The sequence below is a fragment of the Desmodus rotundus genome, chromosome 5 (genome assembly GCF_022682495.2).
Source record: "Desmodus rotundus isolate HL8 chromosome 5, HLdesRot8A.1, whole genome shotgun sequence".
NCBI lineage: Eukaryota > Metazoa > Chordata > Mammalia > Chiroptera > Phyllostomidae > Desmodus > Desmodus rotundus.
The window spans coordinates 104452109-104577243 of NC_071391.1; the positions used below are offsets into that span (position 1 = coordinate 104452109).

The 125135-nt window shown below is 47.8% G+C and overlaps 2 protein-coding genes across 3 annotated transcripts; one reads left to right on the forward strand and one right to left on the reverse strand.

The window, feature by feature from the left end:
• Positions 1-17145: 17145 nt before the first annotated feature.
• MERTK (MER proto-oncogene, tyrosine kinase) lies at positions 17146-108130 on the forward strand. 2 transcript variants are annotated; one of them, XM_045193815.2, is made up of 19 exons: positions 17146-17360; positions 40034-40436; positions 49437-49537; positions 51461-51634; positions 64629-64715; positions 67143-67258; positions 70556-70739; positions 79496-79647; positions 86166-86319; positions 88683-88836; positions 91422-91507; positions 92986-93081; positions 93962-94042; positions 95862-95954; positions 97007-97125; positions 99748-99857; positions 101057-101216; positions 101828-101964; positions 104148-107074. In XM_045193815.2, the coding sequence occupies exons 1-19, from the start codon at positions 17273-17275 to the stop codon at positions 104209-104211; spliced, it is 2559 nt and encodes an 852-aa protein (XP_045049750.2). In that variant the 5' UTR covers positions 17146-17272; the 3' UTR covers positions 104212-107074. The 2 variants fall into 2 exon arrangements, with proteins under 2 accessions (XP_045049750.2, XP_024414256.2); XM_024558488.3 differs by lacking the exon at positions 104148-107074 and adding an exon at positions 107083-108130 and having other exon boundaries at positions 17147-17360.
• Positions 108131-117989: 9859 nt separating this feature from the next.
• Positions 117990-119066, reverse strand: LOC128780912 (keratin, type I cytoskeletal 18-like). The gene is made up of 4 exons (XM_071221604.1): positions 119011-119066; positions 118806-118935; positions 118202-118693; positions 117990-118115 (listed from the first exon to the last, which is right to left on the reverse strand). Exons 1-4 carry the CDS (start codon positions 119064-119066, stop codon positions 117990-117992), a joined length of 804 nt encoding a protein of 267 aa, XP_071077705.1.
• Positions 119067-125135: the final 6069 nt, after the last annotated feature.

The following is a 125135-nucleotide window of genomic DNA, read 5'->3' on the forward strand; positions in this document are numbered from 1 at the left end:
CCGCCGCATCTCCACCTTCATGTCCATCCACCCGGCCTTCTCCAGCGCCCACCGCTTCCTGGACCAGCTGCTGACTAGGTGAACCCACACCCCCCTATGGCACAGTGGTGACTCTGCCCACCACTAGCTTTGTGTCTTGAAAAGGTCACCACGTCTGTCTGATCCTCAGTGTGTTCTCTGAAAACTGGTGTGGTGGACGATAAACCTCACAGGTTTTTGTAGCGACTACTTTGGAGACCAGCCTTGGCAGGTCTTAGTGGCTGCCTGGCTCTGCAGAAAGGGCTGCTGGCGTGCCGTGGTTCTTCATGGCACTTGTTTCTCTCGCCTCCATGACATGTCACCAGCCTCACCCATCAGTGGCCTGTGGCATTTCTGAGTGTGGAAAGGCACATGGAAACAACCTGTCTAGGAATTTGGGAATCCACTTAGCTGATCTTTGTCCTTGACTCTGGTGCAGCCAGATTAGGGTTGTCTGTGCAGTGGAGGGGGCCCCACGCCCACTCACATATCTGGGATGGTTCTGGTCAAAGTTCAGTTGCTTGGCATTGTGTATTAAGTGCTCAGTCCCAGCAGGCACCTTTGGAGACACTTAGCAAAACTGAATGAATGGAGCAGACACGATCCCTAGGCCTCAGTTCTCGTGAGTGAAGGAGACAGTCACACTAGACATCATTCCCAGGTCGTGCCCACCACCCAGACCTGATTGCGGACGTGTCTTCTCGACGTTGCGAGGCCTACCTCCTTATAACGACCAGGGAGACACACCACACGACCAGATGAAACAGTGAGTGGCCTTGGGGTCCAGAACGAGGGCCTCCTGATTCTGCAAAGTGGGGATCGTAGTTGGACAGGGCTGCTGATTCCCAAGAGCGGGCTGAGTCTGGTGGATTCCACTCCCGGGTGTCAGGGCTCAAGGAAAATTGTGGATGGGGTCCCAGTCCCCAAAGGACCAGAGGGGTGCTGGGATGAATTGTGCCCTAGAGCCCCACCCACCCCAGAGACCCCTCCCGCTCTGCCTGCTCTTCTCCACATCCATCTCACCTGACCCCACTGGCAGGCTCAGAACAGGATTGCGGTGAGCAGGCTGCTCACCTGTCTGTCTCAGTCCTCACCAGATGGCCAGGTGCAAGGACAGCTGGGGTGGTCACCAGATGCCCAGGTGCAAGGACGGCTGGGGTGGGCCACGTACAGGACCTTTGGGAGACCTGGCAGTGGGTAGAAGAGACCACACACACTCTGTGTTCAACCTGCTGGATCACCAGGACCGCTGCTCCCAGGACAAACACATGGGTCCGGGGTGGCATGGGGCTGTCCCCTGGATGGGCAGGGGCAGGCATGACATCCCAAGTTTAAACAAGGGTGCCATGGGAGGGCGTGTGGAAGGAAAAGGCAGGAATCTGACTCTGCTGTCCACCTACCTCCCCCCAGGACCCTTGCTTGTGTGTCAGGAAGCTGGCCCGACCAGATGAGATATTTCGGCCAGCCCCTACTGTATCCCTGGCTCATTCTGAAGCAGGCCTTTGTGGAGGTCAGCTTCCCTGCTGCAAACCCGGTGAGCCTCATGCAGGCGATTCCACTAGAGCTGGAGCATCCAGGGTCCAATGAGGCAGAGCTGGAAGGTGAGGGGACTGCAGTGTTGGAAGGTGATCCGGAGTTGGGGGTGTGGGTACGAGGCCAGAGTTCCCTTAAAGGTAGTGGCTCCTTTCCTGTCTCTGGAAAGGGATGGGAAAGTCAGCCATGTGTGTGACCCTGTCTCTTCACCCTGCCTCAGATCCACCTCCAGAGCTCCAGAGCACTCCAGAGCCACTGGAAGGGCCTGCCTCAAACCCGGATCCTGACCCGGCCACTCTAGTGTTGGAGCCAGTGTCACCTCCATCAGCCCCTCCAGACCTGGGGCAGGCACCGACCCCACTTTCAGCGCCAGGGCCAGCTCCTGAGCTGGAGCCAGCTGGACTCCCAGCTCCCTCCCCAGGAGCACATAACCCAGGGGCTGTGACCACTAAGCCCCTTGTAAGGGAGGAGAAGTGCAACATCCTCACCTTCCCTCCAAGGCTGGTGGCAAAACAACTGACAGGGATGGATGTGGTGAGCAGTGGGCCTCTCGGGATGGGGGGGGACAAACCTTCCCTCTACTGTCAGTGCCCCCACCTGCCAGTTCCTGACCCACAGTCCTGTGACCTGGATCCAAACCACAGCATCAACACATACCACCTATGGGTCCTGGGAGACTCTGTCAATGCCCAGGCTTTTGCTGTCCACCTGTGGACAGTGGCAGTGGACACTCACAGGGCCTGCTGCACAGAGTGTAGCATCACACAGAAAGCTGGGTGGGTCCTGGCCCTTCATGTGAGGAGGGAAGCACACTGTGGGCTCCCATGTACACGGGTGGGCCATCCACTTGCCCATGAGGCTCAGGAACCTCAGCCCTGATTGGGCACCGGATGTGTACTTCAGTCCAAGGGAGACAGAGAGACAAAGCCCGAGGTTGTAGCTCCCACAGGGGAGTGTGCCCTGGACAGGAATTGGGACCACAGCGCTGAGGAGGATGCAGGAAGATGCCCCCTTAGGATGAGCATCCTGGAGCCCGGAGTCAGTGAGGATGGGCTGGGGCAGATGCCCCTGTTCCTTCCCCACTAGAGTTGGGTCCTGGGTCATCCAGTGCTGGGTGCCCTTGGTGGACAGAGAATGAATCCCAGGGATGCCCTCGAGGCTCAGGCCACATCCTCAGCTTCCAGAGCTTTTGTTTGAACTAGTTTGATCCCAGCAGGGTGTTGGGGACACTGAGCTGGGGAGAGGCAGGGCTGAGTGACACTCCCCTCTCTCCTCAGGAGCTGTTCAAGCAGGTGCTGCCCCACCAGTGCCTGGGCTCTGTCTGGCCCCCAAAGCACAAGCATGGAAGACAGCACCGGGCATCCACTGTCAGTGCCACCATCAGCCAGTACAACTCACTGGTCAACTGTGTGATCACCACCTGCCTCGGAGACCCAAGCATGGTGGCCCGGGACAGGGCCAGAGTGGTGGAACACTGGATCAAGGTGGCCCAGGTATGTGATGGGAGGCCCAGGGGAGTGCCCCTCTGGAGCCTTAAAAAGTGCCTCTCCTGCTTTACCGGCTCTCAGGATTGAGGTCTGAGGTCTGAGGTCTGAGTCCCAGCACAGGTACTAGGTCCTTTGTGCCAGAGGCAGGCTGACCTGACTCTCAGGTCCCAGGGGTGGGAGGCTCACTTCCTAGCTGGCTGATTCCTTGGGCTGAGCTAAGAGCCTCCTCTCAGGGAGTGTTGGTCTTTGGGTCCTAAAGGTGCCCACCCTGAGCATCTGTCCCACACAGGAGGGCTGTCCCAGGAGGGCACTGAAGAGAGGAATCCAGCTCCCTACCTCACAGCTCATCTCTTCCCTCCCCAGGAGTGCAAGACCCTGAGGAACATGGCTTCACTGCACGCAATAATATCGGCCTTCAGGAGCGTGCCACTCCATAGGTTAAAAGATACCTGGGAGAAAGTTTCCCGGTATGTAGGCCTCTCCCCATTAGAGCTGAGGTGTCTCCCACATGTCTACCAATGTCCCCTCAGCAGCTGGCACCTCCTGGGCGGCAGCCTTCCCTGCTGACCAGGACAGAGCTGTTGGGGGAGGTCTCTAAGCTTCCCTGCCACCTCAGGCCACCAGCTCTGCTTCAGGAATGTGTTTCCTTAAATGTCAGAAACAGCGTGAAGCAACTGGAGATTTTCAAGTGTTTCTAGCAACATGATCCTGTGCCCAGTTGAACCTAAACCTTGTCAAAGCAGAGCTGCTCAATAGAAATGGGACTGGAGGCCCAGATGGCCAACAGGGCAGCCCCGCCCCAGTCCCCCAAAGAACTGCTTGCTCACAGGACACTGGCAAAACCCTCACCAGGGCAATTTGAAACCTTAGATTGTCAGAAGGATTTGGCCCTTGACTGCCCTCCCCCATTCCTCCTAAACATGTCTCTCCCTCTCCCACACCCTCAGGAGGAGCTCAGTTATGCTGAGAAAACTGTTTCAAGACGTGGATGGAATGACGACCAAGCAGCTCAGGGACATAGAGCCCACGCTGGAGGTGTGAGAAGAGAGCAGGGTGTGAGGGGGGTGGACTGTGGGGGATGAGGCTTTGCTACTTTGTCACTTCAAGATTCTCTGAAAATGGTCACCCTATGCGTCTGATTAACAGGAAGAGGGAGCTGTTTGGTCCATGGGCAGATGGGGGCAGTGGAAGGGGCAGGAGACCCCAGTCATGGCATAAATCGGCGGTGGCTGGGCTGCTCCAGCACAGGGGTGCTGACCTGGCAGATTGAGCGGGTGTCTGGCTTCCATGCTGGCCCATCTGCTGGCACTGAGCTTCTTCCAGGCTGTTGGGTGAATGGGTGGATGGGGTACCTTCTCCCCTAACCCAGCCCAATGTGTCCTCAGGAAGCCAACCCCCTGCTGCTCCTTCAGTCTTCCCCACATCTCCGAGAGGAGGGCACCCCGCCTGTCCCGGTAGGGGCACTGCAGGGGAGTCCAACAGCCCAGGTGAACCAAAGGGCTGCTGGGCCTCAGTCCCCACTGCAGGACCAGAGGCCGAGGAGTGCACTCTGTGACTCCCCCAGTGTCCCTAGAGCCCTTGTGCTAGTCAGTCAGAGTCAGGATTCTCCCCCAGTGCCCAGGGGGCCACCACACGGGCCGGATGGCTTCTGAGAAGTGTCTGGGGCACTGATGGATTCTCAGTGAATCCTTCCTAAACACACCTCAGATCCTGTCAAGGACGAGTCAAGGTGTCCTGTCACCGCCTACCCTGCCAGACACTTGGGGGACCTTCAGGGCGCGGGCCCTGAGCAGATGCAGAAAGACTGCTGTGCAGGGGAAGGTCCTGGGCTCCCTGGGGGGGTGGAGGCTGGAATGGCCTTGGTTGCAGCCTGGTGGGCACAGAACCGGTGGGTGGGGCAGGCAGGATGTGCTCAGCCAGGCTCCCGAGACACCTGTGCACCCTGGGCTTGGCCCAGATGGGGGCCTGGGCACAACCTGAGAGCCCTGAGGACAGGGCTCTGGTCAGTGGTGGGGCTGGGGGTGAGGAGAGGACAGGTGGGAAAAAGCCTCTGTCTGGGAAGGACAGGAGGGCTCTCCTCTGTGGGCCCCTGAGCCAGTCACCATCCCCTGTTAGTCCCTGTCTCTTCAGGAGTGAAATGGGGGTGACCATCCTGGGCTGCAGGCCTCACAGGGTGGTCATGAGGCTCAGGGCAGGAAAGGACTGTGCAGAGCTCTGTACCCCGTTGCACCCGGAGGGCGGAGGGCAAGAACCACACTGACAGGAATGTGACCCTGAGTCCTCAAGAGAGCCGTGAGCTCGGTGCAGCTCTCACACTTTCCAGGGGTTGAAATGGGCTCAGGGAGCCCAGGCTCCAGGCCCCGGGTCCCACACAGAGTAAGCGTTGTAGCTGGGAGTGTTCTGGAGTCAGAGCATGCTGGGGTCAGAGTAGCATCGGTACCAGCTGACTCGGGTCAGTTGTCCAGGGCCTGAGGTCAGGAGTTTTGGGGTGACATGGGGTGAGGGCAGTATAGCCTAGTGACCCTGTCCTGAACCCTGGCAGAAGCGGCCCTCCAGGTTTGCCACTCTGCTGAGGAACCTCCGGGGAGCTCTGAAGAGGCCCCAGAAGAAGGTGAGTGAGCCCATCTGGGGGGCACCAAGGGGTCAGAGGAGAGGGGGCTCTGCCCTCCCAGCTGGAGGCCTCCAGGTCAAAGAAGGAGGCCTTTCTCCTGCAGCCCCGCCTCCTGTTCCCACAGACCCTGAAACCCTCCATCGGTAGTGACCAGGAAGAGGGCTTGGAAGAGCTCTCTTCTATGGGGTGTCCATGGGGGTGGGCCTGGGCCTGGGCACACAGACCCTGTGATTTGCTCACAGTGGGTCCTGAGGTTGGACTAGGAGGGGTCTGGTGGTGGTGGAGAGTGAGGGAAGGTGGAATTGAGGGGAGGCTTCACAGGTCCTGGGCTGTTGCCTGTGGGAACCTGGGGATGAGCCAGGAGGCTGACCGAAGTAGCCTGTTGGGGAATGGTCTGTGGGGCACCTGAGAGCAGGGGCTCATGTCCCCCTCACCCCACTGCTCAGTGTGTCCCCTTCCTCGGGATCTACGTCAGTGACCTGGGGATGCTGCACTCTGCCATACAAGACTACCCTGAGGTTTGTGTCCCGGGGCCAGGCTGGGGGACCAGGATTAATATTTGGGGAGGAGAGTGCCCCCCCTCCATCCTGAGCCCTGAGTTCACAGCACAGACACCCCTGGGAGTGGGGGCAATGGACCCGTCACAGGGACCCGTGTCCCCCCTCCTCTGGAGCCCAGAGCCTGTGCTGAGTCCTAGTCTTGTGTTTGTGTGTGTCCCGGGCCCTCCTGGGACCTGACCTAGTTTCACCTGAGAAAGAGTGGGCATGGCGGTGGGCATGGCTGGGGGACACTTTCTGATGGACTTTGGCTGTCTGCCTTCCAGGGACATGTGAAGTATTTAGAGAAGAAGAGGAAGGTGAGTAGCTATGACACTCCCTGGGGGGCAGGGGGTGGGAGAGGCGCTCAGAGACACCCTGACCAGCACACTGCTGGGCTCCATCCCCCACATCTGTCATTTATTGGGAGAGTTTGACATCAGAGGTAGGAGACCCCTCCAGTTGGTGGCTGGGGGTGGGAGGATGGCATCAAGGATAACTTCCAGCAGGAAGAGCTGGTGATGCTCATCTCTGAGCACAGGGAGGGCCTGGGTGGCATCAGGGGGAGAAGGGAGCTATATGTGCAAAGGCCTAGGGTCGGTCCCTTGCCCCACCTTCACCCCTGTCTCTGCCCGTGTCTGCATCCTCCTCCTCTCTCGGACCCCAGGAACTCACAATTATGGAGGAGATAGTGCTTCTGCAGCAGGCTGCTCAACTCTACAGCATAGAGCCCGAGGAGCAATTCCGGGCCTGGTTCTGGGCCCTGGAGCGGCTCAGTGAGAAGGAGAGGTGAGGCCGGGCAGGACGTGGGCGAGGGCAGGGGTGGACTGTCCCTGCTGCCAGTTCAGAGAACCTGTGTCTGTGGCTCCCTGCTCAGACCCAGACCTTGTGGTGTGGCATCTCCTGGGGCACCTGACACTGGGAAGGACACCTGAGCTGTGGCTCCTGGGAGCTCACAGGTGCCCCTCTGTCCTGTAGTTACACCCTGTCCTGCCAGCTGGAGCCCCGGTCCCAGTTGGCCTGCACAACACTCAAGGCCAAGAACAGCAGGCAGGAGTGAGTGTCCAGGTTGGTGGTGCGACCTCGTATCACCAGTGAGGACGCAGCTGGGACTTCACGGTCCCTGTGCCAGCTCTGTCTGCTCTAGGTGAAGAATGACATTGGAGTGGTCTTTTTCAATGTCCTCTGAAAGGCAGGAGGGAGGGGATGACACCCCCGCCTGCCTCATAATTTCTCTATGAGGCCTATTTGTCAATGGGAGGGGCGATGTCTATTTGTTTAAGCAGGATTTGGAGTCTTCCACTGGCAAAAGTCCCAGGGGCAGGGGCTTCTGTTTTTATAAGTCAGACCCCTCTGGCTGGGAGAGCACACTGTCCCTTTGCACTGAATATGGTGCTTCTAGGCCGCAATGTGTAGACAGAACAGCCAGTAAAATGACATGGGCTGATGAGGACGGCGTGAATGACAGAAAACAAAATGGAATCACTCACGTCAACAAAGACGGCTGCCAGTCGCCCCGACACTTCAGTCCTCGTCATGCTGGGCACATCTGGCAAGGAGACACACTCTGGATGATGAGAAAGGCCACACATCTGGATGATGTGTGCAGAGTGGGACCCCCGTAGAGACGCTCCTGGGGAAAGGCCACACCTGCCAGCAGGGGTGCCAAGCAGAACACCATGGCAGACACCCATAGCCTGCTGGGCGAATTCCACACTTGGCGTCAGGGGGGCCAAGACACTTATCCAAGAGACCCAGAAGCACTGAGTACACCACGTCCCAGGTGTAACTGAGGCAGGCTCCAGAGCACTGCTGAGACAGCCAAGCGAGCTCCACACACCAGCGTGCTGCTCCAGGCCACGCTGATCTCCCCGGGCATTGGCCGCCGACGGCTCTGCCCTGCTGGACTGGGAACTGGGTCTGCCCTGTTGCCCACCTGGCTCCGGAGACCCTTCCTTGCAAGACGCTGACAACTCCTTTGCCCACTGTGCTGTCTTCCGGACCTGCAGGCTGAGACTTAATTTGGTTCACATGTGAATTTTAAAAGTACGCAGATATACAAAAAATAAAAAGTACACTAATGTAGAATTAGAATTTGGGGTTCTGTCTATGTTAAATGGACAAAACTTTATACTATTAATATGCCCTTAACAACATGCAAATGGCAATGGGAAAGCAGAGATTTCATGTGCTCTGCAGCTCAGGTCTTTGCTTGATATTTAAAGAGCTAAATCTTGCATGGAACCATTTAACTTTCTTCAGTTGCTGGCAAAGTTTTTAAGTGGATGATTCAATAGATAACGAAAATAAAGAAATCTCATTACAAAAGGAGGAAATGAAACTAATGAGGCCTAATAAAACTGAGTAGGCCTCTTTGAGTTTTGAAAAGTAGATTTCAATCCAATTGGCCCCTCAAGGATAAAAATATATTAATCTAAATGTATTTGCAGTGGGTAGAAGCATCGAGCGTTGAAGGGCTACGGCTGTAACAGTGACTAGAATACTTCCAGAAAGGGCTTTTCCTGCTTGGAAAAGGGTCCCATAGGAATCAAGGAACCCATTTTAGCAGACAAATTCTCCACGAAGTGTGCAAAACTTGCCTGATACTGTAGCATTTCCATTGCATTTTAGTATTTCTAGTCCTCTGGTTTTATAGAACCAAGTGACAAGGTAGTTAAATTTCAATTGGTAACACTTCTTGAATTTTTTCATCTGGTTTTGCCTGAAGCCCTTTTCTGGGTATTGCTCGAGATCTATTCTCCTTGGTGAACATTGATTTTTCTCTTTCTGAAGTTATTACTGAAAGACTTACAAGACTAGATCAGGGAATGTGAGAACTCTTTTTACTAAGGAGACCTTCTAAATTATTGTAAAGGGCTTACAAGGGCTCTTGAATCAATGCAAGCTTGTGGACCACTCTTTCCACAGCATACGCCCCAGACACAAATACATTGAACAACATTGCCTATGTTCATTGCCTAGGTTCACAGTTTTTTGGCCATTCACAGAAGTCTATGCTTATGCCTCCTCCCCACACCTCCCTGTTGCCAACTTTCCCATTACATTTTCCCAAGCCCTTGGACATTCAGCCAAATTATGCTTCCATGAAATAAAATAGACATATTTCCGGCCATTGATCTCTCAAGCACAATCAACAACCAGGTGCCCTGCTCAAAGTTCTGCCCATTGGGAACATTTCTCTCTGTTACTCTGTCAGCGATGTCCCATCACCACCTGGGATCTTGTCTTCTCTAAGTATCTGAGTGAGAATATCAGTGATGATCCCTTGTATATCTTTATTGCCACATTGTACCATGAACTATCACTGCCTTCTTTCAAGGGGCTAAGAGGGGCATGAATAGACAGTACAGACCTTGAGGGGGCAGGAGGCGGTGGCCCAGAGAGCTTGTGGTAAGCAACAGTGCAGATTAAGCAAAACCAAGCTCCACCTTGGATGGCATCAGGCCTTCGGCCTGGGATATGAATGAAGCCTCAAGCAAATGGGGATAGAGCCATGGGCTAGCAGCACTACAGGTGATTTCCAGGAGAAAGAGAGGCACCCACTGAGAAGGACAAGGACACGAGGCCTCATAGGTTCCATAGCCAGGGGGACAGGGTGGGGGTGGGGGCATGTGCCTCCTGATCTCTCAGGTGGAAGGGCTCCCAGGACACGGAGTGCACAGGAATGGGGGCAGGGAAGGGGGAACCTGGGACGTCTCACGGATCCTCGTGTGCTGGCGTTCAACCCGAGTAGGTTCAAACAGGAAACTTGACCTGCCAGCCTGCTACAGCTTCCTCTCTGTGTGGCCTGTGATCCGGACATGAGGGAAGCTGACAAACACGGGGCTGTGGTGACAGTGATCCACAGGGCACGCCCATCCACACATGACACTTGAATCCAGAAGGCACATTAGGCCAGGCAGTAGGGGACAGGATGGCCCCGTATGTGCATTTTATGACAAAACTGCGTTATCAACTTGTTCCTAAATGGTGCCTGTGTCTTCACTGAGCATCTAGAAAATGACTTGTAAGGAGCTGAAAGGTCCGTAGAGGTCACATCTCATAAGTCCACATTAAGGGGAATGTAATGCTCCAAGGGGCTAGGAGCTGTCCCGGCCAACGGGGAGAAGGCACCAGGCATATGGATGAGTAAATGGATGGACACAGGCCAGAAATAGAACAAAAACTGCCTTTCCTCCACAGAAATGGCTTTACTTTTGGACTATTTCAACTGAACATTTTCTTAAAAATAAGTTGCCGACTAACACCATTTCTGAGATGTGTTCTTTCTCAGGATGTACGTGCAGGTAGAGGCAGAAATGGAGACAGCGGCACATTTACACTCTCCTGTAAAAAACGCAATCACAGCTGTGAGAGGAGAAGCGTGTGGTGTCTGACAAGAGGAGGAGTTAAAGCTTCTTTATTTTCATCTGTAGAAGTTGGACTCGATTGTGGTTATACTGAAAGAGGCAGTAGAGATGGGGACATGTCGAGATCAGAGCGGCTCCGCTGGAGTTCTGAGCACTCATGTTGATGAACAAAGCAAAATAAAAACTGAAAGGAAACAAAAAGACCAAGCAGAAGCTGTAAGCTGTAATGAAGAGAAGCAAGACAGTAGGAAAGTTTGACCCCTCTGCCAGCTGCCCCTCCCGGCCATCATACCCCCATAGAGAAAAGCCTGGCTCAACAAAGCACCAGATACTCTTTCCTGTTACATACCCACTTCTCCTCCCCTGCTACGAAGGGACAGTAAACATCAGTACCGATACCCACAGTAAAATCTGACAGTCTGCACAGGGTAGACAGAAATTTCAGCTCCCAGTGAAGCATGATTTTCCCTTTCTCTTTTTGGAAAAACATCTTTCTTAAGAACATCTAAACTTCCTCCACTACCTACGGTAAGAGTCAAATTCTAATGCACTGCCTTGAAAGAGCACAGCCGCTTTCACATCCCGAGGTCCCTCTACAGTATCTGTTTGTTCGTTGGTCAGTAAGGTTCTTAATGTAAGCGCCGCGGTGGGGGTGGGGGTGGGAGGTGACAATTTAGTGCAAGGTTTTCCTATTGGACACCCAGCAGCTTCACTTTTTTTGAAGCTGGAGACAGCATACTCATTGAATGCCTTTCGAAATCATTTAGCCAGGCTGTTCACGGTGCTGCTGCAAAGTAGGTTTAGGAAACCTGTCACTTCCTCACGCTGGTACCTTCGGGTCACAGAGAGAAGGGTAGCTACCCCTCCACCTGGGGCATGTGCTAGTAACTCCAAGGGTTACTGCCTTTCCAGGCTGAGACAGGCCACCAGCCCACCTGATTCTCCACAAAGAGTTCTGAGCTGTAAGGATGCAGACCTTCCAACCGCCCTCCTGACTGCTGTTCCACAAAGGTTAGAGGAGTGCCCAGACTCCAACCCTGGGGACCGGCTGGGTGCACCATATACCAGGAGCGATTCAGGAGCAGCCAGTTGCGGAGGTCAAGGAAAGTGTGATGGCAGCTGCCTCCAGGCCTCAGCAGGGTCTCCGTTCACCAAAGGCGTCTACACCATCCCGCTTACCTGGGCACCCCTAGTGCTCCCGCAGAGGCAATGCCAAGGCCCCATGGCACCCTACTTCACTGGCCAGAAGCTGGCAGGTTTGGGACTGGCTTCTGGGCTGTTCCATTCTACAGGACCCTCCTCTTATCCATGAGGCTGCCCTTCCCCAGCCAGGTGCTGTCTTGGCAACACAAAACTACCATATCTGCCCTCCTCGAGACCACCACATCTGGTTCCCGGAGTTCAAGTGTCGTCCTGTTCTCTTCCGCCATTATCTAACTCTGAGGAGGGACAGCCCGGTCCTCTCCATCTTGCCCTCTCCCCACTGGGCAATGTGCACACTCAGTGTCTTAGCAGCCCACATCAGAGTGCTCCAGGAAAGGCCACCAGGAGCGGCCATGAGAGCCAGAAGTGGAAGGTGGGGTCGCGGGGGGGTCAGCAGCCATAACCCTCTGTTGGAGGGCATGCTGTGGGGGCCAGCGTACTGGAAGAGCAGGCCGATTTCACAGACTTTTCCTCCTTCCACCACGAGTGTCCCTCTCCTCCCTGCCCCCTCAAGGGACTAGACATAATCCGGGCTCATGCATCAGAAGAAAGGCAGTGAGTTGGATGTGGAAAGGTCCTGGTGAAAATATGCTTCTAGCAAGTCAGTTAAGGCCCACTGAGCTCAAGGTATGGCATGTCAAATTTTCCAAGGGGAACTGTCCTTGGCTGAAAATAGGCCCACCTGGGCCTACAGGCATAAACAGCTCAGCTGAGGAAGATCCACAGCCCAAGATGAAAGCAAGGACAGCAAATGAAAAAAAATAAATCAAAGGCCACTCCCTCCACAGGTCACTGACCTCTCAAAAGCCCCTCCCTATAAGCCTAGAGACTTCTTTGTGTCCCCCAGATGTGTCATCTGCCAGTCTGGTCAGATCAGCTGAGGGTGGAGGTTGGAAGACTGAGAAAGAAAGGGGTGAGGTGAATTTGGGGACAGGAGCCACTCCAGAAAAAGAAATGGGACTTCCAACCAATCAAAAGGAAAGGAGAGGACTTCTGGCCAAGATGGACGCATAGGTAAACACACTGTGCCTCCTCGCACAGCCAAAAGAAGGACAACAACAAATTTCAAAACAGAAAATAACCAGAACTGCCAGAAAATAGAACTGTATGGAAATCTGACAGGCAAGGAGTTAAAGAAGAAATATTCATCCAGACCAGTAGGAGGGGCAGAGATGGGCAGCCACGGCAGAGACAACTCACAGGAAGAGATGCTGACGGATTGGGGCAAGTGAGGCAGCAGCTGGTGGAACAGGCAATCCCATATTTGCATGAGGAATAACCAGGAGGAACAAATGGGGAGCGAGGCGGATCACGCAACCCAGGGCTCCAACATGGGGGAATAAAGTCTTACCACCTCTGACTGAAGACACCTGTGGGGATGGTGGCAGCAGGAGAAACTCCCAGTCTCACAGGTGAGTTCGCTGGAGAGACAAACAGGGTGCTAGAAGGAACACAAACCCACCCACCCGGAATCAGCATGAGAAGTGCCAAATTGGCTGGTGGGTAGTGGAGGAAGTGACTCAGAGGTGACCAAGAGATGAGCAAGGGGCATTGTTCCCTCTCCGATCCCTCCCCTACATACAGCACCATACACGAAAGTGGGTTGCCCCGCCCTGGCCAATACCTAAGGCTCTGCCCCTTACTACGTACGTAACAGGCGCGCCACGCCAAAAACTATGACCCAAATGAAAGAACTAATCAAAGTTCCAGAAAAAATACAACTAAGCAATCCCAACCTATCAGATACAGAGTTCAAAACACTGAGAATCTGGATGCTCAGAGAAATGTTTGAGTATGGTTGCAAAATAGAGGGAAACGTGAAGGCTATGAAAAGTGAAAAAAAGGGAAATGTACAGGGAGCCAACAGTGAAGTCAAGAACACCAGGACTCAAATCAACAGTTTGGAGTAGAAGGAAGAAATAAACATTCAGCTGGAAAAGAATGAAGAAACAAGAATTCCAAAAAAACGAGGAGAGGCTTAGGAACCTCCAGGACATCTTTAAAAGTTCCAACATCCGAATCATAGGGGTGCCAGAAGGAGAAGAGGAAGAGCAGGGAATGGAAAACTTACTTGACAAAATAGTGAAGGAGAACTTCCCTAATCTGACAAAGGAAACAGACTTCTGGGAAGTCCAGGAAGCTCAGAGTCCCAAAGAAGTTAGACCCAAGGAAGCACACAGCAAGGCACATCAGAATTACATTACCCAAGATTAAAGATAAGGAAAGAATATTAAAAGCAGCAAGAGGTAAGGAGACAGTTACCTACAAAGAAGTCCCTAGAAGACTATCAGCTGGTTTCTCCATAGAAACCTTGCAGGCAAGAAGGGGCTGGAAAGAACTATTCAGAGTTATGAAAGGGAAGGACCTACATGCAAGATTTCTCTACCCAGCAAAGCTATCATTTAGAATGGAAGGGCAGATAAAGTGCTTCCCAGACAAGGTCAAGTTAAAGGAGTTCACCATCACCAAGCCCTTATGATATGAACTGTTAAAGGGACTTATCTAAGAAAGAGAACAGGATCAAAACTATGAACAGTAAAATGACAACAAACTCAAAAGTATCAATAACCGAACCTAGAAAGAACAAAAACAAAATCCAACTAAGCAAACAAGTGGAACAGGAATGAATCACAGAAATGGAGATCACAAGGAGGGTTATTGGCGGGGATGGTGAGGGGGCAGAATGGGGGAAAGGGTACAGGGAATAAGGAGCATAAATGGTAGGTGCAAAATACACAAGGGCACGGTAAGAATAATATGGGAAATGGAAAAGCCAGAGAACGTATATGTATGACCCATGGACATGGACTAAGGGGGTGAGTATGCTTTGGGGAGGGGGATACAGGGCAGAGGGAAATAAAGGGGAGAAAATATGGGACAACTGGAATAGCATAATCAATAAAATATCTTTTTAAAAAATGAAAATAAAAACAACGTATCAAAAAAAGAAAGAAAAAGAAAGGCCCAAGAGGTCCAGGGCAGACTTCCTGCCCCGCACCCACCCTTTTGCCTCCCTGAGCCAGGAAGGAGAGGACAGAAAAGGGGAGGAAAACAACCAAACAAGGACCAAGCTATCCCACGGGATCCCACATCCAGCCACCAAACAGCAAGTCCTGCAGGGAGGGGAGGTGGCTAGCGCAGGGGGACAAGCATCCAGGTCACAGCCCTGCAGGAAACCTGCCCCTGCTTCCCACTCCAGGCCCCAAAGAGCTGTGAAGGCTCTTCCCTGTTTATCTTTTGAAAATGTTCAAGGTCACATCCTTTTTCTATCCAACTCCTGCCGTTATTGGGGTCTGCGGCAGGCTCGTCATCACTCTTTGTGCTTCCTGGACTTGTATGTCTATTTCCTTTGCCAAGTTAGGGACAGTTTCTTCCATTATTTTTTGAAATGAGTTTTCAGTTTCTTGCTCTTCCTCTTCTCCTTCTGGCACCCCTACGATGTGCATGTTGGCAGGTTTGCAGTTGTCCCACAGTCTTCTCATACTCTCCCCATTTTTGAAAATTCTCGTTTCTTCTTTATGTTCAGGTGGAAGGTTTATTTCTGCCTTATGTTCCAAATCGTCGATTTGAATCCTGGCTTCCTTCCCTTCACTGTTGGTTCCCTGTGCATTTTTCCATAGTTCATCTAGTGTAGCCTACACTCTTCCCTTATGCTTTTGCCGTACTCAGTGAGTTCTCTGGGCACCCTGATCACCAGTGTTTTGAGCCCTGCATCAGATAGGCTGGCTATCTCCATTTTGCTGTGCTCTTTTTCTGAGGTTTTGTTCTATTCTTCTACTTGGGCCATATTTCTTTTTCTCCTCAGTTTGGCAGCCTCCCTGTGCTAGCTTCTGTGTATTAGGTAGAGCTGCTTTGACTCCCTGTCTGAGCGTACCTGCTAAGTTGCATGGCGGAGAGCCTTAGGTATTCGCAGCTGCTTCCTTGGCTCTTCGTCCCCGGGCTTTGGTTAGGCGGTGAGTGTGCGGGACATAGGGTCTGGGAGAGGTGGCATGTGACCCACAGGCAGGGGGTTGAGGGCTGTGGGCTGTGGCTAGGAGAGAGGGCAGGCAGAGTTGGGGTACCCCGCTTCACAGCTTCGTGTCTGTGTGCGGGAAGGAGTCAGAGAGGGGACAGTGCCTCTGCCTGACTTCTGGAGGTTTCCAGGACACTTGCCCCAACTTCAAGTTACTACCCACTCCCTGATGCCCCTGGCATCCTTCTGGCCATTGCTCTGGTAGTGAGTCCCAGACTGGGTGGCTTTGCCAACATTCTAAGAAAGGAGACTGGTAGTTTCTTTTGCTGCTCCAACCCATACCTCTGGTTTTTACAGCCAGAAGTATGAGGCTGTATCTTCCCGGCACTGGGACTCTGCTGTGCTGTCTGGCCTGGGCCTGGGACGGCTTGCTCCCAAGGCATCCCTCCTGATTGTTACCCACCACGTGTGAATGTGGGGCCACCTGCTCCGCCCTCTGGCACCTTCCAGTGCCACTCTGTGGCCTTTCTGCCTTGTCCCCAACTCTGTCCCTCCTACCCACCTGGATGAATACGGCTTTTCAAATCCTTGGCTGTCGGACTTCCATACAGCCAGATTTTCTGCCGGTTCTGGCTGTTTTCTGTTTGAGGATAGTTGTGATTCTTCCTGTGATCAAGCAAGGAGGCAAAGCATGTGTACATGTGCCTCCATCTTGACCGGAAGTATAATATTAAAAATATTTCTGAAAAATATCAGCTGGTATCTTTTATCCTATTTATCTATAAATTATGTAATTTAGCTCTAATGAATGGACTTAACATTATTTTGTTTTCTGCTTTATGTATAATTCTGTGATAATCATCTTTGTATATAGAAAGTATCTCTGAACATTTACTCAATTATTTGAAAATAATTTCCTGCAAGTAAAATGTCTATAATTGAAAAAGGACACTTTCTAATCTCAGAATTTATCAGAGGTTAGGTGGAATTCATTCCCACTTTCCTTTAACAAGTATGTGTTGAGCACCTCCTATGGTCCAGGCCTGGAAGCGCAGTGGGCAATGCAAAGAGTATGCAGTGACTAACTGGGATCCGAGTCAAAGCAGCTCTCCTGAGGCCTGCTCTGCGCTTTTCGTTGATGTTCATCGCTCGGGCAGCATTCCGCTCTGCCTACATGGGGGGACAGGGGGCGCTAGCTGCCCTGCGCCTGGCGGGACCCACAACTTTGGCCTGTGCCGCGGGCTCAGCTGGATGCCGGGCGCCGGGAGACCAGTCCCTTTCTCTTCACCCTTGCCAAAGCCACGCCTCCCCGCGATGGGCCTCCACTCCCGTTCTTCTCCCTCCCACTTCTTCCTCTCAGCTCCAGCACGAGGGTCCCCTTTTTGCCCTGGGCCCGCCCCTTATTCTCCCGCCGGTCCGCCCCTTTCCAGCGTTCCACCCCTGTCAGAGTTATGCACCTCCCAGCTGCACTCCCAGCTCAAGCTGCCGGCCGCTGGTCTACGTAGCTCCTCTGGCCCAGCGGCCCACAGGTTGAGAAGAATTTCCAGAACTGCGGCCCCGCAATGGGGCAGGCGCTGCTGCGGTCAATGCCGCCGCTGCTGCTGTTGCTGCTGCTTCCTTGGCTCTTCGTCCCTGGGCTTTGGTTAGGCGGTGAGTGTGCGGGACACGGGGTCTGGGAGAGGTGGCATTTGCGCAGGCTGGGGGTTGGGGGCGTGGGCTGTGGCTAGGGGAGAGGGCAGGCAGAGTCGAGAAACTAGGCGAAGGTGGATTATGGGGATGCGGGGGCTTCAGTAGGTGACGAGGGGGAGTGCTCCCAGCTCCTGGGCAAGTTTGCAAATACCCACTCGTCCCACCCCGGGGTGGGACCGCAGGGTGCGCAGCAGACCAGAGCCCGAGCGCCTGGACCGGCAGTTGAGGCGCGTCCAGTGGTGGTGGTGGGGGTCACTGGGGGCCCTTTCTGCGCGGAGGAAGTGGAGCTTGCAGGCACGCTCTAAGTCCCCAGCTTGTCCGCGGAGAGGACCGTGATCGCAGGTCTAGGCAGGAATGGGGGTGGAGGGGAACTTCCCTGGATCCCTCTGCACGGCTGGACCCGCTTCGGCGGGAGGTCTGAGGGCCCCACAGCAACCTTCCCAGGGATCTGCGCCCACAGACGCGCAGGCTGCAGAGTTGGGGTGGCTGTTTGGCCCCGACAGACCAAGACCAGAGTCGGAGAGGGGTGGCCTTCCGGAGGCTCTCACTGGGTCCCCGTGGCCAATACTAGCGCCCCTCTGCAGGACGGCCCGTGGGGGTGCGGGGCCAGGAGAAAGGGGACTCCTTCTGTATTCCAGGTATTGTCCGACAGGATGTGGTTTAGGTTTATCCCGGTTCAACCCCGTGTGCCCACAGGTATTCCAGTGTGGTCCCTGGCTGGGCGCAGGCCCGTCAGTGCTCAGCGTCGGGTGGGGCGGGGTTTCTGCACCCACAGGTGGTTCGCGGGTGAGGGATAAACAGTGTAGAAATCTGGTCGGGATCCACTTCTGGAAGCAGGGAGAAACATAACCAGGCCTTAGCAAAAAAGACAAAGAAAAGGGGCGGGGGGGGTGTGTAAAAGGTATGCTAAATAGACACATTGCAAGCATTTTTCCCTAGCTAAACTATTTCCATCCAGTGTGCGGATTTTTTTTTTTTTTTTTTTTGACGATGAGTATGGCTGAGTCGCTTTCACCTATTAGAGTCAAAGGTGTTCTTTAAGAATACCTGGAAAGTGCAAGTTACAGTCAGGCAGTTTACTTAAAACTTTTCCTTTGATGATTTCCTTTGAAAGGTCAGTTGGTCAAATGAAAAATTACTTTTTAAATAGACTTTAAAAAAGATTTTATTCATTTATTTTGAGATAAAGGGGAAGGGAGTGAGAGAGGGAAACACCCACCGATATTGGAGAGAATCATCCATAGGTTGCCTCTGGCTGGACCCCAGCTCGGAAGGTGGCGGGCAACCCAGGCATGCGCCCTGACCTGAAATCCAACGGACCACCTTTGGATTTGCGATTTGCCACATGATCCCAATCCACTGAGCCACACTAGTCAGCGGCAAATGAAAAATTCTTAAGCAGTGCCTCTTTTTGCACATTAAATTACATCTAAGCAATTTATAACTTGAAGCAACACAGCAATTTGAAACTACATCAAAAGCCACAACCAGTCAAAGAACTAAAACAAGCCCATTCTCCACCCCACCCCCAAACCCTCAAAAATTCCTCAGCATTTTTTCTAGACCCATTTCTCATAATCTGCCCATCTGTTATTATTATTATTATTATTACTTTCACTGGTGAGGGCTCGCCATAAATAGTCACAGAAGTAGTGAAGGTAGAGAATGTATTAGAAAAGTAATGGAAATAATAGTTTTGGTGTAAGATATTTAAAGAGAGTGTTTTTCTAAATTTTTAAAAAGTTGTAACAAAAAAGCTTTCATAGCCGACAGCTTTAGTCAGATAATCATCAAACGTCTGTTACAATCCACACAGCAGGAAGAATGAAACATTTCTTCATTTGTCTTGTTCTAATTTTGCTTTTTACCTTGAATTTACTTGGGAGATGTCTGACACTGTGAGCACTTGCCTTGTGAAGAGCTTGAAGACTGGGATTCTCACTGGCAGACTTAGTGCAGAAGTAAGAGTGCTGTAGTGAAGGAATTTAAAACAGAAATTAGACTCTCCATCGAGTTTTAAGATTTTCATATTCTGGGTCCAAGTGGTACCCTTGTGAGACAGGATCTAGGGGGCTGTGTGTGTGGGCTCTGCGCTGTGGAAGAACGGTAACTAATTAACATGTACCCATCACTCTAACCCAGGAGTCCTCCCATCCGCACACACACAGATACCATCCTTCACAGCTGTAGCAGGCAGTAGTGACACTGCACCCCAGCGGCACTTCAGTCCTCCCTGTCTGATCAGTCTCTGGTGGGGGTGCTAGTGCACAGCAAAACCTGGCAAAGGGGGGTTCCTTTTGGGTCCTGGGAGAGGATAGAGGAGAAATGTAAAAGTAGGTGACAGTGAAGGCATTTCCAGAGCCTGGCATATGACAAAGCTGTGTGTGCAGCTACACTCAACCTTTAGAACATACTGGGCTTTAAAGCTCTTAAATGTTAGTGTATTCCTCCCAAACTGATACTGTAACATACCACCCACTTCCCAGGGAACACTTTAATTTGTCCTGTTTCTTAAGCTTTATAACAATGGCCTGAAGTGCTTTCTGGAAGTAAGCAGGGCATATGTCATGAATAAATGATTTTTATTTTTATTTATTTATTTGTAAGGATTTTATTTGTTATTTAAAAGAGGGTAAGACGGGGAGAAAGAGAGGGAGAGAAACACTGATAAGTTGCCTCTGGCACACCCCGCAGCCGGGGACCTGGCCCACAACCCAGGCACGTGCCCTGACCATGAGTCGAACAAGCAACCTTTTGGTTCGCAGGCCAGCGTTCAACCCAGTGAACCACACTAGCAGGGCCAAGTAATTTTTGAGAAGTTACTGTGATCCACTTTCTTTTCTATTATTTTAATTTTTATTTTTTAAGTATATTTTTTGATTATGCTATTATAGTTGCCCCTTTTTTCCTCCCCTTTCTCCCCCTCTACCCTGCACCACCCTCCCTTCAGCATTGCCCGCCCCCTATAGTTCATGTCCATGGGTCATACATATCACTTCTTTGGCTTCTCCATTTCCTATACTGTTCTTAACCTCCCCCTGTCCCCTTTGTACCTACCAGTTATGCTTCTTATTTCCAGTACCTTTTCCCCCATTCTCCCTCCTCCAGCTCCCCACTGATAACCCTCCATGTGATCTCCATTTCTGTGATTCTGTTCCTGTTCTAGTTGCTTGCATAGTTTGTTTGTTTTTAAAGATTTTATTTATTTATTTATAGATAGAGGGGAAGGGTGGGAGAAAGAAAGGGAGAGAAACATCATTGTGTGGTTGCCTCTCAGGCACCTCCTACTGGGAACCTGGCCTGCAATCCAGGCATGTGCCTTGACTGGGAACCAGACCAGCAACCCTTTGATTCTCAGGCCAGCACTCCATCCACTGAGTTACACCAGCCAGTGCTGTTCTTGTTTTTGTTTTTTATGTTCAGTTGTTGATAGTTGTGAGTTGGTTGTCATTTTACTCTTCATAGTTTTGATCTTTTTCTTAGATAAGTCTCTTGAACATTTCATACAATCAGGGCTTGGTGATGATGAACTCCTTGAACTTGACCTTACCTGAGAAGCACTTTATCTGCCCTTCCATTCTAAATGATAGCTTTGCTGGATAGAGTAATCTTGGATGGAGGTCCTTCCCTTTCATGACTTTGAATAGTTCTTTCCAGCCCCTTCTTGCCTGCAAGGTTTCTTTTGAGAAATCAGCTGACAGGGTTATGGGAACTACTTTGTAGGTAACTGTCTCCTTTTCTCTTGCTGCTTTTAAGATTCTCTCCTTATCTTTAATGTTGGGTAACTTAATGATGATGTGCCTTGGTGTGTTCCTCTTTGGGTCCAGTTTTTTGGGGGGACTGTCTGAGCTTCCTGGACTTCCTAGAAGTCTATTTCCTTTGCCACACTGGGGAAGTTCTCCTTCATTATTTTTTCAAATTAGTTTTCAATTTATTGCTCTTCCTCTTCTCCTTCTGGCACCCCTACGATTCAGATGTTGGAATGCTGAAAGTTTCCCAGAGGTTCCTAAGTCTCCTCATTTTTTTGAAGCTTTGTTTCTTCATTCTTTTCCAGCTGAATGTTTATTTCTTCCTTCTGCTCCAAATCATTGATTTGAGTCCCAGTTCCCTTCCCTTCACTGTTGGTTCCCTATAGATTTTTCTTTATTTCACTATGTATAGCCTTCACTTCTTCCTTTATTTTGCATCTGTACTCGAGCATTTCTGTGAGCATCTGATTATCAGTATTTTGAACTCTGCATCTGAGAGGATTTCTGTCTCTTCATTGCTTAGTTCTTTTTCTGGAGTTTTGATCTATTCTTTAGTTTGGGCCATGTTTCTTTGTCTTGGCACACCTGTTACATTGTAAGGGGTGGAGCCTTAGGTATTCACCAGGGCAGGGCAAACCACATCACTGCACTGTGGTGCTGGATGCGAGGGAGGGGTCAGAGAGGGAACGGTGCCGCTTGCCTGGCTCTTGCCCCACTTTCAGTCATTTCCCCCTGCCCCCTAAGCAAATTGGGCCCTTCTGGTGCTGATTCCTGGGTGGGTGGGCTTGTATATGTTCTATGACCCCATGGGTCTCTACAGTGGACTCTCCTATGAGACTGAGAGTTTATCTCTCTGCTGCAACCCACACAGGTTTTTACAGCCAGGGGTTTTGAGGCTTTATTTCCCTGCACTGGAACCCTGGATTTCCTGGTGTGTCTTACTCCCCGGTCGTTCCTCCTGGTTTCCCTGCACGTGAATGTGGGACCTCCAGGTCCGCTAGCAACCACCTTGCCACGTGTCTGCTCTGCCCCAGATGCCCGTCTCTGCCCCTCCTACCAGTCTGGATGAATGTTTCTTTTTTAGCTCCTTGGTTGTCTGACTTCCATACAGTTTGATTTTCTGGAAGTTCTGGTTGTTTTTTATTTTTAAATTGACTGTTGTCCTTCTTTTAGTTGTGCAGGGAAGCAATGCATATCTACCTATGCCTCCATCTTGGCCAGAAGTCTGATCCATTTTCTTAAAGGGCTGAATAGAGCACAATTATTTTTTATATTAACAATAATGTAGGTTTTCAATCTTAGCTTTAGAAATAATTTCCAGACAATCCTAGGGGCAGGACCAGGGAGTTAGTGCCGCACTTGCGTCTGAACAAGTTGACTCTTCACATGCCTGTGAATTGGGAACATGCTGCCAGGTAGACAGGCTGAGCCGGCACCATTGGAAGTGAACACAAGAGTGATGGCCATTTCCCGCCCGCAAATGAACACCAGAGTTAGCAGCCGCTGCCCTCGCAGTAGCCAGAATGAGATGCAAAGATGGGTCTGACTGTGTTGTCCCTAGTTTAGAATCCTCAGGTGGCTTTTCATTCCTTCCCAGGTGTGGAAGGCCTCACAGGGCCTCTCACCCCTGCTGACTCATTCCCAGTTGCCGCTCTTGTTCAGGATGCCTCAGCCACAGGGTCTCCTTCCTAGCACTTCTGCAGTGGACACGTCCTCTGGCTGACTCTTTCGCCAAGGTCTTTGCTTACAGGCTCCTTCTGATCTGGGTTTCAGCTCAGATTTTCTGAAGGGGCTTTCTCTCACTCCCTCCCCATCTAGTCATCTATCTCTCTGTCTCTCTCTCCAGTTTTAATTCCTAATGACGCTTCTGACCACCTGGTGGTGGGTGGCACGGTGCTGAGCACATCTCAGGTGCTCAGTTGGTGATTGTGCAGATAATGTCCAGGGCCAGGCCTCCATGGCCTCACATATGCTCCCCTGTCTCTTTCTCTGCTGACTTTTCCAGGAACAGAATTGCTGCAGCTCCTGTGACCTTTTCTGGCAGGTGCAGGTGGAAGGGTCTCAGTTCGTAGAAAAGTCACCTTTCATTTCACTGTGATGCCAAAGTGATTTCATTACTAGAAAAGTTAGGACATTGAGAGAAAATAGATGTTTGGACCCCATTAACCCCTTTAGAGCCTGTTAGCATGTTTTATATTCTCTCAACTATTCCAACTAGCAAAAAGTCAAAAGCTGAGGTTTTTATGCTGAAAACACAGATTGAGCAGCTCCTCAGCAGGTGACCCTGAGCGCCTTAGCTTTGGCCCAGGGTTGCTGACTTCATCTCAGCCCAGAGCATGAGGCTGTGGTTGGTATGCGTCTCAGCAGGAGGTTAACGATCATAGAAACTGGAGAAAGCACTCACCTGGAATGAAGTGCTTAACAGGGGCTTGGCTGAGGAGGTAGGAGTAGCCATCACGCCCACCCCTGTCCTGCCCGGCTCGCCTCCTTTTCCTCTCTGGTCGATGGGACTCTGTTATTCATGGAATTGTGGGGAGGATGAAAGGAGCTACTGGCACGTAGTAAGGGCTGCAGAAATATTAGCCATTACTACCAGTGGCTTCCTCCATTCTTCTGAGCTCAATTTTTTTTAAAGATTTTTTTCTAGAGTAAGGGGAAGAGAGGGAAAAGGAGAGGGAGAGACATCAATGTGAGAGCGAAACGTCGATCGGTTGCCTCTCGCACGCACCCTGACCGGGGACTGACCCTGCAACCCAGGCCCGTGCCCTGACCGGAAATCGGACCAGCAACCCCTGGGTTCATAGGCTAACACTCAACCAACTAAACCATGCCAGCCAGGGCCAATATTTTAAAAGATTTTTTACTTACTGATTTATAGACAGAGAGAAGGAAGGTGTGGGATCAGAGACAGAGACAGAGACAGATAGAAACATCCATATGTTGTCCCACTTATTTATGTATTCATTAGTCGATCTTATATGTGCCCTGACTGGGGATTGAACCTGTAACCCGGTTTATTGGGGCAACACTCTAAACAACTGACCTTCCTGGCCAGGGTGAACTCACATTTTGGGGGAATTGTTTTACCTGGACAGATAGTGTTAGGGGGAAAGTTCTTTTCTCACCAAAATGTACCCTAAATCGCACCTCGACTATGAGGGCAGAACTGTAGGCCACCCTCCCCTGTTCCCTCTGGGACAAGGCTGTGGGATGTCGGTCTTGAGTTCTGAGTCCTGGCTGTGTCCTGTAGGATTTTGTTTCCCGGTATTTCCCTTGCAGAGCCCACACTCGCCATGGATGGGCAGGGCCTGCCCTGCCGCCCCCTTCCCTTCCCTTGCTGGATTCAGACTTAACTCAGTCCAGGAATAGCTTCCTGTCATGTGCTTCTCTGGGAGGTTAAAAATGAAGGCCAATTCCTGCTCTACTCTCCCACATAACTGCGTCAATGTGGATGTGCTTTTTTGTTTTGTTTTTGGCTTTTGAGTGTAAACATCCAGAAATTTCCTTTTTGCCAGCCAAAACCAGGTTTATCAAGTGAAGTCTGTTGGCTGCAGTGGATGGAAAATATGGCTTTGTTTCTTAGATCAGCCTCTGTGTACCTGCCTGGTATGCACGTGCTTCTGCCTGGTCTGTGCGTGCCTAGTGTGCGTGTGCCCGGTGTGTGTGTGCCCAGGTGCCCTCCTGACCTGATCCTGCCTGTTGGCGGGAGGTGTGAGCCAGCCTTTAGGTGTACCTGGGGAAGCCTTGACCTGCCTCTTGCACTCGGGCACTTGCTGACCCCTGACAGGAGGGAACCTGGACCCTCTCCTTACCCCTTCCTTGTTCGGGCCCCCTGTCTCAGCCTGGCAAGGGTTGGGGATCCCATCAGGATTTGGGGCAGGAGCTAACTCCCACTTCCTCCCTCCAAGGAGGCCTGAGTTTGCTTCGTCTGAACCGTGGCTTTGAAGTGCACGTGAGGAAGATTCTTGACTGCAGCCAAGGCCCAGGTCCTCCCCACGTTTGTGAGACCATGCAGCTGGGCAGCGCTCCTTGGCAGCTGTGTCGTCCCCACTCCCTGGGCCGCTCTTACGCAGCAGCACCCAGTGGGCCCTGCCGCGTGCAGGCCCTGGGTTTTAAAGTGATAAAGGGTGATTCTGCCTTCCACATTTCACTGAGAAACCTATACTCAGTTCTAAATAAAGCATTTTATTTCATCCTTCCGTCCATTTTATCCACTGTCAGTGCTTCTTTCTTTACCTAAAGGTAAAATGGATTTTGCATTGAGTCTTGAGGTGGCAAGGGTGGGAAAGGAGCGGGAGGGGGGCGGACAGAGGGAGGGAGAGAAACCAGTGTTGACTTTATGTTTGGACAAGGTCATATAAAAAAATTTTGACAACAACAGCTAAGAATATTTGAGAGACTTACCTTGGAGAAAACCCATTTCATATCTCAGTGTGTAGGGTTTCTTTCTATGCTCTTGTGTTTCTGCTTGTACTTGGTCACTAGCGATGTCTTAGATATTTCTTGCTCCCTTCGAAGGTGCTACCTAGCATCTGCCGAGCTGCCCAAGGTCCCAGCAAGCTCTGGTCATGGGGGGTAGTTCCTGCCCTGGCTGCTTCAGGGAGGCGCCCATCCTCAGGACTGAGGTAGCAGGCTGGCACCTATAATCAGGCAAATGGGACTGATCTTTCTTTTCGGGGGAGGGGTGTCCAGTTACCTCCACATCCAGGAACCGTAAACACTTACTTAGACTTCGCCTTAGCTGCAGTCTTGTCTCTGGTGAGACACAAGGGAAAGTCTTGCTTATTGGGGAGAAGCAATTGCTTTGCTGTTTTAAGCTTAGGGATTGTTAAAGCTGTGCGTAGACTGGTCTCATAATGGTTTTGAAAAACGTTGGTTTTTAGAAGTCAGAGAAGCCTGCCTTGGTGCAGAATAGTAGAACAGGGACCCGGCCTCGCTGAATGTGGTTCCCGTCCAGGACTGACTGCCCCGCGCACGGCCAGCTGATCTGTATTAGTGGGTGGCTCCCCCTGCAGCCACACCTGTAGGCGGGTTTCCACTCACCCACACAGGAAGGGGAAACAGCCTGTAAGGCTATTTACAGCTCCGGCATGTGATTTGCAGATTTGTGGATGAGAACAATGTTCTTTGAAAGTTCTGGAGCAAAGAAAAAAGAAAGCTCATTAGGGTTAGCGTTAGATCTGAAGCATTAGTTAGAAAAAAAAAAAAAAACCACTTTGGGAGTCCAGAGATGTACTTTCTCATCCCAGGTTTGATGTGAGCTTCCAGGACAAGGAGAGAGTCAATGAGGAAGCTTTTCACAATACACATGCCCAGGCCCCACCCAGGACACGTGGACTCAGTCTTTGGGGTGCAGACATTACCCTCCACAGACCCAGTGCATCTGATTCCTGAGTAGGGCTGGGGAGCCTCACGCCCTATTCCCGTTAGACCCTGGCCCTGAGGGTAGAAATAAGATAGTTATGTTCACCCAAGGAAGGTGGCAAGTCTTTGACCAGGGTGACAGTTCCTCAAGCCAAGTGCCCTCATGCTGTTTGAACAACAGGTGGAAGGAAGGTTGAGGCCTCTCGCGTGAGCCACTCGGAGGGATCCCGCCATCGTTACCTGGTGGTCCAGCCAGGAAACATAAAGGCCGAACTTACTTTTTCTTTTTTAAAGATTTTGTTTTATTTAATTTTAGACAGAGGGGAAGGGAGGGAAAAAGAAAGGGAAACATCAGTGTATGGTTGCCTCCCACGTGCCCCCAACTGGGGACCTGGCCTGCAACCCAGGCATGTGCTCTGACTGGGAATCAGACCAGCGACCTTTCAGTTCACAGGCTGGCGTTCAGTCCACTGAGCCACACCAGCCAGGGCCAAGTCTGTTCTTTTTAGGACACAAGAGGATGATAACTTTTTATTTTCAGTTTATTTATTTGAGAGAGAGAGAAGCATCATTCTGTTGCCCCACCCATTTATGCATTCCCTGGTTAACTCTTGCATGTGCCCTGATAGGGATCAAACCTGCAACCTTGGCGTGTTGGGACGATGCTCTAACCAACTGAGCTACCCAGCCAGGGCAAGAGGGTGATAACTATGTGAAGCTCTGTGCTGTGGACTTGTGCTCACATTCCCCTGACCACTTCAAACTACAAGTAAGAGGGCAAATCAAGTATGTCAGCTAGACAAGTTGCTACCCTGAGTGAGATCGGGTCCCATTTGTAGGAAAAGGGGGTATGAGCGTTGAGTGGGAGCCTAGCAGCTGTTGCCATGCGCCTGTTACACAAAATTTCACATTAGTGGTGTACTGTCTTCCTCAGCTTGCTTTTCCACCTGTGTTCAGTTTGTTAGATTTATCTGAGTTGAAAAGTATTGCCCTAGTTCATATATCTTCATAGGCAAGTATGTGAATATATCATAGTTTATTTATCCACTCTGTTCTTCTTATTTGTTTAGTTTCTTTTTTAGATTCAGTTGTTGATAGATACATATTTATTAGCATTTTGTTCATAGTTTTTGATCTTCTTCTTTTTAAAATAAATCCCTTTGACATTTCATATAATGATGGTTTAGTGATGATGAACTCCTTTAGTTTTTTTCTTGTCTGGGAAGCTCTGTACCTGCCCTTTGATTCTAAATGATGTCTTTGCTGGGTAGAGCAATCTTGGCTGTAGGTCCCGGCTTTTCATGACTTTGAGTATTTCTTGCCAGTCTGTTCTAGCCTGCAAAGTTTCTTTTGAGAAATCAGCTGACAGTGTTATGGAAATTTGCTGTAGGTAACTACCTGCTTTCTTCTTGCTGCTTGTAAGATTCTTTATCTTTAACCTTTGGCATTTTAATTATGATGTGTCTTGGCATGGGCTTCTTTGCATCCATCTTGTTTGGGACTCTCTGTACTTCCTGGACTTGCATGTCTATTTTATTCACCAAATTAAGGAAGTTTTCTTTCATTATTTTTTCAAATAGATTTCCAGTTTCTTGCTCTTTCTCTTTCCCTTCTGCCTCCCCCCCCGATGATGTGAATGTTGGAATGCTTGAAGTTGTCCCAGAGGCTGCTTACACTATCTTCATTTATTTTTGGATTGCCTTTTCTTCTTGTTGTTGTGATTGGTTATTTTTTGCTACCTTATGTTCCAAGTCATTGATTTGATTCTTGGTTTCATTCAATCTCCTGTTGTTTCCCTGTAAATTATTCTTTATTTCAATTAGTGTTTCCTTCATTTCTGACTGTACTTTTTAATGCTGTTGAGGTCCTTACTAAGTTCCTTGAGCATCCTTATAACCAGTGTTTTGAACTCTGTATTTGATAGATTGCTTATCTCCATTTTGTTTAGTTCTTTTTCTGGAGTTTTGTTCTGTTCTTTCATTTGGACCATGTTTCTTTGTCTCCTCATGTTGGCAGCCTCCCTGTGTTTGTTTCTACGTATTAGGTGGAGCTGCTATGACTCCCTGTCTTGGTAATATGGCCTAATGTAGCAGGTGTCCTGTAGGGTCCAGTGGCACAGCCTCCCCTGTCACCCTAGCTTGGTACTCAAGGTGGGCCCTTTGTGCGGGCTGAGTACACCTTCCTCTTGTTGTTGAGCCTTGATTGCTGTTGGCAGGTCAATGGGAGTGATTTACCCAGTCCAGTCAGCTACAACGACTGGCTGTGACCACCGACCACCAACCTCCACCCTCTGTGGAGGATCAGCTGTGCAGGGACAGGGTGGTGGCACTCCAACATGGTCTGTAGCTGCCCATGGGTGCTCAGGCCCTGTGGTTTCCCAGATGGTGCAGGCCAAAGTCAGCCCCCGCCTACGTTCTTCTTGGGGCCATCCTGCCTAAGCTATACAGGAGTCTGAGATGGCTGCAATTTGTGATGGGCTTGGAGGTTCCCAGGTGAAGCCAAGCTGTGAACTTAGGCTTATCAATGGCCGGGCTTGGGGCTACTTAGCAAGTGCATCTTAGGCTGGGGGCTCACTCTGGCTGGCTGTGCCTTGTTTGAGAGGTTGTAGGAAGTTGTGAAGCAGGAGCCAAGACCAGCCATTGATATGGAAAAGCCCGTTAACAGTTTGGTGGCTGTAAGTTGGGTGGGGCAGAGCCTCAGGGGATCTCCAGGGCAGGGCAGACAGTGTTAGGCAGGTTGATGGAGTCTCAGCTGTGGCACCTACCTACCCGGCTCTGTGGCTTTGTGACTCTGTTGGGGGAGGGTTTAGAGAAGGGACAATAGCCTCTGCCTGCATTTCTGTCTGTGAGAAAGCTGTCTCCCAGCCCTTGCCTTGATGCCAGACACTTCAGTTCCTCCCTGGATGCTACTGGTGCCTTTCAAGCTGCCATTTTGGTGCTGGAGCTCAGAGGGAGGGAGTCTGAATAAGTCTGTGTGTGGGTGCTTTAAGAGGAACTGCTTGGGACTCAAGAAGTTTCTTCCACTGACTCAGTTCTTGCTGGTTTTTGCAGCTAGAAGTTATGGGGATTTATCTTCCTGGCACTGGAACCCTGGGCTGGGGGCTGGGTGTGGGGCTGGGACTCCTCTCTCTTGAGATGTCCCTCCAGGACTTTTACCCACCACACATGGGTGTGGGCTGGTGGGTGTGGGACCAGACTGTTCCATGTCTCCATTCCTCCTACCAGCCTGGGTGGATGTGGTGTCTTCAATTCCATAGTTGTCGGATTTCTGACGGTTCTGAGTGATGGTTATTCTATAGTTTCATTGTAATTTTAATGTGGTTGTGCAAGGAGGCGAGCCATTTTTACCTACACCTCCATCTTGAATGGAAGTCCTACATCTGTGTTTGGAGGTAATTCTTTGGTGGGCTAGGGTCTGTGTTGGGGGTGGTCTGTGGAGGAAAGAAACTGTGAGCTGAGAGTCGCTCTTGCGTCTTGGGAAAGCCACGCCTGGCCCTCGGGGAGAACCAGCCTCAGACTCCCAAGGGGAAGGTGCTGCAAGACCCTGGCCAGAAAGTGTTCCTTCAGTGTCTTTCTCTGACACTTGGTGTACTGCCAAAGGGGAAAGAGAAGGAAAACCCTTGGCTAAGTAAACATATATTCCTCTTTCACTGCAAGAGGCTGCATAGTCTAAAGCATAATCAGTTCCATACGTTTAGCGTCGATAGTCTGCGCATGCCTAGTGGCACCTTTGAAATAAGACAGATTGTGTGTCTTGTGTTATGAAGTAGTAACTGCCACGTACTGCATGTCTGTGCACAGCAAGCGAGCGTTGTGCAGTGTTCTGTGTGCGTCTTCTGCTCTCACCCGAGACAGCTGATGTTACCTTCTGACTGGTAATGAGGAGACTGAGTCTTAGATGGACAGGTGACTCGCTCAAGGTCCCCTGGCCTCCGTAAGGCTGAGCTGGGGCACTGCTGCCTGTCTGACCCTGAGTTCTTATACTTACCACACTCCCAAGTCGTGTGTGTTCAAACCTGGATCTTGCGCGTGGAGATTCTCAGGCCAGGCCCTCAGGAACATCACCCAAGCAAGGTGATGTGATTCATCCCTTATGGCAGGGTGTCTGCTCCTGGCGGCATGTTAGACTCACTAGAAGAGATCTCCTAAAACTCTGATGCCCAGCCGCACCCCTGGCTAATGAACTCCAGCTGTGGGTGAGCCCAGGCATCAGAGCTTTACAACTCTCCCTGGGGAGGCTGGTGTTCTGCTGGTTTGAGAGCTTGGGGGACCGTAGAGAGGTTGGTGGAGTGTCAGGTCAGGTTCTGGAACTCTCTTTTCTGGTTGCATTGGTGCCCCCACGGGGAGAACTGGGGGCTGCAGCTTGCTTGGGGAGCTTTTTTGCAAAGTACCTCTACCAAGAAAACACCAAATGCCCAAGTCAAAAAGTGGGGTTCAGGCTGAAGGGGATGGTGAGGGGCTGCCTAAAGCCCTTGGAGGCCCTTAGGGCTCTCACTGCTGAAGTGTGTGTGCATGAGGCCTGGGGAGAGGCCCAGATGTCTCTCTTTCTGTCTGTCTGTCTCTCTCTGTCTCTCTCTCTCTGTCTTGTAAGCTAGTGTATGGGCACCCGGTGAATGGGTAAGTGGTGGAACACTGGATAATCATCTTTCCTGCTCAGAGGTAGGAGTACTTCACACCTCCAGGTAAGGACTCAGAGAGGTGGGTGTGCTGTGGTTTCTCTCTGCCCCCCAGACCCACTCTTCCCCTAGCCTGTCCTCTACCAGTGAACTCCCCGGAGCTCCTTCTGCAAAGTGATACCAAGTTAGGTTTATTTGACTGAATATGTCATCCCTCATAGTCACTGTCCATCCGAAATGCAGGTGTAACTGGGCATCTTGTTTTTTCACCTGGCAGCTCTGTGCCTGCTGGGGCTCTTGTGGAGAACCTGCACCAGGACCGTGTTTAGTCCCCGACTTCACTGTCTTCACTGTGCAGACATCTCAGTGGGTTCCCACTGGCAGCCACGCCACCACAGGGCGTCTGGGACCCCCTCAGGCACGCGCAGCCCACCGCTTCGTCCCAGGAGGCCCCTGTCAGGCCAGCTAACTCCAAGGGGCTGAGTACAGTCACTCCTGAGGTTAATGTTTACCATTTACTGCTTGAGAACCTCAGGTCAAAGTTTTTAGAAGTTTTCTCTCCTTCATTATTGTTGCTGCTCTTTATCACGGGAGAATTCCTGGCTTTAGCATAAAGTGAAGTAACACTAAGTAGGAAGTTTCTGTTTGTTTTGGGTTTGGCTTCATCCAACAGGGGTGGGGGATAGGGAGGAGTCCTTAAACTGTGGCAGGCAGGTGGCCTAAGGACACAACGTGAATAGCAAATATCAGCCAGAATTGGGGGGTGGGGGGCACAGTCTAGGCACCTCTCTATTGGGTGGCAGGGGCGTGGACATAAATGGGATTCTGGAGGCCAAAAGCCTTTCAGATCCACCCCAGCAGGAGCCTCTGTCCTCCACTGTTGGGCTGCTGGACAGCAAAGCCCAGAAGGCAGCAGGCTTGTGGGACCGGGCAGTGCCATCCCCAAGCTGCCGTCCTGATCCCCACCCACACATGCTCCACAGGTGGAGGCAGAGAACCCCTGGGAGTTCAAGGACACTCCTCACTTCTACAGCGCCCCCATCTCCCTCCCAACCCAGCCCGCTGACATTAGGGCTGAACTTCAGAGACCTGGGCTCATGCCTCTGCCCACTGTGCTGTCTGACGAGGAGCAGGACAGAGGTCCCACAGGCCGGCGCTTCAGCCCTGCCCTATCCTGCCACTCAGTTCCCAGGGCTGTGAAGCAGGCTGAGGGCACCTGGTACCTGAGGGCAGAGGAGTCAGACAGGGCCTGCGTTCTCCACCTGCCCAACCCTCCAGGGCCAGGAGGCCACTCAGCGCAGCTAGTGTACCTGCGACTCTGGGACCTGCAACTTCAGCAGCTGCTGCTCCCTGTGTCCTCCTGCAGTTGGAGTCTTCAGGAGAACCTAAGGGCTCTCCTGCTAGGAGAGGGTGTGCAGGCCAGCACTAGAGCGGCTCCACAGAGCCCAGAGCCTTGTGGCCACAAGTTGCAAGTATATTTTTTCCTCTGGTTCGTGGCTGGCAGTTACCCTGCTCCAGTGTTACCATTGCCTGTGCCTTGTCTAAAACACACCTTCCTGGTAATCCCAGCCCTGGCTCCCACATCGGCCTGGACCTGCACAGTGAGCTAATGCGCCCGTACATCTCATCATCCCCATCCACCGAGGGACTCTGATCCTGGCAGGGATCCAACAGGGTAAAGTGCTTCCCCTGAGGATCTATCTCCGTGTGAGAGAGAGCTCTTCTCACTGAAGAGCTGCTGGCCAACCACCAACCAACACTGCCCCAACCCTCCAGCCGTCATGCGTGCTCAGCATGCACTCTGCAGACATTCGTGGATTTGGGGTGCACAGGTTCTTTTATTGTTTTGAAATATATTTTACTGATTATGCTATTACAGTTGTCCCATGTTTTTCCTCCTCTTTATTCCCTTCAGCCCTGCACCCCCTCTGCCACAAGCATTTCCCCCCTTAGTTCATGTCCATGGGTTGTACATGTAAGTTATTTGATTCTCCATTTCCTATACTATTCTTAACCTCCCCCCTGTCTATTTTGCACCTACCATTTATGCTTCTTACTCCCTGTACCTTTTCCCCCATCCTCTCCCCACTCCCTTCCCACTGATAACCCTCCTTGTGATCTCCATTTCTGTGAATCTATTCCTGTTCTAGTTGTTTGCTTAGTTGGGGTTTTCTTGTTTTTGTTTTTTTTTAAGTTCAGTTGTTGATAGTTGTGAGCTGGTTGTCATTTTACTCTTCATAGTTTTGGTCTTCTTTTTCTTCAATAAGTCCCTTTAATATTTCATACAATAAGGGCTGGGTGCTGATGAACTCCTTTAACTTGACCTTATCTGGAAAGCACTTTATCTCCCCTTCCATTCTAAATTATAGCTTTGTTGGAGAGAGTCATTTTGGATATAGGTCCTTGCCTTCAAATACTTCTTTCCAGCCCCTTCTTGCCTGTGAGGTTTCTTTTGGGAAATTAGCTGACAGTCTTATGGGAAGTCCTTTGTAGGTAACCATCTCCATCTCCTTTTCTCTTTCTACTTTTAAGATTCTCTCCTTATCTTTCATCTTGGGTAATGAAATTATGATGTGCCTTGGTGTGTGCTTGCTTGGGTCCAAATTCTTTGGGACTCTCTGAGCTTCCTAGACTTCCTGGACGTCTCTTTTCTTTGCAAGATTTGGGAAGTTTCTTCATTATGTTTTCAAATAAGTTTTCCATTTCTTGCTCTTCCTCTTCTCCTTCTGGTACCCCTATAATTAATTTGGATGTTGGAACATTTAAAGATGTCCTGGAGGTTCCTAAGCCTCCCCTCATTTTTTGAATTCTTGTTTCTTCATTCTGTTCTGGTTGAATGTTTTTTTCTTCCTTCTGCTCCAAATCATTGATTTGAGCCCCAGTTTCCTTCCCTTCACTCTTGGTTCCCTGTACATTTTCCTTTATTTCACTTTGGATAGCCTTCACTTTTTCATCTATTGTGTGACCATACTCAACCATTTCTGTCAGCATCCTGATTACCAGTGTTTTGAACTCTGCATCTGATAGGTTGGCTATCTCTTCATTGCTTAGCTCTACTTTTGGAGCTTTGATCTGTTCTTTCATTTGGGCCATATTTCTTTGTCTAGGTGTGCCTGTTACATTGTAAGGGGCAGAGCCTTAGGTATCCACCAGTGTGGGGTAAACCACGTCTGAGAGGGAACAGTGCCACTTGCTTGGCTCTCGAGGGCTTCCAGCCACTTTCCCCACTATCAACAAGCAAATTGGGCCCTTGTGGTGCTGATTCCCAGGTAGGTAGGTTTGTGTACATTCTAGGACCCTGTGGGTCTCTCCAGTGAACTCTCTTGTGAGGCTGGCAGTTTTTCCTGCTGCTGTAACCCCGACAACTTTTTACAGCCAAAGGTTTCTAGGCTTTATTTCTCCACACTGGAACCCTGGGTAGCGCAGTCTGTCTTGCTCCCCATTTGTTCCTCTCAGTTTATCCACACGCAAATGTAGAACTGCCCAGTCCTCTTCATCTATCGCCTTGCCATGCGTCCTCTTCACCCCGCTGCCCGTCTCTACCCCTCCTACCATTCTAATGAATGTTTCTTCTTTAACTCCTTGGTGGTTGGACTTCCATATAGTTAGTTAGGTTTTCTGGCAGTTCTGGTTATTTTTGGTTTTTAATATTGTTGTTGTCCTTCTTTTGGTTGTGCAAGGAGGCAAAGTGTGTCTACCTATGCCTCTATCTTGGCCGGAAGTCTCTGGGATGTGTAAGTTCATCACTCAGAAAACAGGTTCTCTACTAGCAGCCCCTAACTGACCGATGTTGAATCTAAGTGACTAAGGTCCCTAAACATCTGACCCACTGTGGCTGCTTGTGGTTGGTGGAAGCAGTGCTGCTTCAGAGGCAGCCCCACTGCAGTGCCCCTCCCAGTGCAGCAGTGTTCTTGCCTGCACCACCTCTTTTCCCTGCCGGTACACAGTTCAGCACAGTGCCCGCATCACACCCATTTATTGCATAGATGTTCACTGTTCAACTCCATTCCCTTCACCATATTGAATTCAGAGGATGCCACCTCCAGACTTCAAGAAAGCTACAGACAAATTTGTTCAGGAGAACAAGGCAAAGCCCTGTGAATCAATGGGTAGTATGCCTAACCAATTTCTTTGTTAGATAAATACACATTTGCTACTCACACCCCACGGGCCTGCCCTGTGCTGGGCAGGGAAGGTGTTTGCCATCATGTCTCACCAGGGCGGGATGGGTGTGGCTCCCTATAGTTGGCCTCCAGCTGCTGGAACAGCTGGGCAGCTTCCCTTGGACTTGAGCAGGAAGCCACTTATCCAAGGTGGCTTGTAAGGTTAAACTTCTCTCTTTAGCCACTAGCCCAGTCACACAAGGAAATGGCCTTGAGGGAAGGTGCTTTGCAGAAAGGGGCACATATTCTCATGAAGTCTCTGGGTTTTCACACATCTCACACACTGGCTAATCATTGTCTCCACAATGGCGATTGTCAAGCAAGCTGGCCCCCCCACATTTGCTGTTGTGACCTTGAGAATGAGTTAATGAGAATAGGTTAATAATGAAAATGGAAAGTTTAAAATTTTTTGATGTGGCCTTCCCCTACATCACTTTCCCCAAAATAATGTTAAAGTAATCCACTTGGGAGGAAAAAAAAGGGGGAGGACATCATACAATGGAAGTTGTAAGAACAGTGAAAAATTGGCAGCTTAAGATGAAATTCCTAATCAATCATTGCCCGTGGGTCCAAGGCTTTGGAATGACTTCCATTTTGCCTTTTTGCACACAATCCACACTCATTCAGCTCTCAAGCACCATTCATGCAGGCCACCATGTGAATGGCAATACCCTGCCCCCCAACACAAAAACCTCACCAACCCTATGGACTTCAGCCGCAGCCCTACAAATCAGTGGTTCTCGAGGACTGCACCATGGCAGGTTTTCACTGATTCATAATAAAATGAGAAAACAGGATAAACAATAGCCAAGATTGACCAAGCACTTACTACGACCCAAACAAAACAATACTTTTTTTCTTCTGATGGCTGTCCTGGGCAGCACCATTATTCCTTCCCCATTTTCCCCACGAGGAGACTGGACTTCAAACAGCCTCCCAGCCTGTGTTCTTCAAGCAGCGGGAAGGATAAAGATGCTGAGTGACCACTCCTGAGAACTTGAGACTGTGCTTTGAGACTGTGTGCCTCCTCAGTATTCGGGTCAGACTGACTTTCCTGTGTGTGGTGGTGGTGATGGGGAGAATGCTGATGTGGTCCGCCTCTTGTGCTGCCTGTGTCCTTCGCCCTTTTTGGCTGCTCCTGAAGTTAGGTCTTCAGTATCTTCCTGGTGGGTTTCCCCACTTCCAGGCTTCCTCCTTCCTGGTGCTCTGGTCCAGCACAGCCCCCTCCCCTCCTCTGTGCAGATACCTTCAGAAATCCTGCTACTTCGCCCGGGATTCAGGGCTCACAGCGGCACCACTTGACAGCTAAACTGGTGTTCCCAGACCATCAAGACCGCTTCTTTCTCTCCATTTTCCTGCCACCTCTGCCCCTGGAAACCCTGTGTATCCCTCCCTCCTTCCCATTTATGCCTTTACTTACTCATTCAACACACCCATTCTGAGCGGCTGTTTGAACTGGCTGTGGTGTGTGTGAGAGCTCATGGGGCTCTCAGCGGGTCCAGCAGGGAGAAGGAACTGAATGAGTGATCAAAGGTGGGGGCCCAGCACCCACCTGGGAGGGCTGACCAGGCGGGGTGGGGAGGGATCAGGGAAGGCCTCCTCCCACCCCCAGTGAGCCATGTCATTTCCTGTTTAATACTGGGACCCTTTGCGCCTCTCTCCTGGGCAGATGACTTTGTGATCTCAATAGACTGTCACAGCAACTCTGAGCCCCAGGAGGTGCTGTATAAATATTTGTTGGCAATTAAGTCATTTTACTGACTTGGCAGATCACAACGTGGAGACCAGTTATCTTTTCAGTCACGCTCAGTGATTACAGGGTGGGTGTGGCCGCTTCCCACCTCCAGTGACATCATCTGCACGGGCCCTCCCTGTCACTTTGTTCAGTGAGCTCCGCTCTTAGAAAACGAGGGTTATACCCCAAACTGTAACCAGAGGTTAAATTGCAGGGTTGAGATTACAAAACAGGTTTCTATTTTATACTATCTATGCTTCTATAAATATTTGAATTTTTCACCACAGACAGTGTGACATTTGTAATTAGAAAGGTCACATGTGTTTGAGTATATTGAACAAACCAAAGAAAGTATTGTTTGCTTTCTTCAATCTACTTAATGCCTTCTATGAAACTTTCATATATTTAAAGACAAAAATAGTAATTTGGGCAAAACCTGGCTCCCTGGAGCTCAGTGAGTTGGAGGGACTGGAGGTAAGTTTGCCAGTGCAAGAGGCAGAGGTGGACCCGGAGGGCTTCGAAGCCTGAAGAGAGAGAGAGTGCAAGGCATAGGTCAACAGCTAGAGCCTTCATTACTGCAGAAAGCACCTCAAATCAGAGAAAGATGGGGACTGGATGGGACCCAGGTGCCGGGCTTCTCCTCCCCCTACTGAAAGCACAGGCCCACACTCACATGTCAGGCTTGACCGGCGAGTTGAGTCGCCCTGACCCCCAGCCCCGGCACACTCACCTGTCTGCATGCCTGGTCAAGGCTGTCCCACACAACCCTCCACCAAAGTGTGCAGAAGGCCCTGCTCCCCACAGCCCCTAAGACCTCAGTGTAAGGACAAGCAGTGAGTGTTCCCTGGTTCCTTCCAGTAAAATGCCTTCCCCTCCACCCTGATCTTTACCCTGAGACGTTCCCAAATGCAGCAGCCATGGGAGTGGACCTGACGTGGGAGAAAGTCATGTGGACATGGCTCAGTGACTGGAACTGTGGCCTTCAACTGAGGCGTGTTTGCAGTCCAGAGAGACCTGGCAGGGAGGAGGCCGGAGGAGTACATTCTCGGGTTCCTCTTCCTGCCACCAGGTCTCCTGCTCGTAGCTCAATTAACCATATAAGTGCTTAGCTGGATACTTAAAAATAATTTGCCATTGATCTGAAATTCAGGTTTAAGTGGGTGTCGTGCATTCTTTTTTTTTAATTATTTTTTCTTGTTTTTTTATTTTTATAGAATTTATTAGTGACATTGGTTAATAAAATTATATAGGTTTCAAGTATACACTTCTATAATACATCATCTGTATGTTGTATTGTGTGTTCATCTCCCAAAGTCAAGTCTGGCATTGCACATTCTTACTAAATCTGGCACAGCCCTAAGCAGGGACCACCCTACTCTGCACACACACTCAGGAGCCCAGGAGGATGTGACATCTTGAACAGGACAGGAGGCACCGCCCTTGAGCAGGGGTCAGGGCCTTGGTGTGCTCCAGTTACTACCTGCGGAATGCCAGGCCTGCGTTTCTCCTACCTGCCTGTTTCACCAGAATTGTGGTCAGTGTGTTTGAATACATAGCAACCAGCATAGAACGTATGTTCCAAAAATGCCATTAAAAGAACTAAAAGTACAACTATTACAAGCCTATAGTTTTAGAAATAGTTTTGAGCCAAATGAAATGAAAACTTCTCTAGGTCCATTCCAACCGGCAAGCATTTTGCTAGAAGCTCGGAGTCACTCTGTAGCTAGTGACATGAGCATACTTCTAACCCCCTCCCCCCAACATACCTAGGGATGGGTCTCTTTATGACCGGTAGAAGCCTTCCAAGGCTGCTGGCCAGGTTTGTGGCACAGTCTTGTGGCCGGGCAGATAGAAAGTGACCTCAGGTGCTGTCACCTTCCTGCCATGCTCTCGGGGCTGTGACGTGTTAGCGTGGGCAGGTAGGAGTCAATAAAAGAGAAAGCTAGGCTGTCGGGGCCTGATTCAGTCTGGGAGTTACAGCTTCAGACACCCCAGGGAAGGGCTGCATCCCCAAGGGGATTGGTATTCCTCTAGCCCCCAATACCCTCATCGTAGGGAGGAAGGACCGGCTTTTCAGTGTCAACCTAGGAGCATGCACAGGAGGTGCCAAGATGGTGACCATAAAGGGGAGGTATCTGATCTGGGAAGAGAATCAGATCAGATGAGGGCATGAAACCCTCACACCCGGAAGATCTAGGAAAGAGATTGGATAGGGGGAGGACCCATCCCTTCCCAAGCCCAAGGAAATATAATCAAAGCTTAACAAAGGACCGTCTCAGGAGCACACGTTGGCCCGTTTGTTCACCCATTTGCTGTATTCCCTCTCCATAGCAGCCGCATGCTCCAAGTGCAGTCATGTGGGGCCAGCGCTGGCTGGAAAGCAGCTGTGAGCAGAGACTAAGCTGGCCAGCTCCAATAAATCTTACCCCTACACCTCATTCCCCCATGTATAGGTCCTGAAATGCTCTTCTTGCAGCTCCATGGAAGAACCCCAATTTCCACCGGCAACAGAAGGACTTGGGAATGACTCACTCACAAAAAAAATATTTTTGATGGGGGTGTATGGTTCAGAACAAGTTATTCCAAAATGTGCCTGTGGCATGTGGATTATTTTGAGCTAAAGCCAACTTTAGCCTCTTCTAGGCTCAAGGGACACTGTGCCCCTCTCAACTACCCAGAAGAACTTATATTAGAAACCTAAACCATAATAAGATTATCAACCATGACCTCTTTTAACGTATCTGTGGGGAAGGACAAACTTCCGTTTACCAAGCAGGTGCTCTTCTTATTGTCTGAGCCTGTGAAGCCCCCAAGGCCCCTTTCCTTGTCTCTTGCTCAGGAGGTCTTTTACATCCACGCTCATCTTCTGTCTCTGAACCCCCTGCGCGTGCCTTCCTAGGGCAGGGAGGATGCCTCACTTCTCCGTCGTCAGGGCCTCCTAAGTAGAGAACCTACTTGGAAAACTCCAGTATATTTAAAAGGCTAAAAGTCGTTGTTCTGTTTTGCAGCTCTGGCTGAGGAGAGGAAAGAATCCACACCCAGCCAGCCATTCCCAGGAGACCTGGCTGACCTTGTGCCACCGGCCTTTCCTCCGACCGATGGAGCCCAGCCTTTTATGGTGCCGACACCAGTCCTGCCTGGAAGGTCCCACACAGGAAACGCAGCCCTTCCCAGCGCGACCTCAGCCAGCTCCAAGCTCATACCACCTCTTGCATTTGATCACACAGTTAGCCACATAATACTGTCTGAACACAAAGACATCAAGTTTAATTGTTCAATCAGCATACCTAACATGTACCAGGACACCCATATTTCTTGGTGGAAAGATGGGAAGGAACTGCTTGGGGCGCACCATGCAGTTACTCACTTTTATCCGGATGAGGAAGCCACAGCAGTGATTGCGTCCTTCAGGTACGTGTTTCCCCTTTCTTTCAATGTTCCGCGGTTGACAGTTCTGAAGCAAAGGCCTCCTCAGTACAAAACAGCCTGTGCTTTCTGTGTTTGCAGCTCCACAGGTCCTTTCAGAGTGTAGACTAGTACCGGAGCCTGTATGGAGGATCTTTGCAGTTGGTCATAGCCCCCCTGGATGTAATGAGCTCTCGGGCCTGGTGTGAGAGTGACAGCTCTCCAGCTGAGCTGGGGATGCGCCCTCCTAGGGGAAACATTCCAGGAGGCACTGGCCATCAGGCCAGGGACTGGGAGGCAGCTCTCAGCAAAATGGGAGCTGGTGCTCCTATGACTGGTAGGCCCCACAGACCTGGTGATCAGTAATTTCTTGGCAAAGGGGACGTTTTTGTGGTTTGTTTTCTGTCCAGTTGAGGGCCTTTTGATGGTTCCCATCGCTAAAGCTGGGAGGACCCTGCTTTCTTAGTCGATTTTCTCTGTGAAGATGTGAAGTGGTCAGCTGGGTTTCTTGCACCCTGTGGGTATCTTGCACCTAAGCCGCTGTTGTTTGACACGCCCATGCCCACAGCTGCCCTGTAGGGTCTGATGCCTGCTGCTTCTGGTGGCCCCCAGATGGAATCATACATGACAAAGCAGCAAAACATCTGTAGAAAACAAGGACATAATTTCTTAAGTCAAACTACCAGCTGGAAGAGGTGCCAGTAGCTGCAGATCACTGACGCTGTAACTCGCTTCGTACTCAGAAGACTTTCTTTCAGCTCAGTTTAGACAAGACTTTGTACGTGGGTACCGGGGGCATGCCACCAGCACCATTTGATCTGTGACAGGTAGACAGGACGCCTATCAGTGCATCTTTGTGTTTCTTTTAAAATTGTCGTATATTTTTCATTTGTTAATCATGGCGACAAGCACAGAAGTAAACTTCACCATTTTAGCCCGCTTTGAGTGTGCAATTCGGTGGCGCTAAGCACACTCACATGTGGTGCGGCCATCACCACCGTCATCTCCAGAACGTTTCCATTCTTCCGAACAGAAACTCCTTGCTCGGGAAGCACCAGCTCCCCACCCCGCTCCCCCACCTCCTGGTAACCTTGGTTCTATATTCCTTTTCTGTGAATTTCTCTACTCTAGGGACCTCATATAAGTGGAAATGTACAATACTTGGCCTTTTTGTATTTCTTTTAAGAAGGCTTTAGAGCTTACCCGCTACATAAGAGCCATTTCTGAGCCGTCCAGCCCAGGTGGGACAGGTCCTAGGAACAGAGAGGCACTGTTTGGCCCTTTAGGACATTCTGGGGCCAGCCCAGGCGAGGCTGCCGTGGCGTGACAGGCCCTGCAGTGGCTGGCCCTGTGGTCTGTCCGGGTGGCTTCTGCGTAGACGCCATGGCCAATCTGTATGGGTCCTGTGGTTCTACCTGGTACAGATGTTTGTACTTGACCAAAATTTTAGGGGATTTTTATGCCTTTTTGAAAGCAGTGCATTCATGTAGTAGAATATTTTAACTTTTCAAAACTTCTCTCTCCCACTCAACCCCCAACCCTTTGCCCACGGGGAGCTGAAGTCACCCATTTCTCAGGCATCTTCCCAGAGATTCCGTGCTTGGGTTGAGGGTGCACCAAGCTCCAGTGTGTGGACTAAGCTAATAGAGTGTTCCTCGCAGCTGTGGTGACTCAGTACCCGTGGCTCACATCATTGGGGCTATATAAATGCTGCTTTTGGCTCAATCATGTCATAGATGGTAATCACATTTACTTCTTAGCATTTTTATTTTCCTGAAGTAAATATTGTTTCCTGCTCACTAGTTTGTTTAATTTTCTAAGCGTCAATCACTTAGAAAATCACTTCTCAGTCGCTTCTCTGAACTCTACATGAAAATAGGCATTTCTTCTCAAAGTGACAAAATGATCAGCCTGAGTTTTTCCCTGGCAATGCCCGCCCTAGAGCCTTCCCCTCTCCTGCTCTGGTCTGGGCTCCGGCGGAGCCACCCTTGTGCTCTGTGCAGGGACCCTCAGTCCTCCTGACTCCCAGCCGCTGCTCCCAGGAGCCCAGGCCCCTTCTTGGCGTTCACTCCCTCGCTTGGCATTGAGCCCATCCTCACTGGCACCCTGGGACTTGCATCTCTGAAAATGCCATTTTGTTTCTTAGCCTCACCTTGACGCAATTCGGCGTGACAGAGAATTCAAAAGGAAAATAATTTCCTGTTGTCACTGGAAAGTCATCAATATAATTCCTTTTCACTCGCAAATTTGTTCTTGCTACTTTGATTCACGGGTAAATGACCTGCTTCTCTTTCCCCCAGACGCTTTGGGATCTGCACTTTGCCTCGGGCTTGTGACATTCCCTGGTGAAGCCCCTGAGGAGGTCTTTTCTCTCCCACTGTGCTGCCCACTGAGGGGCCTGGTGAGGGCAGGCCCGAATTTCCAGGACTGGGCATTCTCTCGCATCATGCTCCCGCCTTCTGTGTTCTCTCTGGACCAGTTCCTGGGTGTAGGAACATGCGTGTTGCTATTGTGAGCCCAGAGCCTTTCCCGCTGAGCCTGCATGGAGACTGCCTGCTGTTTCTGCTGTGAGCAGGGAGGGCCCCGGGGACACCACTCCTGGCCTCCAGGCCACCCCACCCTGCCTTCAGCATAGGAGCCTTTCCTCGATGTGTGGAAATCACACTCAGAGTTCTTTGTGAAAAAACTGTCCTTTGTATAGGGCAAGGATGCGACGGATGTGGACTTGCTAACTGATGTCAGCTCAGTCCCCTCACCGCTAAGCTCTTGCTGACGTGAATGTGTCAGCATAAGAACTATCCAAATCTGTAGAGAATTTGCTTTTACTTTAAATAATGTTTTACTTTTTAATTACAGTTGATATTCAATATTACATTAGTTTCAGGCCTACAGCCCAGTGACCAGACATTATATAAGTAAGTGACCACCCTGATAAATCTAGACCTGTGTGACACCATACGTGTTTATTATAACAGTACGGACTATATTCCTTATTCTGTCCTTTACATCCCGTGACCATTCTGTAACAACCAATTTGAACTTCTTCATCCCCTCACCCTTTTCACTCGTCCCCCTGAGGCCCCCTCCCATCTGACAACCATCAAAATTATCTCTGTGTCTATGAGTCTGTTCTTGTTCTGCTTGCTCATTTATTTTTGTTAAGATTCGACATATAAGTTAAATTATATGGTGTTTGTCTTTCTGCCTGACTTATTTCCCTCAGCACAATACCCTCTAGGGGCATGTATATTGTTGCAGATTTCATTCTTTTTCATGGCTGAGGCATAATCCGTTGTATACATGCTCCATTTCTTTATCCATTCATCTATTGATGACACTTAGGTTGCTTCCGTAGCTCGGCTATTTGTAAATAACGCTGCAATGAACATAGAGACGTATGTCTTTTGACTTAGTGTCTTTTCGATTTAGCGTTTTGGGTTTCTTCAGATAAATACCCAGAAGTGGAATTGCTAGGTCCTTCTTTTTTCTTGTTATATAGCCTTTGTTTTAAATTATATATCCTTTGTTTGGTGTAAGTATTGCTACCGCTCCTTTTTGTTTGTTTCCGTTTTCACAAAATATCTTTTTCCACCCCTTTACTTTCAATCTGAAGTAAGACTCTTGTTATCCTTCCAGTCACTGTATGTTTTTTGATTGGAACATTAATCCATTTGCATTTAAAGTATTATGATTATTGATAGATGTGTATTTATTGACATTTTATTATTCATATTTTAATATTTTGTTTACTTCTTCTTCTTAAAGACAATCGTTTAACATTTCTTATAATGCTGGTTTGGCTGTGATGAACTCCTTTAGCTTATTCTTGTCTAGAAGGCTCTTTGTCTTTCAATTCTAAATGATAGCTTTGCTGGGCAGAGCAATTTTGGTTGTAGGTCCTTGCTTTTCATCACTTTGAATATTTTACGTCAATCCCTTTTGGCCTGCAAAGTTTCTGTTAAAAAAATAGCTGACTGTCTTTTGGGAACTCCCTTGTAGGTAACTAACTGCTTTTGTCTTGCTACTTTTAAGATTCTCTCTTTGTCTTTAACCTTTGCCAGTTTGTTTATGATGTGTCTTGGTGTGGGCCTCTTTGAGTTCTCTTGTTTGGGACTCCCTATGCTTCCTGGACTTGTATGTCTATTTCCTTCACCAGGTTAAGGAAGTTTTCTGTCATTATTTTTTCAAATAGGTTTTCATTTCCTTGCTCCCTCTCTGTCCCTTCTGGCAACCCCACGATGTGAATGTCGGTTTGCTTGAGGTTGTCCCAGAGGCTTCTTATACTGTCTTCATTTTTTTGGATTCTTTTCTATTTTTGCTGTTCTGATTGGGTGTTTTCTGCTTTCTTATCTTCCAAAGTGCTGATTTGGTCCTCTGCTTCATCTACTCTATTGTTGGTTCCCTGTACCGTATTCATTTCAGTTAGTGTATTCTTCATATCTGACTGGGTCTTTTTTATGGTTTTGCATGTATTTTTTTTCATGATGTTGAAGTTCTCGTTAAGTACCCTGAACATCCTTATAGCCATTCTTTTGAACTCTGTATCTGTTGGTTCGCTTGCCTCCATTTCATTTAGTTCTATTTATGGAGATTTCTCTTTTATTTGGGGCATGTTTCTTTGTCTCCTCGCTTTGGCTGCTTCCCTGTGTTTGTTTCTGTGTATCAGGTAGAGCTAGTGGATCTCCTGGTTTTAGTAGAGTGGCCTTATGCAATAGGTGTCCTGTAGGGCCCAATGGCCAGCCTCCACAGTAACTTGAGCCAGGGGCTCCAGGTGGACCCTTCCTTCCCCCACCCCCAGGGGCTGTGTGCACCCTTCTTTATACTGGAGCCTTGATTACTGTTGGCATATCACTACTAGGGACTCACCACCAGGCCAACTGGCTGTGAGGACCGGCTGAAACTACAGCGGAGGAGGTGCTGAGTAGGGGCTAAACTCACAGAGCAGGACTTGCTTCAGTGGGGCTGTGGTGCCCGCCAAGTCCCCCCTCTTGAGTGGGTCATTTGGGGAGGTGGTCGAATGGCAATCCTGCATGGTCTGAGGCTGTCCACTGGGTACAGTGGCTCTGAGACCTCCTAGAGGTGCAGACCAAGGTCAGCCACTGCCTGTGCCCTACCCATGGCCACCTGGCAAAAGCTACAAAGCTATCTGCAAGTGCTACTTGTGCTGGGCTTGAAGGTGCCCAGGAGAGGCCAAGCTGCAAACTGCCACTGGCTGCCACTGGTGCTGGGCCTGGGGCCTCTTAGCAAGAGATATGGGATATGCGGAGGCCAGATGCTGCTTGTTTGAGAGAGTTTAGGAAAATCCAAAGCATGAGTCACAAGAGGTGATCGGTATGGAAAAGCCACTGGAAGCGGCTTATGTGGGCCCCAAGTTGGATGGGGTCGGGTATCAGGAAATCACCAGGGTGGGGAGAACAGTGTTAGCTAGGTTGAAGGAGACTTATACTTGGCACCTGCCTGATGAATCTGTGGGGGAGGGCCCAGAAAAGGAGCAGTGGCCTCTGCCAGCACTTCTGTCTGGGAGAAAGCTGTAGCTTGACCTCTTGCCTTCATGCCAGACACTTCGCTTCTTCCCCAGCACTGAGATCAGAGCACACGAGTACTAACACGTCCATGCACAGGCCCATGAAGAGGAAAGCCTGGGACTGCAGAATCCCTGCATCTCACTCAGCCACAGTTCCCGCCGGTCTTTACATCTAGAGGTTATGGAGACTTCTTCTCCTGGCATGAGAACCCTGGGCTGGCAAGCCTGGTGTGGCGCTGGGGTGCCTCACTCCTCAGGGGGTGGACCTCCGCATCCGAGATATCCTTCCTGATTTTTATCTGCCACGTGTGTGTGGGACCTGCCCGTTTCATGTCTCTTCCCCTCCTACCTGTCTCCCTGGATGCTTCTTTATATCCTTAGTTGTAGGACTTATGTTCAGCTAGATTTCAGGTGGTCTGAATGATGACTATTCTGTAGTTTAGTTGTAATTTGGGTTGTGGGAGGATTCAAGTACTTCATTTACCTACACCAGCCATCTTGACCAGAACTCTGAGAATTTTTATAAGAATTTATTTGAGGCAAATGGGCAACATAAACTTGGGAGCAAGATCTCAAATGCTCCCAAGAAGAACAGTTTTACAGCTTCTTTTAGGCATTTGAAATTAAGGAGGGAACGGAGGGAAGATGAAGGACAGAGAAATCAAAGTGGGGGATGGGATTATGGGATAACTAGCAAGACTATGTGCTCTCTTGAGGGTGGTTACAGTTTATTTCTGAGGTGTGTTAACCTAGGTGCACAGAAACAATGGACATTGCTTTTTGAAGGCAAAGATAAACCTTCTACTAAAAGTTACATGAGTTACATGCCTGGAGCATGCCTACCAACCATGACCCTCTGGTTAGGAATTTAGAATCAGATCATCCTATAAAGTTACTTTCCACAGAACCCCATTTTTCATCTACCAATGACTGAAGACAGAGTTTGGCCACATTCCTTCTGTCCCCTTTTCTAGTCCTAGCCTGAATTTTCCTTGCTGGTTGGCTGAAGGTCCTCCCGGGTGTTCTGTGCATCTGACTTCTGTGGCCCAGGGTATGCTGCCAGGTGGGTACTTAGGTGTGTTCTGTGTCCCCCTCAGGTGCCTTCCTGGGGCCCTGCACTGCATCCCCCTCTGGCTGTCACTTTTTCCCTGGTTGCCAGCTCTTTGTGTCATCTGGCAAGCCTGCTGCCACACCGGGGTCCCAAGGCACAGGTGTCCTCAGCCTGTCAGATCTTGTCCTCCACTCCATGGAATCCCGGGTCTTGCCTGAAAAAAGTGACACCTCTTCTAAAGTGAACTTGTGAACCCTGTGGAAAGGACTCCCTCTGCAGTAGCTATGCACCTTGGCTTCCCTTGGAAATGCAAAGGAGACTAGACTGACCAGTAAGCTGGGGAGAGTTTTCAGGAGCTGCTGAAAGCAGGATGCACCATCCAGCCCTTTGACTTACTCACGATGGGCAGGACCCATGGCAGACACGTTTCTCTCACTCTTTCTCCAGCTCCTTTCTGTCCCCATGACATCCAGGGAGATACCAGGGGAGGGTCAGCCCCTTATGTGGAGATACTTGTCCTGTGAGGTCTCTTTCCGTCTTGTCCTGTTTTCCTGGTGACCTCTGGACATTGTGACATTCAGCTCCTGCCCTGAAGCATGGAGAGATCTGGTCTTTCCTTCAATCTGGGTCTCCCCACATCCAACATTCATTCATCAGGTGTGTTCAAGAATTAATTTTCTTCTACACAGCAATGAATGGAAAGGGGAAGTCAGAGTATCCTGTCAGTGGGGTGCCACTCACATTGGCCCATTAGGAAATGCAGGTGACAGGTGACAGTCACATGCCTGGGTCCTGGGAGCAATATGGAGGTGATGTTAACCCAAGCAGCCCGGTCCCCTACCTCTGACTGACACCATGCTTGATGTGGAATTTAGTTGCTGTGTTTAGCATAGGCTAATAGGGATTTGCAAAATGATGTTGTTGGAGGGAAGTTGTATTTAAAATGTGCAGTATGTGTTCTGAAAACCATGTGTTTGACCCAAGGCAACTGTGGCTCCTCAAGGTCTAGGGGCCTTGCTGCCTGATGGCTCTGTGTTACCCTCTGTCAGCTGCTAAACGTTGCCAAGGTTGGTGCCTCCCCCCGACCTTGCCAGCTTCCTCTTCTCTTTTGAGCTGTAAGCCTCAGCCCTTGACCAGTTGAAGAATGGGTTTTATTTTTGTTTGGATAAATAAGTTGCATCGGGTGCAAACTGCTAGGTATGTGGACCCCTCCGTGTTTTCCTTTTCTCTTTTTCTCCACCAGCCACAGTCTTTGCTGTGTCTGATGAGCAGAGGGTGAGTAGAGGCACCCTGTGTGAGAGAGCGTCTGAGAGCATTTCAGTGTCCCTCCTCCCCTCACCCTTCCCACTGCCGGCAAACCGTCGGGTTCACCTGTGTTGTATAGTTCTTGTTTGTAAACATGCTGGAAAGGTGGAAAGCAGGATTCTCAGCCTTTTAGAGCCAAGGCCATCTTTTACTATCAGATACATTATAACATAGTGTCCATGCTATAATACAAGAAAAACAAAAGAATGTTGTTTTATAATAAAAGAATATGAATGCGAACTTGTTAAAGTGGGGCGTGGGCACACCAGGGATGCAGAGACTTGCACCCTGTCCCCCGCACCCACCCCCTCTCAGTAGCTGTTGCAGATGCAGCCTTCTGATGTCAGTGATCTCTTTTCCAAATGGTGACCTAGTCCCTGCAAACTCCAATCAGGCCAAAGGGCCAGTGCTGGCCAAACCCCTCCCCCCTCCCCCCATTTTCATGGTAATTGCTGTTCTGGGAAATGAGGCGAATGTTAAAGCAGGCCAGATACTGTATGTGTATATATAACTGAGTGCGTTCTGGTTGCAGAGGGTCATTTGGGATACAGAACAGTTGCCCCTGGCCCCCCAAAGCCATGGTGACCATCCAAACAACCCTTCAAATTTGCAGAATGCCTTGAAGGGCCAGCACTGCAATTTGGAGTCTACCATAGAAGTCAAGACAAGTTACACAGGGATTAGAGTCATTTGTTATCAAGAATTGGCCACCATGATCTGGATGCTGGCAAATCTAAAATCTGCAGGACGTCAGCTGGATGCCCAGGGAAGCATCGCTACTGTGGTCTTGGGTCCCAAGGCCATTTGGAGGCAGAATTCCTCTTCCTCAGAGGACCTCCATCTCTGCTCGTAGGCCTTCAACTGACTGGATGAGGCCCACCCCCATTATGGGGGGTCATCTGCTTTAGTTGGAGTCTGCTGATTTCAATTTAATCTCATCAGAAAGCTACCTTCCCAGAATCATCTAAAGTGGTGTTAAACCAAATGTCTAGGCACCATGACCTAGCCATGTCTGCATGTAAGGTTAACATCATAGCATATGACATAGAAGTTGCAGAATGTTCTGTTTCTGTATTGGAGCTCGAAGGGTAGTGACCGTAAATGTCTTTGTGTGTTTTCTCTAAAGCATAACCAGTGTGCAGCATTCAGACAGTGGATCGTATGTCTGTAAGATGAACATAAACAACGAATACATCGTGTCTGACCCCATCTACGTCGAGGTACAACGTAAGTACAGGGGCGGCAGAGTGGCTGGTATTAACTGCTTTGCCTATAATACTCTACAGTGTGGCGGCCGGTTTATAACTCCGTTTGCAAATGTTGCAGATCCATGAGCAATGAGTTTATATAAGCCAATCCTCTTGTTAGTCTTTAGGTAATAATGAAATGAATTCAATTGTTAAAGTCTTAGCTCCATCTTAGGTGGTAGGCCTGAGATTAAAGAGATTATCAGCTTCCTTGTCCTGAGGTTATGTGGGGATCAACTAAAGAGAGTCGATGACTTATTTTAAGAGAGCAAATGCTTGTCATTATCCAGCTCTCAGTGCTGGCACCAGGTGCCACTCACCTGGTCAGGTAGCAGTTTGCTTGTTATCCAGCATCTCTTCCCGTCCTGTGTATGTGGGTGGTGAGACCAGGGAGGGTGAGTGGCTTTCCTGGACATGACCGACAGCTCGGCCAGGCCTTCTTTCAGGGCCCTGGGATTTGTCGGGCTTTGGTTTGGTGCAGTTCCGGGCCATGACACGAGCTGGGGGCTCTGTGGGGGTGAGAAGTGAGACATGGGATGAGGAGAAGGCCGTCTCTGCCCTGGAGGAACTTGAACTCCTGTGGGGACTGTGAGCTGAGGCACAGGTGAGCCAGGCCAGGTGAGCCCAGGTTCCTTGGTCTCCAGGTTTGCATGCCTGGTTCTGCAATGGCAGAGCCTGTCAAGGGAGGCTTCAAGGAGGAAGTGTCTTTATTTTAACCACCCCAGTGGTCACTCCTCACCACCCAGGTGCTGCCCCCTGGGGTTCCCTGCCAGCAAACAATGGGAACACCTTTCTTTCCTACTTTCTCCTGACCCTCATTTACGCGGGCTGTAGAGCAAATGATTAGCTTTTCAGGGAAATTCAACTGGAAACATCTTCAACTAAAAGGCTCCTGCTATCCATTCTTTTGTAAACACAAACCCAATAGGCACTAATTCTGCAGGAGGCCTGAGGGAGGCCCCCCTTAGCAGTCTCTTTTATAGCTTTGTTCTGGGCCCATCCCAGACTGAAATCTAGGGTTATGTCAGCATTGTGGGTGGGGGTGGATCCTGCATTTGCTGTTTACCTGGGAAAAATATTTAGAGGACATTTTACTTGTCAAAATCTCAGAAAAACACCCAGGGCAGGTTCACATTAGGTCCAAATGGAGTTTTGCAAAACTTTGTAGCAGGAAAAATGTTTTCCATTTACCACTTCATATCATTCCTATCGGGACCAGGTAGGTCTGTGAGTCGCAGTCCCAAAAGAACGCGATTTCTGTGTGTGAGGACAGTTAGCTTGCCTGATGCCCTTTTGGCACATGCCCCAAGTAAGTGAGTCACTTGTGTTCCTCTGAGACATTCCTGAAGTGCCTTTGTGGCCTTGATCCTGGAGCTACAGTCGGAGACCTTAGGGCTGTGACTGCGTAACTGCGTCTACAGTGTTTCCATGAGACTGTGCTTTGACAGGCGTTCAGCCCTCTACACGTGCACAGAACTTCAAATTCATGTCACCCATCTCGAAGCCTCACACACAGTAGGTTGTCCTCAAAAACAGCAGACCTATTGTGTGGCTTGGTTTTCACTCTGTTCGTTCTGGTGAGAAGTGCTGAAAACCTGCCAGCCTGCCCCGCGAGTGTGAGCAAGGCCTGATTTCAAACCGGCCAGGCCTCCCTGCTGGTCAAACCAGTTCCCAGTCACCATAACAAGCCCCTTGGGAAAGTGTCCTAGAAAGTCAGCTGGAGCTAGACTGGTGGAGATTAGCCTCTGTTTTCTTTCTTACCCAGCTTTCAGGTGAGAACTGGGGTTTGGACCTGAGATGGTATAGTCTCCTATCGCCCAGTTCTGGTAATTTCCATTCCCCTTAGGGCTCTGCCTTTGCTTGTGGATTGGAAACATTCCTTCCATTAACTCTTTCTCTGCAGGACTTCCTCACTTTACCAAGCAGCCTGAGAGCATGAACGTCACCAGGAACACTGCCTTCAACCTCACCTGTCAGGCTGTGGGCCCACCAGAGCCCGTCAGCATTTTCTGGATTCAAAACAGCAGCCGTGTGAATGAACGGCCTGAAAAATCCCCATCTGTGCTAACTGTTCCCGGTGAGTCCGTGTCTTTATTTGCTCTCAGTAGAAAAGCTTTGATGAGCGTGCTGTGAACCGAGAGGATGAGAACAGGTATGGCGGCCGAGGTGAGGAGTGGATGGGGAGGCAGGCAGGACTGCCAGGCGAGAGAGCTGGGAAGCGGCTGAATGCTCTCCCTTCCCAAGGGTGTTGGTGGTTCAGGTGGCGATGTGGCCGGAATCCCCCAGTCAGGCAGTGGAGCCTGCTCACATCTCTCATCGGGGCCGTGGCCTCACTGGCCTATCAAGTGTGGCACGTCAGGAGCCAGTGATGGGAAGACCTCAGTGAGGTTTGACCGCAAGGCAAATGCATGTGTCACGGAGGCCACTGTGGGCCAAGTGAGTCATCGTGGGATTGGGGCTATGTTGCTGGTCAGTGGTCATCTTGATGTCCATCCAAAGGGAAGTTCCCCAACTTGGTTCCTGTCTCTCTGACTGTTCTAGAGTCGACGCCGTTGATGTTCCTGCTTGCTCTTCCCATTGCGTCTTTCAGCAACGTCTGACCAGGGTACCACCCCTGTGGGGGAGGGGAAACCTTTCTTCTGTATCTTCAGGGTTCTTCTGCTGGTCTAATAATCAGATAGACATGAGGCAGATTAGCAAGAGAAAATGACCAAATTTAATGCCTACACGTGTGGGGGAACCCCACATACATGATAGAGTCGGAGACCCTCCCCTCCCCCATACAGGAGCGGTTCAGAGACAGAAAGGAAACACAGTGTAAGTAAGACATCCTGAACTAGGGAGGAGGTAGGGTGCCTTGGGGGTCCAAAGGGTCGTTGCAGGGAGGAGAGCCAGGTGTTCCGTAGATAGAGTTTGTCCTGGTGCATAGGTCAAAAGAGGTTATCTCTGGTAATCTCTTCTTAGGAGCAGGCCTTCTAATTCAAGTTATCCAGGCAGGGAAGGGAGGGCCAGAAGTTTCTCACAGAGGCACATCTTGGCACGACTCATTCTGAACCCCACACCCCTTACCCCTCCTTTGCTCACGCATGTGGGACTTCTGTAAGCAGAGGGTGTTCTGGGCACTGAACATGTGGCGGCGGCTCCTAGAAACTGTCTTTTTGCTTCCTTGAACCTCACGGCTCCTTCTGTGTCTGTGGCAGGAGTTCTGAACAGCTGGTGCCCTGGGGTGGCTGGTGCCCTAGGGCTCAGTCCTGGACCCACTTCTCTTCCCCTGAGACCTGTTCTGGGAAAGCTCCTCTGGGACGCTGGCTTCAGCCCCATCTGTGTGACAGTAACTTCAAACTTTGCTTCTCCAGCCCGGACCTCTCTCCTGAGCTTCAGGCTCCTGTAGCCAACTGTTTCGCTGGCATTTCCACTTGCTGGGATAGTAGGCGTCTTAAAAGGAAGCTCTTGATCTTCCTCTGGACTTGCTCTTCCCTGAATTTCTCATTTTAGTGATACCACCATTTGCCTGTCCTTTCTTTCTCTCATTTTTCACGAGTGTCTCAGCGAGTTCCATCAGTGTTGCTTCTGCAGTACATCCAAAGTCTGTCTTTTCTTCATCTCTGATGCAGCGTCCTGGTCCTCGTCACCGTCAGCCCTTGTCAGCACCACTCCAGTAGTTTCCTAGCTGGTCTTGCTCTCAGCCTTGTGCTCCCTCTAAACCTTCCTCCTCGTGGCAGATCATGCCACTCACCTGCCGGAAGCCCTTCCGTGACTTGCTGTTGTCTTAAACTGTCACTCGGAGTCCTTCCTGCCTCTGCCCAACTCGCCAAGCCAACCCCATCCCACTCTCCCTTCGCTCTGAGCACCAGTCACACAGGTTGTCTCATTTCCTCAGCACATCGCCCTCCTCCTGCCTCAGGACCTTTGCACTCTCTCTTTTGTCTGCCTGCAGTGTTCGGCCATCTGCCCTTTGTTCCGTGACACAACTCAAATATCACTTCTGCAGTGGCGCCTTTCCTGGGCCCTCTGAACTACCTTAGATTTTGCCACCCTTTGTTGACTTCCAATCACGCATCCTTGTGGACTTCCTTATTGCACTTGTCAGTCTATAATGACCCTGTTTATTTATCATCTCTTCGTAGAGAATATGTGCTCAGTAAGGACAAGGGCTTGGTCTCCTCCAAGGCAGTGCCTGACCTGTGGTGTTAGTCACTAAATATTCATGGCAAGAATGGATCAGCAAGTGAATGCCAGCCCTTAGGTGTTGAATCACTTTTCTAACTTCTGACTCCACCAGGAACATTATGGTTTCCTCTGCCTTCATCTGAGTTTCCTTTGAGTTTCTCCAAGGAGTTGATCATCAGTGACTTCTTTTCAAAGTCAGTTTTAAAAAATATACTCCATCCTCTAGGTTGGTTGCTCTGAAGTCCCATAAAGAAAGATTTCCTTCACTGAGGTAAAAGCGACCTACAAGTAAGTGAAATGCATAGAACTGAAGCGCACAACTCAGTGAGTTTGATAAGTGGAGAGACCCCTGCAACCACCACATGGATCAAGATGCATAACGTAGCCGTCACCTCAGGAGCTGCCCCCTCCTCCCGTCTGATCGGGCCCCACCTCCCACAGGCAGCCTTGTTCTGGTGTCTGTCCTCAGTTAGTGTTGCCTGGTCTTGTGCTTTAAATAAGTGGAATCAGAACGTGTGTGTTCTTCTGTGCCGGGCGTCTCTGGCTCGGTGTGACGTGTTGAGACTCACCCACGTTGTCGAGTCAGCAATGCATTACTTTTTATCCCGACGGCGCTCTGCCGTAGGAAGGTGCTATATTTTGTTTTCCCTTCATTTGTTGAGCATTTGGGATGTTTACGGCTGTTGGCTACTGTGAATATCTATGAATATTTCTGTGTGAGTCTCTCGGGGGGCACATATTTTTATTTCCCTTGGATAAATAGCTGGGAGAGCAGCAGCAGAATCATATGTAAGCATATGTTTAACTTTTAAGGAAACTAGAAATCTGTTCTCCAAAGGGGTTGGACCATGGTATGTTCCCCAGAGCCATGGAGGAGCGTTCCGGTTGCTCCATCCACATCCTACATCCCCAGTGTGAACATTTCACATAACATAAGTCTACTGTCAAAACCAGGAAACTGCTCTGGCTGGTGTGGCTCAGTGGATTGAGTACCAGCCTGCAAATCAAAGGGTTGCTGGTTCGATTCCCGGTTAGGGCACATGCCTGGGTTGCAGGTCAGGTGCCCAGTAGGGGATGCTCATGAGGCAACCACACATTGATGTTTCCCTCTCTTTCTCCCTCCCTTCTCCTCTCTAAAATAAATGAATAAAATCTTTAATAAAAAAACCCCAAAGCCAGGGAACCGACACTGGTACCAGCCATACATGGACTCGTGAGTGTGCACATGGCTCTGTGTAAGTTTACCCCATGTAGCTTTGTGCAATCACAGTGTCACATGAAGGCTATTTTGAAAAGCACACTATTAGATCATTAACCCCTCAATTCCTCTTTTGCATCTGTCTTCTCCACCAAAGAAAAAATCTTCAAATTAGAGAGAGTAAAATAAAGATCTCAAAGAACGTGGAACCCCAAGTAGGTGGCAGTTGTAAGGATGTATCTGGACACTTGTACTAAATCAGATCTCTGAGCTGAGACAAATTACTTGTGGCCTTGGGTGTTAAAAGAATTTGTAGATCTTACCACAGAACACACTTCTGATTACTCTGAAATCATACAGAAGAAAAGTTCTAGATACACAGAGATGGACAGAGTGTCCTGTTTTCATAAGGAAATGACATTGATTCTGCTAAGTACCGAACCATGAGACATGGAAATACACAGCAGAACTTAAAGAGGGGGCATCCAGTTGGTGCCTGTAAGGATGTGGGAAACTATCTTGTCTGGGAGCTCAGCTCACCAGCAGTGCCAGGCCTGACTTCAAAGTGAATTCCAAACTGATCTCCAGTCTTTCCGTGATAGTTCCTAGATGAGGTATCGGGGACTGTCTCAGAAGACAAGATGGAGAAATAAATGGAAAAAAATAAAAGTAAACAGACTTATCATGGGTTGAACAGTAGCCAAGAACACTGATTTAATGAACTGATGTCAACTCACAGGCTGCCTTTGTTAACAGGCCTTTGGCTCTGCTCTCGGTTGGATCAGAATCTGGATTTCCATCAACAACAAACCGGCAGCCGGCACAAAGCAGGGAGAAAATCTGCTGGTCCGGTGGGTCGCGGTTCAAAGTGGGTCCCGTGGCTGGGACAATGGATTACACTTTTATAAGGATAAATGTCACGTGGTAGAATATGATTCCAAAACTAATCGAATAGACCAGAAGCGAGAGAGCTTTGGCTTTTGAGCAATTTAATGAGGAAAAAGACCTGGGGGTTTCAGTTCACCTTAAACTCAACGCTCACCGCCTCCTTTGTTTTCTGAAAGCATCGGTCTCCCTCGGAGAGGACGTGCGGAAGGCGCAGGGGAGGTGCCAGCCTCCTGTGTTTTGGACACTCTGTTCTGGTTTTGACAGCAGACTTAGGTTATGGGGAGTGTTCACACAGGGGACACAGGGCGAAGGAAAGAGCACCTTCCCTGTGTATTTCTTTACATCTTTCTATGAATCTGTACTTAATTCCAGATAAGATTTTTAAAACCTTTATTTTGCATAATTATTAAATGATGGTATGTTGAAAATGTAGAAAATTCAGGAAAGTGCTTTTACAACTTACTGTACATTTATAATTACAATGAAAACACTAATGTGTTTTCCTATTCTTTTCTATAAACATATGTGTGTGTCTATAAGTGATTTTCCTTCAAGTGAGAATGATACTTGGGCAGATTAATTCCAGCCTTTTTGTTACACAAATAATACGTGAACACATATTTACTCCAAAACATTCACACCACAGACATACCAAAACAAAAAGTGAAAATCTCCCTCTTTTCTCTGTGCTTTTACCGCCCTGTGCAATGGACCCACCGCCCGCCTTTGGCTCCCCTCCGTCCAGGCCCGTCCCACTTCTTAAACTGCCTTCCGGTGCGCATGCACACCGACAGCCAGGCCACGTAGCGCTTTCCGAGTGCGTGCTAGTGGGCCTGCCCCATCCTTTGAGAAATGGCCATGGTGAGTGGATGGGCCGTAATTTACTTAACCATTCCCCTGTTGACGAACGTGTAGGTTTTCATTTTTTCTCTGTTGCTTGTGTAGACATCTTTGTACCCCTCTGCAATTCTCCTCTGAAAACCTTGCCTAACACCCTGGGCTTGTCTGTGCCCCCAGAGAGCCTCTTCCATAAACTCTTGTACCCCCCCCCCCCACCACATGGAGGCAGGCAGAACCAGCGGCTTGTCTGCCCCCTATTGTTAATGAGTGTGATTGTCATATATTAATTATTAATTAGCTTAGCCCCATCACCCAACACAGTGCCTGGCAGAACTGAGACCGAATGAATGAACTAATGAGCAAACGAATGAATGACAGACAGTCCCGTGTCTTAGGTCCCTTCACTGGAACAAACAGACCCAGTGATACTAAAGTAACTTATATTTGTATGATTATTTTTGTACTTAAAGTCTTACCTCTTTTTTCATTTACATCTTTAACCAGTGCTGTGAAATTAATAGAATAGAGTTTTCTACATCCATTTTGTAGGCGCAGAGGGAAGAAGGGCCCGAGTGCAGGCTTCTGATACAAGGTTTGTGCTGGGCCATCAGTGAGACCCACAGCTGTGCCCAAGCACCTGAACTGTGTAACGTCAGAGAAGAATGACGTAGCCCTGGCTCGAGTGGCTCAGTTGGTTGGAGCATCGTCTGGTAAACCAAAAGGTCACAGGTTCAATTCCGTGCCAGGGCACGTACCTAAGTTGCAGGTTTGGTCCAGGTTAAGGCACATAGAGGAGGAAACTTATCGATGTTTCTCTCTCGCATCGCTGTTCCTCTCCCTCTCTACTTCCCTTCCCCTCTCTCTAAAGTCAATAAGCATGTCCTTGGGTAAGAATTGTTTTAAAAATGACATAAAACAGTATCTTTATTTAAACCTGTTTTTAATTTTGAGATCCTTTTGTGTGACCCCTGAGTCCTCCCACAAGTTCAGGTTTGAGGAACTGGGAGCCGAGGCCATTCTGACCTGAGCTGCCTTCGGAGGGTTGCATGCTGATGTAAAGCAGGGTGTGTGCAGGGAGGCACAGTTCTGCCTTGAAACTCACCCTCAGGTAGACTTTCCTGATCCTTACTGAGAGAATGTGACCTAAGGAAGCAGCCGAAGAGCCTTGATTGTGGAGGCTGCTCTGAGCTAGCGAGTTTATGAACAGGAAGGTCACACACTGTGCCCTTGATACCAGGTTTTTTTTGCCTAGTGATGTAAGAGCTATCTTTAAGGTAAAGAACATTATTCTGAGTCAACAAGGCAATCTCAAAGGTTCCATGCTGTAAGGTTTCGTTTATGCAACAGCCTCAAAATGACAGGGTTGTAGTGATGGCAGATGGACCAGCTCTTGCCGAGTTTAGGCTGGAGGAGGATGTTCCTAGAAGGGTTAGCAGAAATGAGCTTCTTTTCCGTAATGGAACAGTTCTGTTTCTCTGCACAACCTGTAATCAAATTTCATAGAACTACAACATACACTTCTCCTTCCCAAAACAAAACAAAACAGAAACTGGCAAAATCTGGATCAGTTTCAGATTTGTATTTTAGTTAATGGTCTTGCGCCAGGTCACTTTCCTGGTTTGAGTGGATGTTCTCTAATTGTGTAAGATCTTATCAGCAGGGGAAGCTCAGTGAAGGGTGGACATGAACTCTGGACTATTTCTGCAATTTCTTCTGAATCGAAAATTATTTCAAAACAAAGTTTTTTTTTTTCTTTTTAAAGAACCACTTTGTCAGAGCAAAACTCAGTTCTGCAACAGAGCAGAACTGTGAAAGAATTTACTGCATGGTGTTGAGCAGTGGGATGTATTTATTCCAGGCTAGAGGTGAAGCTCCCCGGCTTCCACATAGAGACTAATGCTCCCTCCTGTCGTGTGCCCCTAGGCAAGCTACTCAGCTTCTTTATATAAAGTGGGCATAATAACCGCGTCTACTTCATGGAACATTTATGAGGTACCAGAGAAATAATGAATGAAAAGTCCTTGGTACAGAAGCAGCCTCCAGGAGTGACTCAGTTGTTCTATTATAAGTTTTTACATGCAGTAGTTACTGTCAATTGTGACCTCCCTTCCTAAGAAGAGTGGTAGACTTATGCTGATCTTTCTGGTTTTTTACATACGTATTTTGTACTTAAATCGACATTTAGAAAACAGCTAAGCTAGTTTTTTAGTTGAATGGATATACTTATTAATTAATATTCATTGTAGTGACAATAGTAATGTTACTGAACTCAAGGGGTTTGCTGCTCAGAGCGTTCTGTTCAAGAACCAGACCTGGTTCTGGAGAGGTGCTTAAGACATTGCTTATATATACTACCGTATTTTTCAGACCATAAGATGCACCTAGGTTTTAGAGGAGGAAAATAGGAAAAAGAAATTTTAAGCAAAAAATGTGGTAAAATATTTAATAACATAAATAACATAATATTTCACCAATGTAAATGTAAGCTACTGTCAGACTATAAGACGCACCCTCCCCCATTTCCCTCCCAAATTTGGAGGGAAAGGGGGTCTTATAGTCTGAAAATACGGTATTTGGTCAATGACATGTTGATTTCTTCTTTAGTTGGCTACATTTATCAGGTTGGGTTTTGCCCCTCCCTCTCCCAGATTATCCTGTTTATAGCTGGGCTGCAAAATACTGCGCTACATTTTAACGTTCAGCAAAGATAACATTTAGAACTGCCCAGCCCTTGCGACTCTTGTCCTTATATAAATCAGTTCATTATTTTCACAGTGCTTTCTTTAAAGATTTGATTTGAACCGCATAGCAAGGTGTGATAGTTACTTTTGATACCTATTTTACAGACCAGGAAAAAAATGGAGTGAGTTAGGGGCCCACATGCTCCATTATTGTAGTCTTTCTATGGCAGCTGGCACAGTCCCAGTGAAACACGTTAGATCATGTCCGTCTTCTGCTCGAAGCGCCAGGTTTCCCACTCCACTTAGAGGACAACGCAAAGGCCTGTCCCACCTGTTTTTCTACCTAGACCGTGCCGTCACCTCCAGTAAAAACTGGGCCCGTTCCCTCACCCTAACTCTCCAGTCTGACCCACGTATTTAAAATCACAGCCCACTGCTCCACTCACCTCTGGCCCTCTGAGCCTCTCCTGTTTTTCACACTACAATCACCTTCTGAGGGCACGTGCGGCTCACTCACTGAAGAGGTTACTGTTTCTTGCCCATGTCTGTGAGAATGTGAGACGTGGAGGGGCAGAGGCCTTTGTTTTCTTTGTGGACCCCTCCCCCGTGCCTGGGAAAGTGTCTGGTACACAGCGAGAACGAGGTTAAGTGAATGAATTCAGGGCAGACAGTGAGTTCAAAGTTAGTGAGCGTATGTTCCTTCATTATGCAGCATATTCTTCTGTTTCTTGCTTCTTTTGGTGGAAAGATAGACCCCAGGGGCGAAAAAATGAAAGGACTGAATTGCTGAAACCAGAACTCAAGGAATTGGCCTAACTGTGCCCTTAGAAGTTGCTCCTTCAGCAGTTCTGAATGTCCTTCCCTCAAGGGAACATCCTGTGACTGAATGTTCCTTAAAATATCTTTCAGACTTTGTGTCAGAGGTTCTCTTTCTTTAAAACCAGCAGAGAACCAGGCAAGAGGGGTGTGGGCCGTCTTGGGGTGGGGTGCAATGTAATGGAGTAAGGGGTGACCCGGACAGAGGACTGGCTCAGGGGGCCTGGGGCACTGTGGGGGGTGTGGGGGGGGCAGAGTGGACGGTAGGGAGGAGACTGAGGGCTGGATCCTTTCTTCCTGAGAAAGCCACAGAGTTTGGGCATGGAACTTGCAGGTCTATTCCAGTCTGGTGGTCCATGTTCCCCCAGAGGGAAGGCAGGACAGTGAGAGGGAGCTGTGTCTCCTGGGCACACCCGTTGCTGTGTCCAGCCCAGGCTAAGTGAGTCTCTCTTGTTGGACCATTTGTGCCAAAAGAAGTGTAACATACAGTAAGCAAAGACCCTGTACTTGACCCCAGTGCCCATCTAGTTTTGGAGAAAGTTCACTGGTTTGGACCAGCGTCCACTCTCTCTGCCGGCATCTACGGGACATCTGTTGGGAACTGCTCTCATCGGTGGTTGGCTCCTTCTGGGTGGTTCTGAAAGGGGGTGGGGGCGAGGGAGGTTGCTGCAGATGGTTTTCCTGACTTTGTGTTCACCCTGACGAGAAACACAAAGCGGAAAATGGACTTCCCGTTTAACCTGGAGTCACGTCCCGTGATAAACACTTCTACTTCCTGCATCGATAAACCCTGCAGGCCTGAAGGACGGTGGTGGCGTCTCAGTGAAGCCCACCCGTCCTCCTGGTTTACGGAAGGGCCAGAATGTGACTAGTACTTTGTTCTCAAGTATTTCCCAAGAACTTGGGAGCTTGCAACAGTCATTGAACTCCAGTGACTGCTTTAGCCTGCAGATGTCTGCTCAAGCACCAAAAAAAGCCACTCCCTGTGTCTTCTGATTGAGCCAAAGCTGATTTTTCTAAATATAAGTCAAGTTTGCAAGTCCATGGTGCCTTACGACACACGCATCTTGTTTGGGAGCTTACCATGGGAAGGTGAAAAGCGATACTTCAGCATGAAAAGCAAAGTGTCACAGGTGGCAGTGGGGGGCCCCAAGTGGTGGCTTAGAGGGGTCTGTGTCTTCATCATCACCCAGGGTGTTGTCTTTCCTAAAATCCAAGCCGGACAAAATGCCCAAAGTCCAGGTGCTGTGCCAGCTCTTCTGTCCCCCTAGTCCCCTGCCTCCCTGTCATTGCTCCCTTACTTCACATGAGAAAAGAGACCCCCTCAGACTCACCTCAAGTCACTGTGGGGGCTCAGTTCTCAGACGCTTTGGTCTCAATACCTGTAAAATTAAAGTCTTAAAAATTATTGAGAACCCAGGTTATGTGAGTTCTCTCAGTTGATATGTACTGAATCAGAAATCAAAACTGAAAACTTTTCTAACGCAAGAATACACAAGCATCTCTTTCAAAAGCTCGTAGACCGAATGACGTCATACAGCGTTAGGCCTCTGGAACACTGCACAGCTTCCTGTGCATGTTGCATAGGCCCCTTCAGAGGAGTTTTGCTGGAGAACGTCGGGATATATTCAGGGTCCCTGAAATTACATTCTTAGCAGCCATTTAAATTAGGAGCAGTTTCACACGCAAATCTCAAAAGGTGTGAGAGGCTACACATTTTGAATTCCTCCCAAAATTCTTTGGGAGGAAATCAAGCAGCAGCTACAAAGACTCCAGAGGCAGGGTCTTCACAGATGTCCTTTTATAGGGGTGGCTGGTGGGTTTGAAATAAATACTTCTCTGCAGTGCAGTAAGTATTTTCTAAACTACCACACAGGCTGTTAGCGGCCTCATCCCTGACTTGAGAGGAGGTGACCAGCTGGGGAAAGAGCCTGGGTCCTCCCTGGGACTGGAGCTGCTGGGCACCTGCCGTCGTCTGGAGGATCTAGCGTAGCAGTCCATTTAGGGTTCTCCTCCAGCCCGACGGGAATACTCCTCTGTCAGCTGGAGGTATGCATTTTAACTTTCTAAGTTAAAGTACCTGCAACGGCCGGTTCCGATACAACATTATTTTAGCAAGTAAAGGGTCACCACAGGATAGTAGGACAGAGGCCCAAAGGTCCTTTCCCCCGCTTCAGGGGCCGTGTCAGACTCGGGACAAACTTCGCTCTGGAGAAGGACCGACTCAGAAGGGATCGGATTTGCTTTCCTCCTAGACCTGCTCCGGTCCTCTGGCCGCTCGCCTTCCTCGGTTGATGCCTGGCAGCGTGTTCCTTTTGGGTTTTTAAAATATGTAACTACTTCATTGCGAACACGCTTTGAACTTTAAAAATACCAGATGGAACATTGCCTGTGCAAGTAGATCCATAAAAGAAAACAAAACAAGCTTTTCAGGCAAGAAGCAAACGGTGGTGTATTTTCAAGAATTCTGTCTGTCTGACTGTCTTCCTCCACTTCGTGATGTGGCCCTTGTGCCAGAGACAGAGAAGTTTCCAGAGGGTACATATGGCTGTGTTTTTAAAATACAACGTTTTTAATTTTTAGAATAGCTTTAGAGTTATAGAAAAATTGTGGAAATGGTACAGAGAATTCTCTCCCCCACCATCCCCTACTGTTGACCTTTTACCTTAATGTGGCACATTTGTTACAATCGATCAACCAATACCGCTACAGTGTTATTAACTAACGTCCGTACCTCATTGCATTTCCTTTGTTTTTACTTAAGTCCTTTTGCTATTCCAGATTTCGTTCAGGGTTTAGTTGCCAGGTCTGCTTGGTCTCCTCTTGGCTGTGGCAGTGTCTCCAACTGTTTTTGTTTTCAGTGACCTTGACAGCTTTTTAAAATGTATTTTTTAATCGAATTGATTAGGATGACGCTGGTTAATAAAATTACATAGGTTTCGCATGTACAGTTCTACAAAACATCATGTGTATATTATATCGTGTGTTCATCACCCCAGGTGAGAAGTCACTTTCCATCACCACTTACCCCCCCTCACCCCTTTCTATCCCCCCACCCCCCTTCTCTCTGTCAATCACCATACTGTTGTCCGTGTCTCTGAAGTTTTGTGTTTTTTACTTAATCCCGTCACATTTTTCACCCGGCCCCCAACCCCTCTCCTGTCTGACAGCTGTCAGAATGACCCTCAGTTTTCCGGAGGACGGGACAGGAGTTTTGTAGACTGGCCCACAGTTGGACCGGTCCGTGGTTTTCCTCGGGAGTAGACTTGCGTGATGTGTTCGGGGAGGAAGACTGCGGAGGTGAAGGGCCATTGCCATCACAGCATATCGAGGAGCCACTCTGTCAGCGTGATTATCATTGTTGGTGTTGACCTTGATCATCTGGTGAGCCAGTGTTTGTCGGTTTCTCCAGGCTAAAGTTTTTCTTCTGTTTTCCTTTCCACACTGTCCTCTTTGGAAGGAAGTCACCGTGCACGGCCCGCGCTTTAGTAGGGTGAGTTATGCTCCCTCCTGGGGGCAGAGCACTCATGTTAATTATTGGGGAGGTTTGCCTGGTCTCCCCTTTTATTGTTTATTTACATCAGTATAGACTCATGGGCATTTGTTTTGTACTTCCGGTTGCGATCCAATGGCTCTTTTATTTTCTTGCTCATGTTTTCCAACTGTGGCCGCTGGGAGAGCTGTCGGTTGCTCCCGTGTCTCTGCGGGACCCCGTCTGTGCGTGTGCCCGTGTGTCCGTAGCGCTGTCTGTGTTGTGTTTGGCCCCGGGCTCATCTTTGCTCCCATCTGAGAGTCAGCCCTTTCTCCAAGGACCCTGGGTTCCTTTACTGGAAACTAGAATTAGACCTGGGTCACCTCTCTTCCTTTCTACTTAAAAAGAATGAATCAGAAGTCTTCACACCTTGGAAATAATTTAAAATTTCTTTTTACTTAGCACTGTTATCATGTTTGTATAATAATTCCTAATGAGTTGACTGATTTTTTACTATAAAATAAGGACTCGTTACAGCAGATGATCTGAAATTCTTTAAACTGTGGGTTTTATCCAGCTGTTTTTGGAATTGTGAAGTGTCCATGCTGTACTGGGCAGCTAAGGCCCAGGGGACTGACTACCCAGGGAGCCTCAGAGACCACTTTTCTTGATATTGGGGTCTGTGACTTCCACACCTCCTTGTAGAAATTTAAAAATCTAAATGATAGCGCCTTGTTGCCTGATGTGTCTCCCCATCAGGGAAAAAGAAAGGCCTTGAATGGAGGACCACTGCCTTTCAGGCCCCTGGTTGCTCCCTGGTATGTAGTGTTTAATCCCAGGTGTGTTTTTTCCTTTTTCGAAACATCAGAACACTTTTCAAAGTAACTTTGCATGTATGGCCCGAGGCAATGAACGAGGAAGTACAAGCATGCCCAGACACCCGTCGGTTCTGCGGAGCGGTGGCCTGGTTTTCTGCTGGTGGTCTCACGGTCTCCTTCCACTTCAGGTCTGACCGAGACGGCGGTCTTCAGCTGTGAGGCCCACAATGACAAGGGGCTGACCGTGTCCAAGGGCATACAGGTCAACATCAAAGGTGAGAAGCAGCGCCTGTCCCTTGAGCATGTTTGGGAGTTGGGTGTGGGGGACAGCTGGAGCCCGGGCTTCCCCACTGACTGCCTCTGTGAACTCGGACAAGTCACCTGACCGCTCTGGCTTGTGCCCCCTCTGTAAAATGGGGTAATTACAGAGCCTGCCTGTTCTTGAGGCTAAATGAGATTATATCATTAAAGCACTCACAGCTGAGCCTGGCGCACAAGTTTGGTAAACATTGGCCGGGTTAGCTCTGCTCAGCCTGAGAAGAAAATAGGCTGAAATGTCTGCCTTCATCACCTCAGCCCCTGTTTTCACTTTTCCCACTTCCAGCCTGAACTAGTTCCAGTCACTCCTTGAAGAGCCCCTGGGGTGGGGGCGGCTGGAGTCCTCGGTCCAGGAATGGATTCTGCCCTTCCCAGGGCAGCTGGGGTGCAGCAAGTCAGCTGCTGCTGATTGGGGGGGGGGGGTGGGCGGGAAGAGCAGGTCAGGGTCACTCGCCTGCTCGCCTGCTCGTGTCTTTTTCTCCTCACCTCCGCGTTGCTCTTGCTTCCTTTAAGCTGGGACAAAAGGTAATGGAAGGCTTATGTGGAGTCATTCCAACCCAATCAGCTGCCTCTTCCTCCTTTTTCTGTGGGACGAAAGGCTGAAACTTGAAAAGAAAGAAAACCCAGACTTAAATACTGTCTTTTTATCCCATTTCAAATCATCTGCCTTACCCACTCTCACAGAAATTCAGGCAAATTTTGTGTTTCAGTATTTGTTCTTAATGAGGGGACATTTTCTAAAAGTTCATTGGGAGGAAAAAATGAGCCCATGGCATGTCACCGTGGAGGAGCTGTATGACTTCCTTCCTTTGTTCCGAATCCCATCACTGCCACTTTCAAAGGAAATGTTGGTAATTTCAAAAATGCATGAGTGGGCATAAATTTATAAAGACATTTTCATCAAGTATAAACATCCTAAAAATCCAGAAAAGGTGAAGTACTTCTTTAATTTTTGCTTCTCACAGAATCTCAGCTTTTTAAAAAAATAAATCCTATTTCCAAAAGCTCTCTACTTTTATTTATTTAAAATTTTCTGTCAAAGCAAAGAAGACTCCCTTCTTCTAATCTGCTGTTAACTATAGTGTCTGTGGCCAAATTTTGATGTGGGAAAGCAGGCGTTTTGTGGCAGTTCTAGGGCTAATCTATTTAGGGGAGTGAGTCAAACAAAATGCTCCCCCTCCCCCACTCACCAGGCTGCATGTCTGCTGGTAAAACTGGAACCACTGAACATGCCACCCAGTGCGTGCTTAGCATGGCCCAGTCCTCCCGCCCATCCTGTGATTTCCTTCCCCGCCTCCACGCCTTCCTCAGACCTCAGCGTGCCAGCTCACTGAGCCCATACCACCGCCCCTGGAACAGCGGTGCTACTGCCCCAGTAACAGGAGAGGGAACTGAGCTTAGGGGGCACTCGGCTGAGCCCTGGGCCATACAGCTGGCCCAGTGGCGATCAGATGCCCAGTCCCTGCTGGTGCTCACACTGGTCTGCTTGCTGCCCCCTCAACCAGCCCCCGCGTCCTGCTGAGGGACACGAGTTCTGGGATCAGGCAGACCTGAGTTCAGGTTTGCACTCTCCTGCTCTGTGACCTTTGGCCAGTTTTCCCTTCTGTGGTCCTCAGTTTCCGCATCTGTGGATGGAAGACGGTAAGGCGACCTCTCTGATAGGGTTCTAATAATAATGAAATGAGGCGGAGACCATAAAGTGAGGCACATAGTAGGCACACAACAACATTAGTCATCATGTTTTATTAAAAGCGATTATTGCTATTAATTAAGAATTAAATTTAGCACAAGAAAATAAGACCCCCGAACTTCAGATTCTTCTTAGATTCTAATTGAAATCCCTGTCCACGTCCCCTGTGTGCCGAGGTCATCGCACACTCATTATGGTCCCCTAAACACACAGGCACACACACACATGCACACACATGCTCCTGGGACCCCTCTCTTCTCTGCACAGGACACTCTTATCCTCTGCTCAGTGGGTACCCCAACTCAGGCAAGAGCTCTGCGAGGCCAGGCTGTGTGTCTTCTCCACGGAGCGCCCAGCGAGGCACCGGCACACTGTAGAACCGTGGGCATGAGCTCAGTAAAGGAGATGGACATCTCCACATCCTTTCCAGCTAAAAGCTCTCCCTTTATCTGTGGGCAGAGAAACAGGACTGTGTGCCCCCCACCATCCCAGGCAGAGCCACCCCATCACTGGAAGGCCTCTCTGTGGGTTAATACAGTCACCCTCAGGCATAGGGTGGCTTTTCTTTAAAACTTGTGTTTAATTTTTCTAATCTTAAGAAATAGAAAGAGGCTTGGTATTAATATGTCTATTTGGTCACTTGGCCTCCTGTGTTTTCTAACTGTGTTTTGTGTGTGTCTTTGTTTTTACATAGTCCTGCCCTCCCCACCGGCTGAAGTCAGCCTTCACAACAGGAGCGCGCATGGCTTCCTGATCTCCTGGGTCCCGGGCTTTGATGGGTACTCCGCGTTCAGCAATTGCAGCATTCAGGTAAACAAACCTCAAGGGCACAGAAAGGAGTCACTGTTGGTGCCCTGTAGGTCTCCCTGACTTTTCCTTTCTCCTGCGGATGGGCGCTGAAGGCATCTCAACACCTCCATTCAGAGTCCTTGATCTCCCACCTCACTGTTCACCTGTGTCCATCATCTTATAGTCTTCTGCCCCAGAACACTGCCCCCCTCTTGTGAGTGGCCAGGGCCCAACCAGGGGGAACCATGGGGCCAGGGAGAATGAATTTTGGCCAGGTACAAAAACACATCCCTAAAGTAGGACTGGCATGTGACATGGAGTTCAGGAAGCCAGGTACTCGTCATCCTGGCTCCTCCTGGGCTGGTAGCCATAAAGGACAGGCATGAAGGCACAAGCTGGGTTATCTTTGCTACTGAGTGTAGCACTTTGCCCATTCATTGCCCAGGAAACCTGGGCCATGCAGGCCTCGCAAAGGGTTCACCCATTTTTAACCACTACCTAAATCTGGTATGAAATAGAGGTTAGCCATCCTACAATGATTCCGTGCCACGATATAGTCTCTGCTCTGAGTGTTAGTTTTGTAAACGTGGAAAGTAACCCTGCTCTTTGTTCCCCGAGTTTCCAAAATGGCCTAGAAGCTTTGCAGACACCGTCTCACTGAAACCCACACCAGCACTGCAGGCCCAGAGCCCAGGGGGGCAGGACCAGATTTGAGGCTTATGCCACAAGCAGTGCTCAGAGCCACTTGCCCTTCCGTGTGTCAGGAGAGACATTGTGCGTGGGGACAGAAAAAAATGCACGCGGATTATCTGCCGAAAACCTAAAAGTGTTCTGCCCGGTACTTCATCATACAGTACGGTCAGGATTCGTTCTCAGTTTCCTAAATGTTTGGTCTTCTTAGTCAAAAACATGTTAACCTGACACAGGCCATTTATACCCACTCGTCTGAAGGAAGTGACTTCCAAAGAATTTTGGGTTGACAGCCAGATGTTTTTAATACCAAATGGGATTAGTTTCCCGCCCTCACTGCCTCCCACTGTTGTCTAACAGCTGCCCTTGCTTTGAAGCAGGAAAACACACATTATCCCCCCAATAGCCTGTACCGGCACCCTGCCACCCCCAGCCTTGCTTAGTCCTTGCCCAGCTTCATTTGTAAACCTCCCAAGTACTGGTAAGTTGCAGGAATTCTTGCTGTGTCTGCAAAGTCCTCACCAGGAATATTTTTTAACAGTTTTTTTGGAGATACATTTCACATGCCATAGTATTCACTCGTTTAAAGTGAACAGTTCGGTGGGTGCAGTGTACTCAGAGTTGCACAGCCCTCACTGCTGTCTCTTTGTGTCTATATTAAAAAGAGATACTGGGCTGTAGTTTTCTTGTGTTGGCTTCTTCTGGTTTCAGTATGTGGGTGATACTGGCCTCACAAAATAGGCATTCCTCCTTTCCTATTTCTTGGAAGAGTTTGTGAAAGGTTGCTCTTCCTTCTTTCTAAATATCTGGTAGGAATCGCCGGAGAAGCTAATATAACTGGGCCTTTTATTTTCCCCTGCAGTCCTAACAGTTAGTCAGGACTGGCTTGAGAAGTTAAAATTTATATTCTGCAGATTAACAATATATTCCATTTCTAAAGGATAGTTTTGTAGTAAGTTCCGAGTCCATTACAGTTTTAAACTCTGACTAGGTAACACATGAATGTTCTGGCCGAGATTCAGACCCATGCCGCAGCAGGACACGCCCTCCCACTTCCCTTGGTCCTGACGTGAACCCCTTTCTTCACCCATTTTTGGGCTGCATAGTCCAGGTCTATTTTTAACTCTCCCATGTACTTCTTGCTGTTTCATCCCCTCTTTTCCCCCAGGACCCACTGAGCAGGACTGTTCTAGAAACCCCGTCGTCTTCCAGGAACAAGCTCTCAAGGAGTGTCTTGTGCCTGGAAATGCTCCACACGTTGCTCCCAAAGTGGGTGGCTGGGAACCGCAGGTTCCCTCCACCTTAGTTTCTGTGGTCGGTCACCGGGAAGGAAGTGCTCACTCTAAAGTGAAGGAACAGAGTGGTTTCTGCCAACAACCAGCACCGAGATGAGCTTGTAGCTCATTGTAGCTCCTCGGGCCAACCGGTGCTTCTTGTCACCCAGTGAGGTCTCTGGTTGTTAGTCGGAGGTGAGGCTCAGCCCCAGCACCTCCCTTGAGGTGTCGCTAGTGGATTTGGAGTTTGGAAATGTTGTCTGTGGCTCCTAGGCCTAAATTTCAGCGCCTATATCCTGAAACGACAGCACTGTGTATCCACAGCCCATGATTGCCAGCCCATTATTTTCAGGAATAGATAACGGGGTTTATGATTTTTTTCCCCAAATTGCTTTTGGTTACTTCTTTTTTTATTCAATACCATTTTGCCTTTCTGATTTTATAAGTGCTCTATCTTATAGAAATTGTTTAAATGTATGGTGGAAAAACACTCCCCAGTTCCGCCATCCCCAGGCAGGAGGTATGCTTCCGGAAAACCAGAGAGGTTTTTGCTGGGAATCCCCTCTCTTGCCTGTGCAGACAGAGGGCACCTGGAGAGGGAGGTGGGGAGACAGCGGGGGTTATGGAGGGAAGAGCGAAGAGAAGGAACTCAGAGAGAGAGCTGATATGTTTTAAAGTGATTTGGAGAAAAGTTTGTTGGGTGAGGTATAAATGGCCCTTTCCCATGTCTCCCCACCAAAAAATGTCATAAAACCCACCTTATCTGTGTATGCTTTCGGAGCGAGTTTATATTGGGGTAGGGTGGGGGAAAGAATAATAAACACACTAAAATTCTCCTCAAGGAAGAGCAGAGGGTCCTCAGGATATATGATGAAAGGAAATACAGGTTAAAACAAAACCCAGTATCCCGTCTTGTAAAGCAGGGTTTGGAAAAGGTCTCCTTTGACGGTCTGGATAGCATATTGTAGGCTTGGCCGCCGTGTGTCTGTTGGCTTTGTTGCATATTCTGTGAAACAGCTGGAAGAAGTCAAGGTTTGAGGTGGTTCCGAGAGAGGAAGGGCTATTTCGTGGCATGTATTATAATAATGGTGATATAATGATAATTATTTACTTTGTTGCCTGCCACACTGAGAACACTTATTTTAGGTCCTTCCTCGGGTCCTCCACTGTTGCTCTAGCAGCATGCGTAACAGTCAGTAACGCTGGTGGGGGCATTGGTGCGTGGCCTGGAAGGAAGCAGGTACTTCCTTTCTGTGGACAGGAAGGGCCACATGCTCGGGATGCCTGAGAGCCCCACGTCTGACATTCCCACCACCTTACTAATGCCCGGTCCACCTCTTCACTCTTCACTTAGGTCAAGGAAGTGGATCCTCTGAGTAATGGCTCCATCATGATTTTTAACACCTCTGCTTCTCCACCTCTGTATCAAATCGAGCAGCTGCGAGCTCTGGCTAATTACAGCATTGGCGTGTCCTGCAGGAATGAGATTGGCTGGTCCACGTGGAGCCCTTGGATCCTGGCCAGCACAACTGAAGGAGGTAATTCCTGGCGTTCAGTATGTTGCTTCTAATGGCATGGGATTAAACAAGTTCCTCCCAGTGGCCTGATTTAGAGTTTCAACTTTGCTTTGTTTGGTCTTTGTTTCCGGAGGAAATTTTCATTGTGGTGGCCAGTGAAAATAAGAAAGAAACTTAAAAATTACATGTAGGTATTATTTTTTGGTATAAGAAGATATTAACAGCAGCACACTCTTTATAGCATATATTACTTTATTTAAAATATAACAACAAAAAATGTTATTACTCATAGCATCAAACTCAAGAACACTAATGAATTTGAAGATGGCTAACGTTCACCAAACAGTACGTGCCAGGGACCGAGTTAGGTAATCTGCATGCATTATCCCATCAGATCCTCCTAGCAGCCCTATGCAGTAGGTGCTGTTGTCTCTGTGTTTTCTTGCTCATAGCAAATTTCATTTACATCTTTAAACTTGAAAGAATTTTCTGTGCGCTGCTTTTGAATTCTGAGATGTTTTCCTCGTCTGTGAATAGTGGAGTAAATACTGTAGTTCTGTTTCATCCGAGCCACAGGCTTCATCCTGCCCAGTTAGAGCTCTAGAGCACGCAGCACCTCTTCCGTGCCCTCAACTCCAGCCTTGCACGGTCAGTGATCCGGTCTCGACACAGACTGTGCGACAGGTCCGCATCAGAGACTGTTAGGGCTTCGTGCTGGCAGAATTGGAACGCTAGTGCCCAAATGGTAAATTACCTCCTTTTCTCCAGTGAGAAAGGAAAACCTTTGAGAACAGTTTTTATATGCTGGGTTCCATTTTCAGTGAGTTCAAAATACTTTCTGATTTCTTCTTTGACCCATTAGTTATTCAGGTATGTATCTTAGTTTTCAAATATTTGGGGGTTTTCTGGGGATCTGTATTTTGATTTCTAATTTCATTTTGTTGGATCTAGAGAACATAATTGATTGAAACTCATTTTGGTCCGTAGTATGGTCCGTCTTGATAAATGTTTGCTGTGCACTTGAAGAGAAATGTGTATTCTACTCTGTAAATGTCAGCTTGCTGAAGTTGATTGATCGTGTCTTTCAAATTGTATTCTTACTGATTTTCTTACTGCTTCTATCGGTTACTTAGAAAGAAGCATTGAAATCTGCACGTGTAACTGTGGCTTTATCTGTATCTATTTCTATATATATTTATATATATATTTCTTTATCTATATCTGTATCTATTTGCAGTTCTCTAGCAGGTTTTGTTTAAATGCTTTGAAGCTCTGTTATTTTTTGCATAAATGTTTAGTATTGCTATGCTCTCCTAATAAATTGCTTTATCATTATGAAATTATTTTCTTTGTCCTTGGTAATATTATCCTCTGTGAAGTCTACTTTGTCTGATAATAGCCATTTTAGCTTTTGATTCCATGGTATATCATTGTTTCATCCTTATTTTTAATTTATTTCTACCGTTATATTCAAAATGGGTTTCATTTCGGAAACATATACTTGAGTCTTGCTTTTTAATCCATTCACAATCTTTGCTTTTAAGTTGGGGTATTTAATCCATTAAAATGTAATGTGATTATTCATATTATCTTGCTCATAGCAAATTTCATTTACATCTTTAAACTTTAGGCTTAAAGGATAGGTTGAAATCTATCACATTTTTATTTGTTTTATCTGTAGTTTGTTCTCTTTTTCCTCCTTCTTTTGGGTTAATTGAATATTTTTACTCTATTTTATCTCCTTTGTTTGCTTATTAGCCATAACTCTTTTCTGTTTTTCTCATGGTTGCTTTAGGGTTGATAGTATACATGTTTAACTTACCACTGTTTGCCTCCAGCGATGTTATACCACTTCATATATTGTGCAAGAACCTTCAAATAATATATACTTCCATTTGCTCCTCCTGATATTTGCACGATTGCTGTTATCGATTCTAGTTTTAGATATGTTATAAATCCCCGTGACATTGTGATTATTTTTGTTCAATCAGTAAGTTTTTTTAAGTATTTTTTATTGATTATGCTATTACAGTTTTCCCAATTTGCCCCCTTTATCTCCCCTCCATCTTGCCCCCCACTCCTGCATTCCGCCCCCTTTGTTTCATGTCCATGGGTTGTACATATAAGTTCTTTGAGTCCTCTGTTTCCTATACCATTTTTTATCTCTCCCCATCTATTTTATGCCTACTAATTATGCTTCTTCTTCCCTGTACCTTTTCCTCCCTGTTCCTCCCTTCCCACTCCCCACTGAACTCCCTCCATGTGATCTCCATTTCTGATTCTGTTCCTGTTCTGGTTGTTTGCTTAGTTTTTGTTTTTGTGGTTTTGCTTTTCTTTTAGGTTCATTTGTTGATAGTTGCGAGTTTGTTGTCATTTTACTGTTCATAGTTTTTTCTTCTTTTTCTTAGATAAGTCCCTTTAACATTTCATATAATAAGGGCTTGGTGATGATGAACTCCTTTAACTTGACCTTATCTGGGAAGCACTTTATCTGCCCTTCCATTCTAAATGAAAGCTTTGTTGGAGAGAGTCATCTTGGATGTAGGTCCTTGCTTTTCATGACTTCAAATACTCCTTTCCAGCCCCTTCTTGCCTGCAAGGTTTCTTTTGAGAAATCAGCTGGTAATCTGATGGGCACTCCTTTGCAGGTAACTGTCTCCTTTTCTCTTGCTGCTTTTAGGATTTTCTCTTTGTCTTTAATCTTAGGTAACTTAATGATGATGTGCCTTAGTGTGTTCCTCTTTGGGTCCAACTTCATTGGGACTCTCTGGGCATCCTGGACTTCCTGGAAGTCTTATTTCCTTTGCCAGATTGGGGAAGTTTTCTTTCATTATTTGTTCAAATAAGTTTTCAGTTTATTGCTGTTGTTCTTCTCCTCGTGGCGCCCCTATAATTCAGATATTGGAACATTTCAGGTTGTCCCAGAGGTTTGTAAGACTCTCTTCACTTTTTGAATTCTCGTTTCTTCATTCTGATCTGGTTGGATGTTTATTTCTTCCTTCTGTTCCAAATGGTGCTTTGAGTCCTGGTTTCCTTCCTGTCATTCTTGGTTCCCTGAATATTTTGCTTTATTTCATTTTGGTTATCTTTCATTTGTTCTTTCATTTTTCGATCAAGCTCAATCAGTTCTGTGAGCATTTTGATTACCAGGGCTTTAAATTCCTCATCAGATAGGTTGGCAATCTCCTCATCGCTTAATTCTAAAGTTTTGCTCTGTTATTTCATTTGGGCCATATTTCTTTTTCTTGGCACAGCTGCTAGGTTGTAAGGGGTCAGGGCCTTAGGTATTCACCAGGGCAGGGCAACCCTCCTTGCTGCGATGCTGCGCTGCCTGTGGGGGAGGGGCCAGAGAGGGAACAGTGCAGCTTGCCTGCTTGTCTCTAATGCACTTTTCAGCACTTTTCAGTGAACTCTCCTGTCAGAGTGGGAGAAACTCCCACCACAGCAACCTCAGCCTTAACCCACAGCCACCTCTGAGTCCCCTTAAGTCAGCCCCGCCCACGTAGCCAGCCCCACCCCTCAGCCCCCTCGCCTCGGTTTTTCTGAGTCAGCCTGCGAGGTCTGCCACCTTACCGGTCTGGTTGGTCTGGTTGATTTTTTCTTTAATTCCTTAGCTGTTGCAGTCCCATGCAGTTTGATTTTCTGGCACTTTTGGTTGTTTACTGATTTTAGATTGGTTGTTATCCTCCTTTTGGTTTTGCAAGGAAGCAAAGGGTTTTTACCTATGCCTGTATCTTGGCTGGAACTCCAATCAGTAACTTTTTTAGGGTGACTTATATAATTAGAAAAAAGCATATATATATACCCATAAAGTTACCATTTCTAATTTTATTCATTTATTGATATAGATCCACATTTTCATGCAGCATTGCTTTCCTAAAGGCCTTCATCATTTCTTACACTATGTATCTGGTGAGGTTGTACTTCCGTATGTCTGAGAAAAATCTTTACTTTACCTTTGATATATTTCTGTTGCCTTTGTTTTTGAAAGATATTTTTACTAGATATAGGATTCTAGGTTCTTTTTTTTTTTTTTACCTCTCAGTACTTTAAAAATATTGCATCACTGTCTTGTTGCTTGAATTATTTCTATTAAGAAATCTCTACTAGTCTTTATTTGTTCCTCTATATGTAACATGTATTTGTCTCTCGTTTTCCCTTTATTATTGACTCTGAGCAATTTGTGATGTGCTTTGGTATAATTTTTTTTTAATCCTCACCCAAGGATATGCTTATTGATTTTAGAGAGGGAGAAAGGGAGAGAGTAGAAGAGAAACAGAAACATCAATGTGAGAATCACCATTGGTTGCCTCTCCCATGCACCCTAACCGGGGACTAAACCCACAACCTAGGCATGTGCCCTGATCGGGAATCAAACCCACGACTTTATAGTTTATGGGACGACGCTCCAACCAAATGAGCCACACCAGCTGGTGTAATTTTTTTTTAATAGTACTTATATTTGTGGGTCATTGAATTTCTTGGATCTTTGTGTTTATGGTTTGCATCCAATTTGTAAACATTTTAGCAATTACTTTTTCAAATATTTTTTCTGTTCCCACCCCTCACCTTTGTAAAAGGACTCCACTTACATATATACAAGGTATGTCCTGAAAGTATACAGCCATGTACTATGAAAAATAGAGACATTTATTGAAGAAGATACATGAAACATTGTACACAGAACAACGACACCTCAGTCCCCTTTAAAGTAGACACCTTGGGACCTCACAGAGTTCTCCCAATCCCTGTCAGCTGCCCCATCATATTTTTCTGAACCTCATTGATGGTCTGAAATCTCTTCCCTTTCAAAAGTGATTTTAGTTTTGGGAAAAGCCAGAAGTCATAGGCCATCAATTCTGGGCTATAGGAGGACTGAGTCACCTGAGTGATTTTGATGTTTTGCCAAAACGTCTGCATGAGACCTGATGGATGAGCAGGCGCATTGTCGTGATGAAGCTGCCAATCACCAGTTGCCCATAGCTGCGGGCTTCTGAATCATCCAAATAGTTTCTGGAGAGGAATGTCTAAGCTTAATGCAAAATTTGATGCAGATTTGTTGGTCTACTTGCTGGGTCATTTTGAATGTGACAGCCACACAGTACGCATGCTCACTCAGTGGCGCCTACCTCCCCTACTGACTAGTACAGTGAAGTCATCATTGTTCACACATGTGCCTTCCAGGCCACTCTCCTTGGCTGCCAGGTTACATCAATGTCATGTAGACTGTTCTTGTCATATTAACAATGACTGGACTTTTTCCGGACAGACCTCGTATTTGATCATGTGAAGTTGCCTCTTAACTCCTTGATATTGTTAGTTTTTCCCCCTGCTTTTCTCTGTTTTATTTTGGATAGTTTCTATGGTGTTTTCAAGTTTATTGGACTTGTGTGGTGTCTAATCTGCCATTAATTCTACCTAGTGTGTATTTCATCTCTCACATTGTAATTTTTGTATCTTTCATGTTTGTGCTTAACTTTTGGACCACATGGAATGCAGTTATAATAACTACTTTAATGTCCTTGCTAATTCTAACATCTGTGTTATTTCTGGGGCAGTTTTGATGGATTCATTTTATATTCGTGTTACATAGAGGACTTTGCGATTTCTTTGTGTAGCTAGTAATCTTTGATTCGATTCCCAACATTGTGGGTTTAACCTGGTGGGATACTAGGTATTTTTATATTCCTGTAAGTACTGAGCTGTTCTGGGGGGACATTGTTAAACTACTTTTCAGATTTGTGAGGCGGGACAAGAGCCGAGCTCACCCTGTCGAGTCCGTGGTTGCTCACTAGTGAGACGAGACCATGGTGTGTGCTCTGTCCGGCACTCCCTGAATCGTCAGATTTCCCAGTCTGATAGCAGGGAGCAGATACTACTCCCACCCCTGAGCAAGGCCCAGGCACCGTGATCTTTGATTCTTTCATGTGTTGCTTTTCCTGTCCCCTCCTGAGTCATCCTAGTGACTCCGTAGGCTTCTCCCAGGCATTTGTCTTTCTCGGTTCACTCCCTCATTTTCATGGAGCGCATTGTTGAGTAGCTCCAGGGGAGTGTATGTAAAATATAAAAACTGTGGGAACTTGCATGTCTTTATGTCATACTGGAGTGATAGTTTTTCCTAATACAGAATTTTATGTTGGAAATTATTTTCTCTCAAAATTTCAAAAGTATTTCTGCATTGTTTTTTATCTTCAAGAGTGACTGTGGAGAATTCCGATAGGTTTTCTACGTGAACTGTTTAATTTGTTTTTTAAAATACTTTTTCTCTAGGCATGGGGCTGTGGTGGGCTGTGATGTGGAATCTGTTTGTCATCATCATAACCTTTAGGTGGCCCTTTTGACCTAGAAATGCAAGTGTTTGGGTTTTGAGACTTTTTCTGAAACATTTTTTTCTTGGAAGACGTTCTGTTTTTCTGTCCAGAAATTGTATTAGACAGCTGTTGGACCTCTTTGACGGCTTCCTCAATTTTCTGTTCTCAAATCGACCTCTTAAATTTTTATCCCACACTTTTGGAAGTTTACTAGATTTCTCTTCTAATTCTTCTATTAAATATTTTATTTCATCATATTGCTAATTTCAAGAGTTTTCTATTTTGTTGACAATTTTTTTTTCAGTCCTCATATGAGAACCTTTCCCTATCATTGGGTATATTAATTATCAGGTTTTTGTTACTTTAGTTTTCTCTAGTTCCCTACATCAGCTTTGTCTCCTCTGATCCCTATGCCCTGTGTGCCCTTTGGTCCTAGCTTCCTTGATTGTCCACTGTCCATTCCTACTGAAAAATGCAGAACCAGCAATTTGATTGGATGCTGTCAGACTGTGGGTGGGGTTTGTTGACACCACTGTCAGGTGATTGGTCAGTGACCTTAAGTGTTTGGGTTAGGATACCCCCAAGTGTCAGTATTGGTTTTCTTTCCTCTGGGACCTCTCACTTTCTCTAGAAAAGAAGTCTCCTGTTCACTGCCTCATGAATAGCAGCCAGGTGAGGAGGACAGGTAAGGTAGAGTCCTCCTCATTCAGGGCACAGACTTTTACTTATTTCCCCACTTGCCAATCTAGCCCCTCTTGTGCCTCCATTCTATTGGTACTCTTGCGTCCATGGGCGTTTCAGTTCATAGAATAAGGTATCCCGCCTCCTGTGGGAATTTGAGGGAGATCCTGCCAGGTGTGTGGGAATAGGCTAGAGGAGTAACAACTTCTGGATCAAACTTCCAGTCTTCCAGTTTGAGTACCTGGGCCCACAGCTTCTGAGCCTCTCCTGGTGCTTTTGGGAGGATTAGCTTACTGAGTTAATTATACCTTCTTTATTTCTTTTTCAGCTTTCAATTATATGTTGAAATTTCTCTTCCACCGTTGACTCCTCTTTACCTTATGAGATTATACTGTTTTAAATTCCTTACTATCATCATAGAGGGGTCTTAGGAGGGAGCAGATGTAAGGACATGTTGAGTTGGCCACACTCATCTGTAAATTCTACGACAGATTCGAAAGTGTGAGTCAATTCACAGGTACAGCTTCAGCTGTATGGCATGTCCCATGACATGTCCCATGTCCCTTCTAAATGCCCCTGGAAGCAGCAGAGATGAAGAAGTTTAGGGTTCCCTCTTCTTTTCCTTGCAGGCATATCAGAAACGTACAGCTACCGGCAACAATTTGGTATATATTGCTCCAATTATCTGTACTCTTTTATATATATAAAATGCTTTTTAAATTTCTAAATTGGGTCATTGATTATATTTTTTAGCAGTTTGATTTTTACCCATTAGATAATTTTTCATATCAATACACATGATCTACCTTTTCTTTTTTTTATTGGCCAAATTGTAAGTTTTCCATTGGAAAAATGTATCAAAATTCATTCATTATAACACAATTATTGACTGACGACATTTATTCCTTTTTGTCACTGTTTTGTTTCAATGAACATAATGCTACCCAGAAGAGAATTTTTGTAGATAAAATTCCTGGAAATAAAATACTTGGTAAAAGAACATATTATTTTCCATTTTGATAGTCAAGGTTCCTAGGCATAGTCAAGGTTCCTCCCTCCCAAAAAGAATATAGTAATGACCTTGACCTGTTTCCCAATATACGTTGTACATGCATACTTTCCAAAGTGCTTTAACTTTTATTATCCTCGCGAGAGATGACATCTTGACGTAAAGTAGGTATGTGCCTTAGCAGAATCTACTATAAACAGGAGAGTGAAACCAGGCTAAATGCTGTGTTTTGACCCCTAGCCTAGTAATTAACATTTGAGCCTCGGATCTACAATAATGAGACGTCTTACACACAGACAGTAATTTCCTGACTGACTAGTTGTCTTCAGACCATAGGTCACCTGCCTCTGGACATTAAAGTGGTGGTTTCCTTCTGAGGTATGTGGGGTTCTCTGCCGTGTGCGCCTCACGTGACCTTCATATCCACTTGGTCTGGTTGACCTGCTGCCACTCAGGTTTCTGTTGGAGGACCCTGTTCAAGTGCGTCTGCTTTGCTTCCCCCAGGGGAGTCCAGGCGCCCCCCCCCACCTCACCCACCGCCTTCCCTGTCTTCCGTTTCTTTAATCTTTTAGTTTGTAAAGGGCTGACTTTTAAAAACTCATGTGCTACCTCAATGGCCCTTAACTGAAAAGAGGGTGAAAATCTGCTGTTTGTCTCAGTCTCATTGAGTGCTTTCCTAGAACTTGCAAAAACCAAACATTCAGAAACCAAGAAGAGACTGAGTCTCTGTGTGCTTTTCTTTGCGGCTCCTCATCCTTCTCTCCTTTTCCTTTTAGCCCCGTCGGTAGCACCTTTGAATGTCACTGTGTTTCTGAATGAATCTGGTAACAAGCTGGATGTCAGATGGATCAAGCCTCCAATTCAGCAGCAGGACGGGGACCTGGTGGGCTACCGGGTGTCCCACGTGTGGCAGAGTGCCGATGCTTCCGTAAGTCTGAGAACTGACAGAGCATGTCTGTCTCCTCTGATTTGCTGGTTTAATATTGTTTTAGGGCTGTGACCTTTCCAGTCCTTGCCTCCTCGGAGATGCTTGGTCATCCCAGTGAGAAGGTCACTTGTGCCGAAGTCACGCTATGCTTTGTGCCTTGTGATGGTTTGTGACCTCACTTCACTTCGACAAGTCCTCTGACGCCACTGAGCTTCCCGCTCATGAGCTGTAGTGGGAGGCAAATAAAAACACAGGAACAGCAGCCCTGGGAGGAGCCTGAAACCCGAAGTGAAGTTGCAACAACCTCTGCCCCTTCACCTCTATTTCTCAAACACCCGTCATTTCCGAGGGGCAAGAGTTGGGCACAACTTCATCTCTCAAAGTTGTCATCTTATTTCCATTTTTAGAGAACTGTTACTAAAGCCTCATCTATCATCTTTATGAAGGCACCGGAACTGGATATTTTTCAAAGCGATTCCCAGGCATGGCTCTAACAAGGGTAGTTTTTGTACGCACTTCTGGAACTCTGTTGGAAGTAGCCTTCGGGTGGATTATTGCAGTTATGCTGAAAAGTTGGCTTTCAGAGTTTATACCTTTGTTATCACAGCTGTTGTGTCTCTTCCAGACTAAGAAACTTCTGATATTTACCATGCAGATATGATTTATCCTTTTTTTTGTTCTATTTTTTTTATGTCCTTTGCTTTTCGATGAAAGTCCAAAGTCAGGAGCAAGTTTGTCTTTTCTCCTTGGAAGTGGAGCCTGTCTTGCCTGCCTTTGCACTGTCTGAATGCAGGACCTTGAACTTTCTCTGTGGGCATTTATGGCCCTGTGGACTCCTCCCACGGACCTGGCAGCCATTTCAGCCAGCGGGAGAGTTTTTCTCTGAATGGGCCAATTCTTTTGTTTTGTTTTTTTAATTTTTAATTTTTTAATTACAGTCGACAAAGAGTATATTAGTTTCGTGTGCACAAGCCAATGATTAGACATTTATAGAACTTACTGAGTAGTCACTCTGATGAATCTAGAGCCCCTGGTACCACACTTGACTATCACAATATGATTGACTCTATTCCCTGTGCTGTACTTTACAGCCCCGTGACTGTTCTGTAAGTACCAATTCGTACTTCCTAATTCCTTCACCTTTTTCACCCACCCCAAACTCCCATTCCACCTGGCAACCATCAGAATATCCCTGTATCTATGAATACGTTTCTGTTCAGTTGTTTCGTGTTTCAGATTTCACATATAAGTGAAATCATACGACATTTATCTTCCTCTGTCTGACTTATTTCACTTAGCACAATTCCCTCTGAGTCCATCCACATTGTTGCGGATGGAAAGATTTCGTTCTTTTTCACGGCTGAGTCATGCTCTGTTGTGTACACGCTCCACTTCTTCTTTATCCACTCGTCTATTGGTGGAGACTCAGGTTGCTTCCCTATCGTGACCGTTGTACGTAATGCTGCGACAAACGTGGATGTATGTGCCTTTTTTAGTTAGTGTTCTGGGGTTTTTTGATAAGTACCCTCTTTTGCCATGTACAATGAGCACTCGTGTTTTTGTTTGCATTATACATGGATTATTATATCCATTATTATACCCATCATTATACAGATGCGTAATGTGCATCCTTATTTTCCCCTCAAAAATGTGGGAAAAAAGTGCCCATTATACACGGCAAAATACAGGTACCCAGACATGGAATTGCTGAGGCCTTCGTTGTCTCTTCTTGTTTTTAATAAAGCCTTTGTTTTAAAGTCTGTTTTGTCTGGTGTGAGTATTGCTACCCAAGCTCTTTTTTGTTTGTTTCCACTTTCGTGAAGTGTCTTATTCCACCCCTTTACTTCAGTCTTTGTGTGTCTTTCAGTCTAAAGTGAGTCTCTTGTACACAGCATCTGTAAGGTCTTGTTTCGTTATCCATTCAGCCTCCATATGTTTTTTGTTTGGAGCATTTTATCCATTTTCATTTAAAGTAATTGTTGATAGATATGTATTCATATTTTTTATCATTTTTTTCTTCTTCTTAAAGAAGTCCCTTTAACATTTATGTAATACTGGTTTGGTGGTGATGAATTACTTTAGCTGTTTCTTGTCTGAGAAGCTCTTTATCTTTCGATGTTAAATGATAGCTTTGCTAGGTTAGTAATCGTGGTTGCAGGTTCTTGCTTTTTATCACTTTGAATACTTTGTGCCACTCCATTCTGGCCTACAAAGGTTCTTTTGAGAACTCAGGTAACAGTCTTTTGGGAGCTCTCTTGAGTAAGTAACTGCTTCTGTCTCGCTGCTTTTAAGATTCTCTCTTTGTCTTTAAACTTTTGCATTTTAATTATGATGTGTCTTGGTATAAGCCTCTTTGAGTTCATCTTGTTTGGGACTCTGCACTTTCTAGACTTGCATGTTTATTTCCTTCACCAGGGCAAGGACCCTGGTTTCCATCATTTTTTTTTCAAATAAATTTTCAATTTTTTGCTCTCTCTCTTCTTCCAGCACCCCCATGATGTGAATGTTGATACAGTTGAAGTTGTCCCAGAGACTCTTTATACTATCCTTATATTGTTGGATTCTTTTTTGTTTTTGCTATTCTGATTGGGTATTTTCTTCTTCGTTATCTTCCAAATCTCTGATTTGATCCTCTGCTTCATTTACTGCTCTGATGATTTTCTGTAGTAATATATTCTTTTTATTTAAAGATGTTATTTATTTACTTTCAGAGAGAGGGAGGGAGAAAGAGAGGGCAAGAAACATCAATGTGCAAGAGAAACATCAATCGGTTGCCTCTTCCACAACCCCAGCCAGGGACCTGGCCCACAACCCAGGCATGTGCCCTGACTGGGAATTGAACCAGCGACCTTTCAGTTAATGATGCAGGCTGGCACTCAATCCACAGAGCCGCGCCAACCAGGACATAATATATTCTTCATTTCAGTTAGTGTATTCTTCATTCCTGACTGGTTTTCTTTTATGTCTTCTAGTTCTGTTTTTATGTTTCCTCTCTCTTTGTGGCAGTTCTCACTAAGCTCATCTGTCCTTTCTCTCCGTCCCTTGAGCATCCTTAGAACCAGTGTTTTGAGCTTTGCATCTAGTGGAGTGCTTGTCTCCATTTTGTTTGGTTCTTTTTGTGGAGTTTTGTTCTTTTCTTTCATCTGGGCCATGTTTGTTTGTCTTCTCATTTTGGCAGCCTCCCTGTGTGTTTGTTTCTATGTATCAGCTAACATTACAGAAAGTTTTATCTGCTAGCCCTTCCTGATTGAATGTTGCTGTTCTTTGAGGCAATAAAAAAGCCCCTATTCTTAAATACAGCTAAAAAGATAGGGTTGTGCTTTCTCACAGAGGTGAAGATATTCAAGTCTTTTGATAACTGAACACAAACACCACTGAGGTCACCCTAGTGAAGGAATGCCCACATGAGAAACAAGTCACAATGTTTCAGAAGGTGTGCTTTTACATTCCCCAATAGGCCAGGTCCTCATGTTTTATCCGTGAGTAAAGTTGTAATCAATGTCTACTGTATCTCCAATTCCATTTCCTGAAATTGCTCTTGTCTTTTAAGTCTTCAAGGATGTGGGCCTGTGTTGGAGAAAACGAAAGGCCACAAATGAGAAATAGGCAGTCAGCCCAGGGTGGGTGCCCACGACCAGACCGTGCTGTGCCAGGAACGCAGCCCCACCTTCTGCGCTTGGCCCCTGACTCTACGGGGGTTATGCACACAGGTCAGCTCCGACGTGGGTGTGCTTTTAATTTTTTTTATTGCTTTTAGACAGAGAAAGAGGGAGGGAGAGAGAAAAACATCAGTTTGTTGTTCCACTTATTTATGCATTCATTGGTTGATTCTTTTCTGTACCCTGACCGGGGATCAGGGGCCAAACGCACAGCCTGGGCATATCAGGATGATGCTCTAACCATCTGATCTACCTGGCCGGGACCGTGTATGTGATTATTAAATGGGTTTCTCTGTCAGCTTGCAGAATCAAAATTAAAATAATATTTGAGGATATGGTCATGACTCTCTACACATTTGGCATCAAAACAGAAAAGATGGAAGACATTACTTTTTTAAAATTTGATCATTTTAAAAGGACATTGGAGGTAACCATTTAAGAATATTCTTAGAAGAAAATTGTTAAACCTCCACTAAAATGTTTATCACGTATCTTTCTAATCCCTACTTCAAAATTGATTATAGTCCCACTGCTAGAGTGAAGAGTTTTTGTGTCTTTTCAGTGTGTGTGGCCAGGAAGCGGTGCCCCCGCGTCAGTCTCGCCCGCACTTCCCTGCAGCTCGAGGACAGCGCTGCGGTGCTCTTGGGCACCGTCTTCTGCGCTGGCCGACATTCGCCGCAGGCCAGGCGCCACGCCAAGCACTGTACGCAGATTAGCTCTCTAGTCATTTAAGGGGCAGGACGGGGAAATTAAAAAGTCACTTCTCTAGGTTTTCATAGTCAGGCATAGGCCCTAAGCCAGCAGGTATCATAAAGGGCTTCTATGTTTGTTTCCAAAAGAATAATTGTTTTTGTTAGGATTTCTGTCCTTCTAGAGACTTAGTTTTCACAATTATGCATTTTTCTCTTATTTTGAGATAATTTCTCTCATAATGAGGTCTCATGTTTGAGTGCAGACAGAAGTGCAGAGCTGGAAGCAGGCCTGTGCCCCGGTAGGGCCTGGAGCTGTGCGCTGACGAGCTGCCAGGCGGTCAGCGCTGAGGCAGGTGCGGTGTCCTCTGCCGCCCGCCTCACTCACTGCAGGGCGGCAGGGCCAGGGGTCACTCTGCCTGGTGATTTCCTGTCCCCCACAGACTAGAGAATGACCAGTTAACCCGTAAGCAAAACTGGGTTTGGGACAACGTGCTGCGAGCCAGCGCATGAGCCCTGCAGACTTAACGCACAGGACGGTGCCTACAGAGGACGGTGCTACCGTGTGAGCGTCGCCTCGCCAGGAGACACGGTCTTAGTTGTTGCAACTACTGCAGGGAAGTGATGATTGCGAGACGAATAGAGGTGTTAACCATGGCTGCAGTAGCAACTACGTAATACATAAATGTTTCAAAGCGGCATGTCGTACGTCTTAGATTCACCCAATTTACATGTCAACTATATTTCAATTTTAGAAAAAAACTGGGTTTGCCATAAATAAATGCTGTTTCTAAAAAGATATTGCCTGAATATCCCCCCAAATTGTTCATTATTAATTTGTTCATTTAATTAACAAACAAAAAATCCCTATGGCAAGTCTTTCTGCAACAGTAGAGCCCAATGGGATAGAAAAGCCCACAGTTTTTCCGTTCACATTTTCCCCTATCGTCACTTGTCTGAGGCGTTCTGGGACCTGATGGTCACTGCCTGTCAGATTTAGAGACAATCTCTGGGGGCTGACCCAGGTCCCCCTGGCCATGAGGGATGGGACTGCCCTCTCCCTGGTTCCCCTGTGCGATGGTTAGAAGTGACTGCACCCAACTGAGTGACCAGAGGGTAACGTTGCCCCCAAACCAGGCCCCTCTGTTCACAGTGACCTATGACATCTGTGCTCCACATGATACGACAGTCTCCTTTCTCTCTGTGAAACCCGATTTCCAGAATCCATCCAGTTCCTATCTGAAAAGCCAGCCCCAGACACACAATTAGTTTCCTACCCCAGAGACCAGAGTTATAGGTGAGGTTTAGAAACAAAGGGTAAAGAGCTGTATAAACACTTAGTCCTGGTTACTTTTTATTTCTTTTCTTTTCTTTTCTTCTTTTTAGAGGGAGAAGTAGGGAGGGAGAGAAACATTGATATGAGTGAGAAACATTGATTGGCAGCCTTCTGTAAATACCCAACTGGGAACTGAACCTGAAACCCAGGCATGTGCCCCGACCGGGAATCGAACCCTTGACCTTTTTGGTTTGCAGGACGACACCCAACCAACTAAGCCACCCTGGTGGTGCAGGTCCCGGTTACTTTTTCAAAAGTCATTTTCTTCTGTGTCATAACAGCACATGTTACTTGGTGGTGGCTTTAAAACACAGTCAATAATAATACAACGTTTTTGAAAATTGGGCAGATTGTTCATTTATCACACTGATAGAAAAAAAATCGTGTCAGCACCTTCCTAAATGGAGATTTTAGTCAGAATTCTTACACTTACAAGGAACAAGCCCACGTGCACTGGTCCAAGGGAGGCTGGCAGACGACCAGTGTCAGGTGCAGCGAGGCTCCTGGGCAACGCTCCGTGGGAGCCCTGGGGGGTCCGGAGTCACCTTGCTCCTGTCATCTGGCTGCTCGACTCCAGGCCCCTCTTGCAGAGGCGCCTTCACTGCCACTCTGAGGGCTGTGCCCTCGCAGCCCTGGTTGCCGCCAGCCCGTCCTGCATCCCTGCGCTTCTGTTCCATTGGCTGTGGCCTGAGTGAGGGAAGGGACGGTGTGCGGACATGGCTACGGCCCCAGGATGTGGTGGGGTGACTTCCGTTAGGAGGGACTGTGGTGGAGCCGGTGACATGCCCCAGGCAGCGCTGAGTTTCATTTCCTTTCCTTCTTGTTCGTCCGCAGAAAGAGCTGTTGGAAGAAGTCAGCCAGAATGGCAGCCGTGCACAGATTCCTGTTCAAGTCCACAATGCCACGTGCACAGTGAGGGTCGCCGCTGTCACCACGGGAGGGGTCGGACCTTTCAGTGCCCCGGTGAAAATATTTGTCCCTGTACACGGTGAGAGCCGGGCTCCCCATGGGCTGCTGGAGCAGGTCCACACAGGTGGTGCACAGGTTGCCGGAGAGTGGATGGCTGGGTTAAGACTGAAACGTAAAGACCAAAGGGAATTTTTGCCACGGTAAAGAGAGCTGATAGGGTAACACACCTCACCAACGTGTGAGTCTTCCCAGTAGCGCAACTGTGAATGGGTCTAACTCACTAGGAGGACTGGTCCGCTCACGGGACCGTGTTTCACTTGGATTACTGAGTACGGGTAAATGATATATACTGACCAAATGTTGGAAAGGCAGGTACTTAGCTCTCTAGAATTGGTACTGTTTGCTCACTTGCTAGTGTTTGTTTTGCTGCTTTAATCGGTGCCACTTGTCAAATTATTGCCCATTCAGGCCTTGGCCAGCGTGCTCCATGATTGCCCAGTCCAGAACACACAGTGTTTCCTGCAGAAGCCGCCCTGCATGGCCCTGGGTCCCTGAGCTAAGTGCCCAGCGCTGCGTGCCGGCTTCTCCACGTTGTTGGAGTAGCCTTCGGCAAGGAGCCACCACGGTGCCCCAAGTGGCCCCAACGCTGTGCTCACTTCCACAGATGAGGGCACCCAGCTCTGTTCTGACTGTGTTCTGCGTTTGGTTCTTTGATGTGGAACTGCTGTTACCAACTCCATGCACAGGCATCTGTATCAGCGTACCCTGTGCTTTTACAAGTCCTTGCAAACACGGCCCTTGTACTCGTAGCTGACAGGGCTTGTGAGCAGACCAGTGGGTTCCCGACGGTCTCTTCCAGTGACCCTCACACATGCTGTCCCTTTAGTGAAGAAGTGGAGCCATTTCCCAGGTCCTGCAGCCCCTAGGCTCTGTGCCTGGGACCATTCGTAACTGGTGATGGGGACACAAGGCTTGTCTGCCTGTTAGAAATTCAAAGACAATGAGATTCTGATGCTAAAGGCACAGTGTTTAAAATCAGACTTTAAGATGACAGAGCTTTTGCCCTGGCTGGATGGCTCAGTTGGCTGGAGCATCGTCCTGTACACTGCAAGCATATGGGTTCGATTCCTGGTCAGGGCACATGCTTAGGTTGCAGGTTTGGTCCCCGCTCGGGGAGCCTACAAAAGGCACCAATCTTTGTTTCCGTTACTTCGGTGTTTTTTCTCTCTCTCTCTCTCTCTCTCTCTCTCCCTCTCCCTCTTCCTGTCTGTAAAAGCAATGAAAAAATGTCCTTGGGTGAGGATTAAAACAACATTTTTTTAAAAAGATGACAGGGCTTTTATCTTCATACATAATAAACTGTCCAGAATTGTTAAAGAGCTTTGCCATAATGCAGGCTGTGCTTCGCACGATTCCAGTACGCAACATTTCCGTTGCCGCTTTGAGTTAACACCATTCCTTAACAGTATGGTTCAAATGTGAGCTGTGGTGTATTAGCTGTGAGAACTGCAGAGAGTGTACACTGCACCACCAGCTCGTCAGTCCACAAATCCACGGAAATAACAGGCTCATCGTGACCACGCCCAGTGCGCTGCATCTCAGTCTGGTGGTGGTTGGTCACTGCGCTTCTGTTACCCAGTTCACTCATATCTAAGGCATGTCACTGTGCTGCTGTCTCGTCTACAAGTGACAGACCCATGTGATATCTTGCAAAAATGGGTAATTGAGAGAGGGAGTTGGCCAATAAAGATGAAAGTGTAGTAAAGACAGGAGGAGTGTCGCAGTGAAATTTGGGTTGAATGTGTGTGGAATTATGGAAGCAGTAGCTCACAGACTCTAGATACACAGCCAGGGACTCAGAGAAGGTGAGGTCACCCACGTGAATGAAGTGACTGTGCCCCAAAGGACGGCGATGTTCCAGAGGAAGGCATGTCAGCAGAGTCTCCCCACGAAGGAACTCTCAGAGGTACTGCACAGCATTGGAAGCACAAAGGATAAGATGTTGGAAGCAGATCCACACTGAGAATGGAGCGTGGCAGTTGGCAGGCACAGAAAGTAGATTCTGTCCACAGCGTAAGTTATACTAGTGGAAGGGGCGAGCCCTGTTCACACTACTCTTGTAAGTGTTTACAAAGAAATAAACATTCTAATTCTCAGTGTTCTAGTGTTACAGTGTGCCAGTCAGTATTAATTTGACCATGTTTTCACTTCCTTGTATCTTCGTGGCTGACATAGTTACCCATTGGTTCCTGAGAGCCCCCTGCACAGTCCCAGCTTGCGCTCGCACAGCGGGACTCTGTGTTTGTGGATCACGGAATCTAGAAGGACTAGTTCCAAATAAAGCTCATGACTCTCTGCCCTCCCCTGTTACAAGCCGGTGTTCTGTGTGTGTTTCGCATCCCAAAGAGATGTTCTGAATTGCTCCCGTTGGTCTCTTACCAGGTTGGGTAGATATTGCCCCCTCTTCAACTCCAGTACCTGGCAACACAGACCCTGTGCTCATCGTCCTTGGCTGCTTCTGCGGCCTTGTTCTGATCGGGCTGCTTTTGTATGTTTCTCTGGCCATCAGAAAAAGAGTCCAGGAGACACGGTTTGGGTAAGTGTCCCAGGTAAAAATGTTCTGTCAGTGGTATTGATGAGGTGGTTATGCCAAGTGACAATGGCCATCCTGCTGGGCCAGCTGCTCAGTGTTCCAGCTGGGTGCCCTGTCCTGTGCTCCCCCTGGGCAGGCAGCGTCCTCACGAGGCTGGTGCTGCAGCGGCAGCCAGCAGGGAGAGGCGGCCTGGAGGGCTCACTGGCAGAGAAGGCCATCAACAGGTTGCTGTTAAATGAGGACTTTTTTTTAGAAGTCTTTAAATGATCCTACTCATTAACAAAAATCAAGCAGATGCAGGTACAAATGAAATACTGGAAGAAAATTCACCAAAGCATTAGCAGTTCTGTAATTGTGGTGATTCTGTGTTTTCTGGTTTTTTCCTATATTTTACACATTTTCTGTAATGATCAGTTATTTTTCCAATAGAGAAAAACTATATATTTTCACAAGCAAATTTATAAGAAGCTCTTTTCTTATTTGCTGTACATACGGCTTTTACAGCCGAGCAGCAGTTGGATATCAGGGACAACGAGGAGCCACGGCAGAGCAGCCTAGGCATACGAGCTGCACGTGTACATGTCGTTTCCGGAGCTCGGCGTTCCACTCCAGGCCTGGGCGGAGAGTCTGGGTTTCTGTGAGCTCCAGTCTGTCCCTCTCGGGGCAGAGGAGGTGTTTTGTAAAAGAGGCAAGGTGTTGACAGCTCCGAGTGGGACCAGATGAGGGAGGGAGGGAGCTATGCAGCCCCTCTCCCGGCTCCACAGCCTCAGCACAAGGCACTCGCTCAGAAACTCCCAGGGACACGGAGGCTGGGCTTCCTTTACGTGTGTCCATCTCAGTCCTGTGGTCAGGCACCCACTGTGCTTCACAACTCTACCTTTGTAAGGAGTACATCTTGGTATGCAAGTTCTAAAAGTGATGATTTTAAAGACGTGGCCAAAATCTCACCTACATCCTGGGTTGACTAAAGTACACCCCAGAGTCTATAGTTTGGGGCTCACTGCAGAGACCCTCTGCAGAAGGCGCAGAAGTGGCTCACAGAAGGCCTGCAAGGTGCCGAGGTGCCGGGCACTGGGCTGGCCTGGGGCACCGTGGTGGGCGAAGCAGGCCCCGCCCCTGCCCTCGTGGGACTCCCATTAGCAGGGTGTCAGGCAGTCATCACACAACTGAATATCAAATGGCAGCTGTGAAGAATTCTAGATGAAAGGACCGTTATGAGTACACAGCGGCAGATTTGACTGCATGAAGAAAGGCAGGAAAGGCCTCCCTGCAGAGCTGACACCTGGGGTAAAAGCTGGAGAAAGCGCAAGTGTTGATTAGGTGAGAGGGAAGGGAAGAGCGTTTCCCCCAGAAAGGACAGCACGTGTGAAGGGCCTGAGGGGCTGGGAGTCTGGCCCACAAAGGGACAGCACCAGGCTGCAGACTGTGACGCCTGGGGTGTGGCGTTCATTCTGTCCCTTAGACAAGTCTTTTAATGTATCCAGGCTTCCGTTGTATTACCTCGCTCTAAGTGGTCTCCAAGGTTACTATCAGTTTTCTCACTGTGAGACGTTCAGACACAGTCATTAATGGAGAGGTGCCAAGTCGAAGAGGTTGGTGTCCTCAAAACTAGTGGCCGCAGGCAGTTTGTGTCATCAAGGTGGCACACATCCTTATCGCTGGGGAAGCAATGACTGAAATAGGACGATGCCTTCAGAATATTGGCCAAAGCTGCCATGGTGGGCCTGAGCCGCAGGGGCCTGGTGGGGGGCCCTAGACGTGCAGTTGAGGAATCTGGAGGGGTGGGCGCAGAAGCAAAGGGGGCTGCTTTGCCTTTGAGGCTCTGCGCGTGGCCTGCTGCCCTTCCCAGTCTGTGGAAACTCAGTACCGTTTTGTTTCTTCCGAAGTCTCCCCTAGGCACCCTCTTCCCTTGCTTTCCTTTAGGAGGAGATGCTTTTAGCCATTACATGTTGTAAAAATATGGTTTTTTAATTTATTTGTTTTTAGAGAGAGGGGAAGGGAGGGAGAAAGAGTGGGAGAGGAACATCAGTGTGTGCTTGCCTCTCACACACCCCCTAATGGGGTCCTGGCCCGCAACCCAGGCATGTGCCCTGACTGGGAATCGGACCAGCAACTCTTTGGTTCACAGGCTGGCTCTCAATTCACTGAGCCACACCAGCCGGGTACATATTGTAAAAATATTTTGATTCTGGTTGGAAAATACACGGAAGACAAAGTGCTAGAGTGAGATTTCACCCACAACACAATGAAAACTATCGCGTTCATAGGAATAAACTCAATAGGTGTTCAAGAACTTTGTGGGAAAAATTAGCCATCTTCTCCAAACATGCAGAGGGCAACTTAAGTAAATGAGAAATGTGTAGCATGCTGTGGATGGGAAGGTTCAGTTTTGTTTGAGAAATGGTTTTTTTCCGAGTTAACCGTACATTCAGTGTAATCACCATCTAATCGGCTGCCGGGTTGTTGATAACGCTTGGCAAGCTGATTTACAAATGTAGGTCAAAGAGCGACTGAGCTGGGAGAGCCGAGGCAGGGGGGTCAGCACCGGCTGTTGTGAGAACTCGAGATGTCTGTGTTCCGTCACCCAGGAACGCCTTCACGGGGGAGGATTTGGAACTGGTCGTCAATTACACAGCAAAGAAGTCCTTCTGTCGGCGAGCCATCCAACTCACCTGTAAGCTGACTTTCAGTTCCCTTTCTTGGCAAACGTTGAAGTAGTTGAGAGTGAAGAAAGAAAAACAAATTCAGTGACAGATATCTCACAAAAGCCAAAGGAGTCAAGGAATGGATATTTTTAATGTGCAACAGGCCTTCAGGAAGCAGCAAGGACGTGGTCGGACCTGGCCCTGTGCTTTGCTGCCGGCCGACCTACTGGCAGTGCAGGGCGAAGCAGGGTGAAGGCCTCCAAGTGCCGTGAAACAGGGAGGGCAGAGGACCTCCAGGGTGATAGCGGTCAGGGATTTAAAGAAAACAACAAAACACGTCACAGTTTCAGAGCTTGTTATTGTTTGGTTTTCGCTGGCACTGAACTCAGAGGACGATTTGCTAACACACTTTGTACTGATAGTGGTTTGAGCTTTGCTGCATCAGAGTGGGCACTCTCCTAGTTGAACAGTGGGAATACACAGACAGTTGTATGTTCTCGGGTAACTTCAGAGACTGTGCAGAAAATATGTGCAAAGACTTTCAAATTTAAACTTTTGTGTGTTTGGCAAAACAACCACCACAACAAGCCAAATATAAGAATGATGAAATACAGGTTGCTGTGAAATAAACACTCATGTGTTATAGAATGTTATAATTTCCTTACTTTTCTAAACTACAAGTTTCGGCTTTTAGATGTTCTTATATTTTAGAACATTCTTAATTTAGACCAGTTAGTTTCCTTAATTGGAGGACCATTTGGGTAAAGTGTTTTCACTGGTAGCTAAAGTGTCCAGAGTATCCGTGTTTTATTCTTCTCTCAAAGCCGTGTGCCTTGCCTGCTGGGACACACGCTGCGTCCTTTGCCAGGTAGAATGGGATGGGTCTCCTGCCCCTGGGCGACTGCTCTAGGGCCCACGCTTCCTGCCAGTGCTGCGTAACTGCGCCTCGCTGCCCCAGGCCTTGTTCTGCAGTCCTCCCGCAGGTGCTCAGTGCACGCTTTCCGAGTCGGCCCGAGGGGCTCCACGTGCCCAGCGTGAGCAGGAGCTCGTGCTGTGTTTCCTGCAGCTTCTGTGCCTCCTGCCCTGGCAGGGAGGATGGCAGGTGCCCGGTGGCTCCTTCGTGCCCCATCCTTGGGATATAACAGTAAACCCTGCACTGGAAAAATCTGTTGACTTCTCCGTCGCCCTGCTGGTCCGGGGAGAACCTACCCAACAGGAATGGGGTTTCCAGCTGCTGGTAGCACACACCGGAAGGAGAAATGTGGCTCCGATTTTTGTGGTCCCTCAGAATTAATCTTGTCCCGAAGGATTCATTTTACTCACTTTGATATGGTAGAATTAAGTGTGGTGGTTTATTACCGGCAATTTGGGGGGGGGGTGAGATTTGTGGGGTATAAAATGGGAAAAGCATTTAGCTATTTTATGGACTTTCTATGTAATTTGAATTATGTTCAAATGAAAGGAAAGACTGTGACAACTCACATGTCCCCTGTCACTTCTTTTATAGTACACAGCTTGGGAGTCAGCGAGGAGCTGCAAAATAAGCTGGAAGATGTCGTGATTGACAGGAACCTTCTCATTCTTGGGAAAATTCTGGGTGAAGGTAAAGCAGTTTAATTCTTTTAACACATGGGGTAAGAAAGCAGTTCACAGTAATTTTTTCAAATTCAGGGTCCACCACAAATATTACCCCTTCTTTGTGAGCTGGTAATCTGTACCAAATCTTTTATTACAAAATCACGAGCGTGTAATTCTGTAACATGACGACCTCGCACTCAAGCACACCACAGGGCGTTTTAGGTGAGATGCGCAAATTCCTGTCCAGCTCGTGCGAGACATGGGCACGAGCCCTACCAACCACACTCAGAGGCGTTACTTCTGCCGGACCCTGTGCGTATTATTAAATAAATACTATTTTGTGACTTGGGTGATACGAGTGGTCTGTTTTATCACTTAAAATGAAAAAGTAATGATTTTGAAACTAAGATTTGGCACATGAGTGGGGCTCCGCAGGGCCTGGCACAGCAGGCCCTGAAAATGTGCATTCCCTGCCTCCAGTGCAAGGCATGTAATTCACGGGGGCGTTGCTCTCTCATTTACATTTATTCCTCTCAGGTCAGGTTTGTAATTGCTGGCACCTTCCTAGTTCAGTATGAAAACACATTTAATTTGTCAGCCTGATACTAGGATGAATGATAATAGTGTTCAGAGTTTCTACTTATGAATTTTGGAAACATTTTCTATGCTGTCCTGTAATGAAGTGAACGGAGCCAAGTCCAAGCCAACCCAGGTGGTGACGAGCAGGACGTTGCTGCCTGGCCTGTGCCCTGGTTTGCAAGTGTGGGGGGGGGGGCCTGGCAGCTCTTCCCAGCCGCCGTGTGGGGCACTCTTGGCCCTCGGGAAAGCGGGCCCTGGCGCGTGGTGTCCCTGTGGTCAGGAGAGACCTTGCACAAGGCCCACCCAGGTGTCCTTTGGCTTCACAGGAGAGTTTGGGTCTGTGATGGAAGGAAGTCTTAGTCAACAAGACGGAACCTCCCAGAAAGTGGCCGTGAAGACCATGAAGTGTGAGTTATCACCCATCATACCACCCTTCTGGGTGTGGGCAGCTGCTCCGCTGGCTGGGGCGCCGTGAAGCCGGGCTGGAGTTCACGGGCCGAGATTGTGGTCGCCCATGGGTCAGAGGGCCACCCAGGGTGCTGCCTCATTACAGTTACTCGGATGAGCTCCTCATACCTGTCCTGTATAGTCGTCACCCTCAAGGCAATGACAGGTCATTCATTTTCTCTCATTAACGACTCCAGGGAAGGCATGAATCTCGGGGCAGGGCTGATGTGGTGGCAGCGTGTGGCCCCATGATTGTCTCGGTTCGATTCGTCAGCTGTTCAGCTGGGCACCCCTAAAGTGGACCTCGACTGTGAGGCCTGTCACCTGAGCCCCGCGTGGAGCCACACCCAGCACTGGTCCTGCCTCGCATTGTTGCACTGGAAACTCCCAGTGTGTCCGAGGGAGGCTCCTTCCGTCAAACCCATTTGCTTTAGGGGACCTGGTCGGAGGAGCTGAGCCTGGAACCTGTTTTTCTCTGGCCTTGGCTCTGCTGTTCTTACACTTAATTAGAATAACTTGCATTCAAGTTGGATTCATGCTCATTATCAAAGATTGAAAGACTAGTCTGTGGTCTCTAATTGTGGGCCTCTCTGCATTTGCCGGGATGTTGGCCGCTGGGGGAGGGGTTTGCAGGCAGACCCCCACCCCTTTTGTTCCACTCATTTTGTTCGCAGTGAAAGCTAAAGGTGAGGACTAAGTGGCAGACATTTTGCAGGTCTATAGAATTGTTTTCTATTTTTTTAAACTTATTTTTATAGGAAGACTAATGTATATTAAAGCCATTGGATGTACAGACACTTCTAGATGCTCTCAAGTAATTTTGGCTAATTCTTGTACCCTGTTGAAGCAGACTCCCTAAGGCTCACCTGGCTTTAGGTGTGTGTTTGTTTAGTTTTAATTGTGGTAAAATAACACGTGACATCCTCACCGTTTCTAATTTCAGTGGCTCTAAGTACATTCACATTGTCGTGCAACTGCCAACACCATCATCTCCCGAACCTTTTCATCCTGCAAAACTGAAACTTGGTTCCTGAAACAACTCTCACCCCCGGGCCCCCAGCATAGCCCCTTCTACTTCTGTCTGTGACTTTGACTTGTCTGCCTGCCTCGTACAAGTGGGGTCACACACTGTGTGTCCTCTTGTCACTGACTTATGTCACTTAGCATAGACTTTTAAAAGTCTCTCTTAAGTTGGATTAATTCCAGAAACTTCGTATGAAAGTGTATCCAGTTCCCAAGGCAGGACTGAGCAAGCAGACTTGCACGGCACAGAGAGAGGGGCACACATTCCTTCTTTCTTTAAGGCCAGACTGATTGCAACAGATCAATTGGATTTGCTTAAGATTTTTTAAACTAATACACTTTAATTTTTAGAGCAGTGTTGGGTTTACAGAAAAACTAGGCAGCAAGTACACATTTCCCGTGTACCCTCCCCATACACAGCCCTCCTGCATTAACACCTTGCACCGGCGTGGTGCATTTTTTACAGTTGATGAGCCCACATTTGAACATTACTGACTGAAGTCCACAGGCTGCTTTAGGGTTCACTCCGTGTACATCCTGTGGGGTTGATGAGTACATGACGTCCCGGTCGAAGTGTCCTGCAGACGTTTCACCCCCTTATCCCCACGCCCAGCCCCCGGCAGCCACTCCCGTGTTCACTGTGGCTGCGTTTTGTCTTTTCCCGATACTACTTTCAGAGAACAGAATTGCTGCTGCCCCTCCCCTTCACGGGGCACGTTATTATTCGTGCCTGAGGTTTCCCGTTTCTTCTTTCAGTGGACAGCTTTTCTCAGCGAGAGATTGAGGAGTTCCTCAGTGAGGCCGCCTGCATGAAAGACTTCAGCCACCCAAACGTCATCCGGCTCCTAGGTACCTCGAGAGACGCAGGGCTGGGGCCAGGGGGCCCTGCTCATCCGCTCTGTGCCCAGGGGAACCCTGGCGTAATCCAAAGTGTTTCATAACATGGGGCTTTTCACCCCAACGGCTTCTCCTTACAGTCACACTTTTGGAGGCTGATGGTAAAAATGGGTAAAAACGGGACAGAATTTAACGTCAGAATTTGACTTTTAGCACCACTAGCTAAAAAACACAAAAGGGGAGGTCCAGTTCCAGTGGTTGCTGTGTAAGCGACACGCTGTTCCAAGAGGGAGAGCAGCCTAAAAATAAGGGGATATTCTGACGACTTATTTTTGCTCTCCTGCAATGTAATAAGTGCTAAATTCTTTGGGGAACTTTCAAAGTGTCTTTGACACTTAAGGGAGATGTGAATACTAATGTTTGGATACAATATTACGTCAAAGAAACTACTGTTACTCGTTTATAGCTATTGACTTCAGCAGACTGGGGACAATAGTGCTTTGTAATTGCACCAAAATGGGCCAGAGCTTTGCAAGCCTGGTGTCAGGTGACAGACAGGCTCTAGTTCTGGAATTCCACGGTAGACGGGGTTGCAGCTTTCCCTCTGTATAACCGTTAAAACTTAAGAAGGTGGATTTTATCTAATGGCCCTCAGAACACTTTCCATAGTTTTGAGCATTTGGTTTCAGTGCCCGTCTTCACAGGCTGCAGGGTTGAACTCACACGCGGAACGGGCTTGCTCCCGAGCTCTAACGCAGTCACTGCCCCTCACTTGGACGCAGTACAATGAAAACCCAGGTCTCTAGGCAGCCACACTTGTTTCACATTAATTTTTGAGAGCTCTCATGCAAAGATTGGCGCTAATCTGAAAGATAAAAACGCCGAGATGTGGACCCAGTGCGTGTTCCATGTTCTGGAACACGGTGTGTGAGTTTGAGCACTTATTGTTTTCTTTGCCGTTCACTCAGCAGCATGTGGTTTTGATTTGGCCTGTGCTGCTGCCTCGGTTTTTCTGGCCGCTGCTAACAAGGGCTCTTTGTCACTAACCCCGCTCTTCATTTCAGGTGTTTGTATAGAAATGGGCTCTCAAGGCACCCCGAAGCCCATGGTGATTTTACCCTTTATGAAATACGGGGACCTGCATACCTATTTACTCTACTCCCGACTGGAGACAGGATCAAAGGTAATTCATTACCAGGTGCATGGCCTCTGGGCACTTCTCAGGGCTCACGTGACAAGGCCTGGACAACCTCCAAGTCCAACCCAGAAAATAAAGGAGGGAAGGCGAGGATGTTAGCCTTTGTTTGGTGCCCACTCTGCACCCTGGAGGTTGAAATGGGGTATCCACCCTCACAGCAGGCCTGCTCCCGGGTCCTGTTATTCCTGTGTGGGGGCGGGGGAGCACAGTCTATCAGAGCTTGTTCAGAGCGGCCTGCTTCTTTTGAAGTCACCTCTTTTTCACTCGTTCACTCTGAAATCGCTGGGTGTAGGGCCCAACTGACTCTGTTTTCAGAGGGACGGTGCCCTGAGCTGTCTGTCAGAGATACGGAGGGTGAACTCACCCCGCCCGTCTTTCTCTTCATCACGAGCCCCTCTGTGCAGAATCCACGTGCTGGTTGATGCAGCTTTATTGTAATTCTGAAAATCGCGGAGTGAGATGCCTCCAGATTCATTCTACTTTCCAGAGTTGTTTCAGCTTTTCTAGTTTTGTTGCCCTTCCACATGATTTCAGCATCAGCTTGTCTGTGCCCGCTGAACGTATTGCTGTCATCTTACGTTCTTTTGAACAAAATAACGAGAAACAAGCACACGGCACTTTACTGACTAATGAATGGTTTCTGTTTGCAAAACTACAAGTATATCTCCAATGTTGGAAACTCACTCCCATGTTTTATTAACATGAAAAAGGAATATATTTCCATATTTTAATAGTTTTATAGCCATAAATAAAGCCGCAAGTCACAAAATGCACAGAGAAACTAGAAAGTCAAGCTTTTATTCAGACCTTTTCTTTGTCGTCGGCTCCGTCCATTTGGGGGGAATAAATGCCGTCTGTTCCTGCTAGTGTGGCCCAGGGCTAGGTCTCAGCCGCGTAACATGTCCCTGCAGCTGGGCCTCAGCGCCCTTCTGTCCTCGTCCTCCGTCCACGAACACAGGCTGTCATCTCGTTTGTTTAGATGATCTTTAGTTTCTTTCATTTTGTAGTTGTCAAAGTTTTGCAATTCTTTTGTTAAAGTTATTCCTAAGTATTTTATTTTTATGCAGATACAATTATTTTCTTGGTTTCACTTTGAGATTGTTCACTGCTAGTGTCCAGAAATACAGCTGACTTTTGTGTGTCGACCTCGTGTCCTGCAACCTTGTTGAACTCATTTATTCGTTCTGCCCCGTACTTACCTTTTAAATGACTCGTGGTCACAATCTGCAAGAATAAAATTGTTCAAGGAAAAAATACACAAGTGAGTAGTTCCTGATACTCATTATACCTTCATGAATGTGAGCAGATGTGATGTTTCTTGGTACCCAAATCTCTCTCTGGAAATCAGCCTCCAGGAAATTAAAGCCCCGCATACACTGAACAGAGGCATACAACTCTCCTTCCTGACCTGTGTGCTTTTTTCTAACTACGTCATCATGAAGGTAAAGGATGATGAAAGCGTTCGGCTGTATAGACCAGGTCTTGACCTGTATTGACACAGGTCTTAGGTGGGAAACATGAACCAGTAGAACGTGTATGTGGCTTCAGTGGCTTTGTTACTACCGCCCGCAGCACTCATGCCGTCCAGCGTAAAACGTGACGAGCCACGTGTGTTGAGGCAGGGATGTCATGGATGGATGCGTTTGTGGTGGCCGGGAGCCTGTAAACCCTTCTCTCTCGGGCTCTGACTGCGTTCACACGTGTGTCACTGCAGAGAGGGCTTCTTCTTTTAAGATCTTATTTATTTATTTTTAGAGAGAGGGGAAGCAAGGGAGAGAGAAGGAGGGAGAGAAACATTGATCAGTTGCCTCTTGTTTGTGCTCCGACCGGGGACAAAACCTACGACCCAGGCGTGTGCCCTGACCAGAAATCAGACCAGCGACATTACGATTTGCAGGACGACGCCCAAGCCACTGAGCCACACCAGTCAGGACCCTCAGAATCGGTCCCAGCCTGGGAGGTTTCTAGCACAGCGGCCTAGTGTACTTTCCCACGTGGAGGGAACCCTAGACTGCTGAAACCTCCAGGAGGGTCCTGGAGAAACAAAAATGAAAATTTCCATAAGGAGCAAAGACCATCCGAATTTCTCTCTAATAGAAAAGTATCTTTGAAAACATGTCAAAGTAAAGTGATAGCAGATGTGGGCACACAATTGGAAATAGCTCCTTTAACGGGGGGGGGGGTGCTTTTTGCCTCAAAACATTAGAACCCTCCCCCCCACACAAATTCCCCCTCCATGAGGACAGACCACCCTTGTGTCCCCTCTTGTGTGGCATGGGTGGTTGGTCCACGGCCACTCCAGACACAGAGGATCCCACTGGATCTCATAACACGGGAACGAATGTTCTTCACTGTCAGTACATTTAAATGTGGGAGAGAAAAAAACATGTGATGTCTGCCAAACAGTTTTAGCATTTGTTTTCTGTCTTCTTGTTTTTTCATTCCTTTTTTAAAACCTTAGTTGTGCTATGAGCGATCTGGAAATGAAAGGTTTGTTTCCGTGTTCCACAGCCACATATTTAAGACGTAAAAACATTGTTTTCCCCCAGGCAGAGATAACTTGCAAGTTCTTTTAAAAAGTAATCTTCCTTCTTGCTCCGTCCCCAGCACGTTCCTGTGCAGACGCTGGTGAAGTTCATGGTGGACATCGCCCAGGGGATGGAGTATCTGAGCAACAGGAATTTCCTTCACCGAGACTTAGCTGCTCGAAACTGCATGTAAGGGTCCTGCTGCATCCTGGGGCATTGGACCCCACCATGTTGGAGTTGGTGACACGGACGCAGGGGGTGGCCTGTCGCTGTTGCAGTCAGTAATGAAAATCATGACGGTCCACCCCTGAGTTCTCATGGAGCTGCCTTGTGAAGATGCTCTGTTCGGTGGGCACACCAAGCAGAGCGACAAGGACGCACGCAACAGCTTTGGGCTTACGTTGTCCCCTCTTCACCCTGCCCCAACAGAGCCACCCTCTGCTGCAAATCTCCAAAACAGTGACTGTATCTTGGTTTTAATTTGCTGCTCCAAGGAGAGGGAGTGTTTCTGAAACGTGTTGCTTTTATTCGCTCTTCTTGGTTGAAGCCGTGGCAGTAGGGTCTGCCCGCCTCCTGACCAGCCCCCACCACTTTCCCCTCACTTTTGAAAGCCCAAAAGGGTCTTGTTTTTGTTTTTTTATTTGAATGGTTTTTTACAGTGGAGGGAGACATGTGAAAATCTTTTATTTCCCTTAATGTTTCCTGCATGTTTTTCCTACCAGATAGGGTAACCAGCTCAGTTTGCCCAGAACTGAGGGGTCTCCCAGGATGCGGGACGTCCAGTTTTAAAAGTCAGTGTCACGAAAACAAGGACAGCCATCACCCTCCCTCCAGGCCACTCATTTCTTCTCTTCCTTCTCCTTCTTGTGTAGGATGTATTTTAACAATTTGGGCTATAAATATGATTGTATCTCTTTAATTTTCCAAGTAACCCCTCAAGTACCACCTGGCCATGTTTGCAGGGAGCCCAGGGTCCCCTTCTTACAGGGTGTACTTTCCCACTTTCCCCAAGCTGCCTGCCAGGAGGCTCCCTTGGTCCACAGAGCCAGTGCCACTTCCAAACTTCAGGCAGGAAGGCTGCTGGGGTACTCGAGTCACTGAAGGCTTGGATGTGAGCTGGGTTCCTTCTGCTCCTCCTGTGCAGCTCCTCTCCTCCCTCCAGGTGTCTCCATCCTTGTGCACAGGTGGCCTTGCTGGTCCAGATCCCCGCACAGACCAGAGGGCGCAGGGCCACTTCTCTCCCACATCCCCAAGCAGGACCCTCATGGGCTGGTGGGTCTGTGTCTTTGGGCCACGCGGTGTGCCTGTTTTCATCTGCCTGTGACGCAGGCCTGTGCTTTAAGGCTTTGCCTGTGACGTGTCTGAGGACCGGAACTCCCTCTCTGCAGGTTGCGAGATGACATGACTGTGTGTGTGGCTGACTTCGGCCTCTCTAAGAAGATTTACAGTGGCGATTACTACCGCCAAGGCCGCATCGCCAAGATGCCCGTGAAGTGGATTGCAATAGAGAGCCTCGCGGACCGAGTCTACACCAGTAAAAGTGACGTGGTAGGTGCAGAATTTTGATTCAGGACCTTGAGTTTCAGAGGTGAACCACACCGAATGAAGTGACTTAGCTAATGTTGCCAACATTTCACTCTGACAAACAGGGTTGGAAGTGTGGTCACATGTCTCATATTTATTGCTAGATATTCACTCAGATGGAATCCTACATTCCGGTGATGTCTCCTGACATTCAGAAGATCTGTCTATACACGGTCCCTTAATTTATTCCCATTTTCATTTGCCTCTATATAGTGACTTATTGCCCACAACCAAGATATTCATGTTAAATTCAATGAGTTCATGCAGTGGCCCTATGGGACCAAAATGCTGTATGAAAGGTGCTGTGTGGTTGCACCCTCACCCAGAGATGAGGCGAGAAAACACTCAAGAGACTCTCTGCTTTGTCAGCGTTCCCAGAACAGCCTTAGCAGAAAACAGGGGCTGTGACGCTCCAACCCCACGTTACTGCCGTGTTGGGAGCGCAGCATCTCAGGCACAATTGTCAGCTTTGTGCACGGTCGTCAGGGCTTTCGGAAATGACCTTTCCAAATGAAAAGTCCATTCAGCCTTTCTGAAAAGACTCACATCTGAACTTCTCGTTGCTTTGTTCTCAGTGGGCATTTGGCGTGACCATGTGGGAAATTGCAACTCGGGGGATGACGCCCTACCCTGGGGTCCAGAACCATGAGATATACGACTACCTTCTCCATGGCCACAGGCTGAAGCAGCCGGAGGACTGCCTGGACGAACTGTGAGTGAGCTTCTCAATGTCACCAGGCACTGCTTGGGCCAGCCAGTGGGTCTTCGAAGACCCGGGGACACCCAGCCGCAGGGGGCAGGGCCGCTTTCAGCCAGGCCGTGTGTGCACAGGGGGCACATCCAGGCCGAAGCCTCTCCTGGTGTGAGAGGAGGCGCGTGCAGCGAGCCAGCACGTCCTGCCGGTCTACAGGCACCTGTAGGAGACGCGACCTGGATGCGTGGGTTGACTTACCACACGTGGGAACCTGGCTGACCCCTTGCCCTCTTGTGCTGCCGTCCTGCTTCTCCCCCTGAGTGTGCAGCGTTCCAAACAAACAAACTGCAGTAATGTCCTTACTCAGGAAGTTCAGAAACCTACACCCATGGCTCGGACGTCAGGCTGCCCGTCAGAATAGCGTGAGGGATATCCTCACCCTGCGAGTCCTCAGCTCTGGGCCTGGGCACTGAGAGTCTGTTGGAACAAAGTGGGCCCAGAAGTGCATGGCTTAAAACACTCTGTGGGAGACCAGGCTCTCAGCCCCGTGCGAGAGCCGCCGCTCCGGGTGTGCAGGACCGCAGTGCACAGCCCATTCCCAACAGGCCCCTCCTCTCCAGGGTGGGCGGTGTGGGGAGAGGCCCAGGCCCACAAGGCACGGGGGCCAGGTGCTGCCTCCAGCTACCCACGGCAGAGGCCTTGAAGCTGACTTGACCTCTCTGTGCCTCATTGTCAGCCACAGGTACGGTCTAGTTGCACATTTGTCAGAGGTATCGGGAGGGTCAAAGAAGGTGTGGGGTGTGCTCAGCCTGCCGGGGGCACAAAGCATGTGTCACCATGGTGCTGATTGGCAACATAACCTCGTTACAGGCCCATCTGCCCAAACCCCTGGCTGACCTTCTTAAAATAATTGCTTGTGGCATTGCCTCCAGCTTGCGACGTGAAACTTCCTAGTGTTGAGTTTCTTCCCCACGTAACAGGGGCTACAGACATTTTCTCCACATTCAACAAGATTTCAGGACCTTGGGCCTGCGTGGGCTCAGGCTTGGAAGCGCTGCGGGGCGTGTGTGGGACCTCCCCTCGACGGTCACACATGCACCCCCACGCTGGCCCTGCTTCCTCACACAGGGGAGGGCTAGGTTAGGTGGCATGCAGGCCTCCTGGACCTCATCCAAGCCAAACAGAAAGAAACTTTATTTTTATTTTTTTTTAACAGGAAAAAATCAAACTTTGACACATGCACATGGAGAATTCACATGGGCCCGGAGGTTCCCGGAAGGGAGCCTTGTTGATCAGGGCCTCAGCCTGCCCGGCGGCAGGGGCTGTTGTTACTGAGACTGGAAACTATAACGTTAACAACAGAAATTAAAAACGCTAAGCCCTTTAAAAACATTCTGAAGCCCTAATTAAGTCAGATCTGGGGTTTCATGGTGGTTTTCGAAAGGGCCACGTGAATGAGATGTTTCTTCTGAAAAGGGGGAAGCTGCTTTACCCACACAATGCTGAATGAAAAGTTCTGTGGCTGTTTCTTTCTTGGCTTCTGTTTTGCGCCACAAGCGGTTGGTATTCGCAGCGATTATCTGAGGTTTTAACAAGGTCTGAGCTGTGCCACACCGCGGCTTCCCAGTGCCTCGCACAGAGCCGGGCGGAGAATGCTGACTCAGTTTTCCGGGACAGTGTTTGGGTGAGAGTTGCAGAGTCAGCGCACACCACGTGGTCAGGAGGGTCAGGAGGGTCAGGCGGCCCTGTGGTCCCCAGCCGCCCCCTTCCCGCTGGCTCTGTACCTCAGGCCTGAACCAGGCCTCCTCTTGGGCCCCTGTCCCATCTGCCTGCTAGCCAACAAAGGGGCCTCTGTTTCCAAATCCGGGGCATTTTCTTTTGAAAATGAGACGCACAGTCTGAGCTTCTCACCTTCGTTTGCTGTCTAGCCTTAGCTGAGATGAGGTCACACCTATGGTCCTTGCCCCTCGGTGTTTTTGCAGCCAGCTCTAAGAAGTGTAACGGTGTGGCAGAGCGCGCTCTGTGCCCTGCTCCTCCGTCCTGCCCTCCGAGGCTGCCTCTTCTCAGGGTGCCACCCACCTCCAACTGACCAGGCGGCGGGTCTTCTCCCCTGGCCCAAGAGGCCACTCTGTGCGATATCCTCGTCATCTCTGTAGGGCATTTCCTCAGCTGAGCTCCTGGCCTCCTGCTGTCGTCCGCAGACATCCCCACCAGCTGGCCCCTGTGGTTCGTGCACTGGCGCTCACTGCCCTCATCCTCCAGTGACACCGCGTTGTTTCCTTATCCCACTGGGTCCCGTCAACCGGCAGATATCCTTCAGAGTGCCCTGCCCTGCAATCCTACCAGTGATACCGTCGACTCGGAGCAGCCCAGGCTGGCGGGGCCTGGCGTCATCTGCTTCCACTCCCTCACCAGGCGTGAGGAAATGGTGGCACGTTGACATCACGCAGCTCCCACCCGCCCTCTCAGAAACCCTCCTGTACGTACTGATCAGTCCCTCCGCTTCTACCTGTGGCATCCCAGGCCCCGGGAAGCAGAGCAGGGGGCTTGCCCTGCACCAGCCCTCGGAGCTCAGACCCTGTGTGGCGCTAGAGAGACACGTGCTGCCAACAGGACGCCTGCCTCTCGGGTGGCACTTCTCTGAGCAGATGTGACGCACTCGGCCACCCTCCGAGCCAGGGAAAAGCAGGCGCCTGACAAACATGGGGAAATTCCTAAGTCCATACCTTTTATAGATTTGTATGATTGCATGTTTTTAACTCCTTTTCTAAAAAACTATTGTTCACCATCTTCACCATTTTCAAGTGCATAGTTCAGTAGTGTAAGTGCATTCGCCTCGCTGTGCAGCCATCACCACCGTCAGCTCCAGAACCCTTCTTCTCATGAGACTGAAACGCTGTCCCCCATGACACAATAACCCCATCCTCCGCTCCCTGGGCCCCAGCAACCTCTGTGATTATATCTTTTATAAAGATATTATATCTTTTATCGCAATGGAAAAACAGACACGACCATTTACAAAGGCACCTGCCAAACTTCGGGGTTTTTCCGTATCTGACATTGAAATCACTGACCGTCACGGGCCTCCTCTTCCCGACCAGGGACGGCGCTCCTGCTGCCCCCCTTGGCCCACCACCGTGGGAGCGGCTCAGACCCGTGCACACGCGGCTGCGTCTACAGTCATGTTTATGTTGTTGTGTATTTCATAAGGGATCGAGAGTAAAAGAAAAGTAACTTTGAAAGTGATATTGCTACCATGTTACATGAGGAAGAATCTAGATTATGTCAGCGATTTTCAACCTTTTTCATCTCATGGCACACAAAGTAATTACTAAAATTCGGTGGCACTCCAAAAATATATTTTTTGCCAATCTTACAAAAATTAATGGACGTAATTTTGATTCGTTCACATCAAATGGCTATTGTTGTGTTGGCTGTTGTCATTTTTGTATTTGACAATCTAAGGGAAGAGAGGTCAGTGCCCCTGACTAAATAGTCAGGTGCTGCATGTTTTAAAAATCCTTGTAGCACAGAGTTGAAAATCGCTGGATTATGTAAGCACTTTCTCCTAAGACACAGAGTAAATGAAGGTAAGTTAAGTAACAGCGCCTTCTTGGCCTAATAACAAGGAAGTGTCTGTAAGAACAGCATTTCTCCAAGCTCATCTCAGACTGCAAATCAACGTATACCATAAAAACCTCGAACATGGAAACAAAAGCTGTTTCCGGGTCTCAGTGTCTGTCTCGTGAAGGCGACACGGGGGTCGAACAGCTGAGCGCTGTGCGGGAGAGACACGTGGTGGCTGTTTGGCAGCTCAGCGCCCTGTGCTCACAGGCAGGCACGTGCAGGTTGCCGCCTTCCAGAAGCTCATGCTTGGCTGATAGAAGCTGAAAAGTAAGAAATGCAGATATGGATTGCCATGCGCCTACGTGAGTGAGATCTGTCTGTACGTGTGTGAATGTTAGTGGGATCAGCCGCAGTCCTACGGGGTGTGATTACTTGTGAGCGTCGGAACTGCATGTTTACGTTCACAAGGTAGCAGTAATCCACTACCCGTGCCAGACGACGACCGTATTGTTCGGACTGTAAGATGCACTTTCCCCCACGTTTGGGAGGAAAATGGGAGCGTGTCTTACAGTCCAAATGTAGCTTACGTGGTTTGTGGGGGTTGGGGGGGGCGGTGGCTGTGGAGCAGGGATTTTTTTCCTATTTTCCTCTAAAACCTAGGTGCGCCTTATGGTCCAGAAAACGCGGTAACATTCAGGTCATTTCCTTACCCAGCAGCACAAATACAATTTTCTCAAAACAGAAAAGAATCCGAATGAAATGGTGGTAGAGCTCAGTCTTCCTCATGGAGTCATCTCCCTGTTTTGCACTGCTCCTGTCACTGTCCCTCACTGTAATTCTTAGCTTCACAGGGAGTGAGGACGCCACCCCGAAGGGAGTCTTCCCTGCAGAGCACAGCGGAGGGGTCACGAGGAGCCCCCGTGGTCAGAGGCCAGTTCGCCCACTGCCCCCCGCTGCCCACGTGGCCATGGCGTGTTCTGTAGCGTCCCTGAGCCCACTCTCCTTTTTACCGCGTTGTAACAAGGACAGGGCTGTTGAAAAGATTACGTGTAGTAGCGCCCACAAAACACCCACTCAGTGAGGCACACACTCCTTCACCCACCCCAGGCCCTTCTCACTCAGCTCTCCTGATGACGAGCCCAGTTGGATGGTGCAGAACAGAGGGCAGCACACTTTTTCTGGAAAGGACCAAGTAGTAAACAGTGTTTATTTTGAGTCCATATGGTCTCTGTCGCAACTACTTAACCCTGCCTTTGCAGTAGAAGCAGCCACACAGAAACAAGTCAGTGTACCTGCATTCCAGCAAAACCTTATTCACAAACAGACCCTGGGCCGGATGGGCCCATAGGCCATAGTATGTCCTGTATCCCTGGAGACAGAGGAGCGCCATCACACCCCCGTGGATCATTAACACAAGTTGACCAAATATTAGGCCACAAGGAGAACTTCAGTAATTTCCAAAAAGTAAACTTAGTGTGGATCAAACTGATAAAATCCAAGACGAGGTGAAAATGGGGTGGACTGCACTCAGGGCTCAGTGCTGAGGTAACTCGTGTTCTCTACTCGTAGGTATGAAATAATGCATTCTTGCTGGAGGGCGGAGCCCTTGGACCGGCCCACCTTTTCCATGTTGAGGCTGCAGCTCGAAAAGCTCTTGGAAAGTTTGCCGGAAGCGCAGGACAAAGCCGAGGTCCTTTACATCAACACCCAGTTTCCAGAGAGTGGCGAGGGCCCAGCAGAGGGCTCTGTGCTCGCACAGTTGGACATGGACATCGACCCAGACTCCATCATCGCGGCCTGCGCGTCCCACGCTGCTGTCAGCGTGGTCACAGCACAGGTGCATGAGAACAGACCCCACGAGGGAAGGTACATTCTAAATGCGGGCAGTGAGAACTGGGAAGACCTGGCTTCTGCTGCCTCCGCAACAGAGACAGCGGGCAAGAGCGGTGTTTTCCCGGAAGACAGGCCTGTAAGGAACAGGGTCTCCTGGTCCCAATGCAGCACGCTGCCCTTGGAGAGCCCACCACCAGATGAACTTCTGTTTGCAGACGACTCCTTAGAAGACTCAGAAGCCCTTGTGTAAGGAGATCCGACAGACAGTCCCAAACCGGGGAGCTTCCTCGGCCTTTGAGATCCTCGTAAGCCCGAAGTTTCTGGTGTCTGTTCCTTACCAAGTAAACGGCACGAAAGCCCCAGATGATTGTCGTTAAGTATGCCATCATTAAAAATACACAATATTTATTTAAAGAGAAAAATATGTATATATATGGTGGAAAGAGATATAGATACTATATTTTAATAAGAGATGACTTATTTTATGTCACTTATCTTGCAGATTTTAAAATTTAAGCTTTAACAGCTTCATCTCTAGAGCTGCTCCTTGATGTTAACATTTGCACAAAGTTATTTTTTTACAGTTCTTTTCTTTTTCCTGACTATTAAATGTAAAAATACTTGTAAAATAAAATACCACATTTGACTTTGCTTCTGGTCTTAAGAAAAATCTGATATTCTTCTGTGAACCATCTGTTTAATAAGAATGACTTTTGATATTTAAAGTTTTATACCTGACTGATTCTTTGACACAACTCTCTAATAAAATACGAATGAGAAAGGATGTGCCGTGCTTGGTTGACTTGGAAAGACAGGTCACCGGCAGCCTCGTGTCTTTGCAAAGGAGTTCATTCCCTTGCTGCCTGACCTTCGAGTCACTTGCTCTGGACATTCTTGGATGTTCCTTAAAAATTAGAAAAAAACATTCTGAAGAGACCAAGGTGAAGAACAGAAAATATGAAAGGGTTGAAAAATGCAGCGTGAGTGGGAAGAGTTCGAATGAATTACAGAAGAGCGTCGGACAGAGAAGGACTTTTCTGCTCGGTGGCGGGTGCAGCAGGGAGCTGGCTTAGTGCCCGGCATCCCGTTTTTGTGTCCCGGGTCCTCGTCACAGCAGCCTTGTTTCTCAGCACCTGCGACGTTCCAAGCCCTTCGCAGGAGCTGACCCGTGAATCTGGGCATCACGACCACGGTGCCGGTGCCGCCGTCGTGCGGGCCATGAAGTGAGGCTGCCAAGGTGGAGTGGTCTGTGGGGGCCCACACCTAGAGGAGGGAGGAATGAAAATTCCGAGCCATCTGCTTCTGGCTGGTTCTAAGCATGGGATTTCAGGGTCTGCTCCAGGGCCTCTCGGCCTTTTTTGTTTGTTTCTTTTTTTATTGATTGATTTTTAGAGGGGAGGGGAGAAGAGAGCGAGAGAAGCATCAATTCGTTGTTTCACGTATGGATGCGTTCATTGGTTGATTCTAGCATGTGCCCTGACCGCGGATCAAACCAGCCTTGGTGTCTCAGGGCCACGCTTTAACCAACTGAGCTACCCAGCCAGGGCAAGCCTTTTTAATGTAATTAATAAACATAGATGGCACTTACTATGTGCCAGGCACAGCTCTCTAGTCCTCCCAACAACCCTACCAGGTACTATTGTCTCTACTTCACAGATGGGCAGACTGAAGCAGGCAGAGGCTACCTTACTCTGCTCACAAGGGCAGTGGCCTGATGCGGTCAGTTGGTTCCTCAGCCCTCGGGGCAACACGGCTGGGCTGGGACTACTGCTATCCTCGGGCCTGCTGTTCACCACTTGTGAGTAGCCTCACTCAGGCCACCACAGCCTGTGAGGATCAGCTTCTGCACCAGGCCCAGGGCTGTGGCCTTCCCAGCATGGACCCTGGTCCTGGCTGCCAGCCCCGGTATACCTGTGTCCAGGGTAAGCAGCGCCCCTATTACTGTGAAATGCCCCATACTAGAAAGTTCTGAGGGTAGGAAAAGAATCTGCATTGTTGCGAGAAATACCAGCATCACATTTTATCAGTGAAAGAAGAGGAAAACCATTTCTACTATTAGAAATTTTTGAATAGTTGTTTTAAAAAAATCAAAAATTTTTATGGTATTTCCTTGAGCAAAGTTTCTTGTTGGCAGTGACTATCAAGAGTGTGAATAACTCATCGTTAGAGTCTTGATCAGGAGCTGACGGGTTCGTTCAAGCAAAAACACACAAACCAAACTTAAAAGGTGTGTTCATGTCCGTGAGCAAACTAACAAAGCTGTTACTTGGAAGCTTTATATAAATTCCATATTAACTCATATATAGCAGGTCCTTGAATTACATCATTTCATTATAACATTAATGAGAAGAAAAAGTTGGTTTGGGGCCAAGATCGCTGTCCGTGTGGAGTTGGTGCTGTCTTCCCATGTCTGTGTAGGCTTTCTCAAGGGACCCTGGTTTCCTATCACATTGCAGAGATGGGCATGTGAGGTGATGGGGGCCCACACCGTCCCAGGTGGAGTGAGTGTGGTGTAAGTGGCCCTGCGACGGGAGCAAGGCCTGTCCAGGGTGGTCCCGCCTGGTGCCCTGAGGGGCTGGGGGAGGTTCCAGCCACTGGAATCAGCAGACTGCAAAATTGTCACCTTAGATGTTTTTATTCATCTCTCTTAAATGTATGTAGAGCTCCCATTTATTTCAGTGTTTAATATTAGGAGTGTTTTGGGTCTTTTATTTAGAAGTTTGTAAGATGTAGGAACTTTGTTCTTGTTTAGCTGGTAAAGATGGTTTCATTGTAGGTCACTTTGCTTAAGCCACAGTTTCCGAGGACCTATCGAGGATGTTAAGTGAGGGCTTACTCTGTTTTATAGTTCCATTTTAGTTATCTAATGTTAACAAATACACAATGAGTAGTTCATCAGATCCCCGCAGCTCCGTGTGTGCTGCGTGGCCTGAGGAGGCTGGGACGCCTGGACCAAGTCTGCCAAGGAGAGTAGAGAAGCGAGGCAGCGCTGGCTTCTGGCTTTTCCCGAGACCCCGGAAAACAGAGAAAGGCCTTTCGTCCACCTGCAGCCATGCACTGGGGCCTGGGTTACCCGGGGTGTGAGGAGCAGCCCCTTCACAACCCACTTACTTTTCCCATGAGGAAAACAAGCAGGATCTCCATCACTCAGACGTTGGAAATCTCCTCACAGAACTTTGCAACCCCAGCATGCTCTCAACCACGTTTAAATGTCTGGAAGTTTTGAAAGAACAGACTTTCAGGGGCTCCAATCTAGCAAACTCGGGTACTGTCTTCTGAGCATGAACTAAAAATAGCCTTTCAAGTTCTCTTTTGTGTAAACTCAAAGTACTTTCGTAAGTGGCTCTTATGGGCCAACAATGGGGGAGAGAAAACAGAGAAACAGGCTGGGTCTTTGTCTTCAGCCAGGCTTGGACGGGGCCAGGGAGGTCAGTCAACAAGGCAAGAGAAATACAGAAACACTCGTGACCTGCAGGTGGAGACTAGACGTGCCTTGTGAGGGTTCTTTGTGCTTTTTTTTCTTTTCTCCCCTCTGCTCCCCCCACCCCCCACCCCGCCTCATTTTCCTGACTTTTCTCACTGAATAGGAAGGAAAAGCGAGGGTCCGGGTCCCGGGAGCAGGGACACAGCCAGAGGCAAAGGCTGGACGGGAACCTGTCCCATGCACAGCCCCTGGGCAATAGGGCAGGTTGCTTGACTCTCCTGGAGCCTGAGTTTCCATGGGCGCACTGTAAACGTGGCCATGCCTTCCCCTGCACCCCCGGATGGCTGTGGAGGGAGAGGGCGGCAGGCTCTCTTGGAGAACTTCACACTTCTTAGAGGCTTTCCCAATTGGCGGCTTCTGCCATTTCCATTCCGTATGGCATACAAACTCACCATTTGTCGTATTAGAAATATTTACCCTGATTCTGTTACCAACTCACTCCAACATAATACAAACTGACTGGAAAAGAAAAAAAGAATCATCTTTGCCAGTGATGCTCACAGTCAGGCAGTTGGTGGGGTGTAGCGGGGAGGAACGGCCCCCATCGCTCACCTCAAATGGCTGTTGGGCTCAGAGGTGGGTAGCTCCGGACACATCAATGCCCAAAGATGTCCCCCTGTCGGTCTCCCCAAGTTCAGTTACTGTCAGCCTCAGGGCCCGCCCCACCCGCCCAGATGTGGGTGAGGGCAAGCAGTGGTGGCTTCAACAGGATTTGGGGGCCTGAGGGGAGTCAGTGCCCTCTGGGGAGGATGAGGTTCTCCCTCCACCTCCATGTCCCCTGCCCACCCCGCCCCAACCAAGAAGAGGTTCCCTGCTGAGGAAACAGGCCAAACACCAATTTCTTGTCTTAGAAACCAGATTGATTCTTGCCAGACTGGTCCTGACCTTTGTAACTTCTGGTCATCAGCAAAAGCAAGCTGGAGCATCTGCTGAGTCAACGGGAAAATAACCGCAAAATAAATCAGCTACGACAGCAACTTAACTTCTCTAAAGCCATTTTATTAACCTTGGGTGACAAGTGGAAAACGGCAGTTTTGTTTTCTTTAATGAACATTTCAGTAATGAACAGTGTTTGTACATGTGGACTTTCTCTCTTTGAAAGCTCTAAGAACAGAAGTAAACCTGCCCTCCTTTTTAGCTTTAAAAAGCATGTCTAAATGTCTTAGCTCTTTTGTATTTAAATGTAATGATTGCTTCTAGAAACTGTAACCCAAAGACCACTACCTCAGGATATTTTCGTGTACAATTCTTCTACTGGAATAGGTTGCACATGCAGAAATTTGAAAGATGCCTCTTAAGGACGCTGTAACTGTGTACTGATTCACGGGTTTATTAAGACTGCACAATTATAAATTCTAATGGGAACAAGTCACAGGAGGACACGCAATCAACTCCCCCACCCCCAGCGTTTCGAAGAGCAGAAGCCTCTGTTCCGGACATTGGGGTTTTCCAACAACAGCCATCAAGGCCTTGCCGTCGTGAGTCACAGCCCAGAGGAGGGCACAGACAGCTTCCAGTGCACACTCTCTTTTAAAGAGTATCTTCAGCCCTGGCTGGTGTGGCTCAGTGGATTGTGCACTGGCCTGCGAACCAGGCCTGCGAACCAGGCAGTCGCTGGTTCGGTTCCTGGTCGGGGCACATGCCTGGGTTGTGGGCCAGGTCCCCAGTTGGGGGTGTGAGAGAGGTAACTGCATATTGATGTTTCTCTCTGTCTCTTTCTTCCTCCTTCCCTCTCTCTAAAAATAAATAAACAAAAATATTTTTTTTAAAAATAAAATACAGAATGCCCTGACTTGCACACCAAACTCATTAGTACCACGGGGAAGCAGATCAGCTGAGCCTCAAGTGCTACAGAGACTCCAACAAACCTCAGAACTAGAGACCAGGTGCTCTACAGCCCTGCCGCATAGGATGTAAAATTATAGAAAACAAAGCAAGGTTCCCAGGCTGGAAAAGAGGTAGTAAGCTTTCTTTATTCACAGATAAAGATGAGATGATCATAGTCATCTCATCTGAGAAGATCACAGATGAGATGACTATGTATGTAGAAAAATCCCAAGTAATCCACGCACAGAAAAAAGAAATGAGAGGCAGCCAATGACCTTAGCAGAGTCACAGGATGTAAGATCAATGTGCAAAACTCATTGCATTTGCACTGTGAACAACCAAAATATGAAATGAGGGAAAATTCTAGTCACAATGTTATCTAAACGAATAGGATGTGTAGGAACAAATCTAACATCTGCAGTGCAAGACGTACACTGAAAAACACAAAACGCTGACAAAAACTAGAGAAGCTCCAAGGAACTGGGAAGACACTTCGTGTCCATGGATCGAAACACCCCAAATCGCCAAGATGACAGTTCTTCCCAAATTGATCCATAATTTCAACATAATTGCAATAAAACCCCCTGCAGTTTTTTGTAGAAATTGAGAAGCTGACCCTAATATGTGTATAGTAATGCAAAGAACCAAAACATAGGAGAGTGCTGAGCTGCTGACCCCCCAAAAGGGAGAAAACCCCCACAGCTATCACTTGGGGGATGAGGGAGGCGGAGCAGGGCCGCTGAGAGCTAGGGAGCCAGAGAGATGGGCGTGACTAACCTGTGATGTGGTGTAGTCGGAGGGGCTTCCGGTGCCTGCAAGAGCGATTTGGAGGCAGCCCCTACATCAAGGGGCCACGCTTGCCCGGACTAACAGTGGCAGCGGAGAAAGGCAGAAGAAACCAGACCACTGACGGGTGTAAGCCAGTGTGGGAGGAGTCAGAAATGGGGTTATGAGGAAGATGGTGCCAGGACTTAAACCCAGGCCTGGCAGCCATCTGCGGCTCTTTACCAGGTGGTTTGGGAGCACAGAGGGGGCTCTTTTGACCACATGGCTTAGAAAGAAGCAAAAATGAAGGACGTAGCAGCTGTGCAGGGCTCCTGACCGTGCCGCTGGGGAAGGAGAAGCCTCTTGACTGTGTGGCAGCAACATGGGGTCTTGGCCACATGGTTTGAAAGGATGCAGACGGTCCCCCACTGGCATGCCAGGAGGAAGTGCCATGCAATTTTGGATTAAGAACAGGAACCTAGCCGAGCTACGGACTTCTATTTCTTTTCCTGAGATACGGTACCCCGGATTGGCCTGGTTCAGCAAGGGGAGGCAGGACTGTGTTTGTGGGTGTTTTAAAGGGGCTTTGGGATTTAATGGTGACATTCCGCCATTATTCTGAACCGGTAGAACTTTTGAATAAATACTTCCTTTCCTTTTCACCAGACTCTGGCACTGAGAGCCACAGTACTTAATCAGTGCTGGGCAAAAAGAAGCAGAGTAACTAGACTGCCAGGGGCAGGGGGATTTTCTGTGACAAAAATACTTTGGAAAAAGAACAAAGTTAGACTCAAACTTTTAAAGAAATGCAGTTGTGACAATGGAGATCCACCAGCCAAAAAGAAAAAAAGAAACATACACAGAAATTAACTCAAATGCATTATAGACCTAAATGTAACAGCTAAAACTTCTAGAATGTATAGGAGAAAATCTCTGTGACCATGAGTAAGGCACAGTCTGTAAAAGGATAAATGGATAAATTGGCCTTCTTCAAAATTTTAGAACATTGTTCTGTGAAAGATGCTGTTAAGAGAATGAAATGGCAATAATGCTCAACATCACTAGCCATTTGGGAAATGAAAATGAAAGCATGCAGAGAGACACCACTTCATGGACACTGGAGCGGTCATACTGAAGGCCGATACCAAGTGTTGGCAGAGATACGGAGGCCTGGGACCCTTGATACATGGCTACTGGGAAAACAGAGTCACTTTGGAAAAGAGTTTGGCAGTTTCTTTTTTTTAATATATTTTATTGATTATGCTATTATAGTTGTCCCATTTTTTCTCCCCTTTATTCCCCTCTGCCCTGCACCCACCCTCCCACCAGTATCCCCTCCCCCTTAGTTCATGTCCATGGGTCATACATATAAGATCTTTGGCTTCTCCATTTCCCATACTATTCTTAACGTCCCTCCATCTATTTTGTACCTACCATTTATGCTTCTTATTCCCTGTACCTTTTCCTCCATTCTTCCCCCTCACCATCCCTGCTGATAACCCTCAATATGATCTCCATTTCTGTGATTCTGTTCCTCTTCTAGTTGTTTGCTTAGTTTGTTTTTGGTTTTGTTTTTTAGGTGCAGTTGTTGATAATTGTGATTTGTTGTCATTTTATAGTTCATAGTTTTGATCATCTTCTTTTTCTTAGATAAGTCCCTTTAACATTTCATATAATAAAGGCTTGGTGATGATGAACTCCTTTAACTTGACCTTATCTGGGAAGCACTTTATCTTCCCTTCCATTCTAAATGATAGCTTTGTTGGAGAGAGTCACCTTGGATGTAGGTCCTTGCCCTCAAATACTTCTTTCCAGCCCCTTCTTGCCTGTGAGGTTTCTTTTGGGAAATCAGCTGACAGTCTTATGGGAACTTCTTTGTAGGTAACTGTGTCCTTTTCTCTTGCTGCTTTTAAGATTGTCTCTTCATCTTTCATCTTGGGTAATGCAATTATGATGTGCCTTGGTGTGTGCTTGCTTGGGTCCAACTTCTTTGGGACTCTCTGGGCTTCCTGGACTTTCTGGAAGTCTATTTCCTTTGCCAGATTGGGGAAGTTCTCCTTTATTATGTTTCAAATAAGTTTTCCATTTCTTGCTCTTCCTCTTCTCCTTCTGACACCCCTATGATTTTGATGTTGGAATGTTTGAAGTTGTCCCAAGGTTCCTAAGCCTCTCCTCATTTTTGTGAATTCTTGTTTCTTCATTCTGTTCCAGTTGAATGTTCATTTCTTCCTTCTGTTCCAGATCGTTGATTTGAGTCCCAATTTCATTCCCTTCATTGTTGGTTCCCTGTGTATTTTTCTTTATTTCACTTTTCACAGTCTTCGCTTTTTCCTCTATTTTGCGACCATATGCAACCATTTCTGTGAGCATCCTGATTACCATTGTTTTGAACTCTGCATCTGATAGGTTGGCTATCTCTTCATTGCTTAGTTCTATTTTTGGAGCCTTGATCTGTTCTTTCATTTGGGCCATATTTTTTGCCTGGGTGTGCCTGTTACCTAGTAAGGGGCGGAGCCTTGTGTATTCACCAGGGAGGAGCAACCCACATCTCTGCGTTGTGGCTCTGTATGTGGGGGAGAGGTCCAAGAGCAAACCATGCCGCTTTCAGTCACTTCCCCCGCTACTCACAAGCAAATTGGGCCCTTCTGGTGCTGATCCCCAGGTGGGTGGATTTTTGTATGTTCTAGGACCCTGTGGGTCTGTCCAACAAACTCTGCTGTGAGGCTGGCAGTTTCTCCTGCTGCTGCAGCCCCCGCAAGTTTTTACAGCCAGAGATTTTGAGGCTTTGTTTCCCCATACTGGAACCCTGGGTTGCAGGGTCTGTCTCGCTCTGCAGTTGTTCCTCCCAGTTTACCCACCCACAAATGTGGGACTGCCCAGTCCACCTGCAACCGCACCCACCCAGTCCTCCAGCTGGCTGCCTTGCTGCTTGTCCTCTCCACCCTGGCTGCCCATCTCCGCCCTTCCTGCAGGTCTGGATGAATGTTTCTTCTTTAACTCCTTGGTTGTTGGACTTCTTTACAGTTCAATTTTATGGAAGTTCTGGTTATTTTTTGTTTTTAAATTTGCTGTTGTCCTTCTTTTGGTTGTTCAAGGAGGCAAAGTATATCTACCTATGCCTCCATCTTGGCCGGGAAAGGACTGGCAATTTCTTAAAAAGTTAAAAATAAGCTTGTCATAATCCCAAGGATTTCCACTTCTTGGAAACTACCCACCAAATAAAAACTGATGTCCACACAAAGACATGTATGTGAATGTTCACGGCAGCGTTATTTATAACTGTATGAAACTGGAAACAGCTCAAGATACCCATCAACTGGTGAGTGCATAGACAAAGTGTGGTACATCCCATAATGGAACACTATTTAGCAACAGAAGGGAAGAACTTCCAATATGTACTCTGACCTGTTGAGTCTCAAAAACGTTATGCTAAGTGAAAAGAGGCAAATGCTGAAGACTGCATACTGTACTGTGCCATTCGTGTTGTGAAATGTCACAAGGGGCAAAGGACGTGTCTAAAACTAGACTATCGTGTTAGCTGCAGAGCTCTGTAAAAGTCACTAAAACACTCTTGACTTTTAACTTACAATAGGTGGTAAGTTAACTTTAACTTTTATGGTATGCAAGTTATACCACAATAAAATTGCTTTTTAACAAGTATTACTTTCCCATTCAAATATTTGAAATCTTCTTTTATCCTATATCTTTCTGAACAGAGTGAAAAGTAAACTGTCTCTTAAGGATTCCTAATATAATCAATAGATGATTCTTCATTTCTGCTTCAATACATTCAAAAAATAAAACATTAAATCTGAGTAATTATCTTGGAAAAAATTAGACAAAACTTTTGGGTTTTACAATGTTTTAAATTAGGACATATTTCAAATGTATAGAAAAGGGTGCATGTTAATATCATGTAGGAAAGTAGAGTGTACCACCTCCAGACATACCACTGTGGCGTAGGGATTATTTTGAGCTGGAGGCAACTGAGAATCAACAGATGCAGAAAGAAGCTTTCTCCAAGCTTCCCTTCTCTGACCCAAAGCAGAAACTTCTGACAAATAAAGACTAACATAAATTTTCTCTGCTGGGGAAATTTTATGATGATAAAGAAGAAGGCAAGTCAGCCAAGAGGGACCCTCACAATCAAATCTTATCCCATTAGTTTCCCCCGTGTATTTACCTCCTCACAGCTTGCCCCCTTGGAAGACTAAAACCACCCTTCTTTTGTCATTGTCACCTCTCTCTACAAATGTATTGGTCTTTGACAGGAAGCTGTATAAGCCCGAGTTCTAACCAGCCTTTTGAGTTACTCATCACTGAATAATTCTCCCACATGTACACATGTTAACTACTGGTTTTACTCTTGGGTTTTTTTTTAACTCTCAACTTTTTATTGGCCTCCCACCCTGCCAAGGGATGCCCAACTTCTTCTGCCTTTAATGCCTCAAAACTCTGCTTTCATTGACCTCAGACACCACTCTGCCATCCACGATCCTGCAGATCGTGGTCTTTTGATGGTTTGTAAGGAGTGGCTCTTGTCCAGGGCGTCAACAAGATTGAAGTCCTACCCTTCTTCCAGTGGGCTGCGGTAGGTGGCAATCGCAGCCTCCAGCATGACCTTGATGTTCAGCAGGGCCTGGTACGCCTGGGCCTGTCTCTGCCCCTCTGTCTGGGTCTGGGCCAGCTCTGACTCCAGGTGCAGCAGGAACCCATTGAGCTATTCCACCTGTGTGGCATAGTGCATCTCCACCCCATCAGGCTGTTCTCCAAACTGACCTTCAGATTCCTCACTGAGTCCAGCTCAGTCTCCAACAACTGGACCATATATCTCAGCTCCATGAGTGTCATCTCAGTGGTGTCTATCTCAGTGGTCTGCGAGTTTACCACTGTGGTGCTTTCTTCAATCTGATGGGACCAGTACTTGTCTAGCTCCTCTGGGTTCTTCCAAGCCCACTCATCATACTGGGCCCAGATGTCTGCCATGATTTTGCTGAGGTCCTGAGATTTGGGGGCATCCAACTCCATGGTCAACCCAGAATTTGCAATCTGGTTTTGTAGACCATTTACTTCCTCCTCATGGTTCTTCTTCATGAAGAGCAGCTCCTTCTTGAGAGCCTTGACCTCTGTCTCTAGCTGCAGCCAAGTGATATTGGTGTTATCAATGACCTTTTGGATCCCATTGATGTCATTCTCCAAAGACCTGCACATGGCCAGCTCTGTCTCATACCTGACTCTGAAGTCATCAGCAGCAAGATGGGCACTGTCAATCTGCAGAACAATGCAGGCATTGCCCCCAGTCTCTGACCCAGAGTCCCTTCTTCTCTAGGTGTTCCAAGATTTTGCTCTCCAGTCTCCAATTATCAGCCTCCAGGCTTCTCACCCTCTCCAGGTAGGAGGCCAGGTGGTCATTCAGGCATTGCATAGTCTTCTTCTCACTCTGGATGCCCCCTGTGCCCACCAGACCCCTGGCTATCCCTGCAGCCAGGTGGGAGCCCCAGCTGCCCTGCACACTGGTGGAGTGGGACACTGAGATCTGGGGGCCTGAGCTGCCAGTGCCAGCATAGACCCAGTAGCTGAGCAACTACATGGAGCCCAGGGTCCAGTAGCTTGTGGAGAAGCTGGAGCGTATGCTGAAGCTCATGTTGTTCAGAGAGGAAAGTGAGAAGCTGAGAGTCAGGTTGAAGCTGCCTGTTTTTCTCTTGTTAATGTTGTTGTTGTTTTTTGTTAGTCTAATTTACAGGGTCCCAGCTAGAGAACCTAGGAAGATAGAGGAAAAAGTTGTTTTCCTCCCCTACAAACACTCTTTAAGCACTGCTCCAAGCTCACCAATACTGACGTTTTCCCAGAGTATGGTCTCTCTAGCAGATGTTCTATGTGAACTCAGAAGAGTGTGTACTTTGCCCTTTGGGGATGGAAAGTTCTATTATGATTAATTAGGTCAAGTCGGTCAGTAGTGTTGTTCAAGTCCACTATATTCTTACAGATTTTGGGTTTACTTTTTCTGTTAGTTATTTAGGGAAGACTCCCCATATCTCTGACTATACTGTGGATTTCTCTAAATTTCCTGCCAGTTTTGCTTTATTCATCTTAGGTTCTGCTATTAGAGGCATAACTGTATAGGATTGTTATGTCTTTCTGATGAAGTGACTCCTCTCTCGTTGTGAAACGGCTTTCCCTAAATCCTTCGTAATGTTCTGTGTTGTTAAATCCAGTTTGATGTTAATGTAGTCATTTCAGCTTTCCTTTGTGTGCTGTTAGCAGGTCATGTCGTTTTTCATTCTTTCCACTTTAACCCATTTGTGTCTTTATATTTAAAGTGCCTTTTTTGTAGGTAGCATATAGTGAGATACTATTTTGTCCCAACCAATCTGACATTGTTGTTTTTTATTTATTTATGTATCCTCACCCAAGTACATGCTTAGTGATTTTAGAAAGAGGGGAAGGGAAGGAGAGAGAGAGAGAAACATCAGTGTGATAGAGAAACATCAATCAGTTGCCTCCTGTATGCACCCAGACCAGGGACCGAACACTCAGCTGAGGCGTGTGCCCTGACTGAGCATCAAACCCAAGACCTTTCGGTTTACAGAATGGGACGACACTCCAGCCAACCATGAACCACTTCAGCCAGGGCTGACATTGCTGCTTCTTAATTAGGATAAACAGTTTACATTTTAATATGATTGTTGATATGGTTGGTTTTGAATCAATCATCTTGCAATTATTTTTCTATTTGTCCTATTTGTTATTCATTCCCTTAACCCAGATTTCTGCCTCTTTTTTTGAAATAATGAAATACTTTTTATGATTCTATTTTGTCTCCTATCTTGGTTCATTACTGATAACTCTTTGCTTTTGTTCTTCTAGTGTTTGCTTTATGATTTACAGTACATATACTCACCTTATCACAGTCTCTATTCAATTGATAAACCACATCAAATATAATATAAAAACTTTACAAAAGTGTATTTCCATTTCTCCTTCCCTGGGCCATGGAAGTTTACATATATATTTCAGTTTACATATATATTTGAGAAGGACCCAAAAAACCTGGAATTTATTTATAAAGTATTGTGTATTTATTCTTACATGTTTAAACTTCAGTCACCTTCAAAGTACTCTCCATTTGATGCAATACACCTGTTGAGACTTTTTCCCACTGCTCAAAACAGTTTTTGAACTCGTAGATTTTCATGCCTTTTAGTGCTCCTGTGATTTTTGGTTTCACCTCCTCCACATGGGCAAAACGTTTCCCTCTGAGGACTTTTCTCATATGGAAAAACATAAAGAAGTCACTTGAGGTGAGATCAGGTGAATAGGGAGGGTGGGGCATAGGGGTCATGTTGTTTTTGGTCAAAAAGTGCTGAACACTCAGTGCGGTGTGGGCAGGTGTGCTCATAAATCACCCATCATGAAATGGGTGAACACTTTGAAAGAGTCTTCAAAAAAAATTCACTGAAGCTGATTGCAGCCTCTCACAACAACACCAGCTGGTACACTGATACAGATGGGTTCCTAGAACACTCACCTAGTGGGGGAAGCCTGTACTACAAGGGGCCCACCCTCCAGAAGATAATTTTGCTTTTATAGGGGGGTCCACCACTCATATATATGTTATAGACCTCAAAATAGTGTTTTTGTGTTTAAACAGTAAAATATCTTCATAAAATGTTTCAATTATAAGAAAAGATCTTATATACAGGGTGGGGCAAAGTAGGTTTACAGTTGTTCATGTGGAAAATAATACATGATTAATAAATGATAACACAAGAATAAACTCCATGTTTCACGTGCTCACAACTGTAAACCCACTTTTGGTCCACCCTGTACGTACACACTGTTCCCATTCCCAGTGCCCTTCGTTCCCTTGTGTAAATCCGGTTTTCCATCTGCAACCATCTTGTGAACATAATAACCTCCAGGGCTGGCCTTCTCGTGATGAATTCTTTCAGTTTTTATAGATCTGAAATGTCTATTTTTCCTTTGTTTTTGAAGATGTTTCTGCAGGCTGTTGAATTTTAAGTTAGAAAATTTTTTTCTTTGAGTACTATTTAAAGTGTTTATTGTCTTCTTGCTTGCATTGTTTCTGACAAGAAAGATGTCATCCTTATATTTTTCCCTTTGTATGTAACATGTCTTTTTTCTCTGCTTTTAAGATTTTTTTATCACCAATTTTGTGCAATTTGCTTATGATGTGCTTTAGCGTAATTTTCTCAGATATGGCACCAGCCTACAGCTCTACGGCAGGAGGCTCCGCAAAGGGACAGTGGCCTCTGCTTGCCCTGATGCCAGACACTTCAGTCTCTCTCTGTATACCACCGGTGCCCTTTGAGCTGCCACCCCAGTGCTGGAGCTCAGAGGGAGTGAGTCTGAGTAGGTGGGTCCATGTGTGGGTCCCCCAAGAGGAACTGCATGGGGCTCCAGCAGCCTCCTCCACTGACTCAATCCCCAGTGGTTTTCGCAGCCAGAAGTTGTGGGGACTTAACCTTCCTGGCTCTGGAATCCTGGACTAGGGGGCCTGGTGCAGGTCTGAGACTCCTCGCTCCTGAAATATCCCTCCCGAATTTTTATCTTTGTGAGTGTGGAGACAGCCCTTTCCGCATCCATGCCCCTTCTACCAGTCTGGATGGATATGGTGTCTTCAATTCCCTAGTTGTCAGACTTTCATTCAACTTGATTTCTGACATTTCTGAGTGATGGTTGTTCTATATTTTAGTTGTAATTCTGATGTGGCTGTGCGAAGAGGTGAGCCACGTCTGCCTACGCTGCCATCTCAACCAGAAGCCTCAGCCCTAACACACTCTCAATGTCCACACTCAGGACTTTAGCCATTCTGCCTTGCATTGCTGGCTCTGTGGACTGGCATCTCCTCGTAGTGATGACATGGCCTCTGCTTGTTGATCTTTCCTTCCCTCTCCAGGTAGTGCCTTGGATGTAGCAGGTACCAAATTCTACTTGATTGGTTAAGTCAACGATATTAGTTCTAATCTGCCTTGGAAATTGGTGATTATAGAATAGGAAAAAAACCTAACTAAGAAGAGAAAATAATTGCTCTTTAATAAGGTATTATTCCTGCTCAGTCTGTTATGGGCGACTCGCACACACATGCAGTACCCAGCAATGTGTAAGGCACACTTGTTTGTTGACTGCATTAAGGTTTTTTTCTTTTTCTTAATTTATCTCTCAATTACAGTTGACAGGAAATATTATATTAGTTTCATATGTACAATGCATGTAACTTTCCCTCTCTTGTCAATGGGCCCCAGCCCACTGCAGAAGAGTCGGGGGAGGATGTTCTCAGAGACAGACGCATCTCCTCCGTCACCACTGAATGTGGAAGAGCAGTGATATTTTCAGATGTCTGAAGAGGGAAAAATGGCTCCAGTAAAGATGGGGTTGAAGATTAAAACCACATAGATTTGAAAGTAACAAGGCATTCTGTGATCTGCCCAATATACTTTGGGGATGGGGGACAACAAAATGTTCTGCAGAACGTGGCTGAAACAATGACTGGAGTTAATTTTTTTAATGGTTTTAATGATTTCAATTAGAGGCCTATACAGGTGTAGCATCACCAATGGAAGCTAGAAGCTGTAAATTCTGGGTTAAAAAGACATTTAGTGTAAACCCGCTCTTATATAAAATATATTCAATCTGCTAGTGCCACCTGCTGGTGAGGCCTGGCTAGTGTTCTGGAAACAACTCTATTTCTTAGTGCCCATGAATTTAACAGTTGCATAGGAGAGGTCTGTAAAGCCTTAGTAAACAATGAAAATGTGGCACAAATATTTATATGATATATGATTACAAGTTTCTTGTGAAAGGGAACGATCAGAACTTCAATTTTCACACTTATGTATACATGAGCCTCAACTCAAAACTAAAATCATTTGTGAGAATTTAGATTAAGAAAAAAAGTCAAAGACAACTGGAAGTTTGTAAAAAGGGGCCTTGTGAAACAATCTTTTAACATTTCTCATATAATCCAAATATCTTAAGTGAAAGTAATACAGAAAATGCAGTTTTGTGTAAAATGGCACTTATTTGTTCTTGCTATTAACCATACCCAGAAGCATCTGATTAACAGGATTGAAAGTCGAGCTCGTGGGATGCCCCGTGACCTCAGCAGCTGCCTCATCCTCTCCCCTACCCCCCTGCAGGCAGTCTCTGGGCTGTGATGTTTTACACCAGTTGCGATAAACTCCACCAGAGGAGGTGCTGGTCCAGTGTCCAGTGGTGGGGATCATTCGGTTCCAGCCTTCAGTCAGCTCTTCATCAATTTTTTATTACTTGTTGTTCCTTGGGAATTACGTTGTATAATTTAAAATTATAAACTGAAATTATACTGTAGCTTTAGAAATATCCCATTAAGACTCGAAAGAGAATGAGCAAAGCATCCTGGCAATAAATCAATCATGAATACATTTTGACCAAGTAATCATAAGTCTTTCATCCATGTGCACACTAAGGTAGATGTTCCTATATGGGATTTGGGAAACGTCAGCTATCCATCCTCTTTTAGTTTTTGGAAAATTTTAATTTGAAATGACTTCAAACTTATGGAAAAGTTGCAAGAAGGGAGAAGATCCAGACTTCTCAGTGGTTAACAGTTACCTCATCAGGTTTGTCATTCTCTTACGCTGTGTGTGCATCGTTTCTTTCTGAACCGTGGAGAGTAAGTTCAGACAAGATGCCCCTTTACCCCTAAACACTGCAGTATTTCCTGAGAATGAGAACGTTCTCTAACGGTGTGATAACGATACAGTTTTCACATTCAGGGAATGGAAATTGATGGAACACTATTTTCTATTGTATAGTGTTTGTTCAAATTTCACCAGTTGTCCTAATAATTTCCTCTGTAACAAAACAATTTATTTTTCTGGTTCAGGATCCAATCTCAGATCACAGGTCGCACTTAGTGATCTTGTCTCTTTAGTCCCCTTAGTCTCTAGGTATTTCCTGAAGTCTGTTCTGTGACCTTGACAATTTTTAGGACTACCAGATAGGTAATTATATAAGAGTTACCAAATGATTTTCAAGCTCTGTCATTCCTACTATATTGATTTGTTGATATTCTACTAGACCACAGGTGGCAAACACAAGGCCCACGGGCCGAATCTGGCCCTCCACCTTGCTTTAACTGTCCCAGCAGCAGCGCTGAGCTCTCACTTAACTGTTAAGGAGCAGTTACATTTATACAGTCCTAAATTACATTCGGCCCTTTGAAGGCAACCGTGAGGCTGATGTGAAAATCAGTTTGACATCCCTGTACTATACGGAAGAGATTTTCTTGCTTTCTATTTATTTATTTAGTCATTTACTTATTTATATCAGTATGGACTCATGGACTCTTTCTCAATTCAATGAGTTACAATTTATTGCTATCATTATTTGTTTTGGTGCTCCAATTGTCCCAGATCTGGTCAGTGGGAGGGAGTCCCTGCAAGCTGGCACCTGTGTTCTTCTGACATGTCCTCATTATTCTTTGACCACCTTCTTACCTTCTGGCAAAACAAGATGCTCCAAGTTCATCGTGACCTTCCCTACCCATCTCCAGAACCAGCCACTTCTCCAAGGAGCCCTTGTTTATTTTAGTGGAGAATGGTATTTATAAACCCAAACAGGGCTAGGTGTGCTCACTGCTACTCAGGTGTCACTACGTCACATCAATAATCAAAGCAAGGAAATATAAATAAATGTACATACACATCTA

Coding starts and splice junctions, on each gene's coding strand:
- MERTK (XM_024558488.3), top strand. CDS start 17,273: ATGGGGCAGGCGCTGCTGCGGTCAATGCCGCCGCTGCTGCTGTTGCTG. Junction 67,259..70,555: donor TCAGCAATTGCAGCATTCAG/GTAAACAAACCT, acceptor CTCTTCACTTAG/GTCAAGGAAGTGGATCCTCT. Junction 97,126..99,747: donor GACTGGAGACAGGATCAAAG/GTAATTCATTAC, acceptor CTCCGTCCCCAG/CACGTTCCTGTGCAGACGCT.
- LOC128780912 (XM_071221604.1), bottom strand. CDS start 119,066: ATGAGCTTCAGCATACGCTCCAGCTTCTCCACAAGCTACTGGACCCTG. Junction 118,936..119,010: donor TACTGGACCCTGGGCTCCAT/GTAGTTGCTCAG, acceptor CCACTCCACCAG/TGTGCAGGGCAGCTGGGGCT. Junction 118,694..118,805: donor TGGCCTCCTACCTGGAGAGG/GTGAGAAGCCTG, acceptor ATTGTTCTGCAG/ATTGACAGTGCCCATCTTGC.